Below are 126,351 nucleotides of genomic sequence, written 5' to 3'. Positions count from 1 at the left end.
GAATTTTATTTTTTCTGTTATGTTTTTCCATACCAAATGCTTTTCTGGGGCATTTCTAGTCTATGAAACAAGGCATAATGGCATAGCCTGTCTATGTGATGCCATTGTTGCTGGACTTGTCAATTGTTTTTCTCCACTATGTCCCATAGTTTACTTATGGAGAAGCGTGGGCTTCTCCATAAGCATCTCCAGGTCTTATGGCAGACATCATAGGCTAATTTCTAACTTCTTGCATGTTATGCTACAGTATCCACAGGTAGTTTGTTTTCAAACACAGCATAGATAATGCGTTTCTTTAAAAAAGCAGCTATGAGTAATGTTTAAATAACCATACAGATTAGGATAGGGATTTGACACTTAATAGTTGGCCTGTTGCCAAGTGCTCCTTTCAATACACGGTACTGCTGCTTATGGCAGGATTAACAAAACTAGATGCTATTTAACATGATGCTACTCAATACTCTGGTAAATTACTGGTCTACTAAAGTGAATCCTTCTGATGAGAATGGCAGGATCAGTTCAATACCACTTAGACATTTTTCCCAATTGACATATCTTAAAGTAGGGTTGTATGTTTTTGCTAAATATGGTTTTACGCCAGTATTTCCTGACTTCATAACTTGATATTGTAATTAAGCAATATAAGGCTAAAATAAGTAGAGCGCTTAGAGAAAAGCAAAAACTAGGATACCAAAGCATGCTCTTTGGAAATAACACCTAAAATTCTAAATTGGATGTATTCTTGAAGTATCTGGCATTATTTGAACCAGAAATAAAAAGCACCAAGTACATGGAGCTTAAACTGATCAAAATCATCCTAGCCATGAGAACCAAGGGTAGAAATTTACTCCAACCGGGGTCTTTCTGAGCTTTTCTAGTTGTTGATTCTTTAACTCTTTGGGTATTTAAGATTTTAAAGTCTAAAATCTATCCTACCAAAAGTAATTGCAAGAATTAGATAGTGGGAAAGCCAATTGAATAATTCAGAGCATGAGTTATAGTATATTTGGAATAAATCCAGGGTTCCCCCCAAGGTTTATTACAGTATCAAAATGCATGGCTAATGTGCAGTGCTGCTAAAATGAGGCCCTTCCAGAACTGCTTTATCCAACCTGAAGGGATTAATTCATATCTTAGTAGGTTCTGCAGACCTGATTTGTTTTTAAAACACATACCAATAATGTTGAGTATGTTCAGTTATTTCTCTTACTACTTTTTCAAGTCTTCCCCATCCTCTGTCCACTCTTAGCAGTATATAGTTTGTTAAATATATCCTTCTGGTGTCTAATATATCATAAATTATTAGGTTACAAGTTCTATATTAATGAGTTTAGGTTGCACTACGAGTCCTTTTGAGTTTCTAACAAAGGTTTGTTGTTATTCCTAGTAGATGGCACTGAATGGGAGGTATTAAAAAGATACTAAGAAAAACCCTGTGTAGAGTTATACTATAGAATTTACATTAACTTCTGGGGTATTCCAAGATCTCCCCTCCCCCACTCTCATCCACATCTGTTACTACACTTCTCCAGCCACAATATCTCCAGCCCCTCATGCAAAAAAAGAAAAAGACACCCTCCAAATGCCCAAGAAAAAATAGCTTTGGAAGAAAAGGATCCCTATTCCCATACTGCCTATAGATTTTTCAGAGAGAGGTTAGGGTATTTAACCCATTTCTAAATTTCATGTTAGCTTTTCAGGCTGTCTTACTAATATTTAAGCTGAATTCTATTGAGAAAAATAAGCTTCAAATAAAATGAATAGAATGACTTTATCACCCCATTAAATATGCAGTCAAACTTAGCCATGACTCAGCAACTAAAGTTCCAAAAACTCAGTTATGTAATGTGCAGGGTCACATGTTGCAAGAAAAACAATATTTTTATTCAGTCTTCCACTAAGTAAGGAAACTTGACATTAATAAACATGTATGGAATTGATAATCATTAAAAGCAAAGCTATTATACCGTAGTCTAGACTAGAAAGAAAGAAAGCAGTGGACACAGAAAAGATTTTCAGCTGACTCCTTTAGACAGCTTGGGTGGAAGAATAGATTTTACATGTTTTTATATTATTTCAGAATGCAAGGATTTTCTGTAAGCAAGCAAAGGGAAGGTTAAAGATTCTTAAAACTTTAGAAAACCATAAAATAATTTCTTCCCTAATATTCCATGCCAGTTATAAAATATTCTAACATTTATCTTTCTTCAGCATGCTTAAATACGCAAAGGTTCATTTATAAATATTTAATGGGCAAATAATCCGTAAGTATTTTCTGGCCCTTCTTTCTCTGTCCCTCCCTCAATTCTAATCCTTTCCCCTGATAATAAGAAAATAAAAACATTGGTAAAATAATATATCTGGACAAAAAATACAATTTGTTGTATTTTACTTCTGATACATTAAAATGTGTATTCATTTTTTTTCTTATTTTCAGAAACATGAAAGAATGTCATTTATTTCCTGAAGGATAAAATTGGATATAGCCTCTTTAGTAGACTCTATCACAGTTCTGTTGTTTGCTGTGTTCATTTGCTTAATGAATTGCGTGAGAACAGTCACTGTAATGAAGTGTGTGTGTTGGGGGTGGGGGGAAGGGCAGGGGAAATGTTTTATGAAAAAAGAAGTTATAAGCCTAATACTATGAAGTAACATCTAATGAAGTTCTTTTTAAGTGCAATATATTTATTTCTGCTAGAAATGTATTATCAACATTATGTAATATTTGAAGCATTACATGTTATTTGTAAACAGCTTAAAATTATATATTACCCAAAATTGTACAGAAGTACACATGTGCGGATATTAATTTCTTTCATTAAAAATGGTGTGTTTTGATATATATGCACACATTTACACCTTTCTTTATCTTACATACTTGCTTCGTGACTTTTGGTACCCGTTCGCTCACCTGGAAAAAAAAAATGGGTTAGGTAAGATTAGGGGTCATAGCTGGCCACTCCCAGGCCAGACACAGCCAACAAGATTGCTATAGAGAGTTTGTTTTTTGTCTTTAATTGTATCTGGAAGCCTATAGAGAAGATACTGTTCACAAGTTCCCACTGGTTCCCGTTCTACACCTAATCCCTTTCACTCATTTACTCCTCCTGATAAACACTTAGAATCATGGGACTTTGCACCTCTCTGTACGAAATAGTACTGAAGACTCAATAAAGCTTAAAGAACTACCTCTCATTCCAGCCCTGAACTCTTGAATGTGCTGTAATGCTATTACACAAAGCAGGCCGATATAAAATAAGATTAGCTAAATTCAAAGTCTTAATCCTTCCACATGGCAGTCCTTCAGATTATCTGACGTTACCATACCTTCTGCTTTCAGAAGACTGCTCTATTATTCTTAATTTTTTGTGCATGCCAAACACCAACCTTTAAAAAAATATTTTATTTGGAATAAATCCAAGGTGACAGAAAAGCTGCAAGGACAGTATAAAGAAACACTGTATAAAGAGTATAAAGAAATACTCTTTACCCAGATTCACCCATTGTGAACTTCTCCCCATTTGTATGTAGCACCCCCACCACATGTAATATATACAAATTGTTTTCCTCCATTTGAGAGTAAGCTTCACATATCATGCTTCACTATCCCTAAGTAATTCAAAGTGCACTTCCTAAAACCAAGATGATTTTATTAAATAGCCACAGGAGAGTTACCAATTTGGGAAAATTAACAGTGGTAAAATGCCGTGTTCTACCATCTGTGTTCAAATTTTGTCAAATGACCCAGTGATGTCCTTTGTGGAATATTTCTTCCTTTAGCACAGATCCAGGGCAAGAGCGCATCTTGCTTGTAGTTATCATGCTTCTTCAGTCCTTTAAGCTAGTACAGTTCTTTGGCCTGTCTCTTTCATGGCAAAAGAACTCTGTTTTTCAATATTTTATGACTTATTAACATTCTTAATTATCTTAATGCTCAAATCACCCCAGATTTGGTCATCTGGAGCCCCTCAAGTTGGATCCTGTGTCCTTTTGACATGCCCTAATTGGTTTTTTAGTGTGTATGTTTTTGCACTTCAGTTTCTGGCATAACACATTGTTCAAGGCTCATCTTGTATGCTTTCTGGAACCAGTTATTTCTCCAAGGAATCAGATTCCTTTTAGTTGAGGAACTATATTAGAAACAAAAATCTGGATGCCAGATGTGATCACTAGGGTATGTTTGTGTCTAGGCCAACTCAGCCAACAGAATTGGGGATATATATGTATATAAACATATACACACGTGTGTGTGTACAGGATGTATAAGACATCATGGGGTTATACTGCTATTTCCAATTCCAGTGCACTCCCATAGGGGACTTTTGCCCTTGCTTTTGACCTATTCCGTATCTGTATGTGTCTTCTTTCACAGGGAGAACTCTGGATCCCAACATCAACATACTTACTCAATTCTACATATACCCCAAATAATTTCATACTGCTTCACTCATAAAACTTCAATAAACAAACCTAAAAAGAGTTCAGTTTTTGTCTGCAGTTGCTCCCTGCCACCCCACCCCCAACTAAGGGAATACAATCAGGTCACACATTTAGCAGTTACTTAGATCAGTTTCTTTTTTATCCTCCTGTATGGTTATGTCACTCATTCACAGTACAACTGGGTTCACTTTCCAGTTTCTTTCTTTTTTTTTTTTTTAAAGATTTTATTTATTTATTTGACAGAGAGAGATCACAAGTAGGCAGAGAGGCAGGCAGAGAGAGAGAGAGGAAGAAGCAGGCTCCCCGCTGAGCAGAGAGCCCGACGCGGGACTCGATCCCAGGACCCTGAGATCATGACCTGAGCCGAAGGCAGCGGCCCAACCCACTGAGCCACCCAGGCGCCCCCACTTTCCAGTTTCTAATAGGTTTTTTTCTTAATAATAAAAATTTATTTATTTATTTAATAAGTAAGCTCTATACCCAACATGGGGCTTGAATTCATGACCCCAAGCTCAAGAGTCACATGCTTTACCAACCAAGCCAGCCAGTTGCTTACAATTTTAAAGATTTTTTTTCTTTTCATTCTTCTCGACTTTTTAAAAAACATAGAACATTAACATGCTTCTAACAAAAAACTCATAGAACTTGTAAGAAATTACATCAAGGTTGTAGAATGCAAGATTAATATAAATAAGTAAATTGCTTTCTTGTATATCAGCAATGGACAATTGAAATTTGAAATTAAAAACACAACACTATTTATTATTGGCACCCAAAAAGGCAAAAGAAAATACTGAAGTATATATATATATATATATATATATATACTATATATATATATATGAAGTGTGTGTGTTGGATATGCATATAAATAAATATATATATATATAAATATATGCATATTACATATATATAAATATAACATATACAAGAGCTATATGAGGAAAACTTTATAAAACTCTGATGAAAGAAATCAAAGATCTAAATAAATGGAGAGATATTCCATGTTTGTGGATAAGACGACTCAATATTCTCAAAATGTCAGTTCTTTTCCCCTTGATCTATAGATTGAACATAATCCCAATCAAAATCCCAACAACTTTTGTGGGTACCAACAAACTCACTCTATATGGAAAGGCAAGAGACCCAGAATAGCCAAAAAAAATACTGAAGAACAAAGTTGGAGGCTGGCCACACCTGACTTCAGAACTTACTATGAAATTAAAGTAATAAAGACAGTATGGTATTGGTGAAAAATAGTCAAGTAGATTAACAAACAATAGAGGCTCAAGAAAATAAATCTTGTACCTCGGTGTTGGGAAAATGGTGCACCGCTTTGGAAAACAGCCTGGCAATTCATCAACAGGTTAAACTGAGTTGCCATACAGCCCAGGACTTTCGCTCCTAGGGGAATACCTAGGAGAAATGAAAACACATGTCCAACTAAAAACTTGTACATGAATATCACAGCAGCATTTTTCATAATAGACAAATGTAGAAAAAGCCCAAATGTACATCAACTGGTGAATGGGTAAAATCTGGCATATCTATACAATGGAATATTTGGGTATAGAAAGAAATGAAGTACTGATAAATAGCACAACATGGATGAACCTTGAAAACCTGTAAAAGGAGCCAGACACAGAAAACCACATATTGTTTGATTCCATTTATATGAAATACCTAGCATAGGTATAGTCATAGAGATAGATGGCATAGGTATAGTCATAGAGATAGAAGGCAGATTAATGGTTACCCGGGGCAGGGAGGAAGGAGGAATGAGAATTACTGCCAATGGGCATGGGGGCCTTTTTTGGGGGTAGTGAAAACATGGAACTAGTAGTGATGGTTGCACAACTTTGTGAATATACTCAAATCAACTGAATTCTACACTTTAAAAGAATGTCTTCTATGGTATATGAATTATACCTCACTGTTACTTTAAAATAATAGAAAAAGCTATGCAGCAAATATTTTATTTTCATTTTTAGCTTCCAACTTGTCAACTTTGAGGACTTCAAGAGGAATAAATCTTACATACTTGTGAGTTAAGAGTGGGTATTCTAGAATCCTCTCCTGACCTCTTTTTTTTTTTAACCTGTAAAAGGAAGATAATACTGCCTATTTGATAGCACTGTATGGCGTTAGGCCCTCCATTTATATTAATTTATTTTTATCCCCTCCAGGTTTTTTCCTAGAAAGAATCGTAACTAAATCTTTAGACTCCCTAGGGCAGGAAAAATACAATATAAATAATTCCCTCTCTTCCTGAGCCTTGATATGGCATTAAGTTCTATCTTTTATAGAACATTTGCTATATCTATGCACTTTATATACATTATTTAATCTATGCAACAGTTCTCTGAGGTAGGAACTAGTATTATTTCCATTTGAGGTATGAAAAAGCTATGGTGTAGAGAAAACTAGTGCTCAGAATGTAGATCGGCAAGATAGCCAGGATTCAAATCCTGTCTGTACTTGTAACTGAGATGCCATGCTACCCCCTCAAATATTTCTAAATTTTAAGAGATTTTTTTGAAAGTCTACATTACCTTTACTGAACCCATATAAACAACTTTAATCAAAAAACATAAAACCTTCATAACCCAACAAATTCTCTCTTAGCAGATTATACTACTGTCACTGGTAAGCATCTCAAGAAGAGTTTTAGGTTATGACAAAAAATGGGAAATTTATCTTTTGGGGATGGATCAATATCTATGTGAAAGCAGGACTCTGCTGCCCAAAGAAAGAGTCTGGTGGTTTTGATGTAAAAACTTATCACTCACTTAGGGATATTTTTCCTTCTCCCTTATAGTCTGGTTCCAACTTAGTTCTGCTATAGCATAGAAGTAATGCAGTCCATGACAACAAAAGACTGGACAGCAGGGAGGACCCAGAACAGAGACCAGGGATGGAGGGGAGGCCAGGTTGGGGCTGGCCTGAACAGGTTAGAGGGAGATAGGCTTAGCTCATCTAGACTGACAGTGAAGTGTAACAACTGGAGTACAGGATGAGGATAAACTGTGGGGTAGACTGCAGAGAGGAAGATCCTCAGGGTGGAATCCGAATGCAGCTGGACGCAAATGAGGAGAGAAGGGAAGCAGTGGTAAGAAGAGAGAGAGTTGGATACAGGGCGCTGTATGACTCAAGATGCATATTTTTCTTGCTACTTTAGTATTTGTACAAATACTAATCAGAATCAAAGACTTTGAACTCTCCCTATATAAAGCTATCAAGGGCAAAGAGATCTCATTTCATCTAATATAGGCTTGGTAACAACTGAACAGAGTATGGATGGCAGAAGGAGCTCCAGTTTTAGAAAGAGAATAAGCCCCTCGAGGACACAGAAAATAGACTAAAACTCCTAGAAATTCCAGCTTACCAATGGTACCTTTCTCATGTGGATGAAAAGGCAGCAAAGCACTCATACAGACGTGTTTACATTCAAGCTGTATGCTTAGCCACAACCTGGTGACTTTCCATTTTCTCCTATGAAGCAGCATCTGCATCCAACTAGAACTAAAGGAGGATCTATAAAGTAAATCAACAGCATCAAACATACTATTTAAAAAATGAATCAATCCAAGATGTGTAACAGTTTTACACTGAAGTAGTTGTTTTATAAAATACACATGTGCAAAAACATTTCTTTTAGTGGAGGCAACTTGCTGAAGAAGAATTTGAAAGATCTTTTAACATATAGAAACAGACAAATAGAAAACCCACAGTCGGGGCGCCTGGGTGGCTCAGTGGTTTAAGCCTCTGCCTTTGGCTCAGGTCATGATCTCAGGGTCCTGGGATCGAGCCCCATGTTGGGCTCTCTGCTCAGCAGGGAGCCTGCTTCCCCCTTCTCTCTCTATGCCTGCCTCTCTGCCTACTTGTGATCTCTATCAAATAAATAATCTATAAAAAAATCATTAACAAAAAAAAAGAAAACCCACAGTCACCAAGAAGCACATACCTAAAGATATCCTATTTTTTGGAGACAAAAAAAAAAGAGATACATGATTAAATTAAAAAGTTTTTTCGTCTTTGCAATTTTATAGGAAGTCCTACAAAAATAGAGGAAGAGTTTCATTTGGTTCACCCTTCTAAAACTTCTTAACTGAAAGGAAGAAATGACTAAATAAAATGGCTCTAAAAGAATCTTGGATATGCAGTTCAATTACAGTTGACATAATTATGAGATCCTAAAAACTCTGCTACCATCTTTGGAAGTATCTAATGGTGACAGGCTAGAGGTACACACTTTGACACCAATTCCTACTCCTTGTACCGCTGAAGAGGAAAAAAGTACCTTAATGTATAAGAAACTGAAACAACACAGATAAAACCCATATTTTATGCAGAAGAGTATTAATTAATGTGAAATTGGTTTTATTAAATTATAGTGGAGATTTAACCTTTTCAAAATGATGTTCACTGAACTACCTCTCTTTCCTGATCCATATAATCAAGCTAGATATAGATATAACTTAGCTATCCACTTCAATTTATATTTATGTAAAGTTCAAACATTTAAACTTGATAAAAAATTAATTGAATAAATTTAAGCAGTCATTATTTCAAAAACCAAATGTTGGTCATGAGTATTTTAATCATTTGATATATAAAATATGCAACAGAATTATTTTTATGTGGGATTAAATTTGGAGTTTCCCTACATTTCATATTTAGTAAACTGATTTATTACAAAAACAGTGATTTTTTTCTTTTTTTAAGAACAAATTTTAAAAACTACCAAAATTTTAAAAATTCTAATTTATAAGTCATTATTGCCATCTGCTGGTTATTTTGTTTCACTGCAATTTTTTTGGGTAAAAATGGCTTTACTAAGAGACAAAGAAAACAAATGAGTTTTATATAACAGACTGAATTAGAAATTTCTATGTAAGAGAAATGATTTGCTAAATCACGAGGCATATTCACTTTAAATAGGATACAATATTCAAGAATATATTGTATTATATTAAATTATGTTTTTTTAAAAGATTTTATTTATTTGGCAGAGAGAGAGAGAGAGCACAAGTAGGCAGAGAGGCAGGCAGAGAGAGAGGGGGAAGCAGGCTCCCCTCTGAGCAGAGAGCCTGATGCAGGGCTCCATCCCAGGACCCTGAGATCATGACCTGAGCCAAAGGCAGTGGCTTAACCCACTGAGCCACCGAGGTGCCCTTCAAATTATTAATGTTTTATTTTAATGATCAGTTCATCATAGATAAGTATCAGGCATATTGGTTTAAGGTATTGTCATTAATAAGAATGTAGCTAAAATACAATTCAAATAACTGTTCAAAATAACTAAGTAAAATAAGTGACTGCTGTTGGAAGTTACAGAAAGATGAAAATGTGCCATGATTCTATTCAGCCATGTTTTCGCTCACATATACAAATCTATTCCTCTTCTTAGTAAGAAAACGCATATTTATGCAACTGTCTCTCAGTTTTTTTAAAGTTAACTAATGAACCTAGAACTCATATTACTGTCTAGTAATAGAACTACATAGAAATATAATTTAATAAAAAAGAATTCAGGTTAGCAAAATATTAAGTAATACTGACCAGTATAATTTTAATATGGTCAATCTAGAGCAAGATATAGTAACTTTTTAAAAAAATTAAGCATGTATTTGTTTTAGGTGCTTTAGCGTTTTTCAGAAGATTAATATTAGAGTGGCTATGTTACTAGCTTAAGGTCACACCACAGTAATCTTCCACGTATGAGTCCACTATGTAAAAGATTTAAAATGGAACTTGCCATATACTTAATCATGTATTTACTATATGCCTAAATCATATACATCCTGCTTCTTACACCTTAAGCACTATATCATGAGTATTTTCAATATTATTAAATATTCAAAAGAATGAATATGTCAATTTGGGGACACTTCACTGCCTGAGTGTTCTATAATTCATTATTTGATGTTGAGATTATTTCTAATTTTCATCAGTAGAAAAAATAATACAACGAACATTCTTTTTTTAAAATTTTTTATTTTTTATAAACATAAAACATATTTTTAGTATATGTGCTGCTGAAGCGAGCACAACATATAATATATTTTTATCCCCTGGAGTACAGGAATGTGAATCGCCAGGTTTACATACAATGAACATTCTAATAAAAATTAATTTTAAATGGAAAAAGTGACCAGATTAGTACTTTCAAGGGCTAAACAAAGGATATAAGAATATGCTTTATTCTGTTAATACACTGAGTGATCCAAGAGACAACTGGAGATTCCAGGAAGCAAACAAATTGACCAAAAAGTGTAACATAAGAAACAGGGAACATAATCCGAAGGGTAGGAAACCAAAATCAGAACGTTCAGTACAGAACTGTACAGGAAAATGGCACTGAAAATGACATCTGGTCAACATCCCAGTAGCAGCCACTCCTTCCTTCCCACAAAAATGCCCATGCCTCATGAAAAAAACATAAAGTATATAAAATCACTTAAGTGAATAATCTATATAAACAAGGACCCTCAGATTATCTTAAAAATATTCAACAACATACAGCTTAAAAGAAGCACATCTATTAAAATCACAGAGAGCTTAAGGATAAACAGATTCACCGGGCAATCACTTTTTTTTTTTTTTAACCCACATAACCATATTAAACTCAGGTAGAGTAGGATGTAGAATTCAGCCAACTTGAAATGTCTATGGGAAAATACAAATTTCTCAAATTGTCCCCGGAAGAGGCAGACAATGTAGATAGACCAATAACCATGAAGGAATCTGAAAGATTAAAGGATAAAAAAGGTTCCCAAACCAGATGTTCTAATACAAAAAGGTCCAAATCTACCCAGTTCATTTTATGAATCAAATATAACTCTAATAAAAACAATATAACATTCCACTTACTGTTCTCAAAAATATTAAAACATAAAAATAAGGTATTTTGAGTTTGTGTATTTATTCAATAATATATTTTTATCAGCCACCCTATAAGTACCTTTCATTTTAAATTCACTATTGAACAATTTATTAACTGTTAAAACTTGGGCAAATTACTATAGCCCTGATCCTCAGTTTTCTAACTTGTACAAAGTTACTATGTGAATTAAATGAGACAATATTTTAAGCACCAAAAAAAAAAAAAAGAAAGAAAGAAAATTAAAAAAAATCCCACAGTGCCAGGAATGTAGAAATGCTCCCTGAAAAAAAGCTTACAAAACAAATTCGTAACAGTACTTATTGAGTTTAAATAAGTAACAAGATGAATACTATGGTCAATAGTTGCTTTAAACCTTTAGAGAAGGGGGTATTAATGTAGGCTGGGGCTTGGAAGGTGAAAGAATTCAGATGGGCAGTGAGAAATGCATATGGCAGTTTTCTGGTATGAGTAAAGGGATAGTTATGAAATCTCATGACCTCCAGAGAGAGTAACTCAAACTCCTCCTAAACTGACTCAAAATTAACGGAAGATCTGTGTCCACAGAAGTGGAAAATTAAAGTTGAAAAGGCAGATTGGGGCAGATTATTGAAGGCCCTACATTTCATTTGTGGACTATGAGAACCACGAATATTTCTGAGATGCTGTATCAGGAAAATTAATCTGACCACAATGAGCCATAGATTATTAGATGGAGGAGGTGGGGATTAGGGAGTTCAAAACAAGTGGAAAGTGAAACAATGCGGACTCCAGTGGTGCCAGAGGACATGGAAAATATCAATGAACCCCGTCCATAAAGCTTTGCCAGCTGCTATGGCATCATGTATGGCTATGTAGTGACTGTGGGGCTTGGTAGGGTCTGGTTCAGGAAGGTGAGAGCACTGAGCACGATTCTATGCTCAAGGAATTCTGTCTTGGCAACATTCTTGGGACACATAATTTCACTTGTGAAAATTAATAAAAGGAAAACCTCAAACTTGACTCTGCTTGATTTATTTCACTCAGCATAATCTCTTCCAGTCCCGTCCATGATGCTACAAAAGTTGGGTATTAGTCCTTTCTGATGGAGGCATAATATTCCATAGTGTATATGGACCACATCTTCCTTATCCATTTGTCCATTGAAGGGCATCTTGGTTCTTTCCACAGTTTGGCAACCGTGGCCATTGCTGCTATAAACACTGGGGTACATATGGCCCTTCTTTTCACTACATCTGTATCTTTGGGGTAAATACACAGTAGTGCAGTTCCAGGGTCCTAGGGAAGCTCTATTTTTAATATCTTGAGGTATCTCCACACTGTTCTCTGCACCAACTTGCATTCCCACCAACAGTGTAAGAGGGTTCCCTTTTCTCCACATCCTCTCCAGCACATGTCGTTTCCTGTCTTGCTAATTTTGGCCATTCTAACTGGTGTGAGGTGATCTCTCAATGTGGTTTTAGTTTGAATCTCCCTGATGGCTAGTGATGATGAACATTTTTTCATGTGTCTGATAGCCATTTGTATGTCTTCACTTATTTGTGGAGCATAACAAATAGCATGGAGGACACGGGGAGTTAGAGAGGAGAAGGGAGTTGGGGGAAATTGGAAGAGGAGGTGAACCATGAGAGACTGTGGACTCTGAAAAACAATCTGAGGGGTTTGAAGTGGTGGGGGGTGGGAAGTTGGGGGAACCAGGTGGTGGGTATTAGAGAAGGCATGGATTGCATGGAGCACTAGGTATAGTGCAAAAATAATGAATACTGTTATGCTGAAAATAAATTTAAAAAAATAAAAAAGATGATGAACATTTTTTCATGTGTCTGATAGCCATTTGTATGTCTTGATTGGAGAAGTGTCTGTTCATATCTTCTGCCCATTTTTTGATATGTTTGCCTGTTTCGTGTGTGTTGAGTTTAAGGAGTTCATTATAGATCCTGGATCTCAACCTTTTGTCTGTACTGTCATTTGCAAATATCTTCTCCCATTCTGTAGGTTGCCTCTTTGTTTTTTTGACTGTTTCCTTTGCTGTGCAGAAGCTTTTGATTTTGATGAAGTCCCAGAAGTTTATTTTCGCTTTTGTTTCCTTTGCCTTTGGAGACATATCTTGAAAGAAGTTGCTGTGGCTGATATCAAAGAGATTACTGCCTATGTTCTCCTCTAGGATTCTGATGGATTCCTGTCTCACGTTGAGGTCTTTTATCCATTTTGAGTTTATCTTTATGTACAGTGTAAGAGAACGGTCGAGTTTCATTCTTCTACATATAGCTGTCCAGTTTTCCCAGCACCATTTATTGAAGAGACTGCCTTTTTTCCAGTGTATATTTTTTCCTGTTTTGTCGAAGATTAATTGACCATAGAGTTGAGGGTCCATATCTGGGCTCTCTACTCTGTTCCACTGGTCTATGTGTCTGTTTTTATGCCAGTACCATGCTGTCTTGGTGATCACAGCTTTGAAAAAATGTTCATCATCATTAGCCCTCAGGGAGATTCAAATTAAAACCACATTGAGATATCACCTTACACCAGTTAGAATGGCCAAAATTAACAAAACAGGAAACAACATGTGTTGGAGAGGATGTGGAGAAAGGGGAACCCTCTTACACTGTTGGTGGGAATGCAAGTTGGTGCAGCCTCTTTGGAGAACAGTGTGGAGATTCCTCAAGAAATTAAAAATAGAGCTTCCCTATGACCCTGCAATTGCACTCCTGGGTATTTACCCCAAAGACACAGATGTAGTGAAAAGAAGGGCCATCTGTACCCCAATGTTTATAGCAGCAATGGCCACAGTCGCCAAACTATGGAAAGAACCAAGATGCCCTTCAACGGATGAATGGATGAGGAAGATGTGGTCCATATACACTATGGAGTATTATGCCTCCATCAGAAAGGATGAATACCCAACTTTTGTAGCAACATGGACGGGACTGGAAGAGATTATGCTGAGTGAAATAAGTCAAGCAGAGAGAGTCAATTATCATATGGTTTCACTTATTTGCGGAGCATAACAAATAGCATGGAGGACAAGGGGCGTTAGAGAGGAGAAGGAATTTGGGTAAATTGGAAAGGGAGGTGAACCATGAGAGACTATGGACTCTGAAAAACAATCTGAGGGGTTTGAAGTGGCGGGGGTGGGGGGTGGGGGGGAGGTTGGGGTACCAGGTGGTGGGTATTATAGAGGGCACGGATTGCATGGAGTACTGAGTGTGGTGAAAAAATAATGAACACTGTTTTTCTGAAAATAAATAAACTGAAAAAAATAAAGAAAAATAAATGGCATAAAAGCCAAAAAAAAAAGGAAACCTCATTCCAAATGGAGTCTATAGGCCAGAAGGGGGAGCTCCCTCACTGTGTCAATGGAGGTGAACTACAGACCCCGAAGGAAAGACTCAAAAACTACATAGAATCATCCCTTAAAAGCCCTAACAGGAAAGGTGTAAATTTTATCTCCCGCAAGAACTTCTCTAAGCCGGCAACTCCTCCAATGAGAAGTGCTCTTCACCATGCACTCTTAATGTTGTCCGGTGGATTTTTGTTCAAAATAACCCCTCCCAACTGGCTCCTTCTGGAAAGTTCCTCTCCTTTGTTGTACTTGCTTATTGTTTTGTCCATATGTCCTGAATTGCATTTCTCTGCTATTCCTTATTAAACACATTTTCTTTTCCGACAAAATCACTTTCAATTTCAAGGCCCACATACTTCAAAAATGGATTTATAAACGCCTTCCTCCAAGGGGAAAGCCGATATCAGCCAGCTGTTGTGCCAACTCGGGGCCTTGAAGGTAGACTCACCTGGCTCGGCCTGTTCTGCCACATGTTGCCTATGGCCTTGGGCCAATCCCACTATGTAGGAGAAACTCAGTGTCCAGTGCAAGGTGTTTAGGCCAGGGAGAAAGCTGTTCCCAAAGTGGGAGGCACACCCCTTTCTTCTCCCGCTTTACGGCTCTTTCTTTCAACTAAGATCTCTTACCTTTTAATTACTTCCAGACGTTGCGGTAGAAATGACCTTTTGGTAAAAATAAAAAGCCTAAGCCTGTACCCGAAAAAAAGAAAAAAATCGAAGAGCGTTCCTCCGACCTCCTCCTCAGCGGATCGGACCCTGCAGCCTAGCGGGGCACAAGGTTTCAGGCGCGCGAAGATGCGCGCGGGATTGGCGTGGGCCAGTGCGCCGGCGCCGCGTGACGGAGGGTGCGCCTGGGGGGGATGCACGTGACGCAGAGCCCTAAGGCCGTGCGCGTGGCCTGCGCGCCGAGACGGTGCGCGGGGCGCGTGGAAGACGCACGAGCAGCGCAGGGCCGCCGGGATCTCACGCCCCGCCCTTCAGCTTTCCCGGTCGTCATGACGACCGGGCGGCCCGCAACGGTGGCCGGGACAAGTCGTTGAGGCTGTGAGCCGAACTAGGGCCCTACGGACCTCGCCCGACCGGGCGGGGCCCGCGCCAGAGAGACACAGCTCCGTCCGAACAGGGACTATGAGAAAATGGTCGGGCAGACGAGGAGTAAGCTCAAAGAAGCGGCTTCAGAGCCGGCGCACTCCTCCCGCGCCATGCCGTCCAGGCGGCGACGCCGGGCCACCGGAGCCGGGGAGCCGGAGATGGAGGAGCCGCACGCGCAGGTGGAAAAGCCGCAGCCTCCGTTGCCCGTAGGCGTGGGGAACCTGCCGGGGGGCGCCCGGGACTACTCGCCGCGGAGCGCCCGGGACTACTCGCCGCGGAGGACCCGAAATCCGAACGCGCAGAATTGCATGCAAATGGAGGTGGTCGCAAAGACCCTCCTTCTCGGCCGCTTCCAGTTCCTCAACTGTTTGCTGGAGCAGCTCCGCGACAAGGTGCAGCAGTTGCGGAGACGGCAGGTCAACAGCAGGACCTCTCTGGGCATAGGTGAGCAGAACGGGCCGGGAGAGACCGTGGCAAGGCCGGCGGGTGCCCTCTGAGCCTGGGGTGTCAGGTGGTTTGGGGGAGTCTTAAAGATCAGTTTAACAAACAAGCTTAGCCGTCCTAATGACAATGTCCAAGCTCGAGAAAATCTCCGACAAGAGTTCCAGCTCCCTTTGCTCTTGTTTTAAAACATTTTCCAGGGTTTTGGGGTGTAAAATATCATTTTACACCAACAAAATATCATTTTAGTCAGGGCAACCATTTATCGCAGGTTTAATAATGGTGGGCACGTATGCTCTGTTTGTATCTTAAATAAAGCAAAATAAAACGTTGCTTAATTAGTTGAGAATCTTTAATAGTGGAAATAAGGTCAAATCAGACAATATATTGTCTCATCAGACAATAAATACAAATATATATTTACTTTCATTTTGCTGTGGAAACTCACTGCCTAGATTTGGGGACTTTTCTTCTTGTTTAAGTGCTTGAAAGATTTTTCTTCATTTGCATTCTTCCTTTTCTGATGCTTTGAGTTAATTTAAATGTTGTTGCTGTTTCATTAGAATCAAATTTGAGCCTAGTCCTTGATCAGACTGGCTACTGATAGACACTGAAACATAGAGAAATGTATACTATTGTAAGTTGTGATTTCTTTTTATCATAAGTTGATTGCTGATGTTAAAGAAGAAGGAGTCTCCACATCTGGGGTGTTGTAAGTACCAGAGGAATAATAGATGGGAATTCACACTTACATTTTATCAGGTGTCTAACTAAGGCAATAGATAACATCCCATATCCAGAATCAGAATGCTCTTGATACCAGGCCGTTTTGCTGTCCCAAACACAAGATCCTAAATACCCATGTCTGGCACACTGAAGGCAGTGCTCAGTGAGTGCTGTGTGAAATAATGACCCAGTATATTAAGTGCTAAGAGAGTTCAGAAGAGCAAACTAATACTTTAGGATGGGAGGTGGGAATTGAGATCAGAGAAGACTTTTAGGAAAAGGTGGGATTAGAATTGTGACATTAAGGCTAACATTTGGATGTGTGAGGCAGAGAACAAGTATTAGAGGCCAGTAGAATGGCATAATTGAAGTCAAAGAAGTCAGAAAACCTGAAGGTAAAGTAAGGTGGAAAGGAAAGATACAAAAGGAGGAGGAAGTAGAAAGGCAGTTCAAAAGGTTGGCGGGGACCAGCAGTGAAAAGTCTAATTCAAAACTTCATTTGAGGAATTTGAAATGAATTCAATTAATTCTGTAGAAAGCACTGATTGAAAAATTTTTTAAAATTTTTTTAATTTTTTAAAAATTTTTAAAAATTTTTTTAAGAAGATGAAATGCACACCATACAGAATTAACCATTATAAACTGAATAATTCTGTGGCATTTAGTACATTCACAATGTTAACATTGAATAACTTTTAAAAAGAGTAACATTTGTACCCCAATGTTTATAGCAGCAATGGCCACGGTCGCCAAACTGTGGAAAGAACCAAGATGCCCTTCAACGGAGGAATGCATAAGGAAGATGTGGTCCATATACACTATGGAGTATTATGCCTCCATCAGAAAGGATGAATACCCAACTTTTGTAGCAACATGGACGGGACTGGAAGAGATTATGCTGAACGAAATAAGTCAAGCAGAGAGAGTCAGTTATCTTATGGTTTCACTTATTTGTGGAGCATAACAAATAGCATGGAGGACATGGGGAGATAGAGAGGAGAAGGGAGTTGGAGGAAATTGGAAGGGGAGGTAAACCATGAGAGACTATGGACTCTGAAAAACAATCTGAGGGTTTTGAAGGGGCGGGGGCGTGGGAGGCTGGGGTACCAGTTGGTGGGTATTATAGAGGGCACGGATTGCATGGATCACTGGGTGTGGTACAAAAACAATGAATACTGTTATGCTGAAAATAAAAAAAAATAGGAAAAAAAAAAAGAGTAACATCATTAACCTAACAGTGGTTTGTAAAATAGACTGGAGATGGGTGGAAAAAAGAAGGAGAAAGAAATAATTGAATACTGGAATCCAGGCAATAGTGGTTTTAATGAGATTGTTAACAACAGGAATGGAGAAGAGAGGACAGAGGTGAGAGCAATGGAAGCATCTTGTGAGGACTGGGTAGGTGTTGAGGTGGAAGGAAAGAGAAAGTTTAGCAGTGAGGACTGTAGATTTGGGAATTATCCATGCAGAAGTGGATTGAAACTTGAAGATTGATTCCCAATGAAAAAAAAGTGGGCAAAACAGATATTTGGGAAAACCCCTTATACTTAAGAGATGAGAGGAAAAGGAAAAGGCAGAAAAGCATTTAAAATAGAGTGGTCAAAAGCGTGGAAGAACTGGAAGAGTTGGTGTAATAAAAGACGAAGAAATCCAAGATCCTACAGAGAGGTTTGAAAGACCTAAGACTTTAAAGAGGCCATTGATGTTGCTAACTAAAATGTCATTGGTCATTTTTTTTTTAAGTTATAGGAACTTAGAAGAAAGAGACACAAATTTGAGAAGCTAACTGGAAAAGAGAAGAGATACTTCCTTGGCTGAGATGGTAGAGAATAGAAAAACAAGGATTAGTATGCAGAGAAATGTTTAAAGTGGATATAAGAGAAGTTGGGAGAACTTGGGTCAGATGATCTCTGTTTCAATGAACTATGAGGCTAGGTCCCTTTCAGAGGTGAGATTGACAGGATACAGGCGTCTGGAGACATGCTTTTTATCACATCTTTGGAAGAGGCTGTGATAAGCACTTCGTGCATTTAGAATATTGGAATCATTACACTTTATCATTTTTTCAGGTGTGGAATGTGGAGTCAGGGAGGGAATGAAAGACACAAGAGTAATTTTGAAGATATATGGAAGGCTAGATGGATTTAGTAAGATATTTGATCTTTTCCCTTTCCTTTAACATCATTTTTAAGAGTTTTTGCCAATACATGTGATTGTCTAGAGAGTAAGAATGAGAACAGTAGTATGGTTGAAATAGGATGGCATATGTATCTTAAAGCTAATGAAGCCTTATCAAAAAGCCATCTGTTTCAATTTTAGAAAAAAAGGTATAGGTCTAATTTCAAAGCGGTTCAGGGTATATTACGTATTAGAAAGAGCTAACATATGTAGTGAGTATGTATTTTTTCTATTAAGAGCCAGGTAGTAAATATTTTAGGCTTCACAGGCCACATATGGTCTCCATGGCTTATTCTGCTTCCATATTTGTACAACCCTTTAAAATTGTGACAAGCATTTTTAGCTTGTGGACAGTACTGAAACAGACCATGGGCTGTAGTTTGCTGATCATGGTCTTCTGAGAAGTATTGAAGAGTGGTAGGAATGAGCCCAGGATGGTTAGGAATATGGGGAACAAGAGCTGGAGAAGCATGATTGGGAATTTCTTTTCAAAGTTATAGTTTATTAATTTCTTTATCGATTAACATTTATTTTTTTAGTCAAGATAATTTCTTGAATTTTTGAGAGGCTAAAATTGGTGGTTTGTTAAAATGACTTGCCAAGTATATTGGGACATTAGTAGGAAGTACTATTATAAAGTCTTGGAGGGGAGACAGGACTTTAGGAATAGCTGAGTAAATTTACTCCTCCAAGATAGTGACCAAAATATTTGGAAAATTGTCAGAATCAGCTTTTCAAAACTTTATAAGTTAACCAACTTATAAAGAGCATGTATCTAAAGAGCATGTATCCAAAAACACGACTAAAGAGCATGTATCCAAAAACGACTGCAATTGTATAAGAACAGCAGGGTTTGTGGCATTTTAATCTGCCCTTATCCTGTGCCCCCTCCCAGTTTTACGGTATCCTTGAAAACAAGCAGCATCCCAGCCAGCAAAGGGGACAGACAGTGGTAGGAGCTCCTCAGAAACCCATACCCACAGTAGTGATCCTGTTTGACCCATCTCCACACCCTCTGATAAAGCCTCATGCTTTATCAGGCTGAGTGACTGATGAATCTCAGACCACTAGGCTGGGAGCAATCCAAACTCCATAAGTAGGGACTTTAAGGTGTGCTGCTGAAGAAGTGATTCCCTGCATTTAACAATTTCTGAAGAGCCCTGGGGAAGATGTTTTAGAATGGCTTCTGTAAGCTAGAGTCACTTCTGAAAGGACTGAGCTGAGCACCGTGTACGTATATGTGCTTGTTTTTAAAAATTTACATAAAGAAATAGAGAATAAGAGAGAGAAGAGAGAATAAACTGAAAATCCCCTCAAAAGGTCAAAATCATTAATGATTTCACCACTTTTTTGGCAAGTTATGTAAATGCAACATCGTCTTCCAAACTTCCCTTTGCTCCTGAACTCCTCCTCCCCCCGCAGAGGGAAGGCACTACTCATAATTTGTTTTATGTCAGTTTGTAAATTTTTCCTATTTTATAGATAGAATTAGATAGCCATTTTCCTGTGTCTGCTCTTCAGGAATATAACGGAATACATTTGAAATAGTTGTTTTAAAGGTATATTATAATAAAGCAGCTTTTAATGACTTTTTTTGTTTTTCCAGCTGCGTTTGTGGGAGTTTTGCACTGGTAAGACTTGTTTCAGTTTTAAATAAATAAAAACATTTGGATTAAAAATTGACATTGCTGTTTGTGTACAATAAAACAATAGCCACTTGCTATGTGTGTAGAATGTGCACCAGGTTACACGTAATTTTTTTAAAGAAGTATGTGTAGCAAAATTTACAAAATGGTTGTGTTAGAGGAATAGCACTTAGGAATTAAAATATTTTTCTGATACCAAAGAATTCACTACTTTATTCCTTTAATCTCTAGCTTTTCCTAGTGTACTTTGCATGTTTATTTTATCTTAAACTCTTCTTCTATAGTAATCATGTGTTCTTAGTGACATAAGTTTAGAGGTAACACCTGTCAATTAGAAATAAGGTAGAAATGAAAATATAAACTGGATGGTAGTAATACTGATTAAATGAGGCTTTCAGTGTGTATAATGTACCTTACTTTACACAAGTCATCTATTTGTAAAAATTATAAGTAAAATAATATTTTTCCTCTGATGTATTTTCATTTCTACCTGAGCTCAGGAATTTTTACTTTTGGGAAGTGTGTGTTCACATCCTTTTGGGACAGTGCTGTTCTGGTCATTTAGTCTGCAGGGAGATTGTGATTTTAGAACTAAGTCTGTACTGGGAAGAAATATTTCCTAAAGCTGTTGGTACCCTGACATACATCTCACATATGAGTCAAGGTGAGTGGAAGACAGGGTTGATATTTGGAATTTTGTTTTCTATTTATTTGGAAACATCTATTATTTAAATGTAGGGTAGCATAGTTGCTGACTAATTTTACTTTTGCATACGCTCCCATTTTTAATGCCTACTGCTTTTTCTTGAGTTGGACTAATCACATATTAGTGGCACTTGGCACTTGCAAGTTGATCCCTTATATGGTATTTTCTTTATTTTTAAACTGCTTTAATCTAAAGTAATTTTATTTAAAACAATGTTCCAAATGTTTTTCAACAGTGACAGAGACATTTCTCAAACCTGTTAAAATAGAATCACTTGTGAAACTTAAAAACTTGCCTCTGTTCTGACTTAAAGGCATGGAGTGGAAGGGGACAGAGAAACCACACGAGTTTAGATAAACAATTATAATTAAGAACCAAGAAGTTAAAGAATTTCAGCTATGTGCTACACTAAATTATAAATGCCTAAAAATACACAAATTACTAAGGAAATTATAAAATTATCTCATTTATTATAAAATTTATTCTTTTTCCTTTTATGATTTTTGTACTTTAATACTTAGTTAACTTACTGGTTTTGAAATGTTCTTATTCTTAGAATATGGTGCTTCATTTTTTTTCTAGGATACATTTAGTAACACTTTTTGAAAATGATCGTCATTTTTCCCACCTATCATCTTTAGAACGGGAGATGACTTTTCGAACTGAAATGGTTAGTTTCTTATAATAAATTAATTTGTAGTTTAACAATAGTAAGATTATAAGGTAGACATTTATTAGGAACTGAAATGGATTTTTGTTGCACTGTTTCTCAAGCTATAACCTAGGTTTATTACGTAAATAGAAAATGTTTTGGGATTCTTTTACTTATCTCATTACCTTAACTTTTCTAATGCAGACTCTTTTAATATAAAAAAGATCAATTAGAATAGCTGTAGAAGAAGGAGAGCGAAGACAACATTTAAGAAGTGATAGAGGGATACCGAATGTTATCAGAAATTGCTTGTCCTCACCACCATTCATCTCCAGAACTTTATTACCCTGAACAGAAACTATACCCATTAAAACTAACTCTTTCCCCAGCCCCTTGTAACCTCTGTTCTGCTTTCTGTCTCTGCAGATTTGTCTAATGGAGGTACCTTAACCACGGCTTTTTAGATCTTACCCTAATATCCTCCCACTTAATTCTTTGAAAAAATGAATACATGAGCATTTGCATGGTATTTAAAGTTTTAGTGTTTTATAGGTATTATTTCCCAAAAGAGGATATAAGATATTCTTAAATAAATTGTGTAGTTGTGGCAGAGTCTGGGCGTTGATGACAGATAATTGGATTCAGATAGCAGGTCTCTGCTTCCTTATGTGAAGGCTAGGCAGTTAACCTCTGATCCTCAGTGATCTCATCTGTTGTCTAGAAATAATGCCAGCTTTATAGGATTTTATTGACTATGAAGGGAGATAATGAATGAAGCACATTAACACAGTACTTGGCACAAAAACAATAGATGTTATTAATAAAAACATATCTCTGTATTTCTTATTTCTCTAAGTAGTGGCTTATGCATATTAGATATCCTTTAGTTGTAGTATTGTCTTGTCCTTCTAACAATCCTTATGTGAACTCATATTTTACCAGTCAAAACTCTGAGGAGTGCTCTTTCAGACATCAGCTAAAACATAACTTCAACTTAGTAGCCTGGCATTGCTTCATCTGAATAATGAAGTAGTTGTATAGGCATGCATGAGTGTAGAGTTAAAGATTATTTTAATATTTTTGGGAGCGTGTATTACAAACAGTGTGGCCCTTTATTTGCTTTTCGATTTTAGGAAGAAAAGCAGAAAATTGTTGAAGAAAGTAATATGAAACAACATGCTTTCATTAATCTCTGAGTTTTAACTGAACAGCGTTTTGGCTGGCCTAATAATGTCATTATTTCTTGTGCTGGAATAATACACTAAATCCCTTTCTCAGGACTTCATTGTGTCTTGAACAACAGTAGTCAATTGACATTTATTTTGACATAACATTTGACATGTGCAGAGCTGTTAGCTGGAGCTAGGAAGTAAGTAAGTTGCAAACATTAAGTTCTGTCTCATTTTTGCTTATGATCATTGCCTGTTGATTCTTACGAGGTAGAAAAAAAGTATCTATATGCAGAGTAGCACAAGGACATGAAGGCATCTCTGTTCATGCCAGAATTCATCAGATCTCAACCTCTAGACATCTCGTAATGTGGCAAAATCAGGTGTGCTGGAATTAAAAATATATTGTAGTCATGTTTTAAGCCATGGTCAGAAAAACTCCTTAAAACATTTAACTATCCCTCCCACTCTTTTTCAAACATGCAGAAAATATGAAAGAATAGCACAGTGGTAACCTGAAAAGGCATGCCTTTTGTTGAGCCCAACAATGCAGTAGCAAGGAGAAATAGGAAGTCTTATTGATTTTTCCTTTTATTCAGAAGAAATTGTTCAAAAATTTTCATATTTAATTACATCAACAATTTGTGCATTTTAAGGGACTTTATTATTCCTACTTCAAGACCATTATTGAAGCACCTTCGTTTTTGGAAGGACTGTGGATGATAATGAATGACAGACTTACTGAATATCCCCTTGTAATTAATACAGTGAAACGCTTCCATCTTTATCCAGAGGTGAGTACTATTTGGGGAAAAATATTTGTGGAATGATCCTTTTTTATCGTAAAAATAGTAAACACAGTGATGTTATAAAAAGGAGGGAACCTTTAAGGCTTATTGATTGTATGTGTCCTTATAGTTGGGCAGAGTATCAAAAATTCCTCTTCAATTTTAAAGATGCCAGAAACTGCTTACATAAAGTCAAAGGAAGGAATCTAAGAAGAGTTGCTCATTTTTCAGTTTGTTCAGCTTTTTACTTGTTAGGATGGGGTTGCAACTAATAAGCTTCTTAGATGCTGAACTTGAAAACTTTGTATTTCATTAATAATCAACTTAGTGTATATTTTTATTTCCCTTGAGATTTTCTATTTGATTCATGGGTTTTTTAAAAAACTTTTTTTTTTTTTTTTAAATTTTAAGTAATCTCTACACTCAGTGCAGGGCTTGAACTTACAACCCCAAGATCAAGAGTCCCATGCTCTATCAACTGAACCAGCTAGGGGGCCCCTTGCATCATGGGTTTTTAAAAGTGGGTTTTTTTAGTTCCCAAGTATTGGGAGATATCCTGTTTATTTTTATGTTACTAATTTTTGGCTTAAATTCATTGTGTTTAGGGTGCCTGGGTGGCTCAGTTGGTTAAGCGACTGCCTTCTACTCAGGTCATAATCCTGGAGTCCTGGGATCGAGTCCCTCATTGGGCTCCCTGCTCAGCAAGGAGTCTGCTTCTTCCTCTGACATTCTCCCCTCTCATACTCTCTCTCACTGTCTCTCTCTCAAATAAATAAATAAAATCTTTAAAAAAAATTCATTGTGTTTAGAATATATATTCTGTATCATTTTGATTCTTGTAAATTTATTGAGGTTTGTTTTATGGCCCAGAATATGATTCATCTTGACATATTCTGTAAGCACTTGAAAAAGCTCATTTCATGTTGCTATTGAGTAAAGTATTTTATAAATGTTGATTAGATCCTGTGCAATGATAGTGGTGGTGATATTTTCTGAATCCTTTTGATTTTCTGTCTAGATAATCCATCCAATGTTGGGAGAGGGATACTAAAGTCTCCAACTATAGTTCTGGATTCATCTATTTCTCCTTTTAGGTCTGTCAGTTATTCTTCATATATTTTATAACAGTGTGTTCAGTACACATGCATTTAGTATTGCTACATCCTCTTGTTAGATTTTTATCAATATATAATAACCCTACCCCCTTTGATTATAATTTTGTTTGCCTTGAAGTCTAATTTTTTTTAATTTATTTGACAGACAGAGATTACAGGTAGGCAGAGAGGCAGGCAGAGAGAGAGGAAGGAAAGCAGGTTTCCTGCTGGGCAGAGAGCCCAATGCGGGGCTCGATCCCAGGACCCTGGGATCATGACCTGAGCCGAAAGCAGAGGCTTTAACCCACTGAGCCACCCAGGCGCCCCGAAGTCTAATTTTTTGATAGTAACAAACTTTTTTCATTTGATTAATATGTACATGATATGTTTTTTCATCCTTCTATTTTCAACCTGGCTTTATCATTATATTTGAAGTCTGTTTCTTATAGTTGAGTCATGTTTTTTAATCTGTCTATATTATATTTTTATTTGTTGTATTTTATAACTTATGCATATGTAATTATTAATCTGTTTCAGTTTCAGTCTTTTTATTTTTTCTGTTTATCTTTAATTTTTCATTTCTCTCTTTTTTTCTCTGCCTTCCTGTGGGTTATTTGAAGATTTTTAAATTCTATTTTATCTATCCTTTTTGAATGTATCTCTTTATGTAGCGTTTTTAGTGGTTGTTGTAGCTATGTATTAGATATATTACCTATACATAACTTCTACAATCTATTGCTGTTATCATTTTACTAGTTCAAATAAGTACAGAAACCTTATGTGTCTTTACATCTCTTTACCCTCATTGCTTCTCAGCCTTTTCGCTAATATCAAGTGTACTTCTCTTTACCCTTCTCCTTTTATAATATAATCATCTTAAATATTTCCTGTACATCCATTTAATACCACATCAGACAGTACTATGATATTTCTTTTAGTCTTCAAACTTATTTTTACTCAAGAACTTGGGACGCCTGGGTGGCTCAGTGGGTTAAGACTCTGCCTTCGGCTCAGGTCATGATCTCAGGGTCCTGGGATTGAGTCCCACATTGGGCTCTCTGCTCAATGGGGAGCCTGCTTCCCCCTCTCTCTCTGCCTGCCTCTCTGTTTACTTGTGATCTCTCTCTCTGTCAAATAAATAAATAAAATCTTTGGGAAAAAAAACTGAAGAAGTTTATCTTACCCATTTTTAAAATTTCTTCCTTATGTTCTAAGATGCCATCTTTTATAATTTCAATTCTGTTTAGAGAATTTTCTTTAGCCATTCTTTTAGGCTAAGTCTGCTGGAAACATACTTTACTAGTTTTGTTTCATCTTTTATGTCAAACTCCCTTTAATTCTTGAAGGTTGTTTATTTATTTATTTGCCAAATATAGGCTTCTAGGTTGACAGTTTTTTTCTTTCAGCATTTGTTAAATATGCTACTTCACTCTGGTCTTTCACAGCTTCTGATGTGAAATCTATTGTCAGTTGAATTGTTTTTCTCCTTTAGGTAAGGTTTTTTTTCTTCCTTGTTGCTATTTTATATATCTACCTACTGACTTATTTATTTATTTATTTTAGTTTTCACAAGTGTTCACAAATGTGATGTTTAAACGTTTTAAAAAATGTGATTTGCCTTGGTGTGGATTTCTTTGTTTTTATTCTATTTTTGTTTTGCTCAGCTTTGGTTTCTTCTTTTCTCTTTCCAAGACTTTAGTGAGAACAAATGTTAGATCTTTTCTTATAGTCCCAGAGGTTCCTAGGGAACCTTATTTATTTATTTATCAAATCTGTTTTTTCTGTTTCCCAGATTTGGCAAATTCTATTGCTTTGTCTGCGAGTTCATGGATTATTTTCCTCTATCCCTTCATTCATCAGTTAAGCCTATCCATTGAGTTTTAGTTTTGGTTATTGTATTTTTCAGTTCTGAAATATTTGGTTGTTTCTTTCTTATATTTCTTTCCTGAGACTTTCTGAGTTTTTGTTTCTCGCACATTCATAATTTCTAATTGGAGCAATTATTCTAATTTTTTGTCATCTCATTGTTGGAATCTCTTTTTTTTTCATTCATTTTGAAATCTTTATAGTTCTTGATATGATGAGTGAGTTTCATCATATTGGACATCAGTGTCTATCAGCTGATGGATATTTGAACATTATTTTATGAAACTGGTTTTTGTTTAAACCTTAGTTTTAAGTGGCTTTCTTTGGCATCACTCCAGCAAAGAAATGAGGATGTCTGCCATCTAGTTCTTGCCAGATGGGTATCGAAGTCCAGGTTTCTCTCCCAGCCTCTGCTGATCCCAAGGTAGAGGTATTTATTCCTCATTACCTTTGAGTGAGATCAGAGTTCTGACCAACTCTGATCTCTACAGACACCACTGTGTGGATAGCCTGGTTACCCCAGAGTGCTAATGAAAGCCCTGACTCCTCACTAGGCCTCCTCTGACATTACCACACTGGGAAGGGGAAAGAATGGCTTATTGCTGGTTGGGGTAGAAGTCCATGCTCCTCACATAGTCTATACTGACACCACAGAGATAGAGAGCTTCCTTCTTGGCTTTCTGTTGCAACATCTTAGTGGATGAATTAAGATGACTTGATAAAAGCTTAGAGAAGGTTGAAGTCTAGGTTCCCAATTTAACCTTTGTTAGTGGGGGTGGGACCTTATAGGTTTTTGTTGTTTTCTGTGGTACTTGGGTGAAGAGAGAATATTGTTTATAACATTTTTATGTATTCCCAGGCTGCTAATTTCCTGGTCCTTTAGGTAGAGAGAACAGGCTTTTGTCAGTCTTTTTTTATGTCTGGTTTGTTTGGTATTTCTGGTTGTCAGGCTCTTTAACTCCAAATCTCAGAAAATGAAGTAAAAATAAAGTCCAGAAATCACATCACCATGTTGTTCTTTGGATCCTAAGATCCCTAGGTGGTTTGCCTTCTCTCTACCTTTCAGGGTCTTCTTATGTTTGATTTATATAATTTCCAGGAGAAACAACAAAAAGTATATCTACTCCATCTCTCCCAAAGCAGAAATTCATATTATTTAACTATTTATATATTGCTTTTCATTTTTGTTCTGTTCAAGTTATTTTCTAATTTCCCATGTGATTTTTCTCTTTGATCTATTGGATATTTGGTATTATGTTGCTTAATTTCCAAGTAGTTGGGTGTTTCCCAGATTTCTTTATTTAAATTTCTTTTATTTCTGTGTTTTAGAAAGGGAAAAAAGACAGGGAAGGGGTAGAGGGAGAGGGAGAGAGACAGTCTTAAGCAGACTCCGTGCCCAGTGTGGAACATGACATGGGACTCGATCTTATGACCCTGAGATCCTGACCTGAGCTGAAATCAAGAGTCAGATGCTTAAAGGACTGAGCCACCCAGGTGTCTTTCCCTTTTTTTATTCTGTAAGTATTTTTCAAGGTAATTTTCAGTAGTAACGACTGTGTAGTATACACCTAAGATCTAAGATGAAGGAAGCTGTTTTTCTCACCAGCTTTCTTTATATCCCAGCAACACTTCAGAGACACTCTTCTGTTCTTGTTTCCTGTGATGACTTTCTGTAGCACCCTGGTGTAAGTGCAAAAGTTAAAAGACAACTGATTTCTCGAATCTTCAATTTTTGTTAATGTTGACTTATTCTGTATATGTAAGATGAGGATTTATTACACTAGCTTTAGGGCTGTTTTTAGAACTTTAGTAAAACACTTGTTTCTTGTCCCATTATTTTCTAACAGTATGTTCTCCAGGACATGAGCTAATTTTTTTCCTTTTTACTTTTTCAAAGATACTGAATAATTAGCAGTTTTCCATCTCCTTAATGTTATGGAAGAGTAATCATGATAACATAAATAGATAGTATCATAAAGGATGAAGCAAGAAGGAATCATTCAGTCTTATTTCACATTGCATAGATACAGTATGGAGAAGATCTAGTTATGCTTGCAACCTGATATGGTACTTCAGTGTTGAAGTGAATGTCTATACTTTTTGTGTTCATAAGGAGATTAATTTTTCCCAAAGATAAAGAGTTAAATTTGGAATAATATATTTTGAAAAGGCAAAGCATTTAAGGCTTAACTACATGCCCGCATGTAAGCTCTAATCCCCCAGCACTCCTGCAAGATGGTTATTGTTAACATCATTTTAGAAATGAGGTGGCCAATGTTCAAAGGTTGAAGGATTTCTTTGAGGATATCCAAAGAGTCAGAGGATAACAGAGTCAGAATTTGAGTTCAGTTCTGACTTTAAAGCAGTGCTTTCTTATTATACCATGCTAATTTCCAGAAAGGAATATAATTCTAGATTTAGAACATACATTTAATATGGTAAGTTTTTATACATGGATGATAAATACGTAAGAATATATATTACAATTTTTTATTAAGGTCAAGTTTGTAAAAGTGATAAAATAATAAATTTATACTTTTTGTTCATGGATAGATGTTTATGATGTTTGGTGTTGTGTATTACATTAACATCTTATATAATATTATTGAAAACTAGATCTAGCTATGTGTTTTTTACATACCAAGGGGAAGAATGGAGGGGTGATGACCAACATATTAAAATAGTGGGGGTGGGAGGTTGGGGTACCAGGTGGTGGGTATTATAGAGGGCACGGCTTGCATGGAGCACTGGGTGTGGTGAAAAAATAATGAATAATGTTTTTCTGAAAATAAATAAATTGGAAAAAAAAAAGACCAAACTAAAAAAAAAAAAATAGTGCTGGGTGGTTTTCGCTTTCACTTTGAACTCTATTTTTATTTTATTTTTTATTCTTTTCCTAATGATCTTGCATTATTTTTCCCAAATCTATAAATTTTTCCCACATCTCCTAGGCATGAGCATTTTGTTTGTTGTTTTCTGTTATTGTTCTTTTCCCTTTTCTTTAAACTTCACAAAGTGGTTTGCAGAATGGGAAGAATCAGTTAATTAAACCTGTTTGGTCAAAGTTGTAATGGGCACAGGAGCTATTATTCCATATGCAGTTGGTTTTATATTTTTTAGTCTGCATAGCAAATAAATTCAATAAATGAAATGTTATGAAATATTCCTGTAAATCATTGTATTTTTCTGTTAATCACCATCATGTTTTAATTATATGCTATTTACCTATTTTATAGCTACTGTTATTTATGTTATAGAATTGATGACAAGAATATATTGCAGAGATGGTGATCATAACAAATTTTTGTAGATGTTCACTAATTCACTAATTAGTAATATATAACTTTAGTTTATTGTGTGTGTGTGTTTATGTATATATATATATATATATATATATATATATAATTTTTAAATGATGGTTTTCCAAGTGAAATGTTTTAAATAATCTTGTCAAAATTTATAATGTCAAAGGAAACCATTATAAAATAGTATTTTGGAAAAATTATTATGAAGATAGGATCTTTTCTTCTATCACCTCTTTTTGTTTTTGTCTTTGTAGGTGATTATAGCCTTCTGGTATCGCATATTTGTGGGAATAATGAATTTATTTGGGCTAGAAGCTAAGACCTGCTGGAATGTCACCAGAGTAGAACCTTTAAATGAAGTTCAAAGCTGTGAAGGCACGTTTCTTTCTAAAATGTTGCTTTTTTGTCATTAATTGTATATATGTACATATATGATATTAAGTTGTTACAAAGTGATAGGTTAGTATTTGCTCTTGGGATCAGGTTGACCCAGGTAGACACGGACCTCACCCTCATAGAGTTTACACATAAGAAGAGGATTGGTAGTTATACTTGTGATGGATATTACAAGTAAGAAAATGAGGTTGTTAAGGTTAGCAGTAAGGGAGAAGTATCTAAAGAACAGGAACAAAAATATTCAGAAGTCCCAAGATGAGAGAAAATTGAAAAAAGGCTAGACTTCTGTGTGCAGAGAAAGAGGGAAAAATGTGAAACGATACCGGGCATGTAAGTGAGGGTCAGAAAAGGGAAAGCCATTTGCAGGCTAAGGATTTTCTCATTCATTGAGGAATTTTCACAAGTTAGTATTTTAAAAACATTATTTTGCCAGATATATGGAAAAGATATTAGTAAAAGACAAAAGTGGGTTCAGTGATAACAGAGGGGAGACTGGTATGCTCTCAGCAGCTGACTGCAGGACAAATAACTGGGAAATGCAGATATTTGGGAGATTTTAGAAGCAGAATTGACAAGATTTGGTAATCAATTGTTGAGAGAGGGGAAGGAGGGTGAAGTCATGTAACACTGGTTTCTGGCTTAAGTAATTGAGTTTCTTCAAATGGTAAAGGCATTTTAAAAGTAGCAGGTTTGAATTGCTACAGTAGTTTGAAGTACCTGGGAGACCTCCAAAGTGGAAATGTCAAGAGACCACCTCACCTGCTTGGACACATATAGAAAGAAGAAAGTTCTGGTCTGACTCCAAACCTGGAGTCATCTGTGTACAGATGATCATTGGAGCCTTGGAAGTATAAGAACTTCCTTAAGGTTTCTCGTATGAGACCTGGCAATTTTTGGATGGAGTCTTTGGGGTTTCTACGTAAAGCACATTATCTGTGAAGAGAGAGAGTTTTACTTCTTCTTTTCCAATTTGGATGCCCTTTATTTCTTCTGTTGTCTGATTGCTGAAGCTAGGGCTTCTAGTACTATTTTGAACAGCAGTGGTGAGAGTAGACATCCCTATCGTGTTCCTGACCTTAGGGGAAAAGCTCTCAGTTTTTCTTCATTGAGAATGATATCTTCTGTGGAAAGCATTTCATATATGGCTTTTATGATATTGAGGTATGTTTCCTCTATTCCTACATTGTGGAGAGTGGCTAAAACTAACAAGTCAGGAAATAAATGTTGGCAGGGATGTGGAGAAAGGGAACCTTGTTACACTGCTAGTAAGAATGAAAGCTGGTGCAGTCACTCTGAAAGATAGTATGGGTGTTCCTCAAGAAGTTGAAAATAGAGCTACCCTATGACCCAGCAATTGCACTACTAGGTATTTACCCAAAAAACACAAATGTTGTGATCCAAACGGGCACCTGCACCCCAGTGTTTATAGTAGCAATGTCCACAATAGCCAAACTATGGAAAGAGCCCAGATGTCCACTGACGGATGAATGGATAAAGAAGATATAGTGTATATATATAAATATATATATACAATGAAATATTACTCAGCTATCAAAAAGGATGACATCTTACCATTTCCATCAACATGAATGGAACTGGAGGGTATTATGCTGAACAAAATAAGTCAATCAGAGAAAGACTATTATCATATGGTTTCATTCATGTGTAGAATTTTAGAAACAAAACAGAGTATCAGAAGGGGAAGAGAGAGAAAAATAAACCAAGACAAAATCAGAGAGGGAGACAAACCCTCTTAAGAGACTCTTGACTATAGGAAATTAACTGAGGGTTGCTGGAGGAGAGGTGGAAGAGATGGGTTACCTGGGTAATGGACATTAATGAGGGCACGTGATATAATAAGCGTTGGGTGTTAATATGCAACTGATAAATTACTGAACTCTACAACTGAAATAATGATACACTATGTGTTAACTGATTGAATTTAAATAAAATAAGTAAAAATATTTTTAAAGAATTTTTTAAGGAGAATATGCAGACCAAGAAAAGAAGAGGGCCTATGACAGAACTTAAGGTGATCCAACAGGGAAGAGGGGTGGTGTGTCATGAAGTTATTACAACAGATTGAAAAGGAATGGTCAGAGAAGTAGAAGGAATCACAAAAGCCAGCCTTCAGATCTTGGCTCTATCAGTTACACCTGAATAATTTTTAGCAAGCTATTTAAATTTTCTGTGTTCTGTTATCTCATTCAGTAATAAGAGTATTTTCTTACACACACACACACAGGTTTATACATGGGATATATTAAGAATTAAGGTTTGTCCATACATAGTAATGGATCAAATAACTAGGTCATCTCATGTAGACTAAACGTGCTCCTTGACGTTAGGGGCCATATCTTATTCATCCTAAAACCTAGCAAAGGATAAAAATAATGCAGTAGGTTTTCTCCTGTAATGCATGCAGTGACTCCACAGAGAGTTCTAGACACTGAACAATAGCATCACCTAAACAAAGTGAAGCACCAACTAATCATTACAGTATAATAATACCTTAGGTGAGGGGAAAGTACTAATGTATCTATTAAATAGAGTGCTGCTCAGCACTCTGAACAGCAAATGTTTTCAGCAAGTTCATGAACCCTTGATTACAAAGCACTGAGATAATTATGCCCGATTGCTTTATAGTCTTTTATTCATTAAATACTGAATAATCTGTGTCTTTTTAAAGGATTGGGAGACCCTGCTTGCTTTTATGTTGCTGTGATTTTTATTTTAAATGGAATAATGATGGGATTGTTCTTCTTATATGGTGCATACCTGAGGTAAGATTACTGTATTAAGAGATATTTCAGTGGGCTTATAAGGACTGGCTGCCATTTTCTGATTAAATGATGAGGATAGTTATGAGATTAATTGATTAATAGGAAATTTTATAAATTTATTTTTTCAGAAACTTAGCTAATGTCATGCAATCAGAAACTAGAGCTGTCACTAAAATATCTTAAAGGCCTCTCTCTTACCTTTGTGGGGATTTTTTTTTAAACTAATTAAAAAGATTAGATCTAAGATTCCTTAACAAAGTTTTTAATGAGAATACTTCTAGACAATATGTAAAATTATTATAATGTTAGGGCAATCTTTGGTTGGTATTAGTGGCAGGGTATTTCTAATTTTAATGTCTGTACACGTGAAATTAAGAAAGCAGTAAAGGAAAATGTGTATCACTGTAGCAGACACTTATATTTGATAGCCTGTCTTTGTTGTTAATAGTAGCACAATTTGGTTTGGGGTAGCAATGTGTCCAGTCTCGGATGATAGGCTAAAGTTAATTATGACAATCATGTATTTTGCATCCCACTCTCCATTGTTTCTTGAGATAGGCATATGAGCTAGTTTTTCCAGTGAAAAATATGGTGAAATCGGTCATGTTTACACCTAGGAAAGCATTTGTCTGTCTCACAAAAGGACAGATTTCTGTTGCCCCTTCTCTGTCTCCTGCTTTTGAACTTAAGTGTGTTATACCTAGAGCTGCTGCAGTCATCTTTTCCCATGAGGGAAAGGCCATAAACATAACATAAGTCTGCCCTAATGTCCTTGTGCTGCTGAACCAGTGCCAACAGATACTTACCTTTCATTTTCTTGTTGAATGATATAATAAACATCCATGTTAGTTAAGCCACTTTTGTTAGGTTTTGTTTCTTGCAGCAGAATATATTCCTAACTGATCATCAGCTTTCTTTATAATGTTATTCTTGAACTGCACAACATTTAAAGTTAAAAATCAAGATCTAATCTTTCAGTAAGTATTGAGTTTTCATATTGGGTTTTTGTAGGGTTTATGTCTATATAGCCATTAATGTATATATACACTTCTTGTTTTAGGAAGTTTTCAGCATAACAATACTAGCATAGTACCAATAAAAAATTGTGACATTGCAACATTGTACCAGGTATCCTATCTAGCACAGTAAGTCAAGAAAAAGTAGTAGTAAGTATAAAGACTGGAAAGCTAGAAAAAAAGAAACAAGTGTCTGTCCTTAAAAGCAGATCACATGCTTTTATGTAGAAAATTCAAAAGAAACTATGGATAAAGTATTAAAATAATAAGAATTTAAAATTTTACTGAATACAAAAATTAGTATGCAGACAATATAAATCTATACTTTGTTTTTTAAGTGAAAATTTAAAAGGATGTCATTTAGAAAAGTATTGAAAGCATAAAGTTTTTGATAAATATCTGACAAGAAATATATATGACCTCTTTTTCCTCTTTGGGAAAATTGTAGAACTTTATTGAGAGACTTTTAGGAAGATCTAAATAAATGGAGATATAACTAACTATAAATAATTCATGGATTAGAAGACAGTATTTAAAAGTTGAGAGTTATTTGTATTGATTTGTAGATTCAATGCATTGCCAATTTTCTTTGCCTTGGTAAATACCAATTTTTAAATTGTTCAGAAATACAAAGGGCTTAAAATAATGGAGACATTCTGAGCAAGATAGAAGGACTAGCTTTAGTAATCATTTCTGTATTATAAAACTGATATAAATAAGGCAATGTGATTGTGGCATAGGGATTAGACAAGTAGATCAGTGGAATAAAGCAGATCTCAAAAACACTTGTCCCATTTAAAAACACTTGGTATATGATAGGGTGGATATTGCACATCAGTAGGTAAAGAACAGTTTCTCAATAAATGCTGCTGGAATAATTGGAAGATCATAAGAAACAAAGAGAAGTTAGAACTATCTGGAAATTAAATTCTAGTTAGATTAAAAAATACAAAAGACAAAATTATAAAATGCTTAGAATGTTATATGGAAGAATACCAGCAACTTGAGGTAAGAAAAGATTCTTTTAAACTTAAGAAAACTTAAGAAAAGTTTTGCCATGAAGAAAAAAACTAATAAATTTGGTAGTAGGAAGAATTTAAGATCCTCAAGATACTATACAATGAAAAGATACGCCACAGACTGGGAAAACATTGCAAAGTATATACCCAACATGGTATCCAGACATTACAGTCATTAATTCAATGATTTAATTAATTTATTTAATGCTTACTGTGACCAGAATCACTACTCTAGGTGCCAGGAATACAAACAATCTCTGTCCTCATGGAATATATATTCTAGAGGGTAGGCAAAGACTAAGAAGACGGACAACCCAATAGAAAAGTACACAAAATATTTGTGATCAGACATATACCAGAAGAATTCCAAATTGCCAATAAACATTTGTAAAGTTGACCACCATCACTAATTATCAGAAGCATACAAATTTAAACCATGACGTACTACTTTATATGTACTAGATTGGCAAAAGGAACCTTTATCCATGGCAGATGGACATATAAATTAGTAGAATTATTTTGGGAAAACGGTGCATAATTTAGTAGAGTTGAAGATGTAGATATCTTCTAACTCTGCAATTCCCATTTATTTATAAGTTTATAGACTTATAAATAAAGGAAACAAACTTGGTGGTTGCCACTGGGGAAGGGAGTGGGGATGAGCAAAATAGCGGAGGGGGAGTGAGAGATACAGGCGTCCAGTTATGGAATGAATAAGTCACAGGGAGGAAAGGTACAGCATAGGGAATATAGTCCATAGCATTGTAATAGCATTATGTGGTGGCAGGTGGTAACTACACTTGGGAACATAGCATAAGTATAGAGATGTTGAGTCGTTATGTTGCATACCTGAAACTACTGTAACGTTGTGTGTCAATAATACTAATACATATAGATATGTAAGTATACATATGCCTAAGAAACTTTGTACATATACACCAGGAAGTATGTACAAGAATATAACAGCATAGTTTGTAATAGCTGCAAACTGGAAACAACTCAAATGTCTACCAACAAAGAAATGTACACATTATAGTTCGTTAATACAGTGGAATACTATACAGTATTGAGAATGAGTGAGTTATAGCTACACACATCAACATGGACAAATCTTAACAACATAGTGTTGAATGATGAAGGTAAGCACAAATTTAAAAGATGCATCTTCCATTTGTATAAAGTTTAAGAATGATTAAATCATAGTATCTATATGTGTATAGATGTGGTTATGTTAATAATCACAAAAATCAGGATAGTGGCTCTCTGAAGGGCCCATCATTCATGGGGTATTTATTATCTTCCAAGTGTGAAGCTGTGGATACAGTGATGACAACATCCGAAGAAAAGGCAACTTTAAGAAATCATTTTCTTTTCTTTTTTCAGTGTTCTAAGATTCATTGTTTATACACCACACTCAGTGCTCCATGTAGTACGTGCCCCCCATAATACCCACCACCAGGCTCACCCATCCCCTACCCCCTCCCTTCCAAGAACCTCAGTTTGTTTCTCAGAGTCCACAGTCTCTCATGGTTCATCTCCCCCTCCAATTTCCCCCAAACTTCTCCTCTCCTCCTCATGTCCTCCATGTTATTCCTTATGCTCCACAAGTAAGTGAAACCATAGGATAATTGACTTTCTCTGCTAGATTTATTTCACTCTGCATAATCTTCTCTAGTCCCATCCATGTTGATACAAAAGTTGGGTATTTATCCTTTCTGATGGATGCATAATACTCTATAGTATATATGGACCATATCTTCTTTATCCATTTGTCCGTGGAAGGGCATCTTGGTTCTTTCCACCATTTGGCTACTTTGGCCATTGCTGCTATGAACATTGGGGTACAGATGGCCCTTCTTTTCACTACATCTGTATCTTTGGGGTAAATATCCAGTAGTGCAGTTGGAGTGTCATAGGGTAGCTCTATTTTAATTTCTTAAGGAACCTCCATGCTGTTTTCCAAAGTGATTGCATCAACTTGCATTCCCACCAAGAGTGTAAGAGGGTTCCCCTTTTAAATACAACAAATTATAAAATTCAGATTACTTTATATGTATACTTTGTATACTTATACATTCAAGATTAAAACTTTACATGCATATTTCTGAAATTTTGGCATTATTTTATATGGTTTAGTACTATAGCATTTAAATATGACTTTAAAATCTAAGGTAATTTTGTAAAACACTATATTTTATTAATTATTAATGTATACTCTTTTTTTAACAGTGGGACTCAACTTGGAGGTCTAATTACAGTTTTGTGCTACTTTTTCAACCACGGAGAGGTGTGTTTTCTAGAAAATAATTTTTAAGATAGAAGGGGCTGTATAGGAACAAGGAAATATATTCATCAATACAATATATAATTGAATGTTACTTAGGACTTAGCAATATTTTATGTTAATAGTCATATTTTAATCATGTTCATCCACATCTTTACATAATTAGAATTTATGATGTGAAATATCTTGCCTGATTTTTAGTGTACCTATATTTTGTAGAAAAACCAGATACTGTATTTTGTTGAAAAAGGAAATACTGTACCTACCTGTTGAGTTCAGGGACTTTATATAAAACATTATCTCATTTACTCCTACCACACTTTTTTTTTTTTTTTAAATTTTTTTTTATTTATTTGACAGTCAGAGATCACAAGTAGGCAGAGAGGCAGGCAGAGAGAGAGGGAGGAAGCAGGCTCCCCGCCGAGCAGAGAGCCTGATGTGGGGCTCGATCCCAGGACCCTGAGGTCACGACCTGAGCCGAAGGCAGCGGCTTTAACCCACTGAGCCACCCAGGCGCCCCCTCCTACCACACTTTTATGGAAGGTGGTTATTATCCTTATGAGTAGAAGATACGAAATTGAAATTTATAGTTGTTATGTTACTCATACAAGATTCCAAATTCAAAATCTAGTGAAACTGAGTTTCAGTTCTCCATCTGTCTGTCTCTAAAACCTTGCTTCCTACTATTACATCATGCTGCCTTTTCAATTACAATTATACAACATGATGAACTCAAAATAGAAATTTACTAACCCAGTCAAATGGGATATAGTTCACCTGCAAAGAACTCATAGAAACTTATTTAGAATATGTTAGATTCATTCAGCAATATACTGAATATGTAACCTGTGCCAGATCCTGTTTGGGGATGAGATGTGGCAGTGAAAAGTGAGAGTATGACTACTAGCTTTTGAAAACAAAATATGTAATATGTTGTGGCATGGGTTACATAGGATTGAAGTTTTTATCCATTACTTCTAGGAAAGGTAAATAATTGGTGAATTTTAGAAAATCATTTAGGCAAAGGAATCAAAGAAATTATACATACATAAATATAAACTTAAGCAAATGCATTGTTATTTACCAATATGTTCATATAAAGACATAATCTTTTCTTTGAGTATGCCAGATGAATTAACTTTCTTATACATACCATAATTCATCTTTTAAAATTTAGTTTTGGTTTCTTGGAAGAGGAGTAATATGAGCTTATAAGAGTTTTACTTCTTTCTAGAATTTTCGAATTATTGATATAAAACTTTTATAGTATTCTCGGGGCTCCTGGGTGGCTCAGTCGTTAAGCGTCTGCCCTCGGCTCAGGTCATGATCCTAAAGTCCTGGGATCAAGCCCCGCATTAGGCTCTCTGCTCAGTGGGAAGCCTGCTTCTCCCTCTCCCACTTCCCCTGCTTGTGTTCCCTCTCTCACTGTGTCTCTCTCTGTCAAATAAATAAAACCTTTATAAAAAATACTTTTATAGTATTATCACTTACATTTTAGAAATAATTAGTTTTAAAGTCTATATGAAGTGTCAGTACTTTCATTTATGTATCACATTAGTGATTTCAAAATACTTTCAGTTGTTTTTAGAAATTTACAGTTAACTCTTTTAAAGGCATATTTCGCAAATTCAGAGACAGTCTTAATTACTTGTAGTGTGTGTCTATACTCATTAAACTTGTTATGTATGAACTCTCTTGGTGTTTTTGAATGCCCTAAGTGATACCCGGTTAGATTTTTTTCTGGGCATACATACATGCCAAAGCCCTGGGATGCCAGAGTCCTCAGTGCAGAGCTGAAATGTGGATCTGGTTTTTCATTTCCAAAATCCTCATCACTCCTGTAACTACCACCTTTTTTTGTCTTTTAGGTTTTCTTATATCTGGCGTTCTTGTGTCTGGTCTTGCTAGTTAATGGCTCTACCTAATGCCTATATGCCCACTAAGAGAGCTCCAGAAACTGAGAAGCTATCCCAGGCATTCAGAAACTAATGAGCCTCATTTTAAAATTATTTGAACAGCCTGCTCATGACTTTTAGATTAATATTTATTGCAATGGAACATAAAATGAAGTAAATATTTTATTGATTTCAGGCTACCCGCGTAATGTGGACACCACCTCTCCGGGAAAGTTTTTCATATCCATTTCTTGTACTTCAGATGTGCATTTTAACTTTGATTCTCAGGTAATTTTATTTATAAAATAAATATAAATAAATTATAAGTTAAGTTTCTTAAAATATACTTCAACCTATTAAGTTATAATTATTAAATTTAGTTTTCCCTTTTAGTTACTTTAAAATAGAGTATACAGTTGAGAAAATAATCTAAATTTACTATGTAAAAAATTTCTTTCCACTGAGTCTAGACTACACGTTTTAAGTGATCTAAATTCCTGGAAAGATGGTTTATTTTCTAATTTTAGGAAGTGATTTTAGTCTGACCAGTTGGGGTTTCATGGAATGAAATGCGTTAACTACAACATTTAGGATTGTAGCCTTGAGTACATAACCTCTGTAGATTAGCCAAAAATCACTTTGTTTGGTAAATAAAAGATAACTGAGAACTTAATATATTTTGTGATAATATCACTAAACAATATGAACATTTAAGTTTTTTCATTTGAAAATTTATATATCATAGTATAAGGATTTATCAAAAATCTAATACACCTTTTATAAAAAAGAACAGATACAGTTTTATTATCTACACAAAATGTTTACATTTCTTTTTTCATATTCTAAAAGACACTAAAACTATCTGTGGTAAAAGGTGTTGGTTAATTGATACATCTTTCCATTGCGGACTGGACAGTTTATATTTTTATTTTTTATTTTTTTAAGATTTTATTTGTTTATTTGACAGACAGAGATTACAAGTAGGCAGAGAGGCAGGCAGAGGAAGGGAAAGGAAATCCCTTGCTGAGCAGAGAGCCTGATGCGGGGCTCAATTCCAGGACCCTGGGATCATGACCTGAGCTGAAGTCAGAGGCTTTAACCCACTGAGCCACCCAGGCGCCCTAGACTGGACAGTTTAAACTTCAATATGCAGTAGTTTGTAACTGCATTTTAGAATTCTTTTTCAGTCGTTATTTTAATTTTTTTCTTTAAAACGTTCTCATAGTTGTTAACTTAATATAGCACCATCACTTAGAATTTTCTTCATTGCTTTTTGAAATCTAAAAGCAGTGGTATGTAAAACTGTTGCTGCTTGTATAGGCTACATATTTTGAGATACGCAGGGTCAGTTCTCACTATTTTCTGACCACATTGCTGGAGTATTAAATTTCTAATATCATGCATAGTGAAAGGAAAAGAAACTTTAATGTTTAAGATATCTTATTTACTGATAAACTAGTTACAATATTTAAAGCTCTAAGTAAGATTGTTTTATGCTAAGTTTTTTGTAACCCAGTTATATTCAGTTCTTTTTAATGGGCTTTAAATTTAACTGTATTTTGTTATCTTACATCAAAGGTAAGTGGTCGTTAGATTTCATCATTTTTCAGTTAGTTTTTCTGTTTAGTGATAGATCACTTTTATGGTAAAACTTACCGGTATCAATTTTCTCTATTAAGGACCTCAAACAATAACAGAAGGCATTTTATTGCACTATGTTTTTCCAATGTTGCTTTTATGCTTCCCTGGCAGTTTGCTCAGTTTATACTTTTTACACAGGTAAGATGATTTTAAACTAATTTAAGTTGAATGAAAGATGTACTTAGTTGTTTTTTAGGAGTTTTATAATGTCATTATGTTTCTGCCCTAATAGATTTTCAAAATGTGGAATAATTATAAAGTTTGTATATGTGTATGATTTTTTTTTTAAAGATTTTATTTATTTATTTGACAGAGAGAGATCACAGTAGGCAGAGAGGCAGGCAGAGAGAGAGAGAGGGAAGCAGGCTCCCCGCTGAGCAGAGAGCCCGATGCGGGACTCGATCCCAGGACCCTGAGATCATGACCTGAGCCGAAGGCAGCAGCTTAACCCACTGAGCCACCCAGGCGCCCTGTGTATGATTTTTTTAAAAAATTATATAAATATACATTCTATTAATGTATTGGTTTATCTAGGCAGATCTTAATGATCAACCTGCAAAAGACTTTTTCCTGTTAATTTAATTCAAAGTTTTTCTTGTCTGTATTTGAGATGATCTCTATATATTTGCCTGTAGATCTTCCTTTTATCTTAGGAATCATTTTGGATGCAAAGTTACACAACATGGTAAGGGCAAGCCTACTCTTCATGGTAAAGGGTATCTGCTTCTAATCTAGCTAACTGTTGGTTCTTTTGTCTGAAGAATAGGGTCTTTACGGGCACCATTTCTCAGAGCTTCAATCATGACATTACTTGGGTGAATTTGAGGCCATGTCCTGTTTCCCCAAAACAACTAAGTAGCTAATGGCAAGAAACAGAGCTAGGAAAGTAGTAAAATTTTGATTAAATTTCATGATATCCAATTTCATGTTAGAACTCCTTTCCACCTAATTAACCAACACTGATAATAATAATGTTCTCCATTGGCAGTGAGAAATTGTGCCAAGAAGACTTGTGCTGCTGGTTAGTTACAAAAATTAAATTATAAATTCAACTTAATTGGTGCTGCATGTTTAAAGTATTCTCTCTGCTTTACTTCCTTATAATTGGCCCTTCCAGGTTGTAACATGGAAAGTCTGTGGTTTCCATTATTTGCTCATGCCAACATAGATTTCTAATGTGTGTCAGTTCCTTGCAAGCACATTTATTAATCCACTGGTTCTAATGAGACTGTTTAAGTAGCTGTTTGGATAATTTTGATATTGCTTTAATGATTTTCTCTCCATTCAAAAGATGTGCTAGGCTTTTAGTTTTCTTCTTTGTTCTTTTCTTTAATTATTGAGATGTAATTGACAACATTTTGTATGTTTAAGATATACAATATGTTGATTTGATACATTATTATATTTCAATATGATTACCACCTTAGTGTTAAATATATCTATTAGGTCACATAACTCTTATATATTTTTTGTGGTGAGAGCACTTAAAATTAGTCTCTAAGTAACTTTGAAGTGTATAATACAGCATTGAATATAATCACTGTGCTCTGTGTTAGATATCTAGAACTTATCCATCTTCTAGTTGCAAATTGGACCCTCTGTCCACTGTCTGTTGTATTCCCCCACTCTTCAGCCCCTCATAACCACAATTCTACTCTTTGTTTCTACAAGTTAGGCTTTTTAAGATTCCACATGTAAGTGATACCATAGTATTTGTCTTTCTCTGTCTAACTTACCTCACTTAGCATAATGCCTTCACGGTCCATCTCTGTTAAATTCTATGTATAAATAACAGGGAATCAAAAATTAGCATACAGAAGAGTTTTATGTTCAGTTTCAATTTTATGTTTTCAATGCACAATGCACTCAGCTCTGATTTCAGGATCAGAATTGGTCCAAGAGCTGAACTGATTGAAAACTCTTTTCTGTTTTCTGGGAAAAAAAAATTCACCCACCCTCAGACCTACTCACCTTGAGGCTAGTATTTGCAAGAGCATGCTGAAACCTTCATCTGGAGGGAAGAAGAAAAGTCCATTTTCTACAGTTTCACAGCAGAATGTTGACTCTGTTACTTGTATCTAAATGAGAGGGCTCTCTTTTTAACCAGCAATTAAAATAACATTTCAGCAACTGAGCAGAATTTTCACCCATGAATGTTTCTCTTAACCAGGGCTTATTTGTGATTCTTAAGGACAGTGGTCTAGACTTAGATATCCTAACAATATTGTTCTATGAAAGAAAAGAAAACTAACATATGCTATACTTCAGTATTAGAGTTTATTTCATTTAATCCTCAAGGAGTCCAGTCAGATGGATATTACAGATAAAGACACAAAGGCTCAAAGATTAAATTAAAATCAAGTTCTGTCCAATCGCAAAGCTCCAGCATTTTCCAATTTATTTTTTGTTGCAACTCTAAGGCCTTTGAACTCTTCTCTATTGAAAGTTATACACTTGGCTAAATTACCTTACTTCCTTGCTAAAATGCCTTCAGGTTTCATGCAGCATTAATAAAATAAATATGCATTTGAAGAATATTTCTGTACCTTTTTGTGAAACTATAAAACTATAATTAACTGAGTACACTGTGTTATCTAATTGCTTTCTTATTTAAGTACCTATATGACACATTTTTCATAATTAGCGTCAAGATTAATTTTCTTCTCAAGGTGAATTTATGAACTTCCTTTTAACAAACTGCAGCTATTCTATTAAATGAACTGTATTCATTGGGAGACAAGCAGAAAGCAACTGCATTTTTTTTCTCCTGATGCCTCTTAAAGCCTGTGTTCTAGACTTGTTTCTCCTCCACCCCCCAAATTTAGATGAAATCTCAGGAGGTTCCATACATATTTTTTTCCTTTTCATTTTGGAAAAAAAGGATCATTTCAGTAAAAAAAAATCTTTCCGAGTTGTTTTTTTTAGATCTTTAAAATTGTGTGTCTTCTGGCCATTAAAATGATATATATCTATTTATTTAGTTCTTGCTTAATTTCATTCAATAATGTTACATAGATTTTTTAGAAATCTTACAGATGTTTCATTAGATTTGTTTCCATATATAGAAAGCAATTAGATAACAGAGTACATTCAAATTTCTATTTTTGTTGCATTTTAAAAGATTGAGTATTTTGTATTTTTAGGTATTTAGTCCTACATGTGTTAATTAGGCAAAATATGTTAATTTTGCTATTAATTTTTTTATATATCTACCATTTTTGTTTGTTTCACTTACTAGAGGAGGAATGTCTTAAAATTTTCGACTTCACCAATGATCTGTTGATATCTACTTTTAGTTCTGCAAATTATTATTTTAAATATTTTGATCAATATTATGATGTGCACAATTGTTAAACATTCTTTTTATTTTTACATAATGTGTCTTAAAATTTTTTAAGTGCATCTGTGTGTGTGTAGTAAGAACACTTAACTTGAGACATCGCCTCCTCACAGACTTATCAGTGCAGGTAGAGTACAGTATTGTTATCTACAAGCACAGTGTTGTGCAACCTCTAGAGTTTACTGATACTGCATAACTGAAATTGTATATGCATTGATTAGCAACAACTTCCCATTTCTTCCTCTCCACCCAGCCCTCCCTAGCTATCACTATTCTATTCTGTGCTTCTGTGAGTTTGCTTATTCTAGATACCTCATAAAGTGGAATCATGCAGTATTTGTCCTATAACTAGCTTATTTCACTTAACATAATGCCTCATTCATATTGTTCAATATTATAGGATTTAGCTCTTTTTTAAGGCTAATGATAGGCCGTTGTATGTGTATGACACATTTTTAATCAATTTATTCACTGAGTGTGACTTAGGTTATTTCCACACCTTGGATACAAATAGTGCTACAGCAAACATAAGAATGCTGATCTCTTCAAGATTTTATTTTCAGTTCTTAAAATTAAATACATAGGAATGAATCAAACACCTAGAAATGTGATTCCCGCATTATAGGATAGTTCTATTTTTAATTTTTCTTACAGAAAATTTTTAAAAAGATTATTATTATTTTTTTTTTTTGAGTGAGAGAGAAAGAAAGAGATCATAGCAGGGCGGTTAGAGTGGAGGGAGAAACAGACTCCCCACTGAACAGGGAGCTTGATGTGGGACTTGATCCCAGGACCTTGGGATCATGACCTGAGCCAAAGAAGACGCTTAACTAACTGAACCACCCAGGTGCCCTGTTTTGTATTTTTTGAGGAACCTTCATACTGTTTTCCATAGTGGCTGCACAGTTTTGCATATGCAACAACTGTGTGAAAGAATTCCCTTTTTTCCACATCTTCATTATTAATTGTTGCTTGTTTTTTTGATAATAGCCATCCTAATGAGTATGAGATAACACAGCATTGTGTTTTTTTTTTTTAATTTTATTTTTTCAGTGTTCCAAGATTCATTGTTGATGCATCACACCCAGTGCTCCATGCAATACGTGCCCCCCCATAATACCCACCACCAGGCTCAGCCGTCACCCCCACCCCCTCCCCTCTGAAACCCTCAGTTTGTTTCTCAACGTTTACAGTCTTCCATGGTTCATCTCTCCCTCCAATTTCCCCCAGTTCACTTTTCCATTCCTTCTAATGTCCTTCATGTTATTCCTTATGTTCCACAGGTAAGTGAAACCATATGATAATTGACTTCCCCTGCTTGACTTACTTCACTCAGGATAATCTCCTCCAGTCCCATCCATGTTGATACAAAAGTTGGGTATTCGTCTGGTGAGGCATAATATTCCATTGTATATATGGACCATATCTTCTTTATCCATTCGTCTTTTGAAGGGCATCTTGGCTTTTTCTGCAGTTGGTGATTGTGGCTATTGCTGCTATGAACACTGGGGTACATATGGCCCTTCTTTTCACTACATCTGTATCTTTGGGGTAAATACCCAGTAGTACAATTGCAGGGTCATAGGGTAGCTCTACTATTAATTTTTTGAGGAATCTCCACACTGTTTTCCAAAGTGGCTGTACCAAATTGCATTCCCACCAACAGCGTAAGAAGGTTCGCCTTTCTTCACATCCCCTCCAAAATTTGTTCCTTCCTATCTTGTTAATTTTGGCCATTCTAACTGGTGTAAGGTGGTATCTCAATGTGGTTTTGATTTGAATTCCCGTGATGGTTAATGATGATGAACATTTTTTCATGTGTCTCTTCATTGGAGAAGTGTCTGTTCATGCCTTCTGCCCATTTTTTGACATGATTATCTGTTTTTTGGGTATTGAGTTTGAGGAATTCTTTACAGATCTTGGATATCAGCCCTTTGTCTGTAGTGTCATTTGCGAATATCTTCTCCCATTCCATGGGCTGCCTCTTTGTTTTGTTGACTATTTCCTTTGCTGTGCAGAAACTTTTTATCTTGATGAAGTCCAAAAAGCTCATTTTTGCATTTGTTTCCTTTGCCTTTGGAGACATGTCTTGAAAGGAATTGTTGTGGCGGATGTTGAAGAAGTTGCTGCCTATGTTCTCCTCTAGGATTTTGATGAATTCCTATCTCATGTTGAAGTCTTTCATCCATTTTAAGTTTATATTTTGTGTATGGTGTAATGGAATGGTTGAGTTTCATTCTTCTATACATGGTTGTCCAATTTTCCCAGCACTATTTATTGAAGAGACAATCTTTTTTCCACTGGTATTTTTTCCTGCTTTGTCAAAGATTATTTGACCATAGAGTTTTGAGGGTCCATATCTGGGTTCTCTACTCTGTTCCACTGGTCTGTGTGTCCATTTTTATGCCAGTACAATGCTGCCTTGGTGATCGCAGCTTTGTAATAAAGCTTGAAATCAGCAACGTGATGACCCCAACTTTGTTTTTGTTTTTCAACATTTCCTTAGTGATTCAGGGTCTTTTATGGTTCCATACAAATTTTAGGATTGTTTGTTCCAGCTCTTTGAAAAATGCTTGTGGTATTTGGATCAGGATGGCATTGAAAGTATAGATTGCTCTGGGCAGTATAGACATTTTAACAATGTGATAGAACATGGTCCTCTCAGAAAAAGTATTTGACAAAATACAGCATCCTTTCTTGATTAAAATTCTTCAGATTATAAGGATAGAGGAAATGTTCCTCAACCTCACAGAATCCATCTATGAAAAACCCACAGTGAATATCGTTCTTAATGGGGAAAAGCTGAGAGTCTTCCCATTCAGATCAGGAACACAACAAGGATGCCCACTCTTGCCACCATTGTTCAACTAGGAGTCCTAGCACTTCTAGCACATGAGTCAGACAACAAAGAGAAATAAAAAGTATTCAAATTGGCAAAGAGGAAGTCAAACTCTCTCTCTCTGCAGGTGACATGATACTTTATGTAGAAAACCCAAAAGACTCCACCCCCAAATTACTAGAACTCATAGAGCGATTCGTAATGTGGCAAGATACAAAATCAATGCACAGAAATCAGTTGCTTTCTTATACATTAACAATGACACTATAGAAAGGGAAATTAGAGAATTTATCCTATTTACTATGGCACCAAAAACTGTAAGATACCTTGGAATAAACCTAACCAAAGAGGTAAAGGATCTATACTAGAGGAACTACAGAACACTTATGAAAGAAATAGAAGAAGACACAAAAAAGATGGAAAAACATTCCATGCACATGGGTTGGAAGAATAAACATTGTTATCATTGTGGTTTTGATTTGTATTTCACTGATAATTAATGACACTGAGAATATCTGTTAGCTATTTGCATATTTTTGGTGGATAAATACCTGTTCAAGTCCTTTGCCCATTTTTAAATAAAGTTGTCTTTCCTAGAGTATTATGAGTTCTCTGTATATATTTTGGATATTAAGCTCTTATCAGATATATGTTCTGCAAATATTTTCTCCCATTTTGTACATTGCTTTTTTACGCTGTGGATTGTGTCCTTTGCTTCCAGAAGCTTTTAAATTGGATTCAATCTTATTTGTCTGTGTACCTGATAAGGGATTAATATCATTAAGAAGATAAGAGATAATGAGTGTTGGAGAGGATGTAATAGGAAGGGAGTGAACCCTTCTGCTTTGTTGGTGTGAATTTAAATTGGCCAACCACTATAGAAAAGACTATGGGAAGTTCCTTAAAAATTAAAGATAGAACTATCATATGATCTAGCAATTCCATTTCTAAGTGTAGATATCCAAAAGAAATGAAAACAGAATATCAAAGAGATATTTGTACTTCCATGTTTATTGCAGCATTGCTCACACTAGCCAAGGTGTGGAAACAACTAAGTGTCAACAAATAAATGCATAAAGAAAATGGGACATATATATCTCACATACACATAAACACAATGGAATATTCTGCCATAAGAGAGAAGGAAATCCTGCCAGGTTTGATAATGTAGATGGTTGTTGAGGGCTTTGTTCTAAGTGAAATAAGTCAGGCATAAAAAGATAAATACTGTATCATATCACTTATATGTGGAAACTAAAAAAGCCAAACTAGCAGAAACAGATTTGAATGATGGTTACCAGGGTGTGGGGGTGGAGGTTGGGAAATAGGAGGCTACTGGCCAAAGAGTATGCTCTTGCGATTAGATGAATGGGGGCACCTGTGTAGTTCATTTGGTTAAGTGTCTTGATCTCAGGTCAGGTCTTGATCTCAAGGTTGTGAGTTCAAGCCCTGCTTTGGGTTCCACGCTGGGTGTGGAGCTTAAAAAAGAAAGAAAAGAAAAAAGATGAGTTTTAGGGATCTAATTCAAAGTGAAGTGGTTATAGTTAACTATTTTTTTATGTACTTGGAAGTTGCTAGGAGAGTAGATCTTAAATGTTCTTACTGCTAAAATGAAATGAGAGTTTTGTGACATAATGGTTTCACCTAACACTGCAGTGGTAATCACATTGTAATAGATGAGTGTATCCAATCAACATGTGTACACCTTCAACTTCTTTGTTATTAGAAGTCAATTATATCTTAATAAATCTGGGGAGGGGGGAGTAATAGGAGGGCCCTTGGTAGAGATTCTAGTAAATAATTATTTATTCATAATAAATTCATAACAAAAAGGGTAATATTCCATTACCAAGAATATTACCTGGAGCCACTTAAACCTACCTTGTCTATTTTGGGGAGAGGAAGTGGGTAGTAGGATATTTAGGCTGAGAGAACAAGAAATGACAAAAGGTATGAGAGTAAGATTTTAGCCCTAAACTTCCAAATTCTGGGTAGCTGAACTATAGAACTTATAACAATTTCTGCATCCTCTGACTCTGAGATTTGATGGTAGCTTTTTGCTGTGCTGAGCTTTTGATAATGTGGTAGTTGATAATGTGTTGAAGAGAGGTTTGCTGAGCAGTTTGTCCTTGCCTATTTTTCCCTACCAAGTCAGTTCCCTTAGGGTGGAGATACCATTGGTACTCTAGTATCCATTGAAGGAATTTGAATTTATAGCACTGTTTTTAAGAAAAAAAACTATTTTAAACTCCAAGCAACTAAGGTATAAGCAAAGCCCTAAAAAACTATATTTAGGTAAATTGATTATTACTTCAAAGTATTACCATATTCAGCTGTTTAAAACAAACATCTCGGGACGCCTGGGTGGCTCAGTTGGTTAAGCAGCTGCCTTCGGCTCAGGTCATGATCCCAGAGTCCTGGGATCGAGTCCCACATCGGGCTCCTTGCTCAGCAGGGAGCCTGCTTCTCCCTCTGCCTCTGCCTGCCTCTCTGTCTGCCTGTGCTCGCTCGCTCTCTCTCCCTCTGTCTCTGACAAATAAATAAAATCTTTAAAAAAAAAAAAAACAAAAACATCTCCTTGGGGTTCTTGGGTGAATTACTCATTGTTTCTGTACTTACAAATTTTTTGAACTGTACAGTGAGCCCCTAACTTCATTACTACGGAATGTTAAATTGCATGGGACTTTTCTCTCCAAAGGCCCAAACAAAAGAATTCCTGGGCCCAGTCATAATAATGACTGTGACTGCAGTCTTCTAAAATAAAAGAAATGGTAATACTGTAATTAGCAGTAGAGCTCTGCAACCTTCAATTTAATAAAATATAACCCAAATAATATATTGGGTACTTGGAATCATAGAGCATATTGCCTTTCCACCCTGGCTTCTTTCATTTAGCAATATGTATTTAAGGTTTCCCCATGTCTTTTCATGACTTTGGATAGCTCATTTTTTTATACTGCTGAATAATATTTCATTGTATGGATATACCACAATTTGTTTACCCATTCACCTCTTGAAGGACATCATGGTTGCTTCTAGTCTTCAGTGATTCTATAAACATTTGTTTGCAGGTTTTGCATGCATGTAAGATTTTAACTCAAGTGGGTAAATACCCAGGAGTGTGATTGGTGGATTGTATTGTAAGGCTACGTTTAATTTTATAAGAAATTGCCAATTTTAGCAGGTTTTTGAATTTAAACCATTGTAGTAGGTATGTAGAAGATTGTCCTTGTTGCTTTAATTTACAGTTGCCTAAGGGAATATTACATTTACTAGCTTTACATGTGGTTATTTGCTATCTGTATATATTCTTTGGGTAAGGTATTTGTTCAGATCTTTTGCCCATTTTTAAAAATTTTTCTATCTTATTTATTTTTTTAAAAAAGATTTTATTTATTTATTTATTTATTTGACAGACAGAGACCACAAGTAGGCAGAGAGGCAGGCAAAGAGAGAGGAAGGGAAGCAGGCTCCCGGCCAAGCAGGGAGCCCAATGTGGGGCTTGATCCCAGAACCCCGGGACAACTGACCTGAGCCAAAAGCAGAGGCCTCAACCCACTGAACCACCCAGGCACCCCCTTTTGCCCATTTTTAAATTGGGCTATTTTCTGATTTCTGAGTTTTAAGGATTCTTGGTATATTTTGCATACCAGACCTTTATGAGATATGAGATTTGCAAAGATTTTCTCACAGTTTCTTCCTTGTCTTTTAATTTTCTTAATAGTGTCTCTTACAGAACTGAGGTTTTTAATTTTAAGAATGTCCAATTTACTAATTTTTTTCATGGGTCATGCTTCTGATTTTATATCTAAAAACTCATTATCCAATAAGGTCATTCTAGGTTTTCTCCTTATGTTATCTTTTAGAAGTTTTATAGTTTGTGTTTTAAATTTAGGTCTAAGATCCATTTTGAGTTAATTTTTTTTTTGGAAAGGTGTAAGGTCTAGGTCTAGGTTCATCTTTTGTGGATGGATGTCCAAGTCTTCCAGCCTATTTCTTGGAAAGACTATCATTTCTCCATTTAATTACCTTTGCTCCTTTGTCAAAAATTTAGTTGCTTGTAATTGTGTGGATCTTTTTCTGGACTTTCTGTTTTAGTGCATTATTTAATTTGTCTGTTATTTTTCCAGTACTGTGTTGTCTTGATTACTGCAGTTTTGGGGAAGTCTTAAAGTCAGCTAGTATCCAGCTTTTTTAGAGTTTTCTTTTTGTCTTTGGTTTTGAGCAGTTTTTACCATGATAGGCCTAAGTGTGGTCAAGTTTTTTTGTTGTTGTTGTTGTTGTTTTTTAAATTTATCCCTTGTTGGGGATTTGTAATATTTTATGAATTAGTGTTTGATTTCTTCTACAAATGTTGGGAACTTCTCAGATATAATCTCTTTAAATATAGCTTTTATTTCATTCCTTCATCCCTTCCTGAGATATACAGTAAAATATATTGGATCTTTACACTATATGTTCTGTATCTATTATGTTCTTTCATATATTTTTCATTTCTATCATTTTATACTTTTTTCTAAATGTTTTCTTCTACCTTCCAATTTATCACTTCTTTGTTTGATTCTGTTTAATTTGTTTTTAAATCCATCTCTGACTTCTTAATAGTGATTATTGTAGTATTTAGTTACACATTTCACTTTCTATTATGGCTTCCAATATTCTCCTGGAATTTTCAGTATTATCTGTTATTTCTTTGCACATATCAAAGGGATAGTCTATGTCTGATGATGCCAAACATGTTTCTGAGTAGTTTCCAAGAAAACAGCTGTTTTTGCATTTTTAAATATTGTTTAAAAAAATAGAAGAAGAATATACAACAGAGACTGGATGTGGCCCACAGAGTATAACACATTTACTATCTGACTTTTTACATAAAATATCTACAGACCCATGAAGTAGATACTTCATGGATCTGTTTCTATTGTCATAGTGATGATGTCTTACCTCCTCTATCTGGTTAGTTTTGATGTGGTATTGGATATTGTACATGAACAATTTTACAGAGTTAATTTGGGACTGTGTTGATATTAACTTCTTCCAGGGAAGATTGAAAGTTGCTTCTGGTAGGCAAATAAAGGCACTAGCAATCTTGAACCATCACATGCAGGGAGAGAATGAGCTAATTCGAAGGTGGGCTTTAGTCTGTCTGAAGGCTGCTTAATTTCACGTTCTCCCTGGCTCATACAACAGCCCAAACCAAAGCTTGGGACTTTAGCTGAGATCACATTCTTGGTGTGTCCTGAGTACTGAGTCCATTGAAATCTCTCAACTGCCTCTATTAGACTCTGCTTCTGTGGGAATTGGCAGATGCTTCTGGGATAAAAGCAACTTAAAATATCATGCTCATCACTGTATATTTTCATCTCTTCTCTGGTTTTAACTTCCTAATTCTTTTTTGCTTTGTTAGTAATCTGTGGCTTTCATACAGGTTTTGAAATATTTTTTCCCTAGCTTTTCTAGTTCTTAATGATAAGGTTGGTTCGAATTATTTTGACTGTCATTATTGGAAATAAATGCAACTCTTATATTTACTTATTAACAGTGAAGTGTTTGTTTTTTACTTTTTTTCATGTTTGCTTTTTAAATATTTTTATTTCAGATAGCTTCATTATTTCCCATGTATGTTGTGGGGTACATTGAGCCAAACAAATTTCAGAAGATCATTTATATGAACATGGTAACATTTTTAATATTCAAATGTCAGATATTAAAATAAGATTTCAGGATTTATAAAACATTACTGACTATTTTATGGGGTACCTCTTTGCAAGTAGTATTTAATTAATATATATGGTATTGATATTATCTAGGATAGATTACATTATTATATATTATACCTATAATATTCAGATCTATAACATTCAGATGTTTTATGTCCTGGTGAAACTTTTTAAAATGTTAATGTTTTATTTATTATTGTCACTACTTTTGAAATTGCTTTTTCTCCCCAAGACCTGAGACTTTTGGCACTTTGCATTAATATCACACTGTAAATTTTGTTTTTGCATTTTTTAAAATCTCAGTTTCTAAACACATACATATATTTTAGATAAGAAAATAAAACAAAGCTTTGTTAGTGATGGAAATCCTCAAGTAGTCCCAACAAAATAATATCAGAAAATTAATACTTATGACTAAGTCTTTCTTATTATATCACTCCATTATTGAATCTATAGAAGCACTAGTGCTATTTTTCTGTTTTCTTTATATCAAATATCAGAGAAATAAGATTAAATTCTGTATATAATTTATGGTATTGAAAAACTTAGAACCTATCCATGTATTGAACTTCTATTATCATTTGGTGGGGATCTATTTGTTAATCTTATTTATGCATATGAAGTTTGTATTAGAAATGACTATGCCTGTAGACAAAGTATGCATTATGCTATATATCTAATAACAATAAAACAGATATTTCCTTTTTTCAATTGGCAGGTTTCAGTTCTCCTTTGTTTTGTATTGATGTTTGGAAATCCAATGTATTTATCTTCTTATTATTCTTCATCTTTGTTAATGACATTGGTAAGTGTTTGCTAAGCTCATGAAGATTTTTTTTTTTTAACTGTCATATAGTAGGTTTACTCATGTAATGTAAGTTTAGGAGAATAAAATAGTACCCTTCCCTGATTATTATTTACTCACATGAAAAACTTTTTCCCAAATAATGCTTTTTCTCTCTCTCATTCTTGAAAAATGAATACAGTACAGTTTATCTCTTTAAATTAATGTCCAGGTAAATATTTTTTAAAAATCTTAAGGTAAAAAGACTTACTTTAAAACTATGCCATAATTTATAATAAAAATTAGTTATTTCCTTCTACATCACTTCAGTACATGATATAGTTACTGCAATGACATTTACCATTTCCCAAAACATTTTTGGAACTCCTCTGAAATGCTTTCACAGACTATGGCACATCCTTTTGAATATCTTCATTGGCGGCAAATCTTCATCTTTCAAGGGTGGATTTAATTTTGGAAATGACCAAAACTTTGTGAACAAGGTAGGTGATTAGATCTTGGGTAATCTAGATCTTGATCAGAATATGGTGTGACAGTAATTAGACTGATTTTCTTGACCATAACTAAATTATCTCTGAAGGCAGTTTGGAAAAAGGAGTTTCAAACTGTTTTGAGCAATGGCAATGTGATTAGAATAATATATATATAGTCTAACAATATTTTATATAGAGTCTATAAAGTAACTCATGTGACTTAGTTCCATGGTATAACACTTATTTGAATATGTATTTGGAATGGTGGTTCAGTAAAATTGTTTCATTACTTTATAGTCACACTTCTAATATTCATGAAACAAAACATGGAGTGTTTTCCTCCACTAGAATGTTTCTGACATAGGCTCTTTCCACAATGATCAGAAATTATATGAATCACAGTAATACCAAATTATGGCACTTTTTCATGTATGGTGCATTGACTGGCTCTTGAGATTGTCCCTATATTTTAACATTTTGCTCCCAAGCCTTTTTTTCTTTGGTCTCATACCAAGTAATCTCTCCTTTTTCTTTTTCCTCAAAAACATTTTCAACATTTTATCAAGCTTTATTATCCTTAAAAAGTAGAGAACTTGGAATCATCTACCTCTTTTTATGAAAACACTTTATTTTGAAATGTAGCACACATCTAGGAAACTACATGAAACAAAAGATTTGTATACTTAGTACTATTACTAATAACTACTGATAGATCAACTGTTATTTGACAAACGTGCCATCAAGCTATATGAAATAAGAAAGAAAGACAAATACTGTCTTTCCATTTGTGTCTTTAGTTTCTTTCAGCAATGTTTTGTAGTTCAGTGTATTAAGTCTTTCACACCTTTAGCTAAGTTTATTCTTAATATTTTATTCTTTTTCAAGCTGTTGTAAGTGGGAGTTTTCTTAATTTCCTTTTCAGAGAGTTGTTAGTGGGTAGAAATGCAACATATTTTTGTATGTTGGTTTTGTATCCTGCTACTTTTTAAAAGTTAATTCTGACTGTGTGTGTATGATATTTAGTGTTTTCTTCATAGAAGATCACATCATCTGCAGAGAGAGATAATTTTACATCTTCCTTTATAATTTTTATGCCTTTTATTCCTTTTTCTTGCTTTATTGCTATAGCTAGGACTTCCAGTACTATATTGAGTAAAAATCATTAAAGTTGGCATCCTTGCCTTTTTCCTCATCTTAGAGTAAAAGCTTACAGTTTTTCACATCTAGTATGATGTTAGCCGTGGGATTTTCAAATATGACTCTTGTTATGTTAAGGTAATTTCCCTCTATTCCTAGTTTGTTGAGAGTTTTTATCATGATAGGATGTTGAATTTTATCAAATGTTTTCCTGCATCTATTGAGATGAACTTGTGATTTTAATCCCTCATTCTGGTATTGTAGGATGTTAGGTTAATTGATTTGCATATGTTGAACCATCCTACTTGCAAGATGAATCTCACTTAATCATGGTGTATGATCCTTTTAATGTGTGCTGTTAAATCTGGTTTGCTTGTATTTTGTTAAGAATTTTTGCATTTATGTTCACCAGGGATATTAGTCTGTAGGTTAATTTTCTTGTATTGTCCTTGTCTGGCTTTGGTATCAGGGTCATGCTGGCCTCATGAAACATGCTTGGAAATGTTCTCTCCTACTAAGTTTTTTGGAACAGTTCAAGAAGTGTTGGCACTAACTTTTCCGTAAATGTCTGGTGGAGTTCACAAGCAAAGCCATCTGGTCTTCATCTTCTCTTTGTGGAGTTTTTTGTTTTGTTTTTGTTTTTATTCAATCACCTTACTAGTTATAGGTGCTCAGAGTTTCTGTTTCTTTATGATTCTGTCTTGGTAAATTGTATACTTCTAGGAATGTATCTCTTCTATGTAATCCAATTTGTTAGCATCTAGTAGTCTTTTATAATCTATTTTGTTTGGGTTTAGTTGTTTCAGATGGGAGAGTATGTGTAGTTCTTGTTATATAATTTGATCAGAAACAGAAATTCCATCTTGATTGATTTTAATAATTTATTTTTTGGGTAAAATATTATATTTATAAGAATAAGAAATATACAAAAAGCTATATTCAGAAAATGTCACTCCCTCTTATTTCTTCTTACCCCATTCTCTCCACCTCTCTTTTCACCTTGGTTGTACCTTTTTTTGTAAGATCTAATTGGTTTTCTGGTTTGCCCATTTAGTTTTTTTTTCTTTTTTTGCACTAATAAATATTACATATTTTTAAAATTATGTCTCCTCTTATTTACATGAAAAGTAGCATACTATATTCTGCACTTTGGTTTATTGGCCTGTTGTGGATATCATGTAACAATCTATCCTGGATGTCATTCTATATAATTTCAAGAGCTCTTCTTCATTCCTTTTATAGTTTCATAGTACTGCACTGTGGATGTTCCATAGATAATTCAACTACTGTTCGATGTTTGGGCATGTAGGTTGTGCCTACATTTTGTATTTACAGTGTTAAAGTGTATAATCTGGTACATTTATATTTTCCTGTTGTTGGAACTTCAGGAATCCTGGCTCACCCTGAACTAACTAGATGATGCAAAATTCCAGTCAAAATCTATGTAATACACAGGCCTAAGATTTCAGTTTCTTATAGGACTTTTTTTTTTTCCTTCCCAAACTTGAGAATAAACAACTACTGTATCACCTTGTAGCAATGGTAGGAGGAGTACTCCTATTAATTGAGTGTCTGTCAGTTTGGGCTGCTGTAGTAAAAATATTACAGACTGGATAACTTACACAGAAATTTATTTTTCATATTTTTCATGGAAGTCCATGATCAGGGTGCCAGTCAATTTGGTTCTTGGTGAGGGCCCTTTTCTTGATTTGCAGACAGATACCTTTACCATATCCTTACATAGTGGAGAGACATCTCTCCCATATTTCTTCTTATAATAGCACTTGTCCCCTTCATGAGGGCTCCACCCTCATGGTCTAATTACCTCCCAAAGGTTTCACCTTCCCATATGTCACATTGAGGATTAGAGTTTCAACACATATGTTTGGTGTAGAACATAAACATTTAGTTGATAGCACCTCAGATGGACTGAGGGTATAGTTTTTGAGGGCCCCAGCTTATGCCTGTCTCAAGTCCACATTCTTACCTTCCATAGACCCAAGCCCTTTTCTACTTTTGGTGCAAGTCCATAGTGAAAGCTTTATTCTGCTGTCCTCCTTTAAGACTACCCTATATTCTCTCCTAATTGTTTCAGTTTTTTAAAGTCATCTGCTTTTCTCTGGCACCTGGAAAATTCATTTTCTTTCTTACATATTCACTTAGACATATTTTAAGCATTTTAAAATATTTTATTTAAGAATTCAGAGAGAAAGGATTTTTATGTTAACTTAGACCACTAATTTTGCTGGGTGACGTACATATACTCTTGCATGGACACACCTCCTACATACCATCTATACCCTGAGAAGATTGGCTTGCACAAGACATCTCAAGTAACTCAGTGAGGAATTAACTTGACCCTAAAAGCAACTTTCTGGCACACAAAGCATTTAGCTCTCACTACAAGGAAATTTTCTAGGTCCAAATTTTGAAAAATCAAGAATTAAGAAGGAAAATGGGTGGTGATAGACAAGATGGAAGTGGGTCAACTGTATACTTTTTGAAATGTATCATTCATATAAAATGTCAATTTTATTTAATTGTTTCATTTTATATCATGTGCATTTTAGGTGATAATTCTAAAGAGAAATAAAATTCAAAGATTGGGAGTGTCTGAACTCAACTTTTGGGTAAGAGTCAATAGTTTCAACCATATCTTCAAACTCTGTATTTCTATAGACTGACTATAGACAATATACCTTAAAAATTGAATGACTTATGGTCAATACCTACTCGCATAGGGAGAGAAATAGCTCATAGCAACATCTACAAGTCATTATCAAGAAATGAGTTCATTTATTTCAGCACTATGCTCACACCTCTCTTTACTTTTTATCTTGCTATACCCTTACTGCCTTGCTTTCTAAATTTTGAGTTTCTCTCTTTAGATTTACTAATCTTCTCTTCAAAATAACTCAGTCTGTAGTCCTGATCCCACTTTCCCTTTTCTTTTTCCTCTGCATCTGTCATCTGTCTGTTCTTCTGCTTCCTACTTTAGACTATTATTTTTGTCCCTGTATCATTTTCCCTACAGTCTCCCAGCCCCTTTTTATTTCAACTCAGCTACTACGTAATCTCTTTTACTTCTTCCTAAATATGCAAATGGATGGCCCATGTTACCTCTATATTTGTGTGTCTTGTTCCCAAATAAAATAAGTATATTATCAGGTAGGCATTGCAATTACTAATTCTTGTATTATTGGACAGATGAGATTCCTTTTTTTCTCTTGGTCTTTAATGTAGATGTATATATATTAAAAAATAAAACCTATATTAAAGATTTATGTGATTATATATGATATATTAATAAGGTGAAACTGGAGAAGTTATGGTAAGATCAGGTAGATTCCTAATCAGAATGCGAAAGAACAAAATGGACAGTTGCCAGTTACTGCTGGAGGCTTTCTCCCATCCCTAATGATGAAAATGTAGGGATATTTGTGCAGTTTAGTTATTAGATTTTTTTTACTTTAGAAAAATTAATGATTTTAAAAGATTAAACCAGGAAATCAATGGAACATTCAAAGATTTAATAACTGAACTAAAAAGAAAATAAAAATTTCCATTACAAACTATTGAAAAATGACAAATAGAACAGTGTACAAAGACATTTAGGGAATTGTGTCAAAGCTGTACTAAGAAGAAAATTTATTGTCTTAAGTATTTGCAGTTTAGACTGGGAAGAGTAAAAAAAGTATGCTTTTAACTCAAGAATTTCATAGGAACAAAAATCTAAGGAGAAAAAAGATGAGATATAATTAATGTTCAGCTTACCTTTATATTTTGAAGTTGACATAATTGATATTATCAGTCTTTTGCAAAAGGAAGAAAAGGGGCACCTAAGTGGCTCAGTGGGTTGAGCCTCCGCCTTCGGCTTGGGTCATGGTCCCAGGGTCCTGGGATCAAGCCCCGAATGGGACTCTCTGCTCAGCAGGAAAACTGCTTCCCCCTCGCTCTCTCTGCTTGCCTCTCTGCCTACTTGTGATCCCTCTCTCTGTCAAATAAATAAATAAAGTCTTTAAAAAAAAAAGAAATCATATTAGTCATCTAGACAATACAAAGGATATTGTGGCTTTTTATGCCTTTTTTTTTTCATAAAAGACAAAATGGTAAAGCAAAGAAGTTTTGTGAACTGACACTTTTTTTTTTTTTTTTTTTTTTTTTTTTTACACAAAACAGGTTTTGTTTTTATTTTGTTGTTGCTGTTTGCTGAACCATTTGAAATTTAGTTTCAGGCATCCATACATTTCACCAGTAATTATTCTAGTACGTATCTTCTAAAACAAAATCATTCTCCTTTATACTAAAGACAGTTAACACAAAACTAACACACAATCTGATAACACTAAGTAATACCATCTAATAGATAATCCATATTCATATTTTTTTTTTGCAACCTCCTCCCCCAAATCTCTGTTAGTCCCAAATAATTCTTTCATGCCTGTGGAATAAAAATTATATTGTATATCTTACTCTGTATGGTGTTTAGAAACCAAAGATCTGAGTGCTGAGTATCCTCATTGCTACCGCTCTGTCCTTGCTGATAGACAGATAGACAGATAGATGCATATACACACATACATCTAAATATTCATATCATTGAAATTCCACAAGGAGAGGTAAAAGAGAGTGGGACTGAAAACATTTTGAATAAGTAAAGGCTGAAGACTTTCCAAATTTGATAAAAGACATAAATCTACAGAGTCAAGAAACTCAGTGAATCCCAAGTAGGATAAACCCAACAAAATCCATGCAAAGGCACATCATAATTAAATTTCTGAAAATTAAAGACAAATCTTAAAATTAGGCAGAGAGAAACAATGTGTTAACTATCAGGCAAAACAGATTTGTATTACGGTAACCTCATCTGAAACTATGGAGCCAGAATGAGATGGCATAATGTTTGTCAAATGCTGAAAGAATTGTCTTCCACAAATTACCCATCCAGTGAAAGTGTCTTTTTTAGGAGTGTAGGGGAAATAAAAGATATTTTCAGATGAAAGAAAACTAAGAAAATTTGTTCTGTTACAGCTTTATGTATTATTTGCCCATGACCTAGCTTGTATTGAAAAAGTATATTTAAATCTTTAGGTATTAGTGTGTTTCTATTTCTCCTTGTATGTCTTTATAAAGACTGTTTTGCAATGGATAAATGTTCATACACATTTTCTTCATGAAGTGTCTTTTAATGTTAAAATATGTTTTATATCTAATGCTTGTTGGTGTGAACTTTAGTGATGACAGGATTATAAACTATGATTCCTTATTTGCTTCGGTTGCTCTTGTCTTTGTCACCTCTTTGAATCTGTTTCTGTACCTCTTTGTACAGCACAGGGAGAGTCTTGCTTTGTGAGAATTTAAAGATTTTTATTAATGTCATAAATGTTACATATATTTTTATTGTATTTACTATTTCTCTCCATATTTCATTCCATGGTACTCTTCAATTTTTAACTTTCTTTATATATTCAGGAAGATTATTTCCTCAGTTATTTCATGCTTGAAACTAGTTTTCTATAATCTTTATACCTGAATGATAGTTGTGTTAGATATAAAGTTCCTGGTTTCCACTTTCTCGAGTGTCTTGAAAATGCTTCTACACCGTTGATGTGCTTTTATGTTTCTTTTAACATATATAATGCAAACCAAATTCTCTTGCCCTTCTAAGTTATGTGGACTTTGTGACTAGAAGTGTTAAGGAATTTTTCTTCATTTTTAAATTTTACTAGGCAATACCTTGAGGTAGTTTACCATACTGATCAATTTCCTTAGTACATGGTGGGTCCTTTCCAAATGTAAATTCAGGTCTTTTATGTCTAAGAAGTTTTCTTAGATTGTAGCTTTTCTTTTTTTTTTTTTTTTGATTTTTTTTTATATTTATTTATTTTTTTTTCCAATTTATTTATTTTCAGAAAAACAGTATTCATTATTTTTTTACCACACCCAGTGCTCCATGCAAGCTGTGCCCTCTATAATACCCACCACCTGGTACCCCAACCTCCCACCCCCCCGCCACTTCAAACCCCTCAGATTGTTTTTCAGAGTCCATAGTCTCTCATGGTTCATCTCCCCTTCCAATTTACCCAAAAGCACATACCCTCCCCAATGTCCATAACCCTACCCCCCTTCTCCCAACCCCCCTCCCCCCAGCAACCCACAGTTTGTTTCGTGAGATTAAGAGTCACTTATGGTTTGTCTCCCTCCCTATCCCATCTTAAGTGGGTAGGAGAAGAATCCATGAAACAAGATTGTAGCTTTTCTTTTTCAGGTACTCTAATTGTAAATATATTGCCTGTCCTCTGTTTCTGCCATTTTCTCTGATTCTTTTACTACCTTCTTTAATCTCATTTTTATTCCTCTGGGGTTTCTGTCCTCAGTGCTCTTTTTGAATTTTTATTTGAATCTCTTCTCCTTTATTACCTTGAGATTGTCTTCATTTTTCAATGGTTTTCTCCTCTTCTTTTTTTTTCTTTTTTTAAAGATTTTATTTATTTATTTGACAGACAGAGATCACAAGTAGGCAGAGAGGCAGGCAGAGAGAGAGGAGGAAGCAGGCTCCCTGCTGAGCAGAGAACACCATGCAGGGCTCGATCCCAGGACCCTGGGATCATGACCTGAGCCGAAGGCAGAGGCTTTAACTGACTGAGCCACCCAGGTGCCCCGTTTTCTCCTCTTTTTCCATTTATTTTCTATATTTAGTTAAGTATTTTCAAATTTGGGGGGGTGTCCATTTCTGTCCTTAGTTTTCAAATTTTTTGTTCTTTTTTTTAAATTTTTTCAATTTATTTATTTTCAGAAAAACAGTATTCATTATTTTTTCACCACACCCAGTGCTCCATGCAATCCGTGCCCTCTATAATACCCACCACCTGGTACCCCAACCTCCCACCCCCCCGCCACTTCAAACCCCTCAGATTGTTTTTCAGAGTCCATAGTCTGAATGCTTAATTGAGCTTATGTAATTCAACATTTAATTCTGCATTGTAGATTTTTTTCTGCTTTGTGAGATTTTAATTTATTGGAGCAAAGATCATAAACTGATATGCTTGACTCATTTTTTTAACTTCTTTTTTTAAATTTTTTTTCTTTTTTTAATTTTTAATTTATTTTCAGCATAACAGTATTCATTATTTTTTCACCACACCCAGTTTTTTTTAACTTCTTAAAGAAGCTATATTATAGCTATTATGGACCTCTTTGACCTTATTATTTTGTGGTTAGAGCAGATGTTTTCTTATCTAGGTGCAGCCTTTTTTGTTAATGTAACAAAATGTGGTTTTATCAATTAACAATAACTTCTTTCATTCGTCTTTTAGTGACAGTAGTGATTGTCTTTTGTTTGATCCCCATTTATTTTTCTGGATAATTAATTCTCCCTTCTTGCTTATTTCCTTTTCCACATACTATCCTGGAGGGTTTCTCTCTTTTTCTTTACCCTTCCTCTCTTTCCAGAAGTAATGCCTTTCTGGGATCAGTAATTTTATACTGAACACTTGAAGTCCCTGCTCTATAGCCCATTCTTCAGTCTTCTCACACATAAAGTGGACTTTTCTAAAGTTATTTCAGCTCAGTTTGGGACCCCTCATTTCCCTCTTTACTCTTCCATATGGTTTTGAGAGCCCTCATTCTCCACAAAGGCTTAGATCAGGACTTGAGTTTCGACTTTGCTATATATGGTGTTTCTTTCTATTTACAGGTAATTTGAAGTTGTACTGTTACCTGTTTTTAATATTTGTGGTTGCATTGTTCTACTTGTTGGATAAGTGTGGAAGATTAGGATTTAGGCTACTATAATTTTCCTCAGGTTATCTAGAAGTCCATACTTCTAGAAATAAGCTCTTTCTAATCAAGGATAACCAAAAAACAAATAAAAAATAAAGAGAACCCCATGTAAGTTTTAGTTTCTGCTTCTCTCTTTAAAATAAAAGCTTAAGTTTTCAAATTTTCCTTTCTTGAAGAGGGATATATTTCTAAAAGATTGATAGAAGAATTTTTTTATAATTTAATCCTATTTTTTGAAAAAAGAAATTTCAGCTAGGAAATAATATTTGGAAACATGCATATAGCTCTTTTTTTCACAGAAATTGAAAAGAAACAACTTTAAAAATATTCCTTTAGAATTTGTAGAACTCTAAGATTGTTACATATTTTATAACAGTATCATCTCTTCTAGTTCTTTGCCTTTGTAAACAGAATTTTCTATCTTTCTTTAGACTTCATCATTAATATTCTTTACATGATTAAAATTTTCCTGTAACATTTGTTGATATAATTAAATATTTTAACTGGGTCATTTTTAATTTTTGTATTATAATTTTATTTTCTAGCTGATTCAAGGTTGTGCTTGGTTGTGTGGAACAATTATTTTGAAATTTCTGACATCTAAAATCTTAGGTGTTTCAGATCATGTAAGTACTTTCTAGTTAAAACATAAAAATTCCTGCAAATATGTAAATAGATGAAAACTTTGAAACCATCTATTTTTACCTATTTATTTTATAGAGATTAGGTGCCTTCCTCAAAGACCTAGGGGTATTTATTGGCTGAGTCAGTAATAAAACCGTGCAGTTCAATGATCTTTTCAACCCACTAAGAAAAAACTATCAATAAATGCTGACTTAGCTATCCAGGAAAAATATTAATAATATCTTAAGTAGTTATGTGTTTGTATTTCAGTTAAAATACAAATAAGGACATCTGGCTGGCTCACTCAGTAGAGTGTGCAACTCTTGTTGGGAAGGTGGGTTCAAGGCCCATGTTGGGTGTGTAAATTACTTTAAAATATATTTTAAAAAATCATTTGTTTAAAATAATAAATTGTACATTTATTGGAAATGTTAACATATGAGAAGTCTGTACTCTGCTTTGAAATATAAAACTCTCACAATCTCAGTGTCATTTTATAGATGTGTAATTACAGACTAAAATTAAGATGCGACTTGATATTTTAAAAGTTTTCTTGTAATATAAAAGGAAAATGGGAAATGTTAAAAATTCTTTATCTTTTCAGCTTCTGGAAAATATATGGACCTATCCTTCATGTGTAGTGTGTGTTTTAAAGCCAGTGTCTTGTTTGCCTTTGTCAAATCAAAGCCCCTACTTAGCTAATGGGTTCAGGTGAACAGATAACAGTGCAGGAATTTACTTTTGATTCTTGACACTTACCATTTGGATATGAGTGTACATGAGTGTATCATACAGTAACATACTCTGGAATGCACTTCATCCAGTACTATCCAGTTAGGAACCTGTGTAATGCTGAAGTTTCTTCACCTTTAACCAGAGATTATGTTACTTACTCACTGAATGGTAAAGTGTTATCACTCTCCAAGAGAACTGAGCTTACGTGCATGTTGAGGTTAAATAAAATTTCAAAATGTAAGGATTTATTCATCATTTATTGCTATCTCTGCATGATGATTCATTAGGTTTTTTTTGTTGTTGTTGCTGCTGTTCTCTGGTATGTTTGACACATTTTCCTTTTTTCTTTCCCTTTCTGTTCCTAACTTTTCATTCTGTAGGGGCTGTACATTTTATGATGAACTTTACTGAAGCCTCCTAAGTTATTTATTTATGTTGATTTGGTCTATGGTTTTCTTTTCTGCCTTGCTCCACATTGTCACCCAACTGATTACAAGTCTTACACACACACTCACACCCCCACACACATACACACACATTCTTGGTACTCTCTCTTTCTTTTTTTTCTATAGTCTTTTTAAAAAATTAACATATAATGTATTATTAGCCCCAGGGGTACAGGTCTATGAATCATCATGCCTACACACTTCACAGCACTCACCATAGCATGTACCCTCCCCAGTGTCCATAACCCAACCACCCTCTCCATACTTCCCTCCCCACCAGCAACCCTTGGCTTGTTTTGTGAGATTAGGGTCTCTTATGGTTTGTCTCCCTCCCGATCCCATCTTGTCTCATTTTTTCCCTCCCTATCTGCCAACCCCACCACTTTGCCTCTCAAATTCCTCCTATCAGGGAGATCATCTGATAATTGTCTTTCTCTGACTGACTTATTTTGCTCAGCATAATACCCTCTAGGTCCATCCACATCATTGCAAATGGCAAGATTTCATTTCTTTTGATGGCTGCAGAGTATTCCATTATATATATATATATACCACATCTTCTTTATCCATTCATCTGTTGATGGACATCTAAGTTCTTTCCATAGTTTGGCTATTGTCAACATTGCTGCTATAAACGTTCGGGTGCACGTGCCCCTTCTGATCACTACATTTGTATCTTCAGGGTAAATATCCAGTAGTGCGATTTGCTGAGTCATAGGGTAGCTCTATTTTCAACTTTTTGAGGAGCCTCCATGCTGTTTTCCAGAGTGGCTGTACCAGCTTGCATTCCCACCAACAGTGTAGGAGGGTTCCCCTTTCTCTGTATCCTCTCCAGCATCTGTCATTGCCTGACTTGTTAATTTTAGCCACTCTGACTGGTGTGAGGGGGTATCTCATTGTGGTTTTGATTTGTATTTCCCTGAAGCCAAGTGATGTGGAGCACTTTTTCATGTGTCTGTTGGACATCTGGATGTCTTCTTTGCAGAGATGTCTGTTCATGTTCTCTGCCCATTTCTTGATTGGATTATTTGTTCTTTGGGTGTTGAGTCTGAAAAGCTCTATAGATTTTGGATACTAGCACTTTATTTGATACATCGTTTGCAAATATCTTCTCCCATTCTGTCAGTTGTCTTTTGGTTTTGTTGACTGTCTCCTTTGCTGTGCAAAAGCTTTTGATCTTGATGAAGTCCCAATAGTTTATTTTTGCCCTTGCTTCCTTTGCCTTTGGCGATGTTTCTAGGAAGATGCTGCTGCAGCTGAGGTCAAAGAGGTTGCTGCTCAACCTCTCCTCAAGGATTTTGATGGATTCCTTTCTCACATTGAGGTCCTTCATCCATTTTGAGTCTATTTTTGTGTGTGGTATAAGGAAATGATCCAGTTTCATTTTTCTGCATGTGGCTGTCCAATTTTCCCAACACCATTTGTTGAAGAGACTATCTTTTTTCCACTGTATACTCTTTCCTGCTTTGTCAAAGATTAGTTAACCATAAAGTTGAGGGTCTGTTTCTGGGCTCTCTATTCTGTCCCATTGATCTATGTGTCTGTTTTTGTGCCAATCCAATACTGTCTTGATGATGACAACTTTGTAATAGAACTTGAAGTCTGAAATTGTGCTGCCACCAACTTTGGCTTTCTTTTTCAACATTCCTCTGGCTATATGAGGTCTTTCCTGGTTCCATATAAATTTTAGGATTATTTGTTCCATTTCTTTGAAAAAAATGGATGGGATTTTGATAGGGATTGCTTTAAATGTGTAGATTGCTTTAGGTAGCATAGACATTTTCACAATATTTGTTCTTCCAATCCATGAGCATGGAACATTTTTCCATTTCTTTGTGTCTTTCGAACATTTTTCCATTTCTTTGTGTCTTTCTCAATTTCTTCCATGAGTACTTTATAGTTTTCTTGTACAGATTCTTTACCTCTTTGGTTAGGTTTATTCCTAGGTATCTTGTGGTTTTGGGTGCAATTGTAAATGGGATCGACTCCTTAATTTCTCTTTCTTCTGTCTTGTTGGTGTTTAGAAATGCAATGATTTCTGTGCACTGATTTTATATTCTGACACTTTACTGAATTTCTGTATGAGTTCTAGCAGATTTGGAGTGGAGTCTTTTAGGTTTTCCACATAAAGTATCATATCATCTGCAAAGAGTGATAGTTTGACTTCTTTGTCAATTTGGATGCCTTTGATTTCTTTTTGTCTAATTGCGGAGGCTAGGACTTCTAGCACTATGTTGAATAGCAGTGGTGATAATGGACATCCCTGCCATGTTCCTGACCTTAGTGGAAAAGCTCTCAGTTTTTCTCCATTGAGAGTGATTTTTGCTGTGGGTTTTTCATAGATAGCTTTGATGATATTTAGAAAGTACCCTCTGTCCCTACACTTTGAAGAGTTTTGATCAAGAAAGGATGCTGTACTTTGTCAAATGCTTTTTCAGCTTCTATTGAGAGTATAATATGGTTCTTGTCCTTTCTTTTATTAATGTACTGTATCACACTGTTTGATTTGTGGATGTTGAACCAACCTTGCAGCCCATGAATAAATCTTTGTCACTAAGACTTATAAGTTTTACTATTAGATGATGGGGTATGGACCTATTTTTATTGATTTTGGGGAGAGTTCTCTGTGTGTCCTGGATTTTGATGCTTGTTCCCTTTGCCATATTAGGGAAATTCTCTACAATAAATTGCTCCAATATACCTTCTGCCCCCCTCTCTCTTTCTTCTTCTTCTGGAATCCCAATTATTCTAATATTGTTTCATCTTATGGTATCGCTTATCTCTTGAATTCTGCCCTCATGGTCCAGTAGTTTGTTTCTCTTCTGCTGAGCTTCTTTATTGTCTGTCATTTGGTCTTCTATATCACTAATTGTCTCTTCTGCCTCTTATCCTAGCGGTAAGATTTTTTATTGCACCTCACTAATAGCTTTTTTGATTTCAGCACGGTTAGATTTTAGTTCTTTTATTTCTCCAGAAAGGGCTTTTACTTCTCCAGACAGGATTTCTCTAATATCTTCCATGCCTTTTTTGACCCCAGCTAACTAACACCTTGAGAATCATCATTCTGAACTCTAGACCTGATGCATTACCAATATCTGTATTGATTAGGTCCCTAGCCTTCAGTACTGCCCCTTGTTATTTTTTTCTATGGTGAGTTTTTCCACCTTGTCATTTTATCTTTCCAGAAGTGGTTGATTTTCTTTTTCTAGAATTGCTGCTCTTCTTCTCTTCGATCTCCTGTTGGGTTTGTAGGTGTTTGGAATGGTTTGATAACTATCTAGCTGAACTCCTGCAAACTGTTGTCATCTCAGTCTGCTACTCTTCTGCCATCTTGACTCCTCCCCGCTTGACCCACAGTCTTGGTACTCTTTCTTATTTATTTGACAGAGAGAAATCACAAGTAGATGGAGAGGCAGGCAGAGAGAGAGAGGGAAGCAGGCTTCCTGCTGAGCAGAGAGCCCGATGCAGGACTCGATCCCAGGACCCTGAGATCATAACCTGAGCCGAAGGCAGAGGCTTAACTCACTGAGCCACCCAGGCGCCCCCAGTCTTGGTACTCTTAAGCGAATTCCTGTATGTGACATTGTGAGACTTGAATGTGGCTCAGTTAAATTATTATCAATCATCAGGCCTAGTTCAAATTAGAAAAGTCTGAATTATCATTGCTACTCATAGTTAAGGGAAGCATGAATAAATGAAAACCCGGACAATTGTTACATTTGATATAAAATAATTTTTGTTCCTGCAGAATAATTTGAATTAAGGTTTACATTCCAGATATTTTCTTTCTTTTTTGTTTTTTTGGCCTTGTGAGAATGCAGTAGAAAAATAAATGTCTCACTGACAGTAGGTAATAAATAATCAGAAAATAGGAGTTCTACATTGAGTTTGGTTGGAGATGTTTATTTCAAAGGCCTTGGAGATTAACTAACTAAATCAAAGTAGTGTTTGTAGTTGCAGTTCTTATGATGAATAGCTCTTATGTTTAATGGCTTGAGTGTATGTCTGAAAAATTCAACAAGCACCAAAAATTGTAACCAGTGTATGAGGCTTTGAGAAAATAACAACACATATAAAATTTAATCATGATTTGTGATGTGTAGTGAAAGTGTTAATGTGAGATAGTTTCCTTCTTAATAAAGCTGATTATAAAATCTCACGATTAACTGCATGGTGGTTTCTGCCCAGTGAGTATTGGTCTTAACTCACTCTTTATATTATCATCTCTTTTTAATTTTTTCTGACCTCTATTCTTCTTTTCATTTCTTGTGATATTTCCCTTTGTTTTCAGTTTTCTTCATAATTCAGTGCATAGGAATGTATAGTTCACGGATTTTTGAAAAAATTTTCTTTGAGGGGCATCTGTGGACCTTGAATTATCTCCTTTGTAGACTTTACTAATAAAACAAATCAATTATTATTGACCATAATTCCTAGGGTAATTTTAATTTATTTTACTTTATTTTCTTCTCAGATTCGCTTGAGTGACCTTATAGCAGCCAGAATTTTAAGGTATACAGATTTTGATACCTTAATTTACACCTGTGCTCCTGAATTTGACTTCATGGAAAAAGCGGTATGAATATTTTTTTGATTTTTTTTCCTTTTCTACAGGTATGATAGTTTTTTGTTCTTGAATTTTCCTTTTAGTCTGAAACTCACAATTTTTATCCAGAGGCATCCAACTTTATCATTTTTTTATGATAACTTTTATTAGTCATTTAGTAACTTCTATCTTAAAGAGTTATTGATGATGATTAAATGGGATAATCCAGGAAGAGTGCTGAACATACTATCTGATCCATAGTTCAATTGCTTTCATTTTTTTTTTAAAGATTTTATTTATTTATTTGACAGAGAACACAAGTAGGCAGAGAGGCAGGTAGAGAGAGAGAGAGAGAGAAGCAGGCTCTGCACTGAGCAGAGAGCCTGATGCAGGTCTCGATCCCAGGACCCTGGGATCATGACCTGGGCCAAAGGCAGAGGCCCTAACCTGCTGAGCCACCCAGGCGCCCCTGCTTTCATTTTTTTAATACATTTTCAATATAAATAATTTATATTTATACTATATATTACATTCTATATTATATATTTAATATTCTATAATATATAAAATATATATTTGTTATTTAATATATTTATGTTAAATATATTTGAATACTTTAATATAAATATATTTAACATAAATATATTTTTCATGTATTTTTTTAAAAGGTTGTTTTTAATTTATTTATTTGAGAGAAGAGAGAGAGCCAGAGCTTGAGCAGGGGCCAGGTCAGAGGTAGAGGAAGAACCAGACTTCCAGTGAGCACAGAGCCCATTATGGGCTTGATCCCAGGACCCTGGGATCATGACTAGAGCTGAAGGCAGATGTTTAACTAACTGAACCACCCAGGTGCCCCATACAGTTCAATTACTTTTAATAATCTAGGTCACCTGCTCCAATCCAAATTCTCTTCTGATTTTTAGAAACTTTAGTTTTATTTCACTTAACACTCCAAATATTATAAAAAAATTTTAACAAGATGCTGCCATGAAAGGTATACTACTAATCATACATTATTCTCTTTTTTATCCAACAAGTCATACATTCACTCAAAAACTATTATGAGTACTATTTATTTATTTGTGAGGCAGTTTGCTGTAAGACTGACTACAACGAGGAAAATGTCCTGGTTCCTGCCTTCAAGAAGTACTTAATTCAGTGACATGGTAAATCACTCAGACCACAATAATGGGTCATGAGAATTATTTAGCTGGTGATGTTATTTTATTGCTTCTCATATTTACAGTTATTACATAGACTGGCTTTCTTCCTTGTCTGTTCTAGTTTCACCAATGAAAATAATGGAACTTTGCAGCTCAGGAAATGATAATGTAGGGTCTTGGGATTAGTAAACATAAAATTTAAGAATTAATGTTATGTAAATAAAAGAAAGATAAAACCAAAAGAAATGAAAAAATAATAGACATAGCTTATTTTTGGTTTAATGTTTTTTACTGTTAAACTCTTTGGTACATTTGTATAATTTTTTATAATTTTCATTCTTGTAGTAGAAGATGAAGGTTGATAGAAATATATATAACGTTAATGATAAAAACATTTTTACCTTTAAGGAATTTCACTGTGAGGGGCACCTGGGTGGCTCAGTGGTTAAGCAGCTGCCTTCAGCTCAGGTCATGATCCCAGGGTCCTGGGATCAAGCCCCCCATCACATTGGGCTCCCTGTTCAGCAGGAAGTCTGCTTCTCCCTCACTCATTCCCCCAACTTGGATTCCCCCTCATGCTGTGTCTCTCTCTGTCAAATGAATAAATATTTAAAAAAAAAAAAGAAAAAAATTTCATTGTGATTCTCAATTTGACAGATTTTTACTCATTTGCTATAAAATTTAATAAATGACTAGTTTGAATAATTTGCTTTATTTCAGACTCCCTTGAGATATACAAAGACATTATTGCTTCCAGTTGTTATGGCGATTACTTATTTTATCTTTAAAAAGGTATTTTTAAAAATTTTTTTCATTTGCTTTTGGGTTCAAGATAAGGACTATAGTGGATTAATGTTAATAACTGGGAATTCCATTTTATTTTTGGAGGAATCCATACCCCACTTTAAAAATTTCTTATTCAGCTCTCTATTTAGTATTATATGGTTTTTAAAAAACTATTATATGAGTTTTTTAGAAAGCCTCATCAGAAAGGATATTCTTATTCTTTCAAAAGAAATCAGTTACCCACTATGTACCATGAACTACATTCACAGTGTTAGTCCACTGGGACAAATAAAACAGGTCTTCTCCTGTCTTGAAAAATTGAAATTGTTGAAGGAGCTGTGAAAGGAAAACAACAGTTCAGTATCTTCTGAATATAAAGCACATTCAAGCAAGTCTTGATCCATTTTAAGACACGCACAGGAGAATTTTGTATAGAAATTCTTTAAAACATTGTGTATTCTATGTGTTTTCCCAGCAAAAGAAATATTACTATGATAAAAGAAATAATGTCCTAAAATACCTCTGGCAGATTTTCTTGGTCTGGGAGTGGTATATCTAAATTCTAGCTAAAGACACTGGGTCTTAGTTTTTAGCATTTTTGAACCATCTTTATATTGTTTAGAGGTTGTCTTTAGTCACTATGTATTTTATACCTTCAAGTAGATAGCAATAACATTTCTCTACTACTATACCGGATGTGGTCCTGTTAAAACTGGTTTTCTTTATTTAAAGTCAGATTGCTTCTCCTCTCTCTATAGTTCCAGCTCCCACATTTCTCATTCCTGTGTTTTCACATAAAATGTGAACAATTTGAGTGAGAAAGGCATCTGCCTCTACATCTCTGTGGTTTCTCCCTTGACCCAGTTCCCTAGAGACCACTTGGAAAGAGGATAGGGGTAGTAAGAAGAAATAGGTAACTACACACCATGTCCCTTTGGCTCCACCTAACTCTCCACTAGCCTATTTCTGTTCCATCATGACAAATGGTGCTATTCTTTGAAGGCTCCACTTAGAGGAGCTAATGCAGGAATTAACTACTCAGTGGGGATATCGCTAACATGGGAGAAGATGACAGCTAGATCCACTATTACTATCTTTATAAAATTAAGATCCACGACTCATAAACATAGTACTAACTCCCAAACACACCACAGCTCAAACCATGCATATGCATTAAAAGGCATTTCTGTGCATTTGCTGCATGTGCACACACACGTGTGTGCAGACATGTCCCCGTCCCTGTACCCATTAAAGTGTAACACTTTTCTGTCTCCATATAAACCCTTCCTTTTTATTTGTCCCATTGTGGCTTATTTTTTTTTTCCTCAAGAATACTTCTGATGTTCATTTACTTTTTCACTTGTATGAAATAGCTTCTGGGAAGAAAGAAGGAAAGCAACTATCGTATGATTTTTCTGTGAAACTACTGAATTTTAAACTCCTATGAATGCATATGTTCTATTAACTAAACCCCTAAATAGGCTTTTTGCTTGCCTAAGTGACCAGAATCTCACTCGTGTCACTTGAAACATTCATCCACATATTATGCACAGTGTAAAACTTGAAGTTCCCCATAAATTTTTTTTTTTTTACTATACCTTTAAGTTGCCTAGGTTGCAGCTAAAAACTCTTTGGCCCAGTTAAGCCCCCACATTCACCTTCACTCCTCCCTTCCTCCCTCACCATCAAGTGGTACATTGTGGTAAGTGCACTTTGGCCTTCTGTTGTGGTTATTTCCGCAGGAGCTAGATCAGGGAAGAAGATATGCCACAGCTAATTTTATAAGAATGGGAAGTTTACTGAAGCAGGAATATAAACTGCATGGGTGGGAGGAGGTGGGTGGGTGGGGCAAGGGAGGGTTGGTGGAAGAAGAGAGAGAGTCCTGCTTTGCTTGGAAGATTAAGATAAAATAGTCTCAAAGAACATGGAAGAAGCTGCTGCCTCGGTGGAAACCAATTCCCCGCTTGCAGCCCACTTCCCTCCCAGTAAAATATAAACTCTAATAAGGAGCTGTCCACGTGTACGAGCTTAGAATTTTAGAGTTGAAATGGACCTTAAAGATTTACCCCAATGCCCCTTTCTTTCTTTCTTTCTTTCTTTCTTTTTTATAAAAGAATTTAGAACTTCACGAAAATATTTGCCTGAGGCAGAGGTGGGATTAAAGTGCTCCTGATGACTCACTTTAACAATAAAGACACTTCTTTCTACTGAGGGTGTTTATGTTTATAAATCAGAGCATTTTAAATGTCACATAATTCCTTAGAAAACCTTAATTTATTCTATTCACAGGCTTATCGGGATGTTTTATGTGTCTTATCTGCAAATACTTATCTAAGGTAATTATATCATAATTGTTTTAAATCATACTGTGTTCAGTTATTAAATAACTACTGTAATATCAAATGAATGTATATTAAACCAGCAGTTTGATTAAGAAAGGAGACATGAACCAATCTTAGATGTTCTCTTTAAAAAATATATATTATTTTTAGACATCTCTTTTATATGTTTGGACTTGTTTTGGAGATATTTATATTTTAATTAATTCAAAGTTTTAATCAATTTAGTTTAATTTTAATATATGACTAGAATTTAAAGTCCATAAACAGAAGTAAGCTAAAGTTTTGTTTTAGCAATTCTTGTTTTTTTTAACTTTCAGAGAAAACATAATTATTTGTTTCTCTGCATATTCATGAAGTAGTTTTTCTGCATTTATTGTTAAAACCATTTGCTGTATCACTTTTTTTTTTTTGGTGGTTTAAGTGAAGTCACTAACTTCACTGGCATAAATATATGTGAGAAAAATATAACTCAAATCACACATTGCTACAGGACATGTAAGATTGTGGAGAAAACCTCCTTATGAGGAAGATCTTAAATTACATTTTATACTTGCAGATATATGATTAAATTTGATGTATTAATGAAATTTATTTTTTAGGACAGTTTCAGATTTACGGAATAGTTGTGAAGATAGTACAGAGAATTCCATCAGTCCTGTACCCCATGCTTATATTTTCAGTAAGCAGTTTTGTATGGTTATCAGAAGGGCTTATTAGAACTTTATGGTTGAAATAGTTTAATCTTATTTGTCAAAATCCAAATCAAAGGGCTTAACAGACCTACTCTCCTTTCTCTGGTCTGAGGGACTTCAGAGCAATATGCCTTAACATTGTAAAAAGAGTGTTTTTAGAGCTCTGAGAACTATTCACATAAGGAATGCATGATGGCATCTGGGATATTAATTGAATAATAGAAGACTGAGAGTTACATGACAGCTGTCTTCAAGTATTTGAGAGGGTGCAGTGTAGAAGAGGACAGACTCAAGGGGACCAAAGATATCTAGCTCAAAATAAGGAGGTGATTACATTCCTGGAAGTGACAGGCTTGTGTGTGGTGGGGGAGGGATGTAGAGGAGTTTTTAAATTACAAAATAATACATGCATACAGTAAGATATACAGATGAAATATTTCAAGAAAAGAGGGAGTGTTTCTTTCCCTTGGATCTACTCCTCACTGGTGCTGATTGTAAATGGTTTTGTATGTATCATTCTAGAAAACATTTACAAAAACAGTGTTTTTATAAAAAAATAGAATCAGTATTATTATGTAACTTTTATTTTTACTTAATAGTGTATCTTGGGTGTCTCCCTATATCTTCTTCATACTTTTTAGTGGTCTCCACATTTTATTGTTTGTCATCATGAATGATTACCAAGTACTTAACCACTCCCACATCAGTGGGCGTGAAGATTCTATTTATCTTGGGGCGCCTGGGTGGCTCAGTGGGTTAAGCCTCTGCTTTTGGCTTGGGTCATGATCTCAGGGTCCTGGGATTGAGCCCCACATCGGGCTATTTGCTCAGCGGGGAGTCTGCTTCCCCCTTTTTCTCTGCCTGCCTCTCTGCCTGCTTATGATCGCTCTCTCTCTCTCTGACAAATAAATAAATCTTAAAAAAAAAAGGTTCTATTTATCTTTTTGTCATAACAACCAGTGCTAAGAGTAAGAACATATCTGTATGTATTCTTTGCATATGTATTTTAGTATTTAGGATATTGAAATAAGACTGCTAGATCATAATGTATGAATATTTATAATGCGATAAATACTGAAAACTAATGCTGAAAGTGTCCATTTCCTTGCATCTCCATAAACACCAGTATTATCAAACATTTAACTTTTTCTTTCTGACAGATTAAAAAAAAAGGAACTCATTTTACCAGTCTTCCCTAGTAAAGTTTCACATCTTTCAAATGTGCGTGGCATATTTACGTTTCTTGACCACTTGAAAATTGATGTATAGGATATTTTATATTATAGACAGTAACCTTTTGCCTATTACATGTATATAACATTTCTTCTAGGATATTAGTTTATAATTTATTAATGGTTTTTGCCTTATAGAAGTTTAAAATTTCTTTACAGTCACTCCTATACATTTCCTGGGCTAATTTATTGCTTAGAAACACCCACAACAAAATCATTAAATTATTTCCAAATATTTTCTTTCATAAATTTCTTTTTTTGCCAAATATATATGCATATATTTAAAGCATACAACACAATGATTATATGTACATTATGAAATGATTACCACAATTAAGTTAATAACACATCTAACACATCCATCACCTCACAGTTATCTTTCTGTGTGTGAGAACACTTAAGATCCACACTCTTAGCAAACTTTATATAATATGGTATTAACTGCAGTCACTATGCTGTACATCAGTTTCTCAGAACTTCTTCATCTTACAACTAAAAGTTTGTACTATTTGATGAACATCATCCCTGTTAGCCCCCATTACACAGCCCCAGAAACCACTATTCTATTCTGTTTCTGAGTTTGACTTTTTTCTCTTTTTTAGATTCCACATATAAGTGATACCATAAAGTATTTTTTTTCCTTTGGCCTATTTCACATATCATAACACCCTTCAGGTTCATCCATGTTATCACAGTTGGCAGGATTTCTTTCTTTTTTTTATGACTGAATAATACTCCATTGCATGTATGTATGTATGTGTGTACACACACAAACACACACACACCCCCTACATATTCTTCATCTGCTTGTCCATCAGCTTACATTATTTCTATATCTTGGCTATTGTGAATAATGCTTCAATGAACATGGAAGTGCTGATATCATTTCAAAATATGGATTTTGATTATTTTGGATGTATTCCCAAGAGTATGATGGCTGGATCATATGGCAGTTCTATTTTTAATTTTTTGAGGAACCTCCATACTGTTCTCCAAAATGTCTTTTCAAGTCATTTGCCCATTTAAAAATCAGAATATCATATATTTTTTTTGCCATTGAGTTGTATGAGTTCCTTATGTACTCCAGATATTCACCCCGTATCAGATACACAGTTTGCAAATATTTTCTCCCATTCCATAGGTTACCTTTCCATTTTGTTTATTTTTTTCCTTTGCTGTGCAGAAACTTTTTAGGTGATGCCATCACACTTGTTTATTTTTCCTTTTGTTGCTGGTGATTTTGGTTGCCAGATTCAAAAATTAATTGCTAAGACTCCTGTCAACTTAATCTTTGTGACTGGTGTAAGATAAGAGTTTAACTACATGGTTTTGCATGTGAATATCGTTTTCCAACCATCATTTATTGAAAACACTATCCTTTCCCCAGTGTGTTTGTGCCCTTATCAAAGATAAATTGACCGTATATGCATGAGTTTATTGCTGGGCTCTCTATTCTGTTCCATTGATCTATGTGTCTTTTTATTCCTGTACCTGTACTGTTTTGATTACTTTAACTTTGTGGTATGGTTTGAAATCAGGAAGTGTAATACCTGTAGCTTTGTTCTGCTTTCCCAAGTTTATCTTGGAAATTTAAGGTCTTTTTTGGTTCCATATAAATTTTAGAATTGTTCTTTTTATATCTGTGAAAAATGTCATTGGAATTTTGATATGGATTGCATTAAATCTGTAGATTGCTTTGGGTAGTATGGATATTTTAACATATGTCTTCCAAACCAAAAGCATAGAATATCTTTCTATTTATTTGCGTTGTCTTCAGTTTCTTTTATCAGTGTCTCATAGTTTTCAGTATAGAGGTCTAGCTTCTCCTTTGTGAATTGTATTCCTAAGTGCTTTATTGTTTTTGATGCTATTGTAAATGAGATTGCTTTCTAAATTATCTGTTTAGATGGTTCATTGTGATTCTGTAGAAATGCTAGCTGATTTTTGTGCGTTGATTTTGTATTCCACAACTTTATTTATGTATTAGTTTTAACAGTTTTTTGGTGAAGTCTTTAGGGTTTTATGCATATAAAATCATGTCATCTGCAAACATAGATAGTTTTACTTCTATCTTTATTATTTTTTTAAATTTCTTTTTCTTCCCTAATGCATTGATTAGACTTTTAGTACAATGATGGAGAGAAATAGTTAGAGTGGGCATCCTTGCCTTGTTCTTGATCTTAGAAGAACAACTTAGAGATTTTACAACATTGAGGATAAGGTTAACTCTGGGCTTGTTATATATTATATGCCATTATTCTGTTGAGATACATTCATTTTGTACCTAATTTGTTAAAACTTCTTACCATGGAGGGTTTTTGAATTTTGTCAAATGCTTTTTTCTGTGTCTAATGAGATGATCATAAGGTTTTTATCCTTCATTCTTTTAATGTGGCATATCACATTTATCGATTTGTGTATATTGAACTATCCTTGTATTGCAAAGATAAAATCCCACCTGCTCATGTTGCATGATCTTTTTAATATGATGTTGAATTTGGTTTTTAGTATTTGTTGAGGCTTTTTGCATCTATGTTCATCAGGGATATTGGCCTACAAAATTCTTTTATTATCATTTTACTTCAGTATGAGAGTAATGTTAGCCTTGTAAAATGAGATTAAGCATGTCCCTTCATCTTAAGTCTGTTGGAAAAATTCGAGAAAGATTTGCATTAATTCATGTTTAAATGTTTGGTAGAATTCTCTAGTGAAGCCATCTGGTCCTCCACTTCTTTTTTTTTTTTTTTTTTGAGAGAGATTTTTTTGACTACTGATTCAGTCTCCTTACTAGTTTTTTTTTTTTTAAGATTTTATGTATTTATTTTTGAGAGACAGAGAGTGGAGGTGTTGGGGGGGGGTGAGGAGCAGAGGGAGAGGGACAAGCAGACTTCACTCTGAGTGCACAACATGATGTGGAGCTCAATTCCTGGGACCTGAGATCATGACCAGAGTTGAAATCAAGAGTCAGACGCTTAGCCCACTGAGTCACATCACTGCCCCTCCTTACTAGTTTTAATTTTATTCAGATTTTCTTTTTCTTCACAATTCAGTCCTGGTAGGTTATTTCTAGGACTATGTTCTTTCTTCGGGGTATCCAGTTGTTGGTGTATAGTTGTTCATAGTAGTCTCTTATGACCCTTTGTATTTTTGTGGTGTCAGTTTTAATGTTCCCTCTTTCGTTTTTTTATTTATTTAAATCTTTTTTTTCTTAGTCTAACTAAAGGCTTATAAATTTTATCTTTTCGAAAGACCAGCTCTTAATTTTTGTTGATGTTTTCTATTGTTTCTTGTCTCTGTTTCATTTATTTCTCTTAGAACCTTTGTTTCTTTGTTTCTTTTTTCCTTTTATTAACTTTGGTCTTAGTTTGTTCTTTTTCCAGTTACTTTAAGTGTATAATTATTTATTTGAAATCTTTTTTTCTTAATGTAAGCACTTATCACATAAAATCCACACTTAGAACTTTTGCTGCATCCTGTAAGTTTTGGTATGTTGTGTTGTTTTTATTTGTTTCAAGATATTTTTTATTTCCTTTTGATTTTTTTCTTCAACCCATCAATTGTTCAGGATTAGATTGTTCAATTTCCATGTATTTGTGAATTTTCTATCTTTCCTACTTTATTGATTTCTAATGTCATACTGTCATGGTCAGAAAAGATACTTGATATGATTTCAGTCTTAAATTTGTTAATGATTGTTTTGTGACCTAACATAGGATCTATCCATAGAATGTTCTGTGTGCATTTGAGGAGAATATGTATTTTCCAGCTGTTGGATGAAATGTTCTGTGTAATTTTTAGGTCCATTTGGTCTAAACTGTAGTTCAAGTCCAATATTTTCTTACTGATTTTCTGTTTGGATGATCCACCTGTTGTTGGAATTGGGTATTGAAGTCCCCTTCTATTTTGCACTGTTTTCTATTTCTCCTCTCTGATCTATTAATATTTGCTTAGTTTATTTAGGTGTTCCAATGTTGGGTTACATATAGATTTACAACTGCTATATCCTCTTGACGAACTGACACCTTTATCATCATACAGTGACTTTGTTTGTTTCTTGTTACAGTTTCAACTTAAGTCTATTTCACCCGGAATATAGATTGAGATCTAGGTTTAGATACGTGTCATCTATCATCTACACGTGTGTGTGTGTGTGTGTGTGTGTGTGTGTGTATGTGTATGATATGTAGAGTTACACCTGCTTTCTTTTTGTTTCCATTTGAATGAGTATCTTTTTTCATCCCTTCACTTTCATCTTAATGTGTCCTTAAAGCTAAAATGAGTTTCTTGTAGGCAGCTCCCTGCTGAGCAGAGAGCCCGATGCGGTGCTCGATCCCAGGACCCTGAGACCATGACCCAAGCTTAAGGCAGAGGCTTAACCCACGGAGCCACCCAGGCGCCCCCTTGTTTTTTTGTTTTTTAATTCATTTAGCCACTTTCTCTCTTTTGGTTGGAGAATTAAATCCATTTATGTATATATTTTTAAAGATTTTATTTATTTATTCAACAGAGAGATCACAAGTAGGCAGGCAGAGAGAGAGAGAGAGAGATGGGGAAGAAGTCTCCCTGCTGAGTGGAGAGCCCAAAACAGTGCTCGATCCCAGGACCCTGGGATGTTGACCTGAGCCAAAGGCAGAGGCTTTAACCCACTGAGCCACCCAGGCACCCCTAAATCCATTTATATTTAAGATTGTTATTGATAGATAAGGACTTGTTATCGTGTTATCATCTGGTTGTTTTCCATTTCATAGTTCCCTTCTTCCTCTCATGCTGTATTCTTTTTCTGTAATAATACGCTTTGTTTCCTTTCTCTTAATTTTCTGTGAATCTACTGTAGTTTTTTTCTTTGTGGTTATCATGAGGCCTACATAATACATCTTATAGTTATAACAGTCTATTTTAAGCTGACAAAAACTTAGCTTCAATCACATATAAAAATTCTGCCTTTTTATTTATCCTTTTGCTGTTACAGTCTATATCTGTTTATATTGGTATATACATTAACAAATTGTGCTATATTTATTTTTAAATACTTTTCTTTTTTTTTACTTTTATAATAGATTTCAGTGATTTACATGGCACTATTACAGCAGTACAGTGTTTCTAATTTGACTGTATAGTTAACTTTATGGTGAGTTTTATACTTTCATAGGTGTTCAGGTTACTCATTAACATCCTTTCATTTCAGCATGAATAACTCCCTTCAGCATTTCTTGTAAGGCAGGTCTAGTGGTAATGAAGTCCCTCAGCTTTTGTTTGTCTGAGAGTTATTTGTTCACTTAATTTGAAGGGCAGCTTTGCTGGTTGAAGTATTCTTAATTGGCAGATCTTTTAATTTGAGCATTTTGAATATATCATCCCATCCTCTCTCTCTTTTTTTTTTTTAGATTTTTATTTATTTATTTGACAGACAGAGATCACAAGTAGGCAGAGAGAGAGAGGGAAGCAGGCTCCCCGTGGAGCAGAGAGCCCAATGTGGGGCTCGATCCCAGGACCCTGAGATCATGACCTGAGCCGAAGGCAGCGGCCTAACCCACTGAGCCACCCAGGTGCCCCTCCCATCCTCTCTTGACCTGCAAGGATTCTGCTGAGAAATCCACTAACAGCCTTATGGGGGGTTCCCTTATATGAGATAATTTGCTGCTTTGACAGTTCATTGTCTTTGGTTTTGATAGTTTCATTATAATGTGTCTAGTGAATTTGGAAGATTAAATTTGTACTGGTGACTATGAGCCTCATGTACTTGGATATACATATCTGTCTCCAGATTTGGCAAAATTTCAGCTGATCTTTAAATAAGATTTCTGCCCTTTTTTCCTCTCTTCTCTCTTAGGCTGCCATAATGTAAATATTGTTTCTCCTGATGGCATTTCATAATTCACATAAGCTTTCATCACTCTTTTTCATTCTTTTTTCCTTTTCTCTTCTTAATTTCAAATTATCAGTCTTCAAGTTCCCAGATCCTTTCTTCTGCTTGATCAGATCTCCTGTTGATGCTGTAAATTGCATTTTTCATTTTCATTCATTGCATTCTTTACTTCTAGAATTTTTTTAGTTCTTATTTTATAACTTCTAGTTCACAGTTAAACTTGTTTTGTTCATGGGTTGTTTTCCTGATTTTATTGTTTTGTCTACAATACAGACTGATTTTTTCTGTGGGGTCAGTTACTGGAAAATGATTGTGTTCCTTTGGTTGTGTCAGGCTTCCTTGATTTTTCATGTTTCTTATAACCTTTCATTGATGTCTTCACATTTGATGGAGGAATCACCTCTTTCAGACTTTAAGGACTAGTTTTGGAGAGGAAAGACATTCACTTGTAGGTGGGTGTAAGGAGCCAACTGGGTAAGGTGTGCTGTTTCCATTCCTGGAGAAGGCTCAGCAGTGTAGTATCTGTGCAGTTGAGTTTAACATCAATGAGGATTGCATGGGTCCTCAACCCGAGGGTTAGTGGGTGCATTTTTATTTGAAAAATACCTTTACTTTCCCCTCACATTGAGTTGGTGGTTTGGTGAATAGGTATTTCTGGTTTTGTTTTTTTTTATTTAAAGCATTTTGTAGATAATTATTAGGTTACAGGGTGGATCAGTAGTTAAGCATCTGACTTTAGCTCAGGTCATGATCCCAGGGTCCTGGGATCGAGTCCCATGTCTGGCTCCCTTCTCTGCAGGGAGTCTGTTTCTCCCTCTGCCCCTCCTCCCATTCATTCTCTCAATCTCTCTCTCTATCTACTAAATAAAAAAAATGTTTAAAAATTCTATAGACAATTTTTTCCTAGCATTGAGCATTACCAATGAGAAAATTTTTTTGTAGTTTTTTTTAAATTTTTAATTTTTTATAAACATATAATATATTTTTATCCCCAGGGGTACAGGTCTGTGAATCGCCAGGTTTACACACTTCACAGCACTCACCAAAGCACATACCCTCCCCAATGTCCATAACCCCACCCCCCTGCTCCCAACCCCCCCTCTCCCCAGCAACCCTCAGTTTGTTTTGTGAGATTAAGAGTCACTTATGGTTTGTCTCCCTCCCAATCCCATCTTGTTTCATTTATTCTTCTCCTACCCCCTTAAGCCCCCATGTTGCATCACCACTTCCTCATATCCGGGAGATCATATGATAGTTGTCTTTCTCCGCTTGACTTATTTCGCTAAGCATGATACGCTCTAGTTCTATCCACATCATCGCAAATGGCAAGATTTCATTTCTTTTGATGGCTGCATAGTATTCCATTGTGTATATATACCACATCTTCTTTATCCACTCATCTGTTGATGGACATCTAGGTTCTTTCCATAGTTTGGCTATTGTGGACATTGCTGCTATAAACATTCGGGTGTACGTGCCCCTTTGGATCACTACGTTTGTATCTTTAGGGTAAATACCCAGTAGTGCAATTGCTGGGTCATAGGGTAGTTCTATTTTCAACATTTTGAGGAACCTCCATGTTGTTTTCCAGAGTGTTTGCACCAGCTTGCATTCCCACCAACAGTGTAGGAGGGTTCCCCTTTCTCCGCATCCTCACTAGCATCTGTCATTTCCTGACTTGTTAATTTTAGCCATTCTGACTGGTGTGAGGTGATATCTCATTGTGGTTTTGATTTGTATTTCCCTGATGCCGAGTGATATGGAGCACTTTTTCATGTGTCTGTTGGCCATCTGGATGTCTTCTTTGCAGAAATGTCTGTTCATGTCCTCTGCCCATTTCTTGATTGGATTATTTGTTCTTTGGGTGTTGAGTTTGCTAAGTTCTTTATAGATTTTGGACACTAGTCCTTTATCTGATATGTCATTTGCAAATATCTTCTCCCATTCTGTCAGTTGTCTTTTGGTTTTGTTAACTGTTTCCTTTGCTGTGCAAAAGCTTTTGATCTTGATGAAATCCCAATAGTTCGTTTTTGCCCTTGCTTCCCTTGCCTTTGGCAATGTTCCTAGGAAGATGTTGCTGCGGCTGAGGTTGAAGAGGTTGCTGCCTGTGTTCTCCTCAAGGATTTTGATGGATTCCTTTCTCACGTTGAGATCCTTCATCCATTTTGAGTCTATTTTCGTGTGTGGTGTAAGGAAATGGTCCAATTTCATTTTTCGGCATATGGCTGTCCAATTTTTCCAACACCATTTATTGAAGAGGCTGTCTTTTTTCCAAACAATGAGAAATTTTATATAAAGTTTTGCTCTCTGGAAATTTATGGAGTTTGAGATATGAATGTACATATGTATACATGAATGTGTGTATTTTACATGTTTATTACATGGGACATGTTTATTTACATGGGACATTTTAATCTGAACATTCACAACGTCCTTTACCTCAGAGAATTGTTGGCTCTCTTAAACTTTTGCTTTAGCCTCTCTTTTTTGAACATCTGTTATTGCTCTTTATCAATTTATATCATTTGTATGTTTGCAGATTTGGTTGTACATTTATATTTTAGATTAGCTACTAGATTTATTTGCATCAGCAATTATTGTCAGGGCCTGTCCTCCCTTGCACACAGCAGCTCACTGCAGGATCCTGTTGTGACCAGTAGATTTCAGGACAGGTGGGAAGCCCCCTACCATCCCCTCTACCAGGCAAGTCAGGGCCAAGCTGCAACAGAGGCAGAGTGATTTGGTGATGACACAGTTCTTCTGACAGGCCACCCACTGACCAGCCTTTAAAAACAAACAAACAATCAAAAACCCTCTGGATCTGTTTGTGCCCTTGAACTTCCTTACCTCTTAGTGTCTTACCTGAACTGTAAAACCACTTTCTCAATGGAGCAACTAAACAGGCAGTCCATACCCCTGGTGTGAGTGTAACACACGAGCTGAGAGGAGAACAACGTCGACACCATTCAGGCTGTGTTCACTTCACAGTGCCCAGAGCTCAATAGGTTCTTTAGACATAAATTTTTGTAGAACTAAGAATATTTATATGCTTTACCCAGTAAGTTTTCTTCTGGAAGTTTATTCTGAAGAAACACTCAAGGATGCTCAGAGTTTTATGTACATGGTTGAATATTTATGGGCCCAGCACTCTTCCGCTGCGCAACTCTGCTGACTTACATGGTTGAATATTTAATAGAGATTATTTTTCTCTAAATCTTTCTAGAGGTATGGTCTCCAGCAATCAGTAAAATCTATTTTATCTTAACCAAAGCATGACTTTTTTAATATACCTTACATAGGATGACTATAAATCATGCCTTTCAAATTTTTATTTTTAGTGATATTGTCTAATTTTTATTTACTGATTAGAGAGAATCAAATTTCTTAAACCTAAGAACAAATAAATTAAGTTTGTATTTATGTAATCATAATGGACATTCAGTAAGTAGAGAATGTTTTTTATTCCAGAAAACAGCTCCTTGAACATGGTGAGGTAAAGCTTTCATTTTAATCTTTGCTATATTTGTGTATTAAATTCTAGTTCAAGGATAATTCACAAAGGTTTCGCCTTGCTGCCAGTGCACTGTCAGCAGTGGTTCAGTGGTTCAGCATTGGTAATAAATGCTGATCCTTCCCGTGTGTGCTTTTGCTTTTTTGAATAGTAGTAAGGATTTCTGAAAAATGGAAGGCTTATTTATGACCATGGAACATAATTAAATTGCTTTTATTTTTTCATTCACTCTTTTATTCATTCAACAATAAAAGCATTAATTCCTAACCCAATGAGCTAGTCAGCTTCAGCCCATCAGGGCAGACATCTGTGGCCTTGTGACTGGTGGCCTTTGGCCACACCCAGACTTGATATGCAGTCAGTGACAATCTTGGAGTGTTATAGGATACAGAAGATGGTATAGCAGTGTTGCTGCCCTCAGATATGCATAATTTGTCCACAGAGACATGAAACAAATAAGACAACATATTATACGATGCCAAATTATTTTGTGGCATATGAAAAGAAAGCTCAGCTTTCTTTTCAGCACTTCCTACGTAATAGTGCTTTGAGTCTTAAAAGAAAAGCCAAATATACAAGACAAGACAGCTGAATTTGGACTTAATAAAAACAGCCTATAATTATAACAAAGTTTTTAATAGTTACTATGTGCCATGTACTGTGCTGTTTTAATTCTCATATTATTATTCCCATTCTGCAAATAAGATAAGTCTGTTAATTAGATAAAAATAGCTGTTAACAGAGACAAACACTAATATTTCAATGACTTAACTCAGCGAAGTTTGATTCTTTGTTCACATAAAGTTGAAACCAGGAGTTCCTGGTTAGTGGTTGACACCTCCCCTCCAGCAAGCAGTGATTGAGGAACCCAGATGCCTTCCATTTATAGCTTGGCCATCTGCAGTGTGCTTGTCTGCATCACATCAGCAAAGGAGAAAGAGAAGAGAAGACTCTGCCCTGGAGGCCTATGTTCTTGTCTACATGAAGGCAGCAAAGGAGAAAGAAAGATCCTGCATTGGAGATTTTGTAAGGGCTAGGCCTGGAAATGGAAATGGGGACTTCCTGCCCTCAGCTGGGACCTCAGGCACATGGCCACACCTGTCGGCAGGGAGCTGGGAAATGGAGTGTAGCTACATGTCTAAGAAGAAAAGCAAAGCAGTCTTGGCCACAGAATAGAGACCCACAGAAATTAAGTAGTTTTCCTCAGGTCTGCCTCTAATTCATAATAAAGCTTGCATTTCAACACTGGCAGTCCATTTCCAATGCCTTCAAAGTAGTAATCAATACTTCCTGCTTCCTATAGACAGGGCATTTGGGGAAGGGATTTACATATAGTTATAATTTCATTCACACAACAACCCTTTGAGGTAAGTACAGTTGTTTTGTGTGTTGTACAGGTGAAAGAAAACTATGGCATGGAGAAGTTGAATAACTTAGGGTCACAAAGCTGAAGGGACCTAGGGACCTTAGCTCTGTGGAACCAAGGCCTTTGAACCTAGGGCATGTAGCAGCAGAGTCCGTGCTGTTAATCATTTAACACATGCTATGGCCTAATGTGAACTGTGTTTACGCAAATGAGTTGTGTCACATTGTCCAGTTTTACTTAGCAGGGCACATTTGTACTTTATATTTTATCATATGGTATTCAAAACCCACTGCTTTTTATTTATTTTTTTAAACCAACTGCTTTTTAAAAACACAGTGTTGCTTAATTTTCTGCCCTCTTCTCACATTTTATTTTCTTACTGTTTCTCCATTTATCCTTATTTTGCCCATTTTAATTTTTCTTCTGTTGTGTTCTAATCAGTTTAATCTTTTTTATGTGTCTGTTACGCACCAGGTCCCTGCTTTTGTAGAATTTAATGTGTAGTGTAGGAAGACAGGCAATGTGAACAGATAATGACATGTGCCTTGATAAAGGAGGTAGGTAGAAAAATAGTGCAGAAAAAGTGATTATATTTGTGTGAAGAAGATGGGGGTAGTTAGGGACAGATTTTTTTTAATGATGTTAGAGGAGTTTACCAAGGGCAGAGCATGTACATATACAAAGGAGGCATAAGATAATATGGTATGTTAAGCATTAAAGGCAAATCAGGATTGCAGATGCATAGAAAAGAAGTGATACATGTTCAGACTATAGTGACTTCATATGCAAAGAAGGTAGACTCTATCCTGGACTTTGTTGTTAAACAAGAAATGGTATAATCAGATCTAATTTTAGATATTTTTGTTCAGCTGTCAGTCAAAAGGATGGCTTTTTAAAAGGTAATCAGAATTTGGGGGAAGAATTACTTCTTTTGAAAAATAGATTGAGTGACATATGTTGGGGGTCTGTACCCTTCCATGTTCTCAGATTAATAGAACTATGTGGTTAAATAGTTTATTTTCTGGAAAGGAAGCATAGTGTAGTGGTTAAACACACAGACTCGAGAGTTGGCTGGCCCCAACTTGGCTGTGTGATCATAGCCAAGTTACATTACATCTTTTTGGGAACAACCAGAACAACAACAGTAATGCAATACTTATCCCACATGGTGGCTATAGGATTAAATGAGTTATATGTAAGATACTTACAGTGATTCCTAGTGTTAAGCCCTGTGTAAAGGCCCACTTTTAAATTTGTGTGCTTTCTGGACCGAAACCTCAGGGGCTCCAACTAATACTCTGCCCTCTGTTAAACTGTGCCAGTGAGGGTATTTCTACCATGTTCTCAAGGCATCTTCACAATTGTTGTGGGAGGTGGTTTTGACAGGGTCAGTCTGCCATTTGGACTGACTTTCTACACTTTGTTTTCTTTATGCTTGGGAGCTGCCCCCTCACACTCTACCCAGTCACACTCCCTTATTCCAGGGATGGGGAGTGAACCGTTTCCTGAGCTGCTCTTCTTTCCTTGCTTCCAGCCTCTAAACGATGTTGTGAGGATTTTCCTAGTAATTTTTATGTGGAGAGAGGTATTAACAAATTGACAGTAGGTTACATACAGTACAGAATTTTGGACTGTGCTTTTTAACTGTGGCCTTCTGTCTTCTACTTGGTAGGTAAAAAGAAAACTGTGATAGAATAGGAGATAAATTAACTATGGCAAGAGAGCTCCATAGAAAGTCATTTGTAGCCTGTGAGTGGAAGAGAGTTTAGAGCATGTGGATAACCATAGAAGACCAATATGAGTGGTGCTATTTAGAGTGCTTGTTCTAGGTCATTCCCCCACAAAACAAAAAACGTTGTGCAGGGAAGATAAGGAAATGGTGAAGATCTTTCAGGTCTCCATATGCAGACAGAGTCCTTTCAGCTTTTAGGTGATAAAGGAAAGTCAAGAAGAGTTACTACTTTAGATTTAATTCTGGCCATAAGAGAAGTTAGTGCTCAGGTAGAAGTGATGGGAAAAATAATAGAGTACAAGTGATGGGATTTCGAAGAGACAATGACAGTCTCATCCTGTGGCTCAGAATAACCAAAGGAAGGCATATTGGGAGAAGTCAGATGTACACTTGCATAAATTAGACCACACCTATTGTAGTTGAACATTTTAACAGAACATGGGCAATCTGTACCATGTTCAGAGCAAGGCAACCAGAATTATGACACCATAGAGCTAATGATTCCAAGTTTCTGAATATTTAACTTAAAAATAGCTTTCTAAGGGTAAAGGTGGGATTAGTGCAAAGTCATGACTACAGTATTTGAATAATTTGATATGTGCAAATAGGTTAGACTAATTTTGTGCAGTTGCAGAGGTGTGGAAATTATAGGGAGACATTGATTCAGTTTCAGAAAAGATTTTCTAACATTTACAGCCATCCATAATTATAATAGGCACTCCTATGCATATTCCTTTTCAGGAATTAGTGAAGCATCAGTTCATAGATTGACAGAAGAGATCTCTGTTTCAGATACAGGGTTAAAGAAGATGACCCATGTAATCTACCAATCTGTGATTTAATGGTCCTAAACAAAAAGACCTATTTGGGTGTGAAGTGCGTTAATGTCTTTTGCTCCTTCCACAACATGGCCCCAACTGTGTCTGAAGAGGAGTTTGAGGAAAAATGAAGGGTTGAGTTTGAAATAAATCTTCCACATTCTGACTTTGGATTCAAGAATAATGAAAAAATTAACAAATTCCATTTTTAAACATCTTTACTTAAAAAGGAAAAAACACAGCTTTGCATTTTGTTTTAAACATAAGTTATATATTTCTAATCTAAAATAACACATTTAAAAAGTAAAATTCAGAAAAATCACCATTCAGAAGTAACCTCTATTTTTAGGTACATATTTTTGTAGCCATCTCCATCCCTCCCACCCCAGCCACGCATGTATATATACAGATAGATGGTTTTCACAAAATTAATCTTTTGTGTATATAATTAAACACATTGAAAACTTTCCATGCCATTAGATAATCTGCTAACACGTAATCTTTTAATGGCTATAGACGTAGGAAATGTGGTAATTTACTTATTTCTCTATAATGGTCACATAGGTTTTTTTCTGTTTTTGCCACTAAAAATTCACTTAAGTGATCCTCTTTATACAGTATTTTTGGTCTTGATTATTCCCTTAAATTAGAATGGAAATTTAAGTCAAAGGGGTTGGCTCTTTTGTAACATCTTGATAAATAATGCTAAATGTACAAATTACATCAGTGTATGTTTCAAGGACTCTTCTCTAACACTCAGTATTAAATAGTTGTCCATTTTAAAGGTGAAAATACCTTATTATCTTCAATGCTTAATTTGTTGAATATTAGCAAATTCGAACATAAATATTTATTGACACTTGACTGGGTTGCATAGTCTATTTTTCTAGTGAAGAACTGGCTGATATTTTATGAGTATGACTGTTAGAAAAATTTTGTCTGAAATCTTTGCTCAGTGGAACCCCATCTTAATAAAATGAGTGTCCTACTAATCAGTACAAATATTTATATATATGATTCCATTACTTTAAAAATAATCTAGCTTGTGTTTTGTTCTGATTTTTGTTGCTGGCTAAGTGACATGCAAACTTGTGAAGCATTCAATATTTGTATGTCTCTGTGGCTCACTTCCTCACCTTGCATGTGTGCTGTTCAAATGCCACCTCTTTAGTGAGGCCCTCCCTGATTGTCCTCCTTGGAATTACAACTGCTCCAGCTCGTGGCCTCACACCACACACAGTGTACTCCCAGCCTTCTTCTCCTGTCCCACTTTCTTCACTTTCTAAGAGACTATAATTGATTCATTTACTTGCCATGACAATTTCTATCTCTACTTAGTGAATGTTCTAAAATGTAAGTCTCACAAGGGCAGACTTTGCTTACTGTTATTTTGTTCACGATTGTATCCATGGCCTCCAGAACAGTATGTGGCATTTAGTACACATTTGCTAAAATTTGTTGAATGAATGAATAAATATTACCAGACTTACTATTAAATTAAAAGATCCTTGTCCTAATGAATGATAATATATATTATATGTATTAATTTTAATTTATATTATATGTATTAATTTAATATATATTATATGTATTAATTTAAATATATATTATATGTATTAATTTAAAAATATATAAAGTGAAATATCATTTCGTTTTGTTTTTACAGCTGATTTTTCACACATTGCAACTGTTAGCATTCACTGTCCTTGCCATTTTAATCATGAGGCTGAAGTTGTTTTTAACACCTCACATGTGTGTTATGGCTTCCTTGATATGTTCTCGACGGGTAAGGTATTCATTTTGGTGCCACTACACTATAGTAACTGTATGTATTACTGCTGGTGAGGTTTCCATATTTATTTTAGATGTCTGTTAGAGGGTATTACAGGATTTAGTTCCAGGATGTTTCACATTTTTGTGATTTGCTAATCTTAATCCTTGGTAGTAAATCAGTACTAGAAGGATGAGGTGTGTTTCTTTCTTTATTCTTTTTTTTTTTTAAATTTTTATTTTTTTTCCAATTTATTTATTTTCAGAAAAACAGTATTCATTATTTTTTCACCACACCCAGTGCTCCATGCAAGCCGTGCCCTCTATAATACCCACCACCTGGTACCCCAACCTCCCACCCCCCGCCACTTCAAACCCCTCAGACTGTTTTTCAGAGTCCATAGTCTCTCATGGTTCACCTCCCCTTCCAATTTACCCAAATTCCCTACTCCTCTCTAACGCCCCTTGTCCTCCATGCTATTGGTTATGCTCCACAAATAAGTGAAACCATATGATAATTGACTCTCTCTGCTTGACTTATTTCACTCAGCATAATCTCTTCCAGTCCCGTCCATGTTGCTACAAAAGTTGGGTATTCATCCTTTCTGATGGAGGCATAATACTCCATAGTGTATATGGACCACATCTTCCTTATCCATTCATCCGTTGAAGGGCATCTTGGTTCTTTCCATAGTTTGGCGACTGTGGCCATTGCTGCTATAAACATTGGGGTGCAGATGGCCCTTCTTTTCACGACATCTGTATCTTTGGGGTAAATACCCAGGAGTGCAATTGCAGGGTCGTAGGGAAGCTCTATTTTTAATTTCTTGAGGAATCTCCACACTGTTAGGGTTTATTCTTTTGAAGATAAAGAAAGTTCCATTTTTATTAGGTCCTATAATCCCAAAATATATACTCTTTTTAAACAATAGGTGACCATCATTCTGTGTATTATTAGTGCATTGATAATCTCAAACGACAATCCACCTTGGTTTAGTAGCAAGGTGAGAGTTTATTATTGGCCCTATAGCACACTGCGTATAAGAATTAAAAGTAATGGTTTCTTTCATTTCAGCTCTTTGGCTGGCTTTTTTGCAGAGTTCGTTTTGAGAATGTTATCTTTGGCATCCTAACAGTGATGTCAATACAAGGTTGTGCAAACCTCCATAATCAATGGAGCATAATAGGAGAATTTAATAATTTGCCTCAGGAGGAACTGATACAATGGATCAAATATAATACCAGACCAGGTATGTAGCTCTTTAGTTCTATGTAAAGCTAGTATACAGACATGTAGAAACAGACACACAGAGTCATTAATCACTCACAGATTTTAAGCATGCAAATTGTAGTGTCCACCAGTCAAACCTTCTTGAAAAACAATTTTGTGCCCTCTTTAGCTGCCTTCTCGATAACTGCCAAGAATTTTAATTAACATGAGGAATTAATGATTGTTCATAGACATGTACTATAATTCTTAGATCATTTTCATATTTTAACCCTAACAATAACAAGTAATTCTTCAATAACAAATCTTCACACCTTGTGAACAGACATTGGAGAAGATACTTTTTTGACCATGGGGAGGTCAACAGTGCCCTTTCTATCACTTCAGTCAGTGCTGACTCTCTCTTCCAACTCTGTAAAACCATTTGCGCACAGAAGAGTTAAAATCTCATATACTCCATTTTCTTCACTAAATAATTTCAAAAAGACTCCAAAATATCTTTAGCTTACTTTTTTCCCTATCTTTATCCAAAATCACCTCAAGCAGACATATTTCAATTTTTAAAAAACCTTTCCAGAGAATAAGTGTATTCTACAGTATTTTCTATAAGTAATCCATAATCTTGTCCAAGACTATTTCATATTTATCTCACCAACAAGAATTAAGACTTTGCAGAGTATTTCTGCCCCTCTTTATGCCATAGGTGTTTTCTCTTCAGTGATTTCAGCTGTTGCTGGACAGACTCCCTTACTTTTTTTCTGATAACTGTGTCCCTGGGCTTTGGGTTCCTCTAACTCACATTTGCTCAGTCTTGGCACTATTGACATTAGGGACTGGCCTGTGCATTGAAGAATATTTTGCAGCATACCTTTCCTCAACCCACAAGTTGCCCACAATACCCCCTCCCCACAGTGTGCCAATCAAAAATGTCTCCAGAAATATATATCCCTAGAAAATAAAATCACATCTGGTTGAGAACCACTGTTCTAGCCTAAGAACTTTCCATCATTAATTATTGAATCTTGTGGTAATAAATATACATTGATTGACTTATATATCTTCAGATTTAAGTCATATGTAATGATACTCTCTTTTTTTTCCCAATTTATTTATTTTCAGAAAAACAGTATTCATTATTTTTTTTTCACCACACCCAGTGCTCCATGCAAGCTGTGCCCTCTATAATACCCACCACCTAGTACCCCAACCTCCCACCCCCCCGCCACTTCAAACCCCTCAGACTGTTTTTCAGAGTCCATAGTCTCTCATGGTTCACCTCCCCTTCCAATTTACCCAAATTCCCTACTACTCTCTAACGCCCCTTGTCCTCCATGCTATTGGTTATGTTCCACAAATGAGTGAAACCATATGATAATTGACTCTCTCTGCTTGACTGATTTCACTCAGCATAATCTCTTCCAGTCCCGTCCATGTTGCTACAAAAGTTGGATATTCGTCCTTTCTGATGGAGGCATAATACTCCATACTCTCTTAAAGTTACATTTAGAATATTTAGTTAGATTTGCCAGTAAACATTCAGCTATTTACAGTAGATCTGAATAACATGCCTTGTTAATGATTTTATTATATTGGTTAAAAATGACAACCTTCAAAATTATTTAATAGTTTATTATATAGAATTATCAGGAGGTAAGTAAACATTTTTGACTTCCAAGAAACTACAGTTCACAGTTTCATCTTAAAACATACAGCATGGGGCGCCTGGGTGGCTCAGTTGGTTAAGCAACCGCCTTCGGCTCAGGTCACGGTCCCGGAGTCCCGGGATCGAGTCCCGCATCGGGCTCCCAGCTCCATGGGGAGTCTGCTTCTCCCTCTGACCTTCCCGCCTCTCATGCTCTCTCTCTCAAATAAATAAATAAATAATTAAAAAAAATTAAAACATACAGCATGAGACTTGCCTTTTGTAACAGTCTCTCAGTTCTTGGCATTTTAAATTATCAGAACAAGTATAAAGTTTTGTAATTCTTTCTGGTCCTATGTGTTTTTGTAGTGTTGTCTTTTACATTGAGCTTGAATATGGCAGGAAGTTGTAGTAAAGTGCCTTGAGTGTGGGCTCTGGTTCCACCTAGGTGTATAGACTTGACAAGTCAATTATCTTTGTTGGTTCTCAGTTTTCTTTTTTTTTTTTTTGTCTGGTCACCATTCATTTATTCATTCATTTATACATTAATGAATGAATGTAATCATTCATTACATTCATCATGATGTAAATCATACATTTATTCATTGTATGAAAGCATACAATTCTTTAAACTATTAAGTCAATAACGTGTAGCAGGTCAGTGTCCAGTATTGGGATTTCAGCAATTAATAAGACCGAGCGTGGTCCTTGTTCTCAGTTTTCTAATTTACAAAATAAGAATAGCATAGAACCCACTTCATAAAGTTCGGCAAATTAAGTTGTTTAAGTTGTAAGTAAGTTGTTAACTTACTTAATACAGTTCCTGGCACAGAGATAACAAAGTTGGCTATTATAATAGCAGACAATATTGAGCAAAGAAAAAGAATAATGCCAATAGTTATTATTTAAATGTATTTCATCTTTCTTAATTTGGGTTCAAATATTATAGATAGGTACTGATCTTTGGTGTTCTTTAAAATATGTCATTGGGGGGGGCGCCTGGGTGGCTCAGTGGGTTAAGCCGCTGCCTTCGGCTCAGGTCATGATCTCTGGGTCCTGGGATCGAGTCCCGCATCAGGCTGTCTGCTCAGCAGGGAGCCTGCTTCCTCCTCTCTCTCTCTGCCTGCCTCTCTGCCTACTTGTGATCTCTCTCTGTCAAATAAATAAATAAAATCTTTAAAAAAAAATATGTCACTAGGGAAAATGTCCTTGTTTTTCAGATGCTGTTTTTGCAGGTGCCATGCCTACGATGGCCAGTGTCAAGCTGTCTACCCTGCACCCCATTGTGAATCACCCACATTACGAGGATGCAGACTTGAGGTTGGCAACTGATTGAATGTTTTAACCAGACATACTAATTTTTCTCAAAATGAAAATATCATGTATTTATGACTAATCTGTATGTTATTCTATTTGTTCCAGTAGAACTGCTAAGTACTAGTACTAGGAGATGGGATGGTTCTAACCCATGGCCATAGTTTGCCAGCCCCTGCTCTGAACCCCACAAGCCCCTCTGCCTGATTTAAGAAACCATTCTCTATTTTACCAATGGCCTACAACTAGCCTTTTCTAATAGAAAAGTACATGAAATTTGCTATATTACATGCTTTTATGAAAATTTAGGGTGTTTTTGTTTAGCTAGTTATGAAACTCTGAATTATTTTAATCATTTTAGTCATTGTCAACGTAATCTTTTCCTGTTAATGCATCTTTGGCCTATTTTTAGAGTTAACATTTTAAATCATTTAAAGTTTGATGTCTGGTTTTGGACATTGTACATCCTATATGCTTGAAATTTTGAGAAATGTCCAATGCGGGGTGGGCAGATCAGTAACTGGGTGATGGACATTAAGGAAGGCACATGATGTACTGAGCACTGGGTGTTATATGCTACAGATGAATAACTGAAAGCTACATCTGAAGCTGATGATACACTCTATGTTAACTCATTGAACTTCAGTAAGTTAAAAAAGAAATATCCAATGCATAAATGGTAATTATTCAGGATGTCATAAAAACTCCTCTATTTGGGGGCCAAATTATCTGTTATACCATATTTTGGTGACTGATTCTGTTTGTCAAGCTTCCTCACTGCTACACTAGATGCCCTCTGTCTGAATGTATGATTTGTTATATTTCAACTTCAATTCATATGCTTTTCAGATAATTTCAGTAGGTGAAATTATCTACCAAAATCTGTTTCACTCTGTTCACCTCTATTCGAATGTGTTCCGTGAGCAGATTAATTACTTTATGCATATGCAAAGCAAATTTATATCCTGAACTTTGTAGTCTCTAAGCCACTTGATGTTTGTTCTGGTAAAAACTAACAAGCAGTACCTACAAAATTCAAACCACTGTAAGTTTTAGCATATGCAAAATAAAAGCAGAAAAGTGGAAACTGCTATCCAAAAATAATCTGTGCTGTCCCCAAACCGGTTCATGCTGCTTGAGGTCATATATATGAGTGTTCCACCCAGTGAGTGTTGAGATTTTCATTTACTAGCAGAATTGTTTCAGTCCATTCTATTCTAACGTATTAAAAAATATTTAATTGTGTTTTGAATGTAAAGGGCTCGGACAAAAATAGTTTATTCCACATATAGTCGAAAATCTGCAAAAGAAGTGAGAGATAAATTGTTGGAGTTACATGTGAATTATTACATTTTAGAAGAGGCATGGTGTGTTGTGAGAACTAAGTGAGTATGAGCCCTATGCTGTATGGTATGGAATATCTTTAAGCAACAACCGTTTTACCTTATTACAGTAGTTGTGATTCTTTAAGATGGGATTGGGGAGGGAGACAAACTTACGTAAGAGACTCGTAATCTCAGGAAACAAACTGAGGGTTGCTGGAGGGGTGGCTGAATGATGAACAATGGGGAGGGTATGTGCTATGGTGAGTGCTGTGAATTGTGTAAGACTGATGATTCACAGACACCTGTGTCCCTGAAACAAATAATACATTATATGTTAATTTTTAAAATACTGAAAAAAAGAATTTTTATTCTAAATTAATTCTATTAAAGTACTATCCTGGTATTTTATTTAAAATTGTTTCATGTAGGAAAATAAATATCATTTCAGTAGAATCTAATTTCAAGAAACTGTAGTGTATCTTAGCTTCCTGATTTTTTTTATTTTAACATCTTAAGTGTTGCTTTCCTTCATAGTTTTTCAAATTCTTATCAGATTTTTATTAGATGTATGAAATACATATTTGAGTTTACAGTAAGTAGTGTGAGACATTAACGTTCTTTTACTACAACTGGATAACATTGAATTTATAAGAACTACAAGAAAAGTTTTCGATAACTCAAGAAGATATAGTAAGTGAAACATTACTAAGTATAATCTTTAACTTCTGAATTTTCAATTTCTAAAAATCACAAAATTCTAAAATGGTTAACGGATATCTTGGAGGCCTTTCTTTTAGATTCCTTGACTTAAGAGGTCCTTAGTTTAACATTAAGAATTTTCATTTCTCATATAGATAATTAGGCATTAGACCATAAAACATTTTGGAAAAGTGAAGTTCATAAGTTTTAGTGGCTAATTTTAATACCTAATATATCTAGGAAGAAATGACATCGTGTAAAAGAAGAAGCTGGAACATCATAATGTTGATGCATTTGCACATCACATTGATTTAAAATTTAATAAGACAACGTAGACTTTGAAACAAGGCATATTACCACAAAAAGATGAACATTTTATAATGACGAAAGGATTAACTCATCAAAAATATATAACAGTTCTTAAATGTGTATATCTAAACAACTTCAGAGCTCTATTTTAATTAAAATTAAATTAAAAATGTATAGAATATAAAGAAAAATAAGCAAATTTTCAATGATAGTTGGAAATGTTAACTTTCTTTTCATTACTGAGAGAATTCAATAAAAAGAGTGTAAGGATTAAAAGATAGAAACATCAAACAGTATCAAATAATCTGACCTAATTACTTTTATAGACCAGTATAGGAAAATTCATTCTGCAGAATACACATTCTTTTAAAGGGCACAAGGGAAAACTATGCTGGGCCATAAAAATGGCTTCAGTATGTTTAAAAGATTTGATATCATAGAGAATAAAATTAAAAATTAATAATTAGAAATCTACTAAATATGGGTATCTGGTAAATCCATACATGTTTGGAAATTAGGCAGTAAATTTATGGATAACTTATGGGTCAAAGAATAAACTACAAAGGAAATTGAAAAATAATGTTTTTTTACTTGAATGCAAAAAGACATGTTTTCAACAATGTTGCTGATCTAACTGGATATCTGTATAGAAGAAAAAGTGAGCCATGACCCATACTACAACATAAACGAAAAATTAACTTGACATGGATTATAGCACTAAGTGTAAAAGCTAAAATTAAAAGATTTCTTGGAACACAGAACACTAACCATTAAAAAAAATCAAATAAAGTCCTGGTATTTTATTTAAAATACCATCAAAATTGAAATCTTTTCCTCAAAAGATATTAAGGAAATGAAAAGGGAATCCACAAACTGGAAGCAAATATTTGTAAAGTAGGTATCTGATAAAAGAGATATATATTTTTTACATGAGATTTTACAAATTAATAATAAATTGACAATACAATTGAAAACAGACAAAAACTTGGACAGACATACTTCATGAAAGAAAATGTGATGACTAGTAAATACATCAAAAGATGTTCAATACTGTCAGCATTCAGTGATATGCAGATTAAAACCACAAAGAGATACTATTACATATACTCTAGAACAGATAAAATCTTAAAAACTAAAATACCAGATATTGGCAAGGATGTAGATTAACTAGAAATCTCTTAAATTGCTAATGGGAGTAAAAATGATACAACCACTTTGGAGAAGTAATTGGAGGCTTCTAACAAAAATTTAAGCATATATTTGCCCTATTACTCAGGAGTTCTACTCCTTGTGGAATTTAAAAACAAGATGCTATAGCATCTTCATTCATAATATCTCAAAGCAGAAACAACCAAAGATCAAGAGAAAAATGAATAAACAAATTATATATAGTATATTCATACAATGGAATATTACTTAGCAATAAAAAGGGACAAAATACTGATGTGTGAAAAAAGATGAACCACAAAAACATGCTGAATGAAAGAAACCAAACACAGAAGAGGACATACTATGTGATTCCATTCTATGAAGTTTAAAATATGCAAGGCTAGTTGGTAACAGAAACCAGAATAGCGGTTGGCTGTGGTGATGGAGGAAAGATCCTCTAGAAAGGGATTCAAGAACTTTTTTCTTTTTCATAGAATAATGACAGTGTTCATTATCTTGATTGACCTATTTTTTATATGAGTGTACACACTTGTCAAAACTCATGGAATTGTACACTAAGATCTGTGCATTTTTCCTCCTGTAATTGTATCCTAATAAAAAGTTACTCTAAATATACAAGTAAATATTTATGCAAAGAAGTCTTCTAAAATTCTGGGATGTAGAAAGACATTCTACAGCTATCTCTAGTAGCCTTCTGAGACACCAGGAATAAATTCTAAAGAAGGAATAGCAAATTTTCTCTCAAGGCAGTTCTTTTTACAAAATTGACTTGTTCTGCTTTTCTTTACAACTCTGTTCTATTAAGTATTACATATCCTTTACCTAAAAGCCTAATGCTATTTGACATTTAAAGAAAATAATGAACAGTGCTAATTTTGATTTTATAGTATGGACAAACTAAATATAGGAGTTATTGGTCTGTCAAATCCCAAAGGAATTGAACATAGGACCCATAAGAAATGAGTTTTTGAGGGAGTTCAGTTAGTATTGGCAAGAAGAGGTTGGCCTATTGTTCCCAGAGATTATAGTTATTAGAACTGGGTGAAAACACAGGTACTCTTCACTTTGTCTGGTACTATATTAGCTGAAACTTGAGCATGTCAAAATTACGTTTTGCTTTGCATGGTTTCATGGAGCTCAGTGTCATCTTGAGACTCATGTGAATTGGAACCATGTCTTAAGAGTTTCTATGGCATGGGGTGTCTGGGTGGCTCAGTGGGGTAAGCCTCTGCCTTTGGCTCAGGTCACAGTCTTAGGGTCCTGGGATCGAGCCCCGCATCAGGATTCCTGCTTCCCCCTCTCTCTCTGCCTGCCTCTCTGCCTGCTTGTGATCTCTCTCTCTCCGTCAAATAAATAAATAAAATCTTTTAAAAAAGAAAATAGTTACTATGGCACAACTTAAAGCAAGGACATAGTTCCAGTGTGCATATAGTTCAATTAATAGGATGCATCCAAAATTAGGTTTAATGGTATTAAAAACAACTACTTGAAGTCTCTGGGAAGTGACACAAAAGCAGGGAGAAACTTGAGAAACATTTGCTCTTGAAGGACTTCTCTGAATTTGGGACCTTCTTGCCTGTGAATACTACATAAACCATCCTGTCCCTGCTTCTAGTATAGGAGAAAATCACAGCCTACTGGCTTGAGGGGACAGATGGTGACAGATGAGCTGTGAGTACCAAAGCAGCTGGATATTTGAAGGGGACATTTTAGAAGCAACAGCAGTACAGAAAGACCAAAACCTGAAATCTGAAATATAAATTCTGCCTTAAACTTATTCTACACATGCTTGTGAGAATCCCCTGGGAGCTTGGGAAAAGGGTAGGTGGAAACTAGAGCAGATGTCTGTCCTCTTTATTTATTTTATTTATTTTTATTTTTAAAAATGTTTTATTTATATATTTTAGAGAGAATATGAGTAGGGATAGGGGTAGAAGAGGAAGGAGAGGGAGAGACTCTCAAGCAGACTCTGCACTGAGCACAGAGCCCGACATGGGGTTTGATCTCACAACCCAGAGACCACGAGCTAAGCAGAAACCAAGAGTTGGGGACTTAACCAACTGAGCCACCAGGTACCCCAAGATATCTGTCCTTGAAAGAGAACTCCTGGTGAGATTTGCAAATTCCCTGTTGCTTTTGACCATGTACATTTCCCAAATTTCACACACCCTAGGAAGCAGAAAGCAGAGTCATTACTTGTTTAAGGTGTCAGGGCAGGGATGGCTAGGTGGCTCAGTCGGTCAAGCAACAGCCTTTGGCTTGGGTCATGATCCTGGGGTCCTGGGATCGATTTCTGTATCTGGCTCCCTGCTCACTCTGCTTCTCCCTCTGACCCTCCCCCATCTCATGATCTTTCTCATTCTCTCTCTCTCAAATACATAAATTAAAATCTTAAAAAAAAAAAGAAGGGCAGAAATAAAGGATAACAAAGTAACTACACATTCTTGGAGGACCCCCAAAAGTAAGGGAAATATGGGAAGATGGGTTTCCAAATATAACTCTGCCCAAATCCTTGGCTGATAAAAACACAAGAAAAACCCCAGGGCTAAAAGAAAGAAGTAGCTGGTCATCACGTTACCTGATTTCAAGCTTTACTACAAAGCTGTGATCACCAAGACAGCATGGTATTGGCATAAAAAAAGACACATAGATCAGTGAACAGAGTAGAGAGCCCAGATATGGACCCTCAACTCTATGGGTAAATAATCTTCGACAAAACAGGAAAAAATATAGAGTGGAAAAAAGACAGTCTCTTCAATAAATGGTGCTGGGAAAACTGGACAGCTATATGTAGAAGAATGAAACTCGACCATTCTCTTACACCGTACACAAAGATAAACTCAAAATGGATAAAATACCTCAACGAGAGACAGGAATCCATCAGAATCCTAGAGGAGAACATAGGCAGTAATCTCTTTGATATCAGCCACAGCAACTTCTTTCAAGATATGTCTCCAAAGGCAAAGGAAACAAAAGCAAAGATGAACTTTTGGGACTTCATCAAGATCAAAAGCTTCTGCACAGCAAAGGAAACAGTCAACAAAACAAAGAGGCAACCCATGGAATGGGAGAAGATATTTGCAAATGACAGTACAGACAAAAGGTTGATATCCAGGATCTATAAAGAACTCCTGAAACTCAACACACACAAAACAGATAATCATATCAAAAAATGGGCAGAAGATATGAACAGACACTTCTCCAATGAAGACATACAAATGGTTATCAGACACATGAAAAAATGTTCATCCTCACTAGCCATCAGGGAGATTCAAATTAAAACCACATTGAAATACCACCTTACACCAGTTAGAATGGCCAAAATTAGCAAGACAGACATGTTTCCAACATGTGTTGGAGAGGATGTGGAGAAAAGGGAACCCTTTTCTGCAAGATAGTGCAGGCACTTTGGAGAACAGTGTGGAGATTCCTCAAGAAATTAAAAATAGAGCTTCCCTATGACCCTGCAATTGCACTCCTGGGTATTTACCCCAAAGATACAGATGTAGTGAAAAGAAGGGCCATCTGTACCCCAATGTTTATAGCAGCAATGGCCATGGTCGCCAAACTGTGGAAAGAACCAAGATGCCCTTCAGTGGACGAATAGATAAGGAAGATGTGGTCCATATACACTATGGAGTATTATGCCTCCATCAGAAAGGATGAATACCCAACTTTTGTAGCAACATGGACGGGACTGGAAGAGATTATGCTGAGTGAAATAAGTCAAGCAGAGAGAGTCAATCATCATATGGTTTCACTTATTTGTGGAACATACAAATAACATGGAGGAGATGGGGAGATGGAGAGGAGAAGGGAGTTGAGGGAAATTGGAAGGGGAGGTGAACCAGAGAGACTATGGACTCTGAAAAACAATCTGAGGGTTTTGAAGGGGCAGGGTGGGGGGAGAGGTGGGAGAATCAGGTGGTGGGTGTTATAGAGGGCACGGATTTGCATGGAACACTGGGTGTGGTGCAAAAACAATGAATACTGTTACGCTGAAAAGAAATTAAAAAAAAAAAAAAAAAAGAAGTAGCTGGAACCTAAAAAAAACTGAGTGAAGATAGCTGCTGCACAAAATAGGAGATCCAGATAAGTTAACTGCCTACCAGAACAGGAACAAGAAAGTAACAGTCATCAGAAGAACAAAACAGATTCCAGACTCACTGCCAGGTGTTTTCTCTAGTGTTCAGTTTCCAACCCCAAATTACCAGAACTGTGAAAAAAAAATTTTTTTTTATATTTGGAAATCCATTTTTTAAAAAATATTTTCCAATACTTCAGAAAAAAGTTAGTAGAAACTGATTCAAATAGGTTGAGATGTTGGACTGAGCAGGGAAAGACTGCAAAGCTGCTGTTATGATTATATTCAAGGAATTAAGGAAAACATGTTCAAAGAATTGAAGACATGATATCAGTAAGGGACAAGATATGATTCTTAACAGTGAAAACCCTCCCCAGAAAAATGGAAACTCTAGAATTGAAAATTATAATAAATGAATGACAATTCTTTAAAAGTTCTCAAGAGATTTGATGTAACAACAGAAAAAAGATCAATGACTTGAAGGTAAGTAAAGAAAAAGTATAATCCAGGGTCCCCTGGGTGGCTCAGTGGGTTAAAGCCTCTGCCTTCGGCTCAGGTCATGATCTCAGGGTCCTGGGATTGAGCCCCGCATTGGGCTCTCTGCTCAGCAGGGAGCCTGCTTCCTCCTCTCTCTCTCTGCCTGCTTGTGATCTCTCTGTCAAATGAACAAATAAAATCTTAAAAAAAGAAAAGAAAAAGTACAATCCAAAGAACAGGAATCAAAAAGATTGAAGAAGAATAGCAAAAGCCATAGAGACCTGTGTGTTATTAAATAGTTCAACACGTGGGTTATGAAATACCAGAAAGAATGAAAGAAAAGAAAAATTGGAGGACAATAATACCTGAAGAAATCTTGGCCAAAAATTTTTTGTTTGTTGAAAGCCATTAACTTAAAAATCCAATTAAGGTTAACAAATGCAGCTAGGATAAACCCAAGGAAATCTACATCATGGAATATCATAGTCAAACTGGTGAAAAACAAGGAGAAAAGAGAAAATCTTGAAAGAAGCAAGAGAAGAATGATACGATAAACATCTGGCTTCTTTTCATAAGTAGAAGTCAACTGACATTGAAATGATAATTCAAAATTCAGAAATACAGGATATTCTAAAATGTGCTGAAAATGTTAAAAATGTGGATATTAATCACTATATGTATATATATATTTTCTTCTTTGAAAATCTTTTAAAACCTTATGACTAGTTAAAGCAAAGATAATACCATTATATTTTTGATTTTTTAATGTAAGTCATATATAGATGACAGCAATAGCACAAGCAAGGGGAGTAAACAAAAATAAAATGTATAATTTTATGGAAATAATCCAAGTTTAATGTTAAGTAACTGTGATACGTTGAAGATGCCTGTTTCAGTATCTTGAGCAAACACACACACACACACACACAGGCAAAAAAATGCATAAACCAATGAATGAAATGGACGATAAAGTAAAACTTTTTGCTTGACATAAAAGAAAGAGAAACAGACATTAAAAAAATAGATGAAACAAATAGAAAACAAGGGGGAAAAGCTAAATCAATATCAGTAATCACAAATATGAATTGGGACAAAACACTCTAATCAAAAGACAAAGTTTGGTAGACTGAATACAAAAGCAAAACCCAACTATGTGTCCCCTTGAAGACATGCATTTTAAATACAGATACATGTATCGATTGAAGGAAAAGGGATAGAATTGTTTTGTGAATAACATATGAAAGCTGCAGTGAATATAAATATCTGGAATATTCTAGAAAAGGCAAAACTATATTGCAGAAAGGAGATCAGTGTTTGCCTGGGCTAAGCTGGAGCTAGGGGACCCACTGCAGAAGGGTTCAAGGGAAATTGTTTCAGTGCTGGGAATTTTCTATATTATGATTATGGAAGTGCTTACACACCTATACACAGTTGTCCATATTTATCAAACTTTACTCATAAATGAGTGCATTTTATTGTACATAAATATTTCCTCAATATAGCTGTTAAAAAATAATAGCCAGTTTGGCCTGATTTCTTCCCTTTACTGCCTGCCTCTCATGCAAGGTTATTCCCTAGTGAGAACTAGTATCCCAGTCAGTCCAATTATAAAGCCACCCAAAATAGGAAAAGGTAGAGAAGAACAAATCTGGCCAACAAGAGCTTTCCTTCGTTACCTTGGACTATATGTTTTCATGCTGATCTAAGTCAGATGAAACTCAAAAATGGGAAATTCATCAGGAATTAGATTAGCTTTCCTTCAAACTGTCTCCTACTACTCATGAGCCTTATGTTTGGATGGTGATACGACATAGAAAATATATTTGTTCATATTTCATTTTGAAAATTTTTAAATATGTATTTCTGAATGTATATTGGACTTTTACTGTTAAGTTCAATAATATGCTTGTTATTTGGTTAAGTGAAACATGAAAATACAACATATTTAATTTCATTTTTATCCTTAAATGTTGAACTAACATTTTTTGAAATGATGCTTTATAATCTTTATTAAATAAATTAGTCTCAGGGCACCTGGGTGGCCCAGTCAGTTAAGCATCTGCCTTCAACTCAGTTCATGATCCCTGTGTCCTGGGATGGAGCCCTGTGTCAAGTTCCCTGCTAAGCTTCTCCCTTTCCTCCCCACTCATGCTCTCTCTCCATATCTCTCTGAAATGTCTCTCTCTCCAATAAATAAAATCTTAAAAAAAAAGAGTCTCCAAAGATCTTAGAGCTACTTTATAATTTATATATTTTCCTTGCATATGACTACATTTTTAATATGGATATATATGTGCCTTTTTTTTTTTTTTTTTAGGCCTGGTTGCAGTATGCTGGAAATTTGGGATGTGGAAGACCCTTCCAATACAGCTAATCCTCCCTTATGTAGTGTCTTGCTCAAGGATGGGAGGCCTTACTTCACCACAGTATTTCAGAATAGTATGTACAGAGTATTAAAGGTTAACTGAGAACAAAACCCACCACACTGTGGTGAAAACAAGTGTGTAGAAAACAATCACTTTGCCTTATTTGCATTAATAAAAATCACAAGCTTTAACAAGGGGTCCTTAAAAAGAAGATATTAAAAATGATCTCAGGTTATTTTGATTACCAAAAGGTAAATTATTTCATTGGTTTCCATTGAATGTCAGCCTTTTAAAGCTTGTTATTTAAATGATTAAATCATTTCATACTGCATAAACAAATGTCCATCCTAGAAGTTGTAAAGAAAAAAAGATCAATGACATTTAATAATTTAAAGGTAAATGTCAGTCCGTTTGTACCCAACTAGATGCTTCAGATTTTCTCTAGTACCAGCATGCACCAGCTCAGACTCTTGAAACCACTTACAATATATTAATGCAGTTTCTGAAATGACAATTCCTTAAAATCCTAATACTAATCACAACTTCTTTACCTCTGTGAGGAAATTTGTGTGTAACCACGTGTCTATTAAGGTTGTTTTTGCTTTTATTAACCCTCGGGAAAGATCTTTACTAGCTTTTAATAGTTTTTTATTATTTCAAGTTAAATATTTTTAAAAACAACTTATTTAGTAATGTTTTAAATGTCTTGAAATGTATTTGCCCAACCAAATAAGTATTTTCTATTGATTAGTTCCCAGATGAGGTTCAACAGGTTATTAATCTGTCTTTATAATCCAGTGAATTTTCTTTTAACATTCAAGTAAAATAAAAACTGCTATGGTACAAGACCAAATTTGGGGGTTCAAACATAAGCAGAAAAAAAAATCTAGCTAAGTTTATCATTTTTAAGGTCCTAAATCCTGAATGAAGCAAAGGCATTTTTCATCTCCACAGCCCTGTAATTCAGTGGACATAGTCTTTCTGATCACCATCTTTGTAATAACATATTTCTAAATCCTCATTTATTTTTGGTTTTGGATAAGGAAATTGATGTTTTATATATCTCCTCCTCCAATATGAAACCTGTGCAACAGTAATGCTTTGAGAGTGGGGAATAATTATCTTGAAGATACTGCCGAATGCAAAGATAAACACTCGAAAACAAAGATAATCACTCAAGCAGAGAACTGCTTGAGAGACAGTAAATATGCCACATCTGTAGTATTTTAATATATGCTTTAAATTAGTCATCTTGGAGTTTTTGTAATTCCCTTATGTTCTTGGCCCTCTGCATTTGGACTAACAAAATTACTTAGTTTTATAGGTTAGTTCATGTATGTGAGGTAGGAGATTATATTTAAGAAAACTGATAAAATTATTTTTCAACTTTTGTAATTGTAAAATATTTTAATACAGGATACAAAACATCTAAGAAAGCATGCCCCATTTTATCAGTATTTTCGAATAACTTATTTGGGCCTAAGTATGGGGCAAAGAAGGAAAGGAGACTTAACATCTAATATTCATAAAAATAAAATACATTTTGGATGATATTTTCATAGGAAATATTTTAAAGAAGTTGGTAGAAGTTTTTAAAAGAAGAGCTGTATTAGCAAATAAAATATAAAAGTATACTTATGTGGATTGACATAGGAAAACCAATAAAATTATTTTCAACTTTTATAGTCATAAAATATTTTAAGCACAGGATGCAAAGCAAGCTAAGAAAGCATGCCACATTTTACTTATTTTAGCATTTTCATATAATTTGTTTTGGTGTGTGGGGCAACAAAGGAAAAAATATAAAACCCAATATTCATAAAATTAACACATTTTTGATGGTGTTGTCATAAAAGCTATTTTTTTAAAAAGTTGTAACTCAACAACAGAAAGGGAAGAATAGTATTAACTGGTTAAATGTTCCATACAGATAAAATGTACTACTATGGATTGTGTTACTTTCATGTACTATGTATATTTGAAAATTAAAAAAGCACTTGAAGATCCTCTGTGTGTTTTCTATCTTTTCTCATCCTTTATCAAGCATACATTGAAATAATTCCGATATGAAGGTAGAAATCACTGGTCCCTGAATTTTTCAACCACAGGCAGTGATCTTTCTTAGCCGTTTAAAAACAACTCTTCATCATCTCACACAGAAGGCAGTGTACTGTGATGGAAATAGTGTGAGCTTTGTAACTAGATGAGTCTAATTTTAAATCCTGGCACTTCTATTTACCAGGTGGATCACCTACCATCCATTCGAACAATATTTATTGAGTACTTACTGTATGCCAGGCACTGTGCTAATTCAGCTCGGTCATGTTATAGGACTGAGCTTCAGTCTCTTCACCTGGAAATTAGAACTCACACTACCTATTTGACAGTGTCATGATGAGGATTAGTAAGGTGGTGTGTTAAAGCACTTGGCACATTTAGGTAAGTCACTCAACAAATGTTCGTTCCATACAATCGTTCTCCCTGCGTTCTAAATAACCAGCTTATTAGTATCAAGTTATATAGTAGGTTATTTCATCTCAGAATTTCAAACAGTTCTACCTTTATTCTGTGTCAATAAATAGGAATACTGGGCTACAGCTTGCTTTTGTACAAATAAGGCTATTGGCTTCTTTCCTGTACATATTGTTTATTTTTTTGAAATGTGAAGACTGCGTGAACACTGCGGGTTGGGTGATGGTAGATTTTCCTCAGTGCAGGGCAGTGTCTTCCTTCGTTTCCTATGCTCCTATTTATGTGCACCTATTTGAAACTGGCTAGAAGTGAGTTGCACACAAGCTACAACAACCCCCCCCCACTTTCTGCTTGTCAGAATCTGATGTACAGCTTCAGTGAACAATATGTGTCTTCTACTCTTTTGCTGCTAATACACACCACATCAAAAAACACTGAGTACTTTTCATGTAAATTTTAACTTTAAAAAAAAATTATATTTGAGTGAGAGAGAGAGAAGAGGAGTGGGGGGAGGGAGAGGGAGAAGCAGACTCCTGACTAGGCAGAGAGCCCAACATGGGGCTTGATCCAAGGACTCTGAGATCATGACCCGAGCTGAAGGCAGACATTTAATAGACTGAGCCACCCAGGCACCTCTCATGTCGATTTTAATAATAAAACTATATTTCATTTGATATTATTATACAAGAAATACAAACTCATGGAATTTTTGTTTTCAAAAACAATTTGAAAGAAGGATAAATATTCAACAAGCACAATTACTCTCCGTTTTCTTCCAACTGGTAGACATATTTTGCTTGTTTTCTTTTAACATAATTTAAACCACTTCAGGTTTTGTTCTTTACACAGCAGATGTGAAAAAGTTTTACAGAGACTATTTTAATGGCTACCTAATATCCCATCAGATGTGTGTTGGTGGTGGTGGGGGGATCCTACTGAGTGATTTCCGCGTTTACTACTGCATGTATGTGTATGTAGAACAGCACTACAATGGATATCTTAGTACAGTAAGATTTTTAAATTTTCAGATTATTTCCTTAGGATTGTTTCCATAAAGTTAAATTTCATTTAAAAAATGTGGATACCCTTAAAACCTACAATGCAGTTTACCTCAAATTGCCTTTGCAAAAGGATTATATACACCACCCGAAGTCCATATGACAATGCTCATTTTACAACACCCTCATTAACATTGGTCAGGCTTATTAAAATTATTTCTTGCTAATTTGTGACACTCAGAGTTATTAATTAATTTACATTTGTTCCATGGCTTCTAAGGTTGGGTACCTATTCACATCTGTTAAATGGCTGCATTTCCTTTTATGTATTGCCTCTTTGCATTCCTCTGCATTTATATGTGTCTAGCCCAGTACAGAGATTGTCTGTATTACAGACACTGATTTTTAGTGAGTCTATCTTGTCATTGTTCAGTAATGTTGTTGAAGTTACCATGTGAGTTAGGATATTCTTACTACTCTGTAGGCTGGAGATTATACTTCAGCTGTTTAAAGTAGTTTATAATTTGTACCTATTCAATATGTCATATTTAGTATTAAATACCTAGTCTCAAAGTCTCCATGCCTTACCCGTTTATTTTATTTATTTTTTAAGATTTTATTTATTTATTTGACAAAGACACTGCAAGAGAGGGAACACAGCAGGGGGAGTGGGAGAGGGAGAAACAGGCCTTCCGGTGAGCAGGGAGCCTGATGGGGGCTCGATCCCAGGACCCTGCAATCATGATCTGAGCCAAAGGCAGACGCTTAATGACTGAGCCACCCAGGCGCCCCACCTCACCTGTTTAAATAGATTCAGTGATCATAATTCACGGCCAGATACTGTCAACTTTGTAAGTTATGTATGAAATTTCTGAAACCATTATTGCTCTAAACTGGGTTGCTTTTTATAGCACATAGAAAGCAGGATTAGTAAATTTTTAACAGTTTTGGCCTCATGTGAACTAGTGGAGTTTCATGTCCAATAAAAACTCCCTATGTTCTTAATCTTTAGAAAGTATATTCTCTGTAGCTCTGTTCATATTCTTTGATAAATCCACTGAGTCTCCTCGAAAGAGGGAAGGTTAGAAATAAGGGGAAGAAAAATCTCGTTTTGAATATTCTATTTTAACCATGAAAAGCAAAAGGAAAATTTGAAAAGAATAGGTAAGTATATAACTTAATGCATAAAAATAAAATTTAGATGGGTCAAGAACTTAGAACTTCTAAAACTGAACTTTTAGAAGGAAATGGGGAAATGCAATTTAAAACCACATGACCAAATATACAAGTCTAATAGTAATTGGTGAGAACAGGGAGCAACAGGAACTCATGAAACTGTAGTAGGAGGACAAATTGATACAGCTCTCTTGGGAAATAATTTGTTATTACCTAATAAATTTTTAAAAATATGCAGTCCCTGCAACTTACAATTTTACCCTAAAGAAATGCTTGTGCAAATATGCAAGGGAAAACAGTTGCAGGAATAGTTATGGAAACTGGGTGCCTGGGTGGCTCAGTCAGTTAAGTGTTAAACTCTTGATTTTGGCTCAAGTCGTGATCTTGGGGTCATGGGATCAGGCTCTGCCTAGGGCTCCATGCTCAGCACAAAGTCTGCTTATCCCTCTCCTTCTGCTCCTCCCCACTATTCATGCTCCTTCTTTCCTTCTCCCCCTCTCACAAATAAATAAGTAAACTTTTTAAATCTTTAAAAAAGGATATTTATAGAAGCATTATTTTTATCTTGGGAGGACAGAAGCTGAAAGCAGCCTAAAGGACAACCAATAGACCAAATAAAATGGAATATCATACAGGAGTGAAAATGATCTATTCATGTATCAGGAAGACTGAATCTCAAATACAGTGTCAAGAATAAAAAACTAAGTTACCAGGCATGGGACATGTGTGTAAATATGTATGCCACTTATATATAGCCTAAAAGCAAAGATCGATGGCAAGACAGTAAAAACACAGGCACGATTAATGCAAGCATAGGCGAGTTATCACTTCTAGCAGAAAATGCAATCCAGGAGGGACCTCGGCTGCTTCAACCATCCTGTTCAAGTTCTTGACTGAGTGTTAGGTAGGTAAGTGTTCATTTTATAGTTCTTTAAGATCTATATATGATTTATAATGTTTGATACATTTTACACTCTTCAAAGTAGGGCTCTGATATCACATCAATGGTTCTTAAACATCAGATTCTCTTCCAGTAGCCCTCATGTGCTTAAACAAGCATCAGGAGTTGTTCTGATGACTGAGGTCTAGCTAGCCAAGCATTGTCAGCCTGTGGATTTCATTGAGCTTCCACTCATGTGTTTTTATTAGTTTCTTGAAACAGCAGATAGTGTGACAGTGCCTTTATTGAACAGCAAAAATGTAATAGAAATTTTGATAGAAATTTGATTATTTAAATTTTTTTATGAAAGGAATTCACGTGCACTAAGGAAAAGTTGGAAAAATCCTGAATAGTAGTGAAAAAAAAAATGTGATTTTCTAGTACAGCTTTTTAAAAATTGCCACATCATGGTTCATTGGACTTTGAAGAAAGACAGCATTCATAGAAATTGTATTACAATTCATAATTCATTTTGTTGTCAAGATGAGCAATATAATGGCTTTGTCGTGGCCTTAAAATAGCGTCCACAGGATGAGAACTCTGTATTTGCAACCAAGCACAGTGGATTTGATAGCCTATGTCTATTAGATACCCATGTTCTATATAATATATAGAAACATTACAAATTGGATTTTTTTTTAATGTCAAGATTTTTACTGTCCAACTTGAAGATAGTACATTGATTAGGACTTCAAATTAGGCTCCCTGTTTCTCTTGAATCATGTTAAATTATTTTTTTTACCTCTTCTGCTGATTAAATACCAAAATTAGAAAGAAATACAAAATGAGCCTACTTAATAACACATCCATAAAGAGCTGTTTTTTTCCAAAAGAAAAAAATTTCTAGCCTGGGTTTCAGTAATATTAAACAGGAGACATTGCTTTTCTTTGAAACGAGGCCTATCAAGTATCCAGTTTTGAGCTTAGATGCTAACTGGTATAACCATCTCTGACAGACGCCCTGGCACAACTGAAGGGATACTTGAGCAGACCCTGTCACTTCACAGAAGACTTTCCTCCCATGCATGCTGCTTGATCTGCATCTTAAAGGGAAGGTAAGGGGCACCTGGGTGGCTCAGTGGGTTAAAGCCTCTGTCTTCGGCTCAGGTCATGATCTCAGAGTCCTGGGATCGAGCCCCACATGGGGCTCCCTGCTCAGCAGGGAACCTGCTTCCCCCTGCCTCTCCTGCCTCTTTGCCTACTTGTAATTTCTGTCTGTCAAATAAATAAATAAAATCTAAAAAAAAAGAAAAGGAAGATAAGAAGTAACAAACTCAATGGGATGGTGGAGGGGAAAGGCACTTTCCAGGAAGGCAAAGCAGCTCGTGCAGGAGCCCAGAACCACTGAGGCCCGTGGCTCAGCCCAGGACGTGCGCTTTGGTTCTGTGAAAGCACGGGCATGCTGAGGTGCCTCCTGTAAACCGGACAGAGACAAGCAGCTCATGTAAGTGGCAGGGTTTAAGGGAAATCCGCCTCCGCCGTGGGAAGACAGAGCCCACACCCTTACTCTCCAGTCTGGCAGCTCCGGGGCTCCATTTCTCTGGAAACTTTATAATACCTTCCTCCCGGAATCATGAGGATCCAGCAAGAAACCCCATGTGGGAGTGGGTCATCCAGTAGTATACTTACGGTCCATCTTAACTCCTGAAGACGTCGAGGCAACTTCGAATTGGACGTGCATAGGAGGCGGCTCTGAGAGGTATTAGTAATCCGAAAGGACAAATCACAAGATCCTTTTCATTTGGCTTTGAATCATGTTAGAGGAGCTTTTTCAGACAGAAACAAAGAGAAACAAAGAGAACTCACTTATTAGGCTCGGCTGAGATTAAAATTCATTTGTACCCTTTGAAGGCATATAGACCATGGCCCTTATTTTTAAAATTCCTCAGAATAACTGTGCTAATGCATGGATAGATACTAAGATGACTCAGATGAAGTCGCAAAGGCCCTTTATGGAAGACGCTGAACTGATTGGAGCCCCAAGGATGTAGGAACTGGCATCTACGGAAAAGTAGCTCCTCTACTGGGGTTGGGGGGGAGCTTGGTCACACAGCGCCATCGGAGAGGCCCAGCGAATACAAAGGGGATCTTAATAAGAATAAGTCTTTTTAAACTAGTGTTGTGTGGCAGCCACAAAGGCACATTACCTTTGGGACAGTCCTCCAGGGAGGAACTTACTGTCCAGCAGCCAGAGTAGAGTTCGCCGACCATCCCCAACCTGTGCCCCAGCAGCTTCTGGCCTGGCCTCAAAGAGGCCCCACTCTTCGGAGCAGTCCTGAGGGGTGACGGCATGGTGGGTGCGCGGGCCTGGCCATTTCCACCCAGGACTGGACTCCCCAAACAGGCAGCCTCTTCTTTGGAGCTCCTCACTGAGTCAGCCCAGACATGCTCAGGCATCCTTTGCTCCTCCTCTCCGGGGTCTGGGATGGGCCTCGCAGACGTCAGGCTTCCTCACCCAACTCATTTCCTCTCAGGGCCATATCTGCCATCAAGCCCCTTGCCCTCCTTTCTCCATCTCAGGTTCTGTTTCCTGGAGGACATTGCTAGGTCCGTAATCAAAGGCGCGAGACTGTTACAACGTGAAGGTCAAGCAAATCTTTATTTTGCTCCAAGCATCAAGAATCAAACCAACCAGTCGGAGGTGCCTCTTACAGAGAAGGCGACCCCTCCAAGCCTCACAGACTAACTTTTATAGCACAAAGGCCATGTGGTTGAGCCTGCCCACACACAGGTGGCCAATGAGACTGTAACACACAGAGAAAGATGCACAGTCATGCTAGGTCACACACAGGTGGCCAATTGAATTACAATTCACCCCATAGTAGCTATTTGAACTAGCCTATCACCTTGGTCAGAATTGGCGCCCAGAAGGTGGGGCTCACACTCCTTGTGACTCATCCCTGCATCCGGGCTCTGTTATCTTCACCTGACCTGACCCACTCTTGTATTTGGGCTCTGTTGCCTGGGACTGGCCAACCATATTATACTAGTTTCCCAGACTTGCTTTTAAGTAAGTCCCTTTGGGGGAGGCAGGGTCAGTTTAAGTTTTACTGCATAAACAACAAAATGGCTGTTTAATCCAAGATGGAATTGTTCTGGCTACATAGGCCCTTACAGACATGAGCTCATCTAGGCAGATTACTAGCCCACATCCTAGGCAGAGCAAGTTCAGACTTCTGTTTCAATCTGGCGGGGTGTCTGACAGATCCTGTTCCTCCCTGTGTATGTGGGTTTTACAAATACAGAGAACCTGTACTCTACTGACTGCAGAAAGCCTACTTTCACTCATGCTACTTGGCCATGGATTTTCCTGACCATTCAGAGATGGTGCCACTGACGAAATGCCTCTCTTTTTAGAACCCTACTGGGGTGCCCAGGGTAATTCCTAGGAGACTTTTTGCACAGCAGCTATTGTCAAGAGAGGGGACCAGGGGCGCCTGGGTGGCTCAGTGGGTTAAGCCGCTGCCTTCGGCTCAGGTCATGATCTCAGGGTCCTGGGATCGAGTCCCGCATTGGGCTCTCTGCTCGGCAGGGAGCCTGCTTCCTCCTCTCTCTCTCTGCCTGCCTCTCTGCCTACTTGTGATCTCTCTCTGTCAAATAAATAAATAAAATCTTTAAAAAAAAAAAAAAAAAGAGAGAGGGGACCAGACCTTATGCCTATGCGATGCCCGTCTTTTCTCACAGTTCCGGACCCTCATCAGATCTCAGGGTTCTCCAAATGGAGTAAAGTCATTTGAGGAAAGGTAGAGGCCAGGCATTCAAGCCATTAAGGCACAGTACATTCACACTGTGCAGATGAAGAGTTAAATGCTGAAATTTGGTCAGGATATTAATTTAGCCTAGTCCAATTATTTTAAATGATGAGTTAGGCTTTGTTAGACTCTCTTTACAATATTGTGAAAAACAAAACTATCTTAATCTGAAATACAGACTTGTTTGTTCCCCACACTTATCAAAAAGTTTACTGTATTATGAAAAGTGGATTAATTTTTTTTATTAAGACCCTCTAAAAGCATGCAGAAATTCATTTTATATATACTTAGTGCCATCTGCTGGCTGTGATGTATCATAACATCTGTCATGAAATAGAAAAATTGTTAAGTAGCTAGTTTGCATTTGTTTTAACAGGTAACAGGAGAAATTGGGAGAGAAACAGAACTCACAGAACGAACTGCACTTTTAGTTGTGATTATGTCAGCAAACGGTGATAGAACAGTCATTCCTGGCTCTTCTTTGCCCTACCCCGTCTGCACTAGGACTTCCGTCTCTCTCCGCCTTCTGCCTCTGGAGCTTCTCTTTCACTTTCACCCTTGCCTCCCTGTCCAAGAGCACAGGTGCTGCCAACATAACAAGTGTCACTCAGCAATAACGAACTGCAGAAATCTCCAGCGTCTCTTTGTCCCACCTGGGCTCACATCGTCCCTTCAATCTAATAAGGTCTCCCCTGTCCTCTGGCTTCCTCTTGCTGCTCACCCATCATCTCTCTGCCCAGAAGTCCCTTCCTCTTGGAAGTGGGTCCTTCCCAGTTCCTCCGTGGTCTGCTAATACCACGCCACTTGCCATGTTGTCTGGTTGCTTAAAAATTATCTGTTTGCCTTCGGAAGCCTCTTATTGAGCTACGCACCACTTACAGGATGTATGTCTTATTCACCTCTGGGTTCCTCCACCCAGCACCGTACCCAGCACATACGAGATGCTCAGTAAATGTTGCATGAAGGTATAATGTGGAAAATGGTCAGGTTAAAGGGAAAAACAGAGATAGGGTGCTTGGTGATCCCCTTGGGTCATTTTCCTCCTATTTTCTGTCTGTACTACATGGCTAACTTATCCAAAAATCATTCAATATATTCTTTTTTTTTTTTTTTTGCCACTGCAATATCCATTTTTTTTCAATTTATTTATTTTCAGAAAAACAGTATTCATTATTTTTTCACCACACCCAGTGCTCCATGCAAGTCGTGCCCTCTATAATACCCACCACTTGGTACCCCAACCTCCCCCCCCCGCCACTTCAAACCCCTCAGATTGTCATTCAATATATTCTTAATTATTCCTTAGGTAGCCAGCACCACATTGGATGTTCTGAGGGACAAATCCAAAATATTAGGATGTGAATTAAGACTGGGTTTGAATCCCTGCTCGATCACTTACTAACTGAGCTATTCATTTGACACTTATAATTTTTCTCTGTACACACTAGAGGTATTAAGTGGTATCCCTCAAAATGATCTGTTGAAGTAAAAAATGAGATAATACCCATAAAACATATAAAATAGAGTAAGCGCCCAGCAGGATGCTTTCTGTTGTTCTTTTTGTCCTTGTTCTTGCTAAAGTCAGATCAGCACAGAGCACCTGCTGACTGGGTTGGGTTTCCAGTCTCCACTCAATACTTTTTTAATTCTTTAGGGACCGTCCGTTCCCTCTAGAGTCTACTACCAACACCTCACGAGGCCAGTTGGGGAAGCTTTGCAATGGTGTTGTTTCTCTGATGAGGGCTAACTTAGTTCTTTAATTTGAAGAAACCATTATGGGAGACTCAGAAAATGCACACAGCCTAAATGTATGACTATAGCTTATGTGGCAAAACAGCAGATGGCTATAGTATAATGGTATTTTAAGTTTTAAAATAACTTAGATTCTTCTCAGGTGTTCTTTCCCTCCAAGTATAAAATAAGAAACACGATGATAAAACCTTTGGAGTTTGGCTTCTAACATACTCTTCACCAGTAAAGGCAAAGCAAATTGAAAAAGATAAATGACTGTTTCTCAATTGGAAACGCATCTAAATACCGTCGAGGGAGTTGAGGTGCTGGGCACAAATTTTACCTTATGTCACAGCCTAGTGAGTGGAGGACGGGGTGGGGGGGATGTGGCTGTCTCTGTTTACTCTTGGTGGGACTTTGTAAATGCTTCTCTAAATTTGTTTTTACAGCAGATGATTTTACCTTCACAGAATCAGAAAACAAGAAGGCAAACAGAGGCAAAGGTTCATGCCTTGGTTCATTTTCTTAAAAAGATTTTATTTATTTATTTGAAAGAGAGGGAGTAAGAGAGAGAGAGAGAGAGAGAGAGAGAGCATGAGCAGGGGGAGGGGAGAAGACTTTTTCTGCCAAGCAAGGAGTCCAACCTGGGGCTCCGTCCTAGGACCCACTCACGTGCCCCAGGCATGGTCCTTTAATAAGTGGTTCTTTTGCTCTTTTTCCTACCTTCTACTCCCACTGCCTCAAACAAGGTGAGAAGGGGAGGAATGCTGAAGAGAGAAGATGTGGAGGGAAAGGGAGGGAATTGGTGGTTGGCAGATGGTAGGTGTCTGGGTTGCACCATGTTGGAACAGCTTCCCAGAACCTCTTATTGGGTAGAGCCACATTGAGGACATTTCTAGTAGGACACTTGCGGTTTAAGATCATCCACATAGGTTGGAGAGTCAGTCTGGCCTGCCTCAGATTTTCTGCATTCTGCTCTGTATTGACCATGGCTTTTACTTACCATAACAGGTGATTCTCTCTGGACAGTATTTTCCCACTACTATCGCCACCCAAGAAAAAAACAAACTTAAATATCAATTTCAGAGTATTTTAACTAATGCCATGTCTCATATTAGGTGGTTTATAATTATGGAATCACATACACTCCTATAACATAAAATATTCTATGTCAAATACCTTCATACTTTTAAATCTTCACACACTCACACACACACACACACACACACACACACACACGCCCATGCTTCTATTCACTAGCTCCACAGTATGCCAGAAGCAGGGCCATAGAAAAGTAGAAAGAGACCCTCCATGAAGAGACTTTTTGTCAACACCATTACCTCCTGCAGGAAAAATTAATATAGTCACCATAGTAAAGGCAAGAAATTTGGTTTTATAACAATTTTCTCAACTGAGTCTCTGGATACATCAGACATTAAAAGATAAATATGAGAGTATAGCAAAAGTATAGAGACTCTCTACAATGTCCCCTATTTTGTTCTCCAGATCAGAAAAAATAGGCAGGAAGAAAATTTCTGCTTTTTGTTTTAGGTCCCCACTATGCGGATAAAGACTCCAATTGCAGAACAATGGCATTTTGGTGCCTTTACTCTCTACTTACTTTCATTTTCCTTGAGGGTATGAAATGCACCTTAATAGGAAAGCAATTTCTTGGTATGCCTGAAACCCAGTTCAATGCCTGGCTTCTCACAAGTACTTGGTAAATGTTTTCAGAATAAAATTCTCATTTCAAACAGATCCCACATGCATGGTTCCCATGGAGAACCAGAACTGGGCAAATAAGGGAAATCAGTGGGGGTCTTGAAATTAAAAGAAGAAAGTAGCTGAGCATCTTACGGTGTTGCTCTGATGGAGTCCACTCTTTGAGGACACATATCTATCTTTCCTGTGGCAGCTGCTTCTCTCCTGCCTGACCAGCAGAGCACCTTTCTTGCAAGCACCTCGCTCTAGTTTGGATTTCTAAGGGCCTTTCGGCTCTAAAAAGGCCCGTGTTCTGTGTGTGACTCATTGGCACCAACACTTTTCCTTCAGGGGAGTGGGGAGAAAAGAGAAGCAGCTAAAAACACACAAAAATGTCAAAATGACCAAAGCTTTTGGATTGGGGGTGGGAACTAATGTGAGCCCTGGAGTTCTGGGGAGGTCTATCAGCACAAGAAATCTGAGGACATAGGTAAAATAATGAAAATACTTACGGTTGATAAACCCAAGCAAAAATGGGTAGCAAAGAGACTGGAGGGCAGCATAGGCATCATTTGAAAAGCAGGGAAGTTTCCATTCAGTGTTTCTTCAAGGGAGCTCCAGAAGCTGAAGTGGGTGACTTCTTGATAACACATTCAGACCCCCAATTCAGTCGAGTTTAACTCGGTGAAGTGCTTTGGGAGTACCTCTCACACAGCCAGTGACAGAAGGAGCAGTGGTAAAGACAGCCTATTAACCACAATTTTTATTTTCTGGATTTTGGCACTTTGACATCGGGGCACCTGCTGACCCTGGAAGGATGGCCTCTCTCCGGGTGAGCTAATTCCTGGAGATGACAGGCAACTACAAGGGGACCTTTCATGTACACACTAACCAATCTCTAGGCGCCCTCCCCACCCACCCACTTTATATGCTCCCACATTCCAGGCCATCCCCCACCTGCTCTAACCACCAGAGCCAGGGATCAGGCAACTAGGGACAGCCCTTTTACCCCAGCACTGGCTGCAATTATCCAAACTAACCAATTCCAAACTTACTTACATTTGCTTACCCATTTCCCCCCATAGAAACCACAGTAAAGCCCCCTTTGCCCACATTTCCCACCACTTTCCTCCACCTCCTGATTGGCCTCGGTACTTCCCATGCAGCGTGGCATGGGGTGCCCCCTCCACTGGGGAGCCGCGAGCTCTCTTCCTGAAAGTCATCACCATGGCCGTGTGTCCTCCTGTGCACAGTTAAAAGGAATCTGAAGGCCCAGATCTGGGACATTGACCACCAGGTGGGGAAGGAAATGAACAAGGAAGAGCTGGCTGAGAACAAAGGCACTGGCACTCCTGTGAGTGATAACTCAGAAATGGCTAATTGGCAGGGACCTGCAGAGATGTTCGTGGAGTCCTGCAGCTCACTGGCCCGCGGCGGGCTCACCAGCAAAGAAGAGGATCCTGCTTCTCGTCCAGGGAGCTCAGGTCTCTGCTCTCCAGACTACGGGGATTCCCTGTAACCTCGGCCCCTCTGCTGCCTTGTGTGAAGCCCAAGTCCATGGCCCAGGTGTCTGAAGTGTTTTTTGTTTACAGGCACCCATTTGCTGGAATTTAAGATTCCCTGGAGGAAATCAAACTCCCGTTGAAGCAATTTGGTGACAGTGTGAGCTCTGTGTGTGTGTGATTCAGTGTAGCTCCTGAGGGTGCGGAGCTGTTGCCAGAGATGTGTGATAGATGTCTCATTCAGCCAGACAGGGCAGGTGCTCAATTTGGAACATGCAGGTGAATGGCTGATGTGACATCTTACTGGTACCTCTCGGATGCAGAGTTCCCGAAGTATGGAAAAGTCTTGGAAAATAACACGAAATTGCCTTGCCTGCACTCACACACCAGTAGAATGTAAATGCTTTTTTTTTTTTAACTTAAAAAAAAAAAAAAGACACACCAGTTGAAGGCTTTTGTTCCACCATAGATTGGAAATGCTACAGCAGCGCCGAGCCCAGTGATGTCAGTGAAGCATGGCGCTCCATGTGCTTGGTTATTAATGCAGTCAGAGACACTGAGGAAGACAGAAAACGTATTCTTAAATGATGTCTTCATGCAAAAGTAAAAGTGAATGACTTGTGAAGGTCTATTGAGCTGTGCGCTCTGCAGCTGAGGGAAATTGAAATCAGAACTGCCATTATGGGTCCAGATTGACTCAGATTCTCCATTTCAATTTCTTCACGGTGATTAATAATTGTGGGTTGAAGGGAGAGACAACTGACTTCCTGCTGCTTTAGTTTACCTGTCTCTGAAGTAGCCGAGATTCACGGGGACCCCTCCCACTCGCTCCAGGACGCTCATGGTTGCGAAGTGTTGATCTTCTCAGGGATGAGCCACTGTTGTCCCAGGCCAGTTCTCAGGGACGTGTGGTATATTGTTGTTAGCGGACAGGTTTAACAAAACCAGAAAAATACCACTCACTGGCATCACTCATGATGCCAAGAATCAGGAAATCAATTTTAAGGCAAAGTCAGACAATTATAAATATTTTAAAAATCACATTTCTGCTATGTGCCAGAGACTGGAAGCCTAGAAGGCAGATAAAAATTCTCTGCCCTCAAGAAACCTCTAGGAGGAAACAGACCTACAAATCAACAATGACACTAAGTATTAAGGGTAACGATTGTAGGAGCAGTAGGGTATGTTTCCAGTACGGGAACATAAAACTGGGCCCTGGATCATTATGATTTCTGAAAGGTTGAAAGGTACCAATATGTAAATGAGTCACTTGCAGACTAACAAACAAAGCAAATCGGATTCCCTCAAAGTCTCTAAAATCCCCACATAACCAGCATTCCTAATCCAAGTTGTATATAGAATTCACTGTTAGATGTCGAATATTACTGAGGCTAGCTTCTCTGGCCAAGATGAAGTGAGCCCTCAGCCTATTTTCCCCACAAACTGTAGCTAAAAGTCAATACAAAATACCCCAACTCCTTAAGGAATCTGAAAAGCAAACAGTGTAAGGTAAGTTGGAGAGGAAAGACAAAATTTAAGAAAAACCAGTATTGGGATATTTGGGGTTATTTTTCCTCTTTCATGTCACTGTTTTGACCTAATCGTGGCCCCAGTTATGGAATGGCACACAGACACAGACATCAGAATTCTGAGAGAAAACTCCTTTCTTGACCAGAGCAGGAAAGGGGGCCCCATGAGCTGAAGAGTGTGCCACACATTGACTTTTTTGCTTTTTTCCCCCTCCTACCTCTCACACAGGAGTGGCCCCTGTCTGGAACTTCACCACAGTGGCTAAGCACCGAGAAGACTAATCTCTCTTGTCAGAGAAATCTGGCAGAAGGGTGCCCAGTGGTCCAAAGAGTATGGAAGAAGACTCCATTATTGTTTTCACTCTTTTTTCCCCCTCACCATTTTGCCCAGAATGCAGCACCAGTCATTAGGAATTGGATAACACAGTGGCCTGAATAAGTTCTTAGAAGAACTTGTCCTTCTGGTCAGAAGAACCAGGTACAAGTATTCCTGGGGACCTGAGAGTGGGAGGGAAATCTGGGAGAGATTAGAATTGGAGGAGGGAAAGCTCTAGTTCTGTGTACAAACCAACAGGACGCCTGGGCTAGTGAGGAAGCTGCATATGCATGAAAACAGACCCAAAGCAGCATGGCCACTACTCAGATCTGAAGCCTCTGTCCCACAGAACTGATCTGTATCTAACTAGGCTGATTGCTGCTAAAGCAAGAAAACACACAAAACCAACATTCTCTAGATTTCTCTCTGGAGGAAAAAAAAAATCCAACAATTTCTGAAGGGTTTTAACAGGACCCAGAGTCTTAGAACATCGTAATAAACTGTTTAGAATACAATCGAAAGTGAGTTAGCAAAGAACCAAGAAAATGTGGCCAGTTCTCAAGGGAAAATCTATCAGCCAAAGCCAATCCACTCTAAAACAGCAAAATTCATGTTCTTTTAAAGTGCCTAGATAGGCCGTGTTCTAAGACATTAAATAAACCTTAGATTTTTTTAAAATTGAAAGCATACCAAGTTTGTTGACAATAATATATATGACTATAACAGAATTAGAGAGGAAAAAACAAAACAAAACAAAAAAACAAGAACAGAAAGATATCTAGGACATACCCAAACATTTGCAAATTAAACAAGGCAATTCTAAAATTTTTTTTTTTTAAGATTTTATTTATTTATTTGACAGAGAGAAATCACAAGGAGACGGAGAGGCAGACAGAGAGAGAGAGAGAGGGAAGCAGGCTCCCTGCTGAGCAGAGAGCCCGATGCGGGACTCGATCCCAGGACCCCGAGATCATGACCTGAGCCGAAGGCAGCGGCCCAACCCACTGAGCCACCCAGGCACCCAAAACAAGGCAATTCTAAATAGCCTTCTGGTTATCAAGTGGAAAGAAGTCTCAAGGTAAATAAAGTATTTTTAAATGAATAACAGTGAAAACACAGCTTATTGGTCATTGTAGGAAGTGCTTAGAGAAAAAAATACAGCACAAAATGCTCATATTAAAAAAGAAAGTCTCAAATCAATAATCTAAGCTTACATATTAAGAGACTAGAAAAGAATCAACTAAACCCAAAATAAGTAGAAGGAAGAAAATAATGAAGGTAAGAGCAAAAATCAGTGAAAGAGGAACCAAGAAAGGGAGAGAGAGAGAGAGAGAGAGAGCCTGTGTGTGTGATCATCAGCTAGCAGTATCAGGAATGAAAGAGAAGATACTGCTAGGAGAAGGAATACCAGGAGACCCTTGTCCTCAGGTGCTGGGTCCCTTAGAGAAACTAGAGGTTCCTTGGAGGAGATTATCAGGACTTTAGACCTCAGGATAAAGAGACACACTCAAGGAGGGGCTGTGGGTAGTTAACTGCAGGCTCAGAATGGTGCCAGATTGAAGAAAGGGTAGAGCCAGGGTCTGGGGTCAGATTAAAGGCCAAGTAGGAGGAACAAACATGGTGGCCAGAACTGTGTTGTTCCCGAGTCATGTTCAGCCGAGCTCTTGAGGGCGTTCTACTGTTTCTCATGACAGCATGAGGCATGAGTGCTTATAAGCAGAGATTCCCTCAGGGGACACAGAGACAGTCTGTGAGAAGCATGACCTGATTCGGCCAGAGCTGGGTTGGAGGCCAGGAGAAGTCAGCTCTTGTCACCCCATCCTTTCAAAGAGGGATCCTAGTATAGTTAGGAAAGAAGGTAGCTACCACAATGGCTGGCATTTAGAAAGTGCTCATGACACACTGGTTTCCTCCCTCCCCCACTCAGCAGCCAAGCTACCTAAGGCCATGTGTCAGAAACATGGCCAAAAGAACCATAGTCCAGCAAGAACCAGCAGAACCCATGGCCATCACGGTGGCCAGTCCCTTGAGGAGGATGAGATCTAGAAGAGGTGCTCCATAGAACAGGCTGGAAGTGGGGGGAGACAGGTGGACTGGTGGGCAGCCCTGCAGCGGCCTGTTTGCACTTGGGGAAGAACCTCCTAGAGAGGATGCAGGCGAGGCCCACTATGGGGCTAACTCTCTGTAGAGAGCCGCGAAGACCTCCAGGGGAGAAGACCTCTCAAGAGAAGGGGTATGAGAGCAATGAGCTGAGCCCAGTAACAAAGTCTTCACTGCTGAAGGAAGTGAGGATTCCGAGTTCAGGGTGGAGGCATTCACACACCCCTGGCCGAGCCCAGCCTCTGGGAAGCAGGTCCTTGTCTGTTTCCTCTGAAGAGGAAAGACACTACATGTTTCTTTAAAGAGTAGTTCTGTCTGTAAATTTTAACTCTGGGGGCTCACAAGCCAGCCTGGTTGGACTCCAACAGTCAGTCATGCAGCACTGGTCCTTCTCTCCCTGCACCTGAGCGCCACAGGGGGATCACAGCCCCATTCTCTAGATATCTGCAGGTGGGAGGCAGAAAGCCTGTACCTCCCACCAGAGGAGCTTCCCTGGCCGGGACAGCCCTGCAGACAGGGCGTTCTGGTGACGGACAGGGCATATGCAGGCCTGCAGGGCGCAGACAGCAGCCTGGTGCTTACCCGTCTGTGACACACCTTCTGGAGTTTCCCAGAAACACTGGGCTGCAACTCACAGGTGGAGGCGGTGTGAAGGTCCTGCAGATGGCGGCCAAGCAGCCAGTCGGTGAAATTTAAATTGTCTTGCTAGTTTGACCTCATTTTTATCTGCTTGGTGGAGAAACCTTGGAAAGATAAGGCAAGAACAGTAATGACTGGTAGTTATCGTTCATGGAGCCACTATCTTGGGCCAGAACTATGCTTAATGTTCTATCCATGTTATTTAGTCCTCATCACAATCCTGAAACTCTGCCTCTTTCTTCCCCTCCTCCTCCTCCTCCTTCCTTCCTATGTGTACATGCCTTGATTAAAGGAAACCTAGAAAGCATAAATATAAATTTGGCAACGAATCTTTTCATTGGACTTGGATAGTGCAACAGGCAAAAATAAGCATGTTCTCATTAAAAAAAAAACCTATTTAATAAAGTGAACACTTGGTAAATATTTGTCAATTCAATTCATGAAACATATAGATGTTAAATGAAAATGCATATTCCCCAGAAATGAAAAAGATGGCTTATTTTTGCCTAGCACATAGTACCACAGAAAGGCTATATCCCAGGTGGCACCATGCACATGTTTTATTTGTTTGTTTTTTAAAATGTAAGTGGCGCCCCCTACAGGAAATCCTTGGAACACTAACTGAGGGCAGGCCACCCAGCAGCCCTCAGTTCATTATAAGTGAAAAATGATTTTTATATTTTTATGCCTTTTTACCAATCTCTTTGGAAGAAGCAGATGAACATTTACAATTTTAACAGAGAACGTTTATTTTAGAACAGAGAAGCTCGATTAAAAGATCAGCTGGGGCCCAGAACACACATATTTTTTCTGTAGATGCAGCCAAATGTGAGACCAGGGCCTGCGCCTAATTCATCAGAGCCAAGCAACACTCTGCAGGCAGGGTGCAGGGCACCCACCTACTTTTGCAACACTGCCTGCTTTTAAATGCAAACTCCTCGGAGGAGGCCCAGAGGACTGGAGGAAAAGCCAAGCTGGCAGCAGACTTGGCCACACTTGGAGCCAGAAGCCACCTGCACACGGCGTGGTGCTGAGGAATAGCCATCGTGCCCTGGAACCATTTTCTTCTAGAAACCAGCTGCGGTGGGGCTCACCCCCCAGGAGGCCAGAGCTGCTGTGAGGGTGAGCTGGAAGGAGGAGGGCCAGATCGTGGAGCGCTGGGGTCGTGCCTTAGTCTTCTGGGCCCCCAGGGCTCACCGCTGTCTGGTGACTACTCCACTGAATGGAATGCACAGATTCGAGCCCCAGCTTCACTGGGAGGTTCCAGAGGGATCTGGGAAAGTGGCTTCTCTTGGAACCTGCTGAACGACAAACCACCCCAAGCTTAGTAGCATAAAATGAAAATGAGCATTTATTATCTTCCATGGTTTGGGTGTCCACAGGGCCCTGCCGGGGAGATTTGGGTCTTTCTGCAATTATCATTACACGGTGGCTGGGCTAGGGTTGGCACGAAAACCTTTCCATTCACAGGTCTGCTGTCCGGCCTGGCGGGTCCTAAAGAGTTGGGGCTGGAACATCTCGGGCTCGTGGGACACCCATCCCTAGAACAGTGTGGTCCCTCCGTGTGGGCACTCCAGCACCGCGGCTTCGGGGCAGCTGCACCTCTTCCATGAAGGGTGCTTCTTACACAAGGGCGCTCGTCCCAGAAAGAGGCAGGTGGAAGGCGGCCGTCTTTTGTGACCCGGCCTCACAGGCCACACAGTGACCGGTTCACGACATTGTTTTCTTGGAGGACTTTGAAAGTCCTGCTTATGTTCCAGGGCAGGGAATGTAGATCCTGCTTCTTGATGGGAA

At 36.5% G+C, this 126,351-nt stretch overlaps 1 protein-coding gene across 1 annotated transcript; it reads left to right on the top strand.

Moving 5' to 3' along the window:
- The first annotated feature begins 15,801 nt into the window (after positions 1 to 15,801).
- DPY19L2 (dpy-19 like 2) lies at positions 15,802 to 107,268 on the top strand. The gene is made up of 22 exons (XM_044246354.1): positions 15,802 to 16,201; positions 20,709 to 20,733; positions 22,037 to 22,124; positions 23,932 to 24,069; positions 30,583 to 30,703; positions 33,414 to 33,507; positions 37,772 to 37,829; positions 39,918 to 40,009; positions 41,401 to 41,500; positions 53,141 to 53,218; positions 53,980 to 54,066; positions 58,247 to 58,306; positions 64,004 to 64,084; positions 69,738 to 69,839; positions 71,693 to 71,764; positions 74,048 to 74,094; positions 85,359 to 85,383; positions 90,984 to 91,103; positions 92,163 to 92,337; positions 95,178 to 95,277; positions 96,531 to 96,656; positions 105,653 to 107,268. The coding sequence occupies exons 1-22, from the start codon at positions 15,802 to 15,804 to the stop codon at positions 105,801 to 105,803; spliced, it is 2,340 nt and encodes a 779-aa protein (XP_044102289.1). The 3' UTR covers positions 105,804 to 107,268.
- Positions 107,269 to 126,351: the final 19,083 nt, after the last annotated feature.

This window comes from Neovison vison, chromosome 4, assembly GCF_020171115.1.
Source record: "Neovison vison isolate M4711 chromosome 4, ASM_NN_V1, whole genome shotgun sequence".
Lineage (NCBI taxonomy): Eukaryota > Metazoa > Chordata > Mammalia > Carnivora > Mustelidae > Neogale > Neogale vison.
This window is presented reverse-complemented; position numbering and strand designations above follow the sequence as displayed.

What these genes read in the sequence shown, in the direction of transcription:
- DPY19L2 (XM_044246354.1), top strand. Translation starts at nt 15,802, where the DNA reads ATGGTCGGGCAGACGAGGAGTAAGCTCAAAGAAGCGGCTTCAGAGCCG. An exon ending in AGATCATTTATATGAACATG is followed by an intron (nt 53,219 to 53,979) that starts GTAACATTTTTA and finishes TTCAATTGGCAG; the next exon opens with GTTTCAGTTCTCCTTTGTTT. An exon ending in CTTATTTTATCTTTAAAAAG is followed by an intron (nt 71,765 to 74,047) that starts GTATTTTTAAAA and finishes TTCTATTCACAG; the next exon opens with GCTTATCGGGATGTTTTATG.